A 144,179-nucleotide genomic window follows, 5' to 3' on the forward strand; every position below is an offset into this window, starting at 1 on the left:
AAAGTTATTCAGCCAATACACTAACTTTACATTTCATCTGACATGCATTATGAAATTTAATTAGGAAATGAAAATATCCAGGTGAAATAAAATATATTCCAGACTTTTCAAGGGCCCTCTCTCCCCTTGGGCCCTGGTAATCAGTATCAGTTTTACCCCCATTCCGACGCCCCTGCATGGGAGAGATCCCTTCTTCATAGATACTTAATTAATTTGTCTTCCCCCCAGACAGCATGAAGCATGGCCAATACTAGCCGACATGAAAGAACAATTAAAACTTGCCCAATTGAAACAAACTCTTGAAGACCTCTCTCCATCATCTTGTTCTCATGAACCATACGTTTGAAAAGCTACAAAAAGATAATTTGTATGATTTCCACGTTGTTGTTTTTTCTGCGTGCACCACATTGACTACTGCTTTATAAGAATGCGGCTGGCCGCTTAGGGAGGAGGTCGGGGTTGATGGGTGGACATTAACACACACGACTTTCAAGCCAGGGAGCAGAGTTCGCATCCCCGGGAAAACAAAAACTTTCACCCAGGAAACGCGTGTTCCTTGGGAGTTTTTTAATACAAACCACGATTCACCTATTCTCGGGTAACTGAACCACCAACTACCGCTGACCTGACGGAGCACCATGCGAAGCGTCATTCGGAGCGCCATTACGGAGCGCCATGCGGAGCGCCATGCGGAGCGCCATGCGGAGCGCCATGCGGAGCACCGTAGCCGGTGTCGCAGAGCTCTGTAGCGGCTTAAACAGCTAGCAACTGCCGCTCTGTAGCACGGAGCTCTGTAGCCGATGTCACGTGACCAGCCGGTGTGGAAACGCACCTTATTCACATTTCATTTTTGTGACATTTTAAAAGTTCACTTGAAATTTGCTTGACAATTCAATGGAAACACAGCTAGTGTAGCACATGTTTAATGTTTAAAACACACACAAAAAAAGATTTCAGAGTTTGCACAGATGGATGTTTAGGTCCACTACAACTTCCAAAACGGCCAACATCACAATTGAGAGTTGCCCTTTACCAACCAAATACTAACATTTCTTGAGGATTCGGTCATCTGCATCTTTGAAGTTTTGACTGACGAATTCCTGAAAACGGATCAGGCTTTGAAATAAAAGCCTTCATTTTTCCTCATGAGTGGATCCAGCCTTCCTCTGGTGTGGACGTTTCTCTGGGAGGATGAGCAAACTGACCCGCCAGTCATCATCACTGATGCAGTGTGTGTGTGTGTGTGTGTGTGTGTGTGTGTGTGTGTGTGTGTGTGTGTGTGTGTGTGTGTAAATCAGAAGCAGGTGTGCGTTAGCCTGGTAAAAATAGTGCCGAGCTGGTGTCCAGCTGTATCTGGAAGGTGACTGTCTGGAAACCTGAGCTGCAGCTGAACAATGTGCTCATATCAGATGGTGCTCAACAGGTTTTCTTTGTTGCCTGAGATGTCACTGAAAGTAGGGTAGGGTAGGGTATTAAGGTACTAATCACCCAGAATATTGATGACAATCCTTTGGACCAAGAAATGTGGGCAGCTATTTATATTGGCCATGAAACCCAAGCTGGATAAAGTTTACTGTTTAGTTTTTAAGTACTTTTTGGCACATTAAAGTATATTTTACTCACAAATAAGCCCCCTAATCAATGTAAAAAAAAGTGCAGGGGAATAATATTTCAAGATCTACACATTTGGTTAATATTAAGGTCTAATAGTGATGGTTGTTTTGTAAGAAAAATGCACCACTGCAGTATAGGTGTTACAGTATTTAAAAAGAATGCAGGAGTGGGCGTTTGTAAACCACATATTTGAAAAATGCAAGGGGCTGCGTTGGTGGAGGCACGTTGTTTCAGGTACTGGTGAGATGATGAAATACAATTAGTGAAGGCATGTTTAAGTAACAAATCAACGAGTAGGCTTATCTTATCAGATGCCAAAACACTGTACTGTGGTTTATAATGCATATTAATGAAACTGCCTCTTCCACCACTCTTCAGACCGGCTTCCTATAAAATGTATCGAAAAATTTACCCTGATTTCGAGAAAATTGGTTAAAGAAAATGTGAATGAATGCTTATTTCCATCCTTCACTGTTATGTGATTATTAGGAGTTGGTTGATCCAGTTAAGCAGACGCTGGTGCTGATTCTCCAGTCAGAAAACCAACTGAGAAGAAGATCATGCCATTAAAAGAGCAAACTCCAAACGGTGATAAAACAATGTAGAAAACTTGATGGAGAGACATTTATGTTTGTTTCATCACTCTCCCCCATTCTCTGTTTATCAGAACACAAATGATACAAGAATTAGCATCTTGCGGTCCTCCCCGCTGCTACCCTGTGAGGAGAGCAGACGGCGACAGCTCCGGAGCACCGGAGACCTTAGCAGTTGGAGCAACTCTCATTCCGCCAGCTGAGTCAGCTAGTCCCTCATTTTCGGCCAGATGTCCCTCACTTTCTGTTTTCTTTGTGTTGGCATTCAACACCCTATTGAATGTTCCTTCATGAGGCTATTTTGCAGAGGCACCGCGGCTCCTTCCAGTATTTAGTGCCGCCAAAAACGATTGTGATTGGTTTTAAAAAATCCCAATAACCCAAATACCAGAGCACATTTTTGTCCTATCCAGGACCTGGAGGAAGGTCTGGCAATGCGAGACCAGTGCTCAGCTGGCTCAATTTGAGTTGCTAAAGCAGCTGAGGTGTGTTGTTGTTCCCGCCCCCTGGTCTAATTCTGTGGGATAATGTTCGTCATCATTTATTTGCAAATTCTGTTTCCGTTGCACTTTGTCAATTACGACGTTTCCACTTTTGTATGCACAAATTGAAAATGCACCTAAAACAGGTGGTTGGAAACACACCCAATTGAAAGAATGGTGGATAAGTAACACAGTTTCACCGATCAAATCGGCAACGGTTTCCAACAGCTGTGTGTGACATATACACACAACTGTGGTGTATCTTTATCATTAGCTCCAGATTGGTGATTATTTAGTTTCATTTTGGGTTACATTCACTTTTGAGTTGACTGCAAGTATTGTTGCAATGGTTACCTTTCAGAATGTTCGTGCTGATTTTAACAAATGTCAACCAGTCAGAAATTTAGAATTGTGCATGATCATGGCATTTGTTTTCCTAAGGTCCAAAGAATAAATTTGACCTAAAGTGAAATCTAATAATATAGTACGTTTTGCTTTGGAAACAAACAATAAAAAAGGTTTAACGTTGAGGCCAAATTTCTCATTCAGCATACCTCTGCAGGTATTCTTTCGGCCTTGTGTTACGAGCTCTACATGTGATCATGGTGTTAGAATAGGAGTTGGGTTTCACAGAGGTGAGAAGAGTGTGGAGCAGTGTGGAAACACTGGAGCGATTAGCAGGATCTGTGGACTGTCTGTCTCTCTGTCAGTTATTCCGAACCCCTGGCACCCCTGCTGGACTTCCACAAGAAGCATCTGGTACTCAAACTCTCTCTCTCTCTCTGTCAGACTTTGGTTAAAAGCTAAAGCTTTGAAGCGCGGGCCAACACACTGACCTGCCTGCCTTGGCCAGGCGGAGGTGTAGAACGGCTGCAGGGGGAGATCACACAGGAAGTCCAGAAATATGCCTTGATTTACATATACACTGATGTGTTCCTTTCCTCTCTTTTTGCCCATGATCTTTAACAGACTTTAACTCCTCTGCACTGTGAATACTGGGATGTTCAGGTACCACATGTTTCCATGTTGAAGCAGTAAGGTATAAGCATTTATGTCACATGGATCCATTTACAGGAGGCATTAAAATTCCATTGCCGTTAGAAGACACACCCTAGTTATTTATGTGTACAAGCGGCAGTGACCGTGTTGAACACAGATACAAAGATCTGACTGTTCCACCTGCCTCCACACAGAAAGGAGTTCTATGATAGTCTGGTGTTAAAACATGAATATAATCTAATTCAATCCTGCAATTTTTTTGAATTGACATTGTATTTTAAATATTTTAGGTAAATTCACTAATTAACAATGCAATTTTACAGTTATCAAAAATCCCAAACAAAAATGTGTGAAATTCCCCTAATACTTTTGCCGTTTGAACATTTTCTTTTCATTCAGAACACAAGATAAAATGAGAGTTTACTTGCAAAACATAATGTGCAAAATAATTGCACATTACTTTTTTTTCTTTTTTCCGATCTGTTTTTGCGATTGTTAGATTTATTAATTGCACAGCCCTACTGCTGGTTAAATGCATTGATAAGAAGGTATTATTAATTAGTCGCAGGGCCGAAGTACTTGAGTCCGGACTCTAGACATTTTTATATTGCCTCATACTTAGATTCATCAACGTCTTAGACTCGTTGTTGGTATTTGGAATCAGATTTGCCTCGGACTCGGCCATTGGACTCGCCAAATTTTCTAGCTGTCTCTCATTTGGACTCGGTCTCGACTAGTCCTGGTCTGGTGTTGGACTCGACAAAGGTTTACTTGACTACAGCCCTGTCTCCCCCCTCCTGTCTGACCTGATGGGGGCAGGTTGTGGTTTGTCTGTGTCACAGAGCTGATGTCTATCTTGAGATCTGACCTGGAAACTCAGAGGTGAAGTGGCCCATTAACCTCCGTCTGGACGTCTGTACGCCTCTTCACAGGAGCCACTTAGCATTGCTGCTGTCGTCTCAGCTCAGCCACCTCTGAAGAGCAGTGAACCTCTCTTTTCAAGAGTAGTCATCCATCCCTCTCTTCATCCATCCATTCATCCATCCATCCATCAATCCATCCATCCAGGACCCTTACCAGTGCAGAGGACAACAAGCCTGCTAAGACGTGTTTCAGTTCAAAGCCTTTTTCTAAGTCGAGGTCAGCAGAAAACAACTCCTCGACCACCTCCCTAAACTCCGCTCAGGTCTTTGGTTTCACTTGCAGGGTGGAATAACACGGTTCTGTTCAGTTGTCGGACATCAAAGCAAAGGAACTGAGAAGAGGAGATTTATATGCTGGTCGTGTTCCCCTGTCAGGTTGATCCATGTTTATACACAACTTTTTCTCTACTTTGACAGCTGCTGTGGTCAGAGTTATAGATTATACAATAGCTTGGCAAACCTACTGTTGAAGTGCGGATGCCATGATACTCAACCACTGTCCCCACCCCCAAAAGCTATAGTGCGTAGCTTCTGTCGCCCCAATGAGGAAGTCTATGTAATGACAACAAAACAGTTGGCACATCCACATGATACAAGCCTTCGGTGATCGCACACAACCCCCTAACCCTCCTCCACGCAGTTGCTAGTAGTAGAGTTTAGATTCTCGGCCCGAGCCCGACCAGAGGCCGGACCCTTGATCAAGCGATTTTATTTTTTAAAATTTTTGTAAGCCTAATTGGGTGGGGAGAAAGCTATGCCATAATCAGAAATATTATAAATATATATAGGCTATATAAAAGTAACAAATGTGTACAAAAGTTAGGCTGCAATTACAAAATGCAACACGTGTCATGCGCGGAGTCTCCCCTCTACTACGCACGCATCACACCGGGCCTGCTGGGCTGAATAAACAAACAGTTTAAACAGTTTACATGCTTCGTCCTTGTTGCATTATTCTAAACAGATTTCTGCAGTTCAAACAACTCGGAATTGTAGTTGAGAACGTCAGTTATAACGGCCCACGTGTTAAAAAAGTGTCGGTTTAAATCGGGCTCGGGCTCATAATTACAGTTAATGTGTCGGGCCGGGCCGGGCTCGGACACGACGTGCTCGGGCTTGGGCTGGGTCGGGCTTGATTTTTTGGGCTGATCTAAGCTCTTGCTAGTAGGCAAGGAGGACACGGAGGATAAAAAAACCATGATGGACTCTTCAGAAGACATAATTATCTTCACTCGATTTTCTGTACTATATGTACTTGTATAGTACAGTTTGTGCATTGGTAGATGATCTGTCTGTGTGTCACAGATGGACATCAGAGGGATACAGACGGCGTCTCGCATGTTAATCATCAGAAATCTCATAACCATAAATGTTTGTGGATGCAGTGTTTGTGTGCAGAAAAGTCACATCATGCATGAAAGGATTTGGCCTTTGTTATGACGCTCAGACGCTGGAGTCCAATAAGATCAGGGAAGCAACCTGAATAAAAATAAACATGTGCTGGTGATCAGAGAAGGCCTCTTACAGTAATCTGGCCAGGATCCTTATGTCTGTTGTGTAACTCTGTCCTGCTGGTGGATGACTACCCAGCTAGCAGGGAACGTTCCCACAACATTGGCTAATGTTCAAGTTCTAATAATGTTTTAAAGGAAACGTTGTAATCTAATGTTCAGAGAACATTTTAAGGATGTTTTATGAATGTTATCCTACCATAAAAAACATCAAACATTCTAGGAACCAAAAGAAAACTTCTCGCTAAAACATTTGTGTAAAGTGCAGGTTAACCACCACAACCAATTAATATGTAAATAAAGTGCTCAATATGTATATATTTAAACAATTCTGTCTTAAAATGCGTTAAAATAACATTTATTGGGGTTTCTTCAAAGGTAGCATGTTTTTTACAGTAACTGGGTGAGGACGTCATAAGAGGGAGTAGCTACCCATAGCAGGTACATAGACAGGCCAACAACGGGACAATTTTATCCATTTTCGCCATCTTATTCATCACTAAATTCACTTCTGAGAACGTTTTAGGCGAGAAATTAACTGTTTAGATTTCGAATATAGGCAGTCTTGCGCAAATCGTTGCCGAATTGACAATTTGCTTCAAAGTTTTCGGAGTTGAGAAGCTCCATGAAGTAACGCGACAACCAGCAGCGCCTGCCCCGGCCTCGTCGCTCGTCGCTCGGACAGTCTCGCTCGGACCGCTCTCGTAAATAAGAGGCTTTTATTTCGCCGTTGACGGATCGTTTGTTTAAATATCACAACACATGTCCATCATAAGATTAACGGGAACCTGTGGTTAACTGTCTTTTCGGAGTTAAACTCAACAAGCACCTGACAACCTCGCTGGCCGGCTGTCTCTCACACACAAACGCCCACACACACACACACACACACACACAGGGCCACAGCGCAGCAGGCAGAGGAGAGAGTGGGTCACAGAGGCAGCAGTAAAATCAGCCCACTTCGTAGCCACAACCCTCACCCAGGCACGAATCAGCCGTTTGTCCTTGTGGACCCTCTGCCCTGTTTCTGATGCACTCGTACATCCCGCACAAACACAATAGTTTACCATTTTAGCTACTAGCCGTTAGACTAACGGTAACTCTAGTCTTGGAGTCCCTCTTATGACGTCACACCCAGCCTAGTGGAAGGGAGGGGGAGTGCTTAAAACACTGTAAAAAGTACCAACTTTTCATATTATATTCAGCATTTTGTTATAAAAAGCGATACAAAACAATTTATATTTCATAAGAACATTGCTTAACTTCATGAAAAATTTAACCTGCAATTTACACTTTACACTTAACATTTAAAGAAGGCTATCATGAAACATTTTTGGAATGTTTTCCTACCTTTAAAAAAACATTCTGGGAACCAAAAGAAAACATTACGAGAACAGTACATTATAACATTCTCAGAACGTTCTTGGAACAAAAGAATTCTAGCTATCTGCAATCTCAAGTGTTGCCCTATGTTGGGTGAACGCCAAGAGCTTTTGGATTGACAGCCATAAATTGGGAAATGTAGCCCATGGGTCTAAAACTTCCTTAAGCCAAAGTCGAACTATTAATTCTTTAATTCAAGCAGAAGCACACTACAAATCTTAAAAATTGCATTTGCTGTGTTCTCATCTGACAGCAGCTATAAGGTCGCTTTTCTAACTTGCAAACTTTCGTTTCTCTCTGCACTCTGAAACAGGCAGATCTCAACATGTTTCATTTTGAATGCCAATTCAGCTCCTCCAAAATCCTGAGGGTAGTGGAGGAGGTTTCTGATGATTAGCCCGGGCTAAAAAAAAAATAAAAAAAAGGTGGGTGTATCAGTCTATCAGCCTTTGATCATATCGTACTATGGCACTGCAACTAGCTCCTGTGGCGTAGCCTTGATAGACATGCATTAAGTGGTATGAGTGAAATGTGCCCAGGGAGGCGGGGGCAGGGACATACAGTCCGAGACAATGCTTTTCTTCACTGAGGATAGGGTTTAACAAGAGAAAGGTGGCGCCAGATTTAATGTTACAGAGGTGATGCCTGCACAAACCAAATCTGGCAGTCTTTGTGGAGGGAGATGGAAGGTTGGAGTGTGATGAAAGCGCGAGCAAGGCAAGACGAGTGAGTGTAGAGGAGGGAGCGAAAGACAAATCACAGAAAAAACTGGTGCTGTGTGAGTAAAATGTGCCCAATGAGGGCAAATGCACGAATAATAAGTGTAATGTTTCACTTCAGGGAAGGTTTGGATGTGATGAATGTCAGAGAGTAAGAAAAAACTTTGAGAGGGGAAAAGATGAGGAGACACACAGACATGCTGCATTAAAGATGATCAGTCTTTAAGGGAGTCTCCCGAAACTTATCTCATACACCATCCAGTACATCCGTTAGCTGTTCAGAATGTACACATGTTAATAATAACAAAAACTGTTTTGTTAGTTCCTATAGAGATGCACCGATTGACCAGTGGTATGCCGATTTTATGCCGGTCAAATGCTGTAAATAAATAACATTGTAAAGGCTACCATACACAATACATAGGAATTATATATATGCTAGCAAATAATAACAATGAACCCACTATTAATTACATTATCTTTATGCAGTGTAACTACTGTAACATGTAAATAATGCACATAAAATACAAACGTGAGCGAGGGCGTTCAAAAATCGCCATTATATCGACTCAACAGCCACGTGCAACCTAGCAGGTGAAGAACAACGAAATCACCAGCTAACAATGAACTGGCAACATAAGTTTTACGACATACAGTTCTCAACGACGCACACACGCAATCTCCACTGGCTAGTTATCCTCCGGACAGCAACAGTCTTTTTCCTTTCTCTCCCTTTTCCGCTGGGTTGCGCGCGTGCCCGCTCGCGGTCTGAAGCGCTATTCTCTGACACGCACTCTACCAATCACTGCTTATAGACGGCCTTTTGTACAAATGCATTACCTGTTTTCCCTGTTTTCATACATAAGTTTAGTTTGCTATAAACAGTATATCACATTTTTTTGTTGGATATTTGATGTGAAAAGAAGGAAATGGTTGTTCCATAACATTGCACTTTAGACGTGTGTGAATTTCCCACACCAGAACTGATTTGATTACAGCAAAGACAACGTCGGCAGTATTGACAGCAAAATAGGTTCCAGAATATTTCGTTCTGTATTGACAGGTGCAATATTATAAAATCTATTTTTTTCTTTATTATTACATTTATAACTGCATTTATATCAAAACATAGAGACTTTCGAACATCAACATGTCATGTATTAACATGTATTCGTGTCAAAATGACATATAAACATCTTTTCTATTCTATTTTGTCTGCTTGCTTCGTAACGCGTGAAAAACAGGCGTTGGTTCTAGCATGTACGCGTTCTCAACCTCAGGGTTGATTTTTTAAAATGGGTTTAAATGGGTGTTGGCACATTTACAATCTGTGTCTTCAGCGTGTTCTCTGTGAAGTATTTTGGATGGCGGTTTCCTCGGCCTCAGGCTACACGTTTTAGACAGTCCATCAAGTTGAGTGACATGCACCGGAGTGGAACCTTAAAAGGCTGCAACAACAATATGCTGACTCATGTTAAAAGGGCTGCGTGTTACAGATTTAAATAAAGTATCAAAAGAAGATAGACGCTGGCTAATGACGACAAAGTCAAAGATGCAAAGAGACTAAAACAGCAGTGGTGGAGCCACAGTAGGAGTTTAGGGAGCGGGGGGGGTGGGCGGGGTTGCAGGGTTCAGTTTTCTGAAAGGGAGCAGTGCTGCACTCACGGTTGACGTGCTCACTCATAATGAGAGCTGATTTGGGATTTATTCACGCATTAAACCTTATTGTTGCACCTCCGGCCAACTGATGACACAGTGGTCCGTCCATCACGCTGTCTCAAACCAAACACCTCACCGCGTGCAAATGGCATGACGTAAGGTCCGGCTCAACGCGTGTCTGTGTGTGTGTTGTACAGGCTAAAAGAGAGGGTAGTGGTGTGTGTGTGTGTGTTGTTGTGTGTGTGTGTGTGTGTGTGTGTTGTACAGGCTACAAGAGAGGTGAGTGAAAGGTCAGAAAGTCAGTAGATCTGGTTGACACTGCTGTACTTAGGACAGTCAGATATTATTATGCATCAAGTACTTTAATTTATATAATTTCAATGTTTACATTTTAAATATACAGAGCATTGATAATAAAATTCTAGCTGTAAAAAAATTTGAAGTAATAGTATTTGATCAAAATCCATAAAATATGTCTATATCTACATCTATATGTTCCCAATACATTTGCCTATTTTCATACTACACATACACTGGTATACAAAACTGTTCACTTCATTTTAACTTGATTTAAAAGGTTATATTTAAATAATCATTCCAAATACTGTACATACGTAATGTTTGTATGTGCATACATATACAGTACAGGCCAAAAGTTTGGACACACCTTCTCATTCAATGCGTTTCCTTTTTATTTTCATGACTATTTACATTGTAGATTCTCACTGAAGGCATCAAAACTATGAATGAACACATATGGAATTATGTACTTAACAAAAAAGTGTGAAATAACTGAAAACATCTTATATTTTAGATTCTTCAAAGTAGCCACCCTTTGCTTTTTTATTAATAAGGGAAAAAATTCCACTAATTAACCCTGACAAAGCTCACCTGTGAAGGTAAAACCATTTCAGGTGACTACCTCATGAAGCTCATTGAGAGAACACCAAGGGTTTGCAGAGTTATCAAAAAAAGCAAAGGGTGGCTACTTTGAGGACATGTTTTCAGTTATTTCACACTTTTTTGTTAAGTACATAATTCCATATGTGTTCATTCATTAGTTGTGATGCCTTCAGTGAGAATCTACAATGTAAATAGTCATGAAAATAAAGAAACACATTGAATTAGAAGGTGTGTCCAAATGTTTGGCCTGTACTGTATGTAAATATAAGTTTATATACATGTTGTGTATATTTTTTATTTTTATATTCTAAAGAAAAACACATTTTATGAAATAAAATATTATATAAATTATAGGCTATATAAATTATATAGGCTATATAGTAGGGGTGTGACGAGACGAGACACAAGATTGGGTTCACGAGAACGAGACAAGATTTTAACACCATTTTAAAGAAAACTTAAATGATGAAATACGACATGCAGAGAGGACAGAGAAGCTCATGCTTACGTGCGATCGTGTGCTGAAATTTGGCACCGATTGATTTAACGTGATTTTGTCCTCGGTAGTACCGACGTAATTCTGCACTTTTGTAGGCCTACTGATATCGCGAGAAAACTTTTAACCTCGACGAGAAATATTGAACGCTTTAATCTCGCAAGATTAAAAACGTGGGACGAGATGTCGTCACACCTCTACTATATAGGCTATAATAAATTATAAAATTATAATGTAAAAGATATGCTGTGAAATATTTCTGTCATAACAGTTCTGTTATAAATAATGATGTATACTCAAAATATGTACTTTGTAAATTTATTAAATTATTGTTTGAAATAGTTCTGTTAAAATGATAGTATTTATGTCAAATGCTTGCTTTGAATATGTCTGTACGTGCGAGTGCAGAAACCACACTGACTTTTACGACCATTAACTGTAGCTGAACCTTTCCTTTCACCTTCAGGCTGTTTTTTTAGCATTATAAAAACGTATAGACTGACATCATTTGACAAATTAACAGCGTGCGGCACGCACAACTATGTAAGCGTATCAAGATAATGCGTTCTGCTTCAACACAATAAGATCCACTTTTCCCCTCCCTGTGACAGCGTCTCAGCAGCTTTCATGATGCGTGAGCCGTGTAACTCCAACATGAAACAAATCCAGGCCATTGGTTGTGATGAATGGGTGGATGATGTTGGGAGTTACGGCGTTCCTCTCTCAGTTGAGGCTTGTCTATAAAATGTGTAGCCTTGGGTGGTGTGCCAGGCGTGTCGCATCAAAAAACTTTTCAATTTCAAAAGGCAATGAAATGACTGCTTACAAATGTTTTGAGCCTCCCGTGTCAATGTTCGGATCAAATACAGTAGATGGTTATCAAGGTAAAAGCATTCTCATTTGAGAGAGTCTGCTCTATTATCCACTAAATTAACTTTTATTACTCACTTGCTCATTTTCCATTTGGAAAATGAGCAAACTTTAAGTTAATTACATTTCAAAAGGGACGTATACTTTTTACTCCACAAAACAGACCTTTAGTTTCTAAAATATTATGTTTCGTTTTAGTTTAATTTTACAGTGTGTAAAGTTAAGCAATTAAGTGAAGGCCTGTGATTTAGGCCTTCTTGTCCGTGTTGGCTTACACTACACACACACATATATATATATATATATATATATATATATATATATATATATATATATATATATATATATATATATATATTATACATACACATATATATATACACATATATATACATATATATATATATATATATACGTATATAAACATACATACATACATGCATAATATATACATATATATTTGGGCTGTCAATCGTTTTTTATCGTGGTTTACGCAAGAGTGTCCTATACTCACGATTTATTGCAATTTAATCACACTTTTTCTCATCTCTTCTTAATGTACTTTAAAAAGATATTTTTTCAGGTTTTTAATGCTTGCGTGGCATTTGAAACTGGACGTACTCTGGTGGTAACTCAGTTCACATCGATTGTACATGCAAAGCTCAAGGAGCTTTGTTTCTGCTAGCCATCCGCTACGTTCATGGGTGTATTATCAGACCCGTTCTGCGATGTGAAGTTGTGGATGGCTAGTAGAAACAAAGCTCTGTGAGCAGAAATGGATGTAGAAAAGGGTCTTTTGAATGCCAAGTTGAGCTTCAAAGCCCTTCCTGATGGTTCTCTCCACAAGACAAAAGTTATTTGCATGTACTGTCGATGACATTATTATATTATAATTACCACCTGAGTACTGTACGTCTAGTCTCAAATACCACTTGAGCATTAAAAACTGGAAAAACCTCCCTTTAAAAGTACATTTAGAACAGGAAAAAAAAAGTGCCATTAATTTGTGATTAATTACGAGTTAACTATGGACAATCATGCAATTAATATACATTTATATCCAAAAGATATATACATCCAAAAGATGGCAAGTGAACCTTGAGCTGGGAATATTTTTTATAGTTCAAATTAGCTCCGCCTCAACCAGCTGCAACATGAAAATGCTGCTTACACATAAATAATGAAAACGTACTACTTGAGTATAGGCTACTGTATTTTAAAGACAATCTTTACATAGTGGTATTATTACTTTTACTTTAATACAGTACTTCTAACACAAGTGTGAAGCAGATGTTGCCATGAACAGGGAATCAAAATCCCCTCTGCATGTATATACACTGAGTATACACTACAGTATACAGTGTGTAAAATTGTATGCAGGTGTGGGCTCAAAGTATGTGTCAGCCTAATCTTTGCTCTCTGAATACATACCCACAGGACATTAATGTCAGCTATTCTGATGAGGGGCCCAACCCACTTCTTCATACACACACACACACACACACACACACACACACACACACACACACACACACACACACCCAACCCCCCCCCCCCTGGAAGTGCTCATTGTTTTAAGTCCTCCTCCACACTTTGATGTGAAGGGGTCAAGCGGAGGCTCCCTCCTCGTCACTGGGGAGAGGCGAATAGAGCAGAATATTCTGTGTCGGGGAACATCTGGGAGAGCGCTGCTAAACAGGGCTTACTTGGCAGGCGGTTGGTATTGGCATCGACAACCTTCCTACCGGGGGCCTTTCATCTCCGTTTGAACATGTGGATTGGGCCCTAACCCTGGGAGGAGTCGGAGGGCTCGCCGCCAGCTGAGAGGCCGAGGCGTGGTAGCTCCGAGAAGCAATCCGGCTCTCCTGCTGTCCTCAGGAGCTCTGCTGAACATTCCTGCCTCCCTCCCTGTCTCCCTATCTTTCTGCAATTTTCCTCTCACCCCCTCCTAACATGCTGTCCAACCCTGAGACTACACTGGTACATTAGGGTTCAACTTATCTATATTGACGATGTTTCTGGGATTGTTCAGGCCCTGCCAGAAATTCCGCCGGATGTCACTTATTTCGGCCGGATGTCCGTTACCTTCCTCTTTCTTTGTGTTGGTATTCTAAACTCCGGTGGATTTCTGAGGACTATGGTTAACTGCTCCTCAGATCTCTGCAGGGTAAATCCAGACAGCTAGCTAGACTATCTGTCCAATCGGAGTTTTCTGTTTCTGCACGACCTTTGTTGTTGTGACCTTTGTTCGCAATGTACCACACTACATTGTCAAATTTAAAAAAACTTATTAACAACATAATGTAACAATAATGTATATCTATAACCTGCCATCTAGTTTTTCTTTTGTAACTGCAGTCTTCATCACAGAAGTTCACAACAAAACAAACAAAAAACAATAAAACAGCAATGTTACAATTAAGTGTCTTAAACTATTAAGCCAATTAATAGTGTCTAGCTTGTAACAGCTAGCCAGCCGATAGCCCCGCCAGTTTGGGAAACGCTAATGACATTACAGCCACGTTGTTACGAAGAAGAAACATAAGGACTCCGGGGAGTAAACTCCCCAGAGCTAGGTTAGTAACAAGCATTTCTGGGACAGGATGCATACAAAAGGAAACAAGTAGAGATGAGAGAGCAGCTCAGTGTGTCATAGGAAGGAAGGAGCTTCCCTGGCAGTCTAGAATTATAATAGCATAACTAAGAGAGGCAGGTTAAAGAGAGGTGCCTGGTCGGGCTAGAACTCTCCCCAACCGGATCGGGCTGTACTGGCCTGCCTCCCTCTACTCTCGCTATATTATTGATTATATAATAAATAAAACTGATGACTACGAAGAGAAGCAGGTGGGCCGGTTAGGCGGACGCTGCAACTCCTCACTCCTTAACTATAAGCTTTATCAAAGAGGAGTGTTTTCAGTTTACTCTTAAATGTGGTGACGGTGTCTGCCCCTCGAACCCAAAGTGGGAGCTGGTTCCACAGGAGCGGAGCCTGGTAGCTGAAGGCTCTGGCCCCCAGTCTACTTTTAGAGACTCTAGGAACCACAAGTAGCTTTGCATTCTGGGAGCGTAGAGCGTAGTGCTCTACTAGGACAATAAGGTACTAGGAGCTCTTCTAGGTATGATGGTGCTTGACCATTTAGAGCTTTGTAGGTCAGGAGGAGGATTTTAAATTCGATCCTAGATTTTACAGGAAGCCAGTGCAGAGAAGCCAATACAGGAGAAATATGATCTCTTCTCTTAGTTCTCGTCAGAACACGTGCTGCACATTCTGGATCAGCTGGAGAGTCTTAAGGGACTTATTTGAGCAACCTGATAGTAAGGAATTGCAGTAGTCTAGTCTAGAAGTAACGAATGCATGGACTAGTTTTTCAGCATCGATTTGAGACAGGATATTCCTAATTTTGGCAATGTTACGAAAATGGAAAAAGGCTGTTCTTGAGGTTTGTTTTAAGTGGGCGTTGAAGGATATATCCTGATCAAAAATAACTCCTAAATTTCTGACAGTAGTGCTGGAGGCCAGGGCAATTCCATCCAGAGTAGCTATATCTTTAGATAATGAAGTTCGGAGGTGCATTGGTCCCATCACAATAGTTTTGTTTGAGTTTAACATCAGGAAATTGTGGGTCATCCAGGATTTTATATTTTTAATACACGCTTGAAGTTTAGCTAACTGCCCACTTTCGTCTTGCTTAATTGACAGATATAATTGGGTGTCGTCTGCGTAACAGTGAAAGTTAATTGAGTGTTTCCTAATAATATTTCCTAGAGGAAGCATATATAAGGAAAATAGAATTGGTCCAAGCATTGAGCCTTGAGGAATGCCATGGCTAACTTTAGCGTGCTTGAAGGGTTTATCATTAATGTTAACAAATTGGGATCGCTCAGAGAAATAGGACTTAAACCAGCTAAGTGCGATTCCTTTAATGCCAACTAAGTGTTCCAGTCTCTGTAACAGGATGGTATGGTCAATAGTGTCAAATGCAGCACTAAGATCTAGTAAAACAAGAATGGAGACAAGTCCTTTGTCTGCAGCAGTTAAAAGGTCGTTAGTAATTTTCACGAGTGCCGTCTCTGTGCTATGATTCTTTCTAAATCCTGATTGAAAGTCATCAAATAAACTATTGCTATGTAGAAAATCACATAACTGATTAGCAACTACCTTCTCAAGGATCTTGGATAGAAAGGGAAGGTTAGATATAGGTCTATAGTTTGCTAAGACCTCAGGATCGAGGGTGTTTTTTTTTAGAAGAGGTTTTATCACAGCTATTTTAAATGACTGTGGTACATAACCTGTTAATAAGGACATATTGATCATACCTAGTAATGAAGTGTTAACCACGGGTAACGCTTCTTTGAGTAGTTTCGTTGGGATGGGTTCTAAGAGACAGGTAGATGGCTTAGCTGAGGATATCTTTAACATTAATTGTTGAAGGTCTATAGGATAAAAGCAGTCTAAGTATATGTCAGGTCTAGTCGTTCCTTCTAGCGGTCCTGCATTTAAAGGTGAACCGTTAGAAGTTGAGGGCAAAAGGTGATAGATTTTATCTCTAATTGTCATAATTTTATCATTAAAGCTCATGAAGTCATCACTACTCAGAGCTAGAGGAATAGATGGCTCAGTAGAGCTGTGACTATCTGTCAGCCTGGCTACAGTGCTGAAAAGAATCCCTTTATCAATCAGAATACCCAGATGACATGCAGTTACAGTCTGAATTTTTGGACAAACTAGACATTCCAACTATGCCAGATCATGATATGACTAAACTGGACAAACGTTTAACAGTCTCTGAAATGTCAGAAGCTGTGCGTAATATGAAAAGTGGAAAGACCCCAGGTCCGGATGGGATCCCTATAGAAATTTATAAACTGTTCCCAGATAAATTGCTTCCCCCTTTGCTAGAAATGTTTGAGGAAGCATATTAGTCAGGAAACCTACCGCCATCCCTACAAACTGCACTCATCACCCTGGTCCCAAAGCCTGGTAAACCACCTACAGAAGAGGGATCTCATCGCCCTCTATCCCTAATGTGCTGCAACACAAAAATACTCTCTAAAGCCCTAGCAAGGAGGTTAGAGAAGTATGTTCCATCCCTGATCCACAATGACCAGAACGGTTTTGTTCTAGGACGCCAAGCATTTCATAATATACGCAGATTATTAAATATATTACATGAAAAGAATTATGCTAAAGATAACGCAATCCTGTCGCTGGATGCCGAAAAGGCCTTCGACAGGATTGAATGGAAATACCTGATGGAGGTTCTGGCAAGATTTGGATTGGGCAACAATTATCTGAAATGGTTGAAGCTCCTGTATACAGATCCAACCCTCAAACATAGACCAAACTCAGCACATGAGCGAGAACAAAACAAGGACTTTTCATGTTATGCTTACAGAATTCTGCCCAAAATCTATTCCTCTATTCCTACTCTCACAATCCTTCTTTCGTAAACTCAGAAACCTGTTCTCAAATTTTATATGGAGCAACAGACGTCCAAGACTACGGCTCTCCCTATTGTATCTTCCCTATGATGGCAGTGGACTTCAAGTCCCTAATTTACAATGGTATTATTGGGCAGCGCAGCTACGTACAGCAATGTTTTATTTTTCTGCTTCTGATCCTCCAGCATGGCTAACTATTGAATGTACCACAACATCAGGTCTACCTCTTCAGTCATATTTGTACTCTACTCATTTAAAAAAAACTTAAGAAGCAGACAAAAAACCCATTTGTAAAAAATACCCTCTCTGTTTGGCATGAGGTCCACCCCTAGATGGGGGATGCACCCAAACTTTCTCAGTTTGCCCCAATATGGGGTAATGGTAACTTTGTACCTGGTAGAGCGGATGGTGGATTTAAGCAATGGGCTAACAGAGGTTTATGTAAAATAATTGACCTATACATAAATGGGAATCTAATGACCTTTGATCAATTGGTTTGTAAATATGACTTACCTAGAAACCATTTCTTTAAATACTTGCAGTTAAGGAGTTTCATAAGATCGTAGGCTCACTCCCTGGATAGACCTCCCATGTCAGCTTTAGAGAAGTTTATTGTAAGTAATAAGGATGCTCGAGGTCAGCTGTCAGTATTGTATGGTATGTTACGATCCAATTCGAAGGACAATTCCCACTGTAGACTCAACGCATGGAGAGACGACTTAGAAATAAATATTACACACAGCACTAAAACTTATACAATACAAGTGGTTATTCAGAACTTATGTGACACCTGTAAAACTACATCGCTACAACCCTAACATTCCTGACAGCTGTACTAAATGTAGTGATAGTGTTGGCACTTTGCTGCACTGCATGTGGGAATGCCAAAAAATCCAGTCATTTTGGAAAGATGTAACCTACATGGTTTCACAGGTGACTAATATGGTGGTTCCACTTGAGGCAAAGCTCTGTATATTAGGTATTTACCCTGATCACTTTACACTGGGCCGCAAAAATGCACCCATGATTGATCTATCCTTGCTTCAGGCTAGGAGAGTGATTGCATTGAGGTGGAAAAGTATGGACAGCCCTACACCTGGAATGTGGTTACGAGAAATGGCGTCATGTTTGGTACTGGAGAAATTAACTTATGTTGCCAAAGGGAAACTAAATAAGTTCACAGAGATATGGGACACTTTTGGCAGTTCCTGGAAAGTGGCCAGACTGAAATTAATGATTATATTTGAATGGCGGCGCTTATGGAAGCTGGCATGTCTCTCATAAAATGAAATAAACAGAACCACTCTTGATTTTGTTTTATCCATTTTCATTTCCATTTTATTTATTTTTTTATGTTATGTGGGGGGAGGGGGTGTTCATAACGTTACTGTCCCTGTACCTGTATGTTTTCTATTTGCAAAACAATAAATATATTGTTTAAAGAAAGAAGAAGTAGTTAAACTGTCTGCATTCAACCATTTGTGGGGAAACGCTTAAATGTAGCTGCTGGATGACCGCAAACAGACTTTAACTAACTTATCCTGCCGTCACAATATCTCGAAGCTAATCAAAGTCAGTCATTTGTGGGCAAGAATGAATTACAGTACTGCTAAGGTGCAGATTACTCATTTTGTGCACATATCAATACTTTTATCTGATTCGAACCCGACTTGGCCGAACAGAAAATATCTATATACATTTTTAATGCTTGGCTGAGGTGAAAAAGATTGGCCTTCCGAAAACGTTCAGATGTATACCGACACAGACACTCACACGGACATGGTACAGCAGCAGTGGTTGTGGTAGTATTTTATCATCACTGAGTGTGTGAGACTAAAGCACGCTGCTGGTGATCCGCTGAAAACAGGTGTGTGTGTGTGTGTGTGTGTGTGTGTGTGTGTGTGTGTGTGTGTGTGTGTGTGTGTGTGTGTGTGTGTGTGTGTGTGTGGATTGGTGTGTGTGGTGTGTGACAGGAGGAGGCTGGGGAAAGTCATTGAGCCTCTCAGCTTCATTATATCGGGGTCATTGTGTTTAGAAGCTGAGCGGCACCAGAGCACCAGGTCAGGGAATACTTTGGATTTGACTGCGATTCCCCAACGAGGCTGATGACTTAACCTCACCCGCTCAAGCTTTTCTTAGTGTAATATTTGAGGTGTAATTATGATCATATGCTGGTATTTGTGTTCACCCTGCAGCTGGACGTGTCCCAGTACAGTGTGTAACATTAATAAAATATAAGGACTTTTCATGTTCAACTGTTTAATAACATATTGTTTTGTGTCTCCCACATGAAGATTCTGGTGTGGGAAAAAGTAAAATGAAGTAATTATTCTGTTGTTGTCTGATGCCGAAGTGACCTAAGCGCATGTGTTGCATGCTGATGGAATGTAACTCAGCACATTTACTCCAGTACTGTACTTGAGTACAACTTTAAGGTACTTGTACTTCACTAGTCTTTTCTTTTCATGCCCCCTTCTACTTCGCTGCATGTCAGAGAGAAATATTGTACTTTTTACTCCACTACATTAATCTGACAGCTTTAGTTACTAGTTACTTTACACATTAAGATTGTCTGCATACAAAACACATGTAGTTTATAAAATACTGTTTTATTATAAATGAAACTAGCAAACAATACAACGTCCAGCTGAAATGATTAGACCATTAAACACACAACTGTTTGGATCCTTTACACTTTCTAAAATGGGAGGATTTGTCTGCATAGAGTACTTTTACTTTTAATACTTTAAGTACATTTTCCTGATGATACTTACATACTTTAATTTAGTAACATTTTCAATGCAGGACTTGTGTGGTATTAGTACTTTTACTTAAGTAAAGGATCTGAATACTTCTTCCACCATTGGTTGCATGACCAATCAACGTACACTTACGTCACTCAAAGTAACTGTGCTGGGAGAGTAGCTACTACAGGAAATAGAAGCTTAAGTAAGTCCCAGAAAACAGTGTTCTAAGAATTATACTCGGCAACAAAAAGAAACGGCCTAATGCGTAAAACTTTGTATGAACATATCAAAATTCAACTACTAAGAACTAAACTGAACAACGTTTCACAGACATGTGACTAACAGAAATGGAAAAATGTATCCCTGAACAAAGGATGGTCAAAATCAAAAGTTGCTGAACGTTACACAGGAGGAAGTCCTCCTCCCTCATGTGGTACCCTTCCTGCAGGCTCATCCTGACATGACCCTCCAGCATGAGAATGCCACCAGCCATACCGCTCGTTCTGTGTGCAATTAGTTAGTTAGTTAGTTAGTGTTCTGCTATGGCCAGCGAAGAGCCTGGATCTCAATCCCATTGAGCACGTCTGGGACCTGTTGGAGCAGGAGGGTAAGGGCGAGAACCATGCCCCCCCCAGAAATGTCCGGGAACTTGCAGTTGCCTTGGTGCAAGAACTGGCAAACCTGGTGCAGTCCATGTGCAGTACTTCATGCAGCTGGTGGCCACACCAGATGCTGACTGTGACTTTTGATTTTGACCATCCTTTGTTCAGGGACACATTTTATGTGTTTATGTTAGTCACATGTCTGTGAAACATTGTTCATTTTAGTTCTTAGTAGTTGATTTTTTTTATGTTCATACAAAGTTTTACGCAAGTTGGCTGAAAATAAAAACAGTTGAAAGTGAGATTTTTTTTTGCTGAGTGTATATTTGTTGTACACAATCAAAAGAGTAGTTCTTAGAGCTATGGAAGAGTAGCCTGACAAGCCAGATCCACATCAAGATGTTGGGTCTGGGAACACACCATTGGCAGGGCTCAATCCAAGGGGCGGGATAAACGGTTGTCTTTCAAATTCCCTCTGCATGTAATAGGATAGCACTATAACCAACCAGAGAAACGCTAGTTGATAGATTAAACTTTTGCCATATCCGGTCGGCAAAACTCCAAACACATCTTCCTTTTTTAAGAATGACTTCAGTGCCATTCTTTGTTCTTTTCTCAAAGAAAAGCTTAACTCCAAGTCTTCCAGAGTCTTTGTTTTCAAGTAGCAGGGAATTCACGGGGAACCGTCGCATCTCTGCCGTCATTATGTTACCGACTCTATACACAATGTGCTTGGCCTGACTAGAGTTTGGTTTTTCCAGCTCGCAAGCCAACAGAAAGTTGCTAGACGACACTGGTTGCAAATTACATTTGCTGCCGCTAGGGTGCGTCTAGATTTCTAGGCTAGTGGAAGGGTTCATCTGGTCTGAAAACACATAATGTTAGCTACAGCCTTGCCATCATTCAGACATACAGAACACATTCCACAATATGTGCCAGGTAATGGCAAATGGTGCCTAGAACATAGATAAACACGAATTGAACAAGAACAAAAACCCTCTCCCAACCCCCACCCTCTGTGGTCTCCAGGAAAACAAAAGAAACAAACAAACAGAAATCACTCCTCTAGTTCTTGTGGCGTTGAGGTCATTAGATTGATATTTGTGCTGCTGTGCTTTTCCATAAATTGATAGTTGATGATTTGGCTTTGTTAATCCTTGCTGTAGAGAGCTCAAGCATAACTATATCTATAAAATACGCTAACCACTGTTTTATACAAAGCGAGTGGGTGGGTGGGGGGGGGAGCCAGCTTTGAGCTGTCATTTTCTTGGTTGCAGTTGAGCCAGCTAGCCCAATCATCCTCGGTCTCTCAAGCAGATGTAAGCAGGTGTAATTTAGAGTCATCATTAAGTAACAAAACAATTGGGTCAGTAGGGATTAAATATCCTATCACATCAGATAGTATTGATGTTTTTTATGTCAGAACTCACGCACATGTTCACAGACCATATGTAGGAAAAGTTCCAGTTTGTTCAGGTTGACAGAATGTACAATAGGGAGTGGGAATGGCTTTCGAGACGTATCTCTTCGGAGGAGTCCAATATGTCCTATGGCATATGTTGAAGTGGATATTGGGTTCTTGGAACAGTGGAAAATGTTGTCCCAAACTGTCTCCCAAATAATTGCGTTCCCCTCAGGGCTCAGCTCTCGTTCCCATTTCTTTACTATTGGGAGTTCTCCTATGGATATTTGCATCAGTTTAGCATAAATCTTGGACACTAATCCTCTCACAGGAAAATCAACAAACCATTTAACGACTGGATGCGCCTCAAGGCTGTTTCCCCATGACACTGTGTAGCATTTTAGGGCTGACGTCAAGTGGAGCAGTCTAGGAGGAACTCAGTCCTCCAAGTCGGGAAGTAGGCTGAGGGAGTCACTTATTCTAGGAAAGGGTTCCATGTCTCTAGAAATGTAGAAATAGAGATTTCAGAGATGATCTAAGCTTCTCAGGCTTCAAGTTGTCGAGCACTTCTTTAATCCAACGATCGTGTGTAGGGGGGCGGAATAGCTTCCTGTTGAACAAGATCAGTCTCCAGGCTAGCAGAGTTGCCCATCCAAAAGGTTGTTAATTTAGGGCAAGACCACAACATATGAGTATGGTTGGCAGGGGACTGGTTACACCTGTTACAGGCATCCCGGAGAGTGGAGTATATTTTAGACAATTTTGCGTTTGTGTAGTGGACTTTATGAAGGACCTTACATTGGATTAGGCGGTTTGGAAAGTGGGGAAATGTTTTCTTGACAAAGTCTCTAATCTGGAAAAAGCAAAAGAGGTGTGACTTCAGCAGATCATAAAAGGGAAAAAAGCTCTGTGAAAAATGCAAATATGCCATCCTTGTATAGGTCCTTGACACTGACGATGCCATTACTGTGCCAGGCCCTAAATACCAGGTCTGAACTTGAAGATGTAAAGCCATGGTTTTTAAGCAGTGGGGTCAAGACAGAAGGGCCCTATAAGCCGAAGTTTTCCCTGACCTGACTCCAGAGCTTAAGCAAGACTGATACAATCGGGCATGCGGCCACAGGTGCTAAAGGCAAAGGGAGTTGGGAGCAGAGAACCGACCGCAGTGGAAGGTGAGAACTCTCCCTCTCCAAATGTACCCAGACAGGCAGTGAGGCGCAGTCGTTGTTCATCCAATATAAGAGTTTTTGCAAGGTAGCTGCCCAGTAATATCGTCTAAAGTTAGGGAGTGCCAGACCCCCCTCAGTCTTTGGGGACTGAAGTATGGCCTTCCGGGTCCTAGCAGGTTTGCTGCTCCAAAGAAATTTAGAAATTGCCCTGTCCAGCTTGTTGAAAAAAGATTTAACGATAAGTACAGGGATGTGCTGGAAAAGATACATCACCAGTTGGCTAACTGTTACGAAAAATACCAACGTTGGGAGCTAGGCCAGCTAGAATGCTTCAGCCTGCCAAAGAATACACCCAACAGGCCAAACTCGAAATTTGAATGGGTAAAGAATATAACAATCGACAACATCGTCCCTTCACTCGAAATTCCGTTAGTTATTTTGGCTGATTAGGCTCTGCTCAGGTTGAAGGTGAGTCGGAGCTTAGATGGGTCACAAATCTGTTCTACCAATAAGAATGATAAAGGTGTCATTTTCCCGCCCTAACAGGGCAACAAAGCTAACAAGAGGTTTAGTGAGATGTCAGTCAATCAGTCTATATACACCCACACAGTCCTGGGAAGAGGTCTAATCAGCGAGGTTAAATGAAAACACCTGTGTGGGTTTCCAGGGCCTTGAATGCCTCAGAGTAGATTTTTAACCGTTAAATTGGAACAGCCAGCAGTGGAGAGACTGGAAGAGCCCATATACATGGCTGTTGGTTAAGGATGGAAGCTTGGGGTGCGTCGCTAAAGTCTAATTGAACGGAGGAATTATGGTATTCTTCGGTAGCCTGAGTAACTTTAACCGTTGTTCATGTGAAAGCTCAAAGACAGCCTGATACTTTGTTTATGGACTATTTCTGGCTGTCTGTTTGCTGTTTGACAGGAGACAGCACAGGGGGAAATCTGATTGGATAAAAGCTCTAATTTATGAGATGCACTGGAAGCAGCACAAACAAGTGTGAGAGTAGCAAGGAAATTACGGTAATAGACTCGTGGGAACGGGCTTTGTAAAATACATATGAAATAAACAAATAAATATATAGGCTATATATTTTAGATATTAGATACAAATAAAAGTTTTAGATTCTGCCAATCTCTTGGCCAGCAGAGAAGAACCTCTTCCCAGAACTGTGTGATGGCCCACCTCTGCTCAAGACTCAAACTGTTTGGAGGCATTTGTTGGAAAAGATGCTCCTGTCACTTAAATCAGAGCTACTGCTTTAAGCTTTATGTGTTGTTTTCATTACAAACCTGTCTGAGTTTTAGCGAGTACAGCTGATGAATAACTGACATATGGACGTTAAATAATAAGATATCTTCAGATGTTATGTGCAGCAACCAGAATGTTGTCTTTAAACAAAGGAGGATCCATCCATCCATTGCAGTGGCTTTGCTCCAGTGTCTTCTCACCTGAAACAGGTGACTCCAGTGTTCCTGGTGGATGTATTATGGCAGCCACCCATCTCCTCAGCAGATTATCTGCCACAGTGAGTCATCTGTGTGGAGGCAGAGGAAGGCAGACTTTCAGTTAAACATCAAGCCAAACATTCATCGTGTGACCGTAAAGACCGCTTTGTGTTGTCGTCTAAATGATCCAAGAGGACGAGCATCAAATGGGCCGTGAAGCAGTGTCATGGAGCTTTAATGTTGTCCAAGCATGGAGTTGGATTTAGGATGGTTTGCCTTACCCCACGACCCGACCCCGGATAAGCGGAGGAAGATGGATGGATGGATGGAGAGATGGATGGATTGATGGATTGACAAAAGACCACAATTTGTAAATAGTAGGCCTTCAACATAAGACTTGCTGAGGGAGTTTTCTTTACAGTGCTGAACTTTCAAGGCTAGGTTAATATTTTCCGACGCTGCCCTTCTTTGGGTCCTGAGCAGTACACCTGCCATGACACAGTTGCTTACCCAAGCATTACCAGAGTATATACGTCATTTGCCAACAGCTAGCTGTTTGGAACCAAGCTATTTCCAGGAACTAAAGCATTCAATCCTTAAAGTTACATCACTAATGTTTGAAATGTTGAGTTTGTTGCAGTGTAACATCTCCGTTCTTTCTTTCTTCGTGTGTTCTAGAATGTACTGTAGGGAGCGACGGAGAGCGAGCTGTACCCAGCATGCCGTTACAGTAATCAGGGGTCCTCTCTCAATACACTACAAACAGGGTGCGAACTACGGGGGAGCTAGGGGGAGCTCGGCTCCCCTTAATAAGACATGGGCTCCCCTGAAAACGTGATTTGTGAAATTTTGAGGGGTCTCTAAAAATACTGACACTGCGTCATTTTGACGTGCAATTTCAGTTTTGTGTAATGTGATCATCGTGGATTATTATGTTTAAAACTGCAAAAATATCATTCATTCATGCATGATGGCGATTTAAACCTAATTCACTTCAATAAAGATAACTATACATGCTATTCTTGTTATGAGCATCAAGGCGTGGCGGCGCTGCGGTGCAAATTCAACTCATAGTACTTGTTAACTCAAAGATTCGCAGAAAAAATATAAACATTGGAGGCCATTAATCGGCACGCAAAGTCCTTGAAATCCATTCTGCAGTTAGCATTATAGCCAAGGCAAAAAGAAAACAAGGCAGTATAATTAATTTTGGTTTTACTAAGAAATTGTGTAGCGATGACATTAATAGCACGACTAATTCACCTGCTGCAAGCCCTGTTAGCACATCTCCCACCGGGGTGACAACGCAAGAAGAAGCTGAAGAAATAATGTCCTCTCTGGCTGAAGATGATCCTAACCCCTCTCGCTCCTCTCTCCCGTTAAATTGGAACAGCCAGCAGTGGAGAGACTGGAAGAGCCCATATACATGGCTGTTTGTTAAGGATGGAAGCTTGGGGTGCGTCGCTAAAGTCTAATTGAACGGAGGAATTATGGTATTCTTCGGTAGCCTGAGTAACTTTAACCGTTGTTCATGTGAAAGCTCAAAGACAGCCTGATACTTTGTTTATGGACTATTTCTGGCTGGCTGTTTGCTGTTTGACCTATCTATTCCTGTCGATAAAGTATAATAGGGTAAATCCTGTAGTGCATACACTTGTAGCTGTTATGTATCTTTGTAAGTCATTGTAAGTCGCAAGCGCACAGACTTGCTGATGAAGATGATTTGATATAAATATGAGCTCCAAAATTAGCAGCCACTATTGAATCCAGGTGTTTTATTGTAATGCTCAGTTCCAAAGCTCCGCACCACATGTGTCAGACTCAAGGCCCGCGGGCTGAACCCGGCCCCTCACACATTTTTATCCGGCCCGGATTCACAATTAATTTTGACCCACCTAGTTGTTTGCCAAACCAAAAAGATGGGTTTCCAAACTGTAAACAGAGCAGAATTTGGCAGATTTGCCGACTTTGAGACTTGTTGTGAGTGGGCTGTGTGGTAGCCTGCTTTAAAAAATGTAATCATTGTTTGGCTTGATATGCTAAACTCAATGACGGCTAAGGAACTCTTTTGCTGACCTTTGTAGGGCTTTATGTCAACAAAATGCGACAAAAGAGTAAAAAGAAAAGCAACAAAAACATTGAAAAGCACAACAAAAATGTCAGAAAAAGCGACAAAAAAAGGGACATGCAGTAATACAGCCAAAGATATTTAACTTTTTCAATGAAATAAAAGCATGTCCATAAACTATACATGTCTGGCTCTCCTTGATGTGATTCTTATGTTCCAGTTTGGCCCTTAGTGAAACTGAGTTTGACACCCATGCTCCACACTCTCTCTGGCACTGAGCAGCATGGCAAACTGAACCTGTGTGGACCAACAGCCTTCACTATAACCAGCTCCTGTAGGAATCCAGTATCAGCTTACATGCTGCATTGTACGATGACACGCGATCCTAATGCCACCACTGGCCCTTCCTCCTTCTACTACACCATCATCTACTCGTTCTCCTCTCATTGTTCTTCTCTCCAAGTAGGTCAGAGATCGTGCGCTGTACGTGCATGTGACCCGAGCGCCATCCAGGATTCCAGACACGTTTCCCATTCTTCCCAAAACAACTGCCGGGTTAATGAACACACAGCACGGCACATAACGTCCTACCAAGCATTATGGATATGCAGCACAGCTGCTGGAAGGCTTTCATGCAGAGCGGGGCCAATGTTAATCATTTCCCACAGTGTCATTAAAGGGCCAGATGGAGGCACGCTAAGGACTCACCTCATTGGTCTGGCGGTAAATGAGGCGGGAGACAGAAAGGTGGCTGATTGGCTACCCGGAGACTCTATAAGGTGCTAAGACTTATTTTTCCATAGGATGAATTTCCATCTTAGAAAAAAAAAAGAATGTACACTTTTTATTCAATTATAATTTTTTTTACAAAGCCTCAATGAGTTCTTTTCGGCCCATAGAGCAGGCGCTCTAGAGACCTTCCAGTTTAGCGCTCTGCTAACTTTAATGGGGATTAAATTATTTAAATGTGCTCGGCTCTTCTAGATTATGTTATCGGACCAAATGGATCAAATTCTGATATTAAAACAACTCCTTTTGCAGGAGATGGGACTGTCAAAAAAACGTATCCACTGATTTACAGATGTCTCTTTTGCCATGTAAGTCTATGGGAAAAGTTTTTTTGGGCCAGAGGGCTTCAAGTGGCAGACACAAAAGTTGTGATTCCACAGTTTGGTCGCAACGTCAAATTGGCTTTAAAGCCCGGCGCATGTCCTCACATATGCAAGCGTACTCAGGACCCTTTGGCGTCATGTTTTTAACGTGCAGGGTAGGGTTAAGTTTAGTTAAATATTGTGGTTTGGGTTAAAATAAGTTTGTTACGTAACTTACGCAACGTTACATACGTAAGTCAATTACGTGTTAAAATAAGCCAACATTGACTTTTGGTTTCACAAAGGACATGATCAGCGCTCTCCTGTGTGAAAGTCCTGTGTTTGTTTGACCTGTCTGTGCACCCTGACTTGTCCCTACGGAGACTATGGCGCTCTTTATACTTCGTCATCTAACAGCATGGTTGGTCAAAGCCGGTGTGTCCAGGCCTTCAGCGGGAGAAACACTACTGCGCATATTACGGAAGTAAACCTCAAAGCTCAGAAACCTTAGTGAGGCTTAGTGAAAGGCTTCTCTCAAACATAAAAGAAAGACAAAAACAAAATAAACTTTGGTATAAAATACTTTAATAAATAATAGGATTGTTCTAAGAACAAACAAAAATAATTCCACTAACAAACCAAGACTTTTACCAAATTGTTTGTACAAAATAATTACAATGTTCTGCACATTCAGTCCCTCATGTGGGACTCACACGAGATTTACTGACAGAATATTGAATTTTGGATCAGCATTATTGACAAAAACATAAAATATTGAAAACATCATGTTCATCCACAAATAGTGACAATTTTTTGACTCTTATTTAGTTTTCACTACCGGTGGAGGTAATGCTAAAAGGTTTCTCTAGTCCTGTGTGTTCTTAGTGCAGAAACAGACTCTTTACAAACACTGGGCAACACCCACAACAGTCAACAACAATACAACTTGTTCCCTTCATTAGACCAGAATAGATACACGAGGAGAGGCGGGGCAGGACAGGGGAAAAACATTTAGGATACACACTCATCCACTGTGAGTCCATTCCCACTCCAACCACCTTCTGATTGGTTTATGATGGGGATTCAGTGTCTTGCAATTAGGATTGGGCATCGAGAACCAGTTCCAACTTGGAATCGTTATAAAAACTAGCATTCCAACGAAATCGTTTCTTTATTGGAATCATTTGGAAAATTTGGTTTCGAATCCGATCATCGGTTCCAAATTCAACAAGTTAGGGCTGGGCGATATGGAGAAAATCAAATATCACGTTATGTTTGACCAAATACCTCTATTACGATGTTGCGACGATATGTATGGTTGACTATTAATGCTTTCACAAAATATTAACAATAGATTTGTGATAATCATGAATAATGTGGATATAATGACTAAGTGGGTGAAGTGGCTAGAACAGTCTGGTAAGATCAGCCTTTAAAACCAGGAAAAGATAACACGTGTGTCATATTACGATATCCAGAATCTAAGACATTATCTAGTCTCATATCACAATATCGATTTATATTGATATATTGCCCAGCCCTAGCGCACCTTTTGGTTTCTGTAGCGGCCAGGCGCTTGTTGTGTTGCATCCACGGAGCGCAGTAAGCGGCGCTCTAAAGTGTGGCTGAAAAAGCCCTGTAAAACTGTAAATCACCACTGAATCAAAATAAAAATGTCCCCTAATCGTGAAAAAACATGTGACCCATTTTAGTTCCACCCTCAAAGAATTGGAATCGAGAACAATAAGAACCGGAATCAAAAGGAACGATCGGAATTGGAATCAGAATTGTTAAAATTTTATACGATGCCCAACCCCGGCCAAAGGGCACACAAGGATAGTTTTCATACTCACTAAACAGCCTGCTGCCCTGCGAGGCATCTCCACTGTCAACAGACTGTAAAATGAAAATGTATAACTGAAGTACGAGCAGGCTTAAGAGAGCCAGACTGGCAGCAGTGCTTTTAAGTTGTTTGGACCCTGTGACCCGTGTGTATTGAAAAGAGAAATCAGATGCAGACCCCGGTTTCCGATGCTGCACGGGGCTACTTTACTGTATTTTGTGCCATTTGGAGTCCCTAATTATGAGCAAGTAATGGACTAGGCAGCCTGCAGCAGAGCTCCTCAGAATCTTTGATCTGATGGTCTGTAACATTTACAAGGGATTAAAAAAATGATGAAGCCAAAAAAAAGAGGAATAGAAAAAGTTGAAATAAAATGGACGCTGTGAAATCACATAAAAACAAAAGATGTGTCTGAAATCTGTACCTGATATATTGATTGTATTTGAGTGTCTATTAATCTCACTATCGAGTAGACTGTTTTCCATATTGGGAGTATTAAATACGTGAATGAGGAAGTGATTTTGGACACAGCTTAAGTCATTTCCCATGATAATATTGGACACACCAGATCGGTTTCTTTAATTACTGTAATGTTTCTACCCACAACATCATTTCAAAGTAAAAAGGAACTGTGGATCAAAGAGGACAGATCAGCCTTCACGAAGGGTTCAGACACGTGCTAAAATAAATTACTGATGTCTTATTTCTACAGACTTTTACAAATATCTTACACAAAAGGAAACCAAAAACATTACCTCCCTGTGCACTGACGCTCTAAATGCTAACAGGCTGTTTTTATTATGTACATACAGCCAGTAGGATGTGAAACACCTGCATGAAATGATGTGGAAAAAGCAAAAAAAGACAGAAAGTATTTGCCCAAAGAAATGTTAGTGGGCTGAGACAAAGCATCATTTACAAAATTGAGTCTAAAAAAATGAGCAGTGAAATCAATGACATTTAGTCATTTGGGAGGGTCGGCCTTTGATGCTTTGAATGCATGGGTGTAGAAGGGCTCTTGAAACATAATTTGCACACAGATACTCGAACCATTTAAAAGTAATTAAAGGTGCAGTAAGCGATGCTGCGCAAAGATTGTTGATAATTCAACTTAACTGCCAAACAACACCCGCCTTCAGAAGTTCCGCCCCCGAGAACTACTGGCCAGCCGGCACATTCACATGCTAAACCTAAAACTTAAATAGCTGTTATAGAAAGGTTAGTCTCGCTTTGCCAGCTCTTCCTCCACAGCGCTGCGGAGGAGGGTCTGGCTAGTCCACACAGCATTCCGGGATGGGAGAAAAACGTGCTCTGGTTTATTTCTTTAAACCAATCACAATTGTCTTGGGCGGCGCTAAGCGCCGGACGGAGCCACGGTGCCTCTGCAAAATAGCCTCGGAAGGAACTTGTTTTGGTGGAACATGTGTACGTTCAAAAGTAGTTTTAGTCGTGCGAGAGAAAACTCCGATTGGACAGATCGTCTAGCTAGCTGTCTGGATTTACCCTGCAGAGATCTGAGGAGCAGTTAACCATAGTCCTCACAAATCCACCCGAGTTTAAAATGCCAACACAAAGACAGAGGAAGGTAACGGACATCCGGCCTTAAGAGTGACATCCGGCGGAATTTCCGGTGGCACCGGAGCAATCCCGGAAGTGGAACGTGGTGGATATAGACTATAGAAAGGTGAATCTTGCAGGTGAGGAATTTCTTTTTTAGGGGATCAAAAAGAAGTCTCCAATGAAATGAACAGGACTGTTGGAAAGGAGGTTTCTCTAGTTGCAGCAGTGAACACTGCTCGGATCCTAACAACCTCTCTCAGTGACAAACAGCAACTCTGCGTTTGTGTTAACAGCTGTGACAAATAATCATCATCAACACATAGAGACAAAACAATCATGACCAAGCCAATGCTCATGATTAAAAATAGATCTGTATAAAACCTGTCATAGTGTCGACAGACACTACAAAACGGAATGACATCATTAAAAACAAAAACAAAAGTCTTCAGAATAACTATGATACAAAGCATCACTTAAGTTACTAAATTAAAATATACACAGCCATTTTTTTGTCATATTTACATATGTACATCGCAAAGAAAATAACCTGTACTGTGGTGTGAAGAGTTGTTACTAGGACATCGTTCCCTTTATACGTATTTAAAATTCTGCTTTCATAAACTCTATAGGCAGAGAGAAAAAGGAGAAAAGAATAAGGGCTAAAAGGCACTTTTCTACCAAAGCAAATACTGAAAGAAATCATCACGTAGACTTGCAGGAAGCAGTGGCATAATTATTTAAAAGTAAGAACTTTAAGCCTTAACACAAAATGGAAATTTTTTTTTTGAATGTAAACAAAAAAAAAAGCTCATACAGTGGATTCTGCACCGACTTTCAAGAACTTAGATGTATATAAAATCTTTTTGTTGTTTTTGTTTTATAAAAAGACATGATATGAACACAGTGTAGAAAAGGCCCGCAGTTTGGGCTAAGGCAGAGAGGAGCCGAATGCACCAAACAGTAGAAACAATGTTAACAGCTGCCAGCTGACGACGCTTAGTTAGATCTCAAAGTCGTAAGAAAAAAAAAAAAAGGGAAAGCGTTAGTTCTGGTGAGGCAAAGTGGAAAAAACTGTTTGTAAACAGAAAGAAATCGGGAGCGGTGAAAGAGAAAACTATTCTTGAGTCAATCAGTGTGACGAGAAAAAAACAGAAATCCAGAAGCTGTGAGGTTTTTTCTTTTTTCTTTTTGTGTTGTTTTTCTGTATTATTTTTTTTTTGCTTGGTTTTTGGTAAAAAATAAGGATCCGTGCTTGCAAACGAAGAAGAAGTTAAATAAGGTGTGACGAACATAAACAAAAAAAATAGAAAATTAAAGCATCTTTAATCTTCACTTTTGGTGCTTTTTTTTAAGAGTTGAAAATTCAGTGATGTTGAAGACATCGCAGTTTTTTTTCCTCTTTGATTCAGAAAAAGGTCCCTCGTCCCTCTCGCGAGTTCATACGTAGTGGTCTTTAATGTCCTCGCTGAGCTTGGCGGCGTTCAGGTTTTTACACCGGTTGTCTTTGGGGCTGTACGCCGTCCGGTGCGGCGCCTTGACCGGACCGCTGCGGGACGTGCAGATGACCCCTCCCTTACCCATCTCCCCCCTGTCCTGCGGCGCTGCTACGGCGCACTTCTGCGGCGGACACTTGTCCCCCATGCCCAGCGCCCTCTCCTCGTCTTCCTCCGGCTCGCCGTCCGGCTCCCCTACCTCCTCGCCCTCGGCCCCGTCACACGCCCGGTCCGACGGGCCCATCAGCTTCTTGCATTCGTACTGAATGTCTTTGCCGCGGTTGTTCCGCAGCGGCTCCAGCTGGTTGTTGACCGTGGTGTCCTCGGAGCGGGCCGCTCTCTCGCGCTCTTTCTTCCGCTTGCGCGTCCACCAGACGCAGACGACGATGCAGAAGATCCACAGGAGGCTGAAGACCACGCACAGCACCGGGACCAGGTAACCTGAAGGGGAGGAAGTCGGAACCAGGATGTTAGAAAGGACATTTCTCTGGAAGAAAATACAGAGCGTTTGACCCTCTTTGTGCTTCAACATTCACGTAACTGTAAATTACACGTTCTTACGAAGATATAATATTATATTGATTCTTTAGACAAGGATACAATATTTACTGATGTCTCAAAGATATGATTTTGATTCGATTCATTTTAGGGGCCTGTGACTGATACGAGACGAAATGCAACTAAAATATGATTTGATAATTTCATTACTGAGCTCTTCCAGACATTTAAATTAAAAACAAACTACTCTTTCTAATAAAATGAATAAATACAAAGGGGGAATTTCAAAATAAAGTCGGATCTTAAAGATGACGATATGCATCTACTGTATATTTTCACTTTCCACCAATAATATTGGATTGTTGAGGATTGAATCGATATATCGTTACACCACTAACCAGAACCCCCCAGCCGTCGCTGCAAAGATGATTTTTTTTGGTCTTCAACGTTTTTTAAGCAAAGGACCCCTTAACTGAAAGAGAGATGGAGCATTCTACATATGCTGTATAAAATGGAGTTGCATAACAAACTTGGCCTACAATAATGTGTACGGCGGCTTAAAGCCTTTGTACATATTTTAGTGCATGTTTTAATGTTACACATACATGTGGCACAGTGAATCCTTAGGCTGAACTGGATCTCTGGATGGCCTTAGTGACTACCTTACCTATACACCAGTAAGCCTATCATCAGTAAGGATTTATATTTGCTAATAATATGTTGGATTCATGTTAAGACTTTATGATTTTTTTATCTTTTATCTTTTTTTGAACTTTATGACCCCCTAGGGGTCCCGGACCCCCTGTTGAAGATCTCTGGTGTAGACAACAGAATTACTTGATTTGTATTTCCAGGTTCTTTCCACTATATACTACTCCACCTATTTAACAAAGATGTAATTGAACGTGGCTCACCAACAGGCGGCGGCTCAACCGGCATCTCCACTTTGATCTCCACCACGGCCAGCATGATGCTGCTGTTGTGGCGTTTGGACAGGGCACCAATGACGGCGCTGGCGGCCTTCTGGATCTGACCGCGGTCCCGATCACTGTCCTTCGATCGCCCGTCCTGCTCAAAGGACTGCACGGGTAGAGAGAGAGAGAGAGAAGAGAGAGAGAGAGAGATATGGAGGACAGGAATCAGTTAGTTTTGCGTTAACACGGCATTCCACGTGTTGAAAACGGCATGAGTGTGTGAGAAAAGGAGAAATGGTATAGGGGAAGTTTGGGGTTTGTTGCATTCGAGAGGTTTCTGTTTGACAGTCGATTAACATACAGACATACTGTACATACATGCTCTCAATTGCATCGCTTGATTTAGAAAGTTGGCCGAATATATTAGGCTTATTATATTATACAGTATGTTATGTATGTGTGCTTGTTTGCGTAATTTACACGTATAAGTAATGTGTATGAAAAAAAAAAAGTACGTTCAGTACATATCGTCGGGCAGAAACCTTGTATCTCCATATTGCGTCATTTAAATTTTTTTCGTAAATCAGTGCTTTAGGTCACCCTTCACGTCTGTCTGTGAGTTTCACAAATATTTAAACCGGGGCGAGGCAATTTCGTCCGACTTTGTCTGAAGTAAATAGCTCAATCAAATGTTTTCAAATTAGCCAACAAAAATACGGTTTTCACCTGACAGCAACAATATATGTGATGTGTGTATGTAAATATGTATATTTATGTGTAGTGTATGTATGTATGCATGTGTGTGTATGAATATTTATATATGTGTATATATGTACATTATGTGTGTTATGTTTTGCTTATTTGTGAACACATTTTTGTGTTTTTGTTTTGTAATAATCGGCGTCATTCATTCATTGCTTGTTTTAAGGAAGTTTTGAGCATCTGAAAGTTCACTACAGGGAACCCAAATGCACCCTAAAATCTGTGAAAAAAGAAAAAAATGGCCGGCGATAATGTAAAACCTTGTGGTACGCTTAAAAAAAAATGGCCGGCGATAATGTAGAGAAAATCCCATATGTGGGTAATGGGGGAAACATGCAGAAGCACGCGGTTTGAGTGAAGAAATTGACAGCACAGATTCAATCAGTACAGTAGAGAAAGGAAAATAAAGCCCATTTGCCAAATGGTCAGAATGTCGCTTGAGGCTATGTAGGACAACAAAAAAAGAGAAAGAAAAAACACACACATTCATCCGTCAGAATAAAAGAGATTGTCCTTCTAACATCTGGCAGGCTGCAGACTCCCCCCCCCCCCGCTGAGACCACAGAGGGTGGAGTTAATTGCCTAATAAGGTGCTGAGGGTGAGAGCAAAGGGGGGGCAGAGGGGGATTAGCAGTGTGCTGTGCAGTTCAATTAGGACAAACAATAGAGAAGAGGCCAGCTGTGCTCCCCGCTCGGCCAGGGACAAACACTCCTCTTTTCTTCTCCGGAGAGAATCAGCAGCTCATTCACACACCTCTAGCCCCGCCCCCAGAGTGATTGACAGACCGCATCGTCGCCACGCAGGCCAACTACGCGACCTCAGTACTGCTGACTGTGTCTGGGTGTGCAGAAAGATCATCTACTGAAAGTTAGCATGGTTTCATATTTATTATTGGGTATCGCATTGGCATTTAACTATATTTTGGACGACTAGAGCTGTAACAATTCCAAATTTGACTGTGCAATTAATTGTCTTAGAAGTAATTGCGATTAACAATATAATTGTCTCTTTCAGTCAAATATAAAAATATGTATTGATGTATTACAGGAGTGGTGAGTGAACCCGAAGCAGAGGGACAGACACAGAGCTTCAGCCGAGCCAAAGTAGCACACTTTTTAATTCCTTAACTTTATCGGTTACCAGGCAAATAAAACGCTGATGCAGATAATCTGCAAACTGCCAAAACTCGGCAGAATAATCAGCCATGGCCGATGATCAGTCTATACATAGTTTAAAGGACGTTGTGCCTGATGAAAAAAAAGCTAACTTAGCTCTCGAGGCTTCCCTGACAGCGTGTCTGGATGTTGCTTCCAAACATTTTTCTAAAAGTACTTGAAGAAGCTACCTGAAGATCGGTTGATTTTCCACACTTGACACAGCCTCAACATGTCAAGATAAAGCGCGTGCACGCACACACACACACACACACACACACACACACACACACACACACACACACACACACACACACACACACACACACACACACACACACACACAGAAACATATTGAACCACTAGTTTCTTGCTCAGGTTGGAGGCCTTGCAGCAGAGCGTTTCAGGGGTTTACAAACACACAGAGAATGGAAGAGAATAAATTGCCACTCGGCGTGGCTTCGCTGGGTTTATAAAGATTTCACCCACACTCGGATATTAGTGCAGACAGTTTGCTGCAACACGATTAGCAGCGAGAGGGAGTGAGTTTTTTTCCCCCTTGTTGTGGGGTTTGGGTGGATGTCAGGTTCGCCACTCCTTTTCCTGTATCTGTCGCTCAAAACAGGCCTGCAAACATCAGAGGAACAAAAACTAATCCCCTCCATTAAAAGCTTAGAGCCCCGATGAGACTTTTCCCCCTGAGTCTGGGTGGCCGAGGGAGGAAGGAGGGAGGAGAGAGAAAAGAGGAGAGAGAAAGAGAGGACCGAACATTAGAGGAAAGAGAGGTAGAAAAGACAGCAGCAAAGAAAAGAGTGAGGGAGAAAGAGAAACAGAAAGCGAAAAAAGAAGAGAAAGAAGAGCAGAGACAAAGATCAGCAAGGTGTCCCAGCAGAAACGCTTAATCTCATCCAGATGTTGTTATAAGCTTCAAACACCTCTCCCTCTTCTGTCTTTTCCTTTTCTTTTTCTTGTTTCTTTTTTAAACAAAGAGGGAAGAGACTCCAAATAGAAAAAGTGCAGATTTTATTGGACTCCTCTGGAAACGATTTGCAGTGAGAAATGAAGTGTGATGTAACAAAGAAGGGAAAAGAAAAGATGGAAAGTGAGGTGGAGAGAAGGCAGCGGCTTTCAAATCTGACGGTGTGTGTTGCTGTGTATATATATACCTGCAGGACAATTTCTATATCAAACTCATTAATGGGTTAATCATTTCAGGTTCCAACTTTCAATTTTATCTCTAAATAAAGTGGTCTTTTTTAGGCCAAGGACCCCTTACCCAAAAAGTGAGACATAAAGAGGCGTGGTTTAATTCATAGGTTGTGTACCTGTGTTATTATATCATCTGGGTCACTTTTATCCAAAGCAACGTCCAATGAAGTGCTTTTAACCTTAAAGGTACAAACTCCGGACAGCAAGAAGTAAGTGCAAGTACATTGACTTTAAATAAGCCAAACTACAAAGAGCCATATGAAAGTGCAGTCAGAAGGTCGCCTGTGGCAAAGTGTGTGTTTATTGGGCCTATACTTAATATCAATGTGTGCGTGTGTGTGTAATAATCACCATGGCAACCTCCACTGCGTCGCTGTTGGAGTAGGACTGGTCACAGAGGATGAGCAGCGCTCGCTCCTCCGCCAGCGTCCGAGTGACAGGGAGGTACCGCAGCTCGGAGCAGATCTTCTCTACAATGGTGCCCTGCAAAACACACACACACACACACACACACACACACACACACACACACACACACACACACACACACACACACACACACACACACACACACACACACACACAGATTAGTATTCGCACTGCTGGCAAGGAACAATCCATTTAGAAGAATCCTAAGTCTGTTTCAGAAGCGGCCAATTAGACTGCCTAGGCCCAGCGGGGGGGACGCTGGGGCTCAGATCTCAGATCAGTATCTTGTCAGAATGAACCGATTGATTTCCATTCATAAAACTTGATTCAGAGCTGCCGCAGGTTAAGGTTTCATGATACAGCAGTAAACAACAGGAACACCATCTGGACTAACAAGAGAAGAACGAAGCTTCATTAAGGACGTCCGCCACTATGAGTCATATTTCTGTGTTCCTCTCTCTCATTCTCTCTCCCCCTCTCTTCCCCCCTCCCCCACCAAGAGCCTGGTTGTGCCTGAGGTTTCTGCCTGTTTAAAGGAAGTGTTTCCTTATCACTGTCGCACCAAACGCTTGCTCCTAGAAGCAATTGTTGGTCTAGACATACAAATTCAAATTGCTTTATTGGCATGAAAATCAGAAAAACAATATTAAGTGTCCTGAGATAACTTCTATATTATGATGACATTATAAATGAAATTGAATTAAGTTTATGGACTTTATCTCTGGCTGCAGTAAAAGTCTTCTCCCTCCACAAAACAGCCAGCAGAGACAGCTTCAAGTAGTCCTGAGTGATATGTCTTTTTTTGTCAAGCTTTGTCAAGCTTTTTCTACCACATACAAAGTTTTTATTTTTCATCAACAAAAAAAAAAAGTCCACACACTGATAAAAAAAAAAAACTGCAGCTTCACTGCCTTTTCTTCGCTCCATGATTTGTTTTCATGATGTGTGGCAGGGTTGGACGAAGTGGGGGTTTATATATCACGAGACAAACATTTTCTACCGACCCTGGATTGTTAACATCCAGCAATTATCAAATGTTAACAATCCAGGGTGGGAGGAAAATGAGTTCTGATGTATTGTTATGACATGACACATCCACGAGCATGACAAAAGACCTGATGATTGGATTAGAGGCCTGCTGGTGGTTTTCAAATGTCTCTCCAGCCTTATTTCAGACTTTTCTCTCAGCGACAACTCGCAGAAACTTCTAGTCCCAGCAGCGCTATCAGGGCTGATAAAAAGCTGCACTCTCTGCAATCACAGCCTGGCTTGCATTTAAAACACTGAAACCACAAAGCATTATGTTTAAATGTCATATTTCAAATATTCTCTTGTTAAACATAACTTTTTAAAGCACCAATAATCTTTTTTTTTTTTTTTTCATTGCTAGGGCCATCTTTGCATTTTTTCCTCTTTTATATTTTTTTTAGTACCAAAGAAGGAAGAATTAAAAACTATAAAACTGTGGAAGCTGTGTCAAACCACAGATTTTCACTCTGAGAAGCTTTGCGAAACACTGAACGAAGTTATTGAAAAAAAACATTCAGCTAGGTTGCCGTGCCTTGCTCAAAGGCAAAGTGGCAGCAGCTGTTAATGACGCATTCTGTTGTTGATGGTCGAGCCCACTTCCTTCCCACTACGATGTTTTGATTTTTTTTGTCAAAAATGGCGTCCAAAGCAACATCTTGAAATGACTTGTTGAGTCCACCAAAAATAAATACAAATGTACTAAAAGTTGCAATGAACAGTGGTGGAAGAAGTATTCAGATACTTTACGTAAGTAAAAGTACTAAAACCACACTGTAAAAATACTCTGTTACAAGTCAAAGTCCTGCATTGAAAATGTTACTTAAGTAAAAGTATGTAAGTATCATCAGGAAATGTACTTAAAGTATTAAAAGTAAAAATACTCAATGCAGAAAAATCCATTGTAGAAAGGTAGTCTGATCATCTCAGCTGGACTTGTAGGCCGTTATACTGTTGGCTAGTTTCATTTAGAATAAAACATCAGATTTTATTATCTACATGTGTTTTGTGCGCAAACATCTTAAAGGACAATTCCGGCGCAAAATGAACCTAGGGGTTAATAACATATGTGTACCGAGTCAAACGTTCTCTTGGATCTGTTTTCATGCTAATCGAATGCGTCTCTAGCTTGAAACAAGCTGCCGCAAGCCGGTGGTTAGCTGCTAATATATATACCACTAACAAGGCTCAAAATAGCACAAAACAGAAAGTCCCTCACCTGCGGCACTTTGTCCTTTTTGAAGATGAGCGTGATGCGAGCACAGCTGTTGTCAAGGTAACCACTGTTGGGCTCGCACTGGGTGTGCAGGGGAGTTGGGGGGTCGGGCGTTGAACACACGCCCCACTGGTGGCAGGGCGGCGAGAAGCAGGTGAGGAACTGATGCTCCACACACTCGTGGCCGGCGGGGCAGGGCGGGGCATCGGCGTCTGGAGGGGGCGGAACCTTCGGAAGGAGGCAGGGCCGGCGGCCACACCTCACCTGGAAACAACATGGACAGCTTCAGTCATTCACTGCTTTTGACTCGTGTGTCACTCAGAAAACTGGCTGTGCAAACAGTCTCGGTAGGGAAAAAATGACAAACAGATGGCATTATATGGGAGTAGACATGGGCCGGTTACTGGTAAGGTTTCAAGGTATACCGCGGTTTGAAAAAAAGTCACCGTTTCAAAACCACTACAATTTTCCACTATAGGTCGACCAATATTTGTTTTTTAGGGCCAATTCCAATACCGATTATTAGTCAATAAAACAGATAACCGATATTTGGAACTAATCGTTGCAGCATTTCACAATGTGTTTATTGTAGGGATCGACCAATACTGTTTTTTCAAGGCCGATACCAATTATGAGTAGGTAATGAAACCGAGAGCTGATTTTTGGATATGCATTTACAGTGAAAATGAAAATCTTTAAGTCAAAATTAAGATTTTGGAATGTTACAAACTCCAACACAAAACCTTGTTTAAATGCTTTAAGCAATTATTTAATAAATGAGAAACTTTCAACATAATAGCCAGTAACAGAGAGTCAGATAGTGTTGTGGGTGGGACATTAAGTCAGACTCAGTGGGGAGTGAAACCGAAGCAGAGGGACAGACAGAGAGCTGTAGCCGAGCCAAAGTAGACCACTTATTAATTCATAACTTTATTGGTTATCAGCAAATAAAACGCCAATACAGATAATCTGCAAACTGCCAAAAAAACACCCTGATAATCGGCCAGGGCTGGTAAACAGTCTATCCCTATTTTATCGCACCAGTTGATATCGCGATGACGCTAAAAAAACAATGTATTGTGCAGCCCTATTATGCAACGTCATTATTTGATTAACCCTTCTTTGCGAGCCTGACCTTGGAGCAGCCGACGTATCCGTTGACACACTGGCAGGCGTTGCACTCCTCCTCCCAGCGGCTGCCGTGAGGAAACTGCAAGCCAGCGTGACGACACGACTTCCCGAGGCCGATGACTGGGGGGGGAGAAGAAAAGGAGACGTTGAGAAAACAAAAAGGCAAGTGGCTGGGTTGTCAATTTTCTTCTTCTTTTACCCATCAGGGAAATCCACCGGAGCTAGTCAACTAACTATTAACACAACATACTGTAGAGCAGAGATCTTCAGCAGGGGGTCCGGGCAGTGGCATAAGGTCATACTTGAATATATCTCACTTGATTACTTCATTTGTGTGCTACATTCTAAAGATGATGTGTTTCATAGAACATGGGAGCCTTTCATGTCCTACACTGGAATGGATATTTCAACTACTCTCACCAGGAGGTTTATGTAGGATTACATTTGCGTGTCTATATATGTTTATGTATATATGTATGTGTGTGTATATGTGTATATTTATATTTTTTGTCATCTAACATGACATAACACCGGAGTCTCTTCTCATGTAAATATTTGTCTGGAACTGTGAGCCAAGTTTAGTTTAGTTTGTTTTGACTGGATACATTTTGTCTATTTTTGCTTGTTTTTTGTTCTTATTTGGGGGTTGCCCCTGAAAGTGTTCTGTATCATTTTGAAAATCAATAAACACATACACACATACACACACACACACACACACACACACACACACACACACACACACACACATATATATATATATATATATATATATATATATATATATGTATATATAGGTGGTCCTCAGAGTTACTGCAATGAACTCACTGCATTAACATGAATATTATTGGCAAATGTAAATCGGCCTATTTGTGAAACAAAAACATTGATGATAGGCTTTCTGGCCTAAAACATGATTTTTAAAATCATGCCAACAACTATTATTTGAATAACTTGTATATAGGCATGAGGCTGCCCACTCGTTATTGCAGGCCCAGTTTAATATCCAACTTCATTCTATAGAATATGTAGTAGGGGGTCCATGATCTGTCTCTCTTTAAGTAAAGGGGTCCTTGGATAAAAAAACGTTGAAGACCACTGCTGTAGATATTTATGGCACTTACACTCCTGACAGCGAGCTCCAGCGTGTCCCGGGGGACAAACACAGCGGTAGCCATTGATTTCATCCACGCAGGTGGAACCTTCGGCACAAGGAGACGACTGGCACTCATCTATGTCTGGAAAAAAAAAGCACACAGCTGTTATTTTAAACACATGCGGAAACAGACTGTCCAGGTAACAATGAGGATCTCTTATTGATTTTTGGTATAAATGTAATCTGGTTGACACCAGACCCTTCTCAGTCTCACGTCTCGTGTAAAGCCCGCATCAACGGTTGTGATTGGTGCCTCGATTTGGAAAAATTGGAAATGGGCTTGAATGGGCTCTTGGCCAGACGGACTTGCAGAGCAAATCTCAAATTTGCCGGAAGTTCGTCAGGGTTTTCCCAGGTTAATATAAATGACCTTTTTAATGAAATGGAGGAGAGCCAAACAGACCCCTCTTAACTTAAAAATGTCACACAGGTCTAGGGCTTTACCATATGAGGAAAATATGTGATAAAGTTGTTGAATGTTGCGATACCGATATTACTTGCGATACGTAAACAGATCTTACTCTGTTCCGCATTTCTGCTGCTTTCAGTATTCTGCTAAAATACAAAACAAACTGCTTGAAACTTAACTGTTGAATTTAAAACAAATGAAAGGAAATAATTTCAAACATTCCTTAATTGAACAAATTGAACATTGAATTGAATATAAAAGGCAGAACTAAAAAAAGAATGAATGTTATATTATTTTTAAGTGCAGTTTTTTGCTGATATTTTCTTTCAACTAACGCAAAAAAAACTGAGTGTCTTTCGCGATATGTTGCAGCCTTTCGCATTATGTCGCATACTGTTGATCTCTCCTTCAAGTCTTCTTCTTCCTGAAACTTCAGCTGTGAACAAACTGAGCTTTGAGAGATTTGAATGTTATATTCAAACTCTTATCTTCAATGAGCGACGGTATTCAGAGAGATCCTTCTTTGCACAATGGGTTTAGAGCAGTTTGTCTCGAAACGCTTCAATTGGATAACACTCTGGTTGTGAAAGGGGCTTTTTCTGAAGAGATTTCTCTCAGAGGGCCACGGGAGAGCGCACTGACCCGTCTGACGGACCCTCGGCTCTGACCTCGGCTCAGCGCGGAGGGGGGAGAGGTTAAGACAGTCTTCCTTAAAGGCTTCCTAATCTGTCGCCCTGAGACAATGGGCTCGCACTCCCCTGCCGCGGCCTTTCCACCTCTGACCCCCCGCCCACCCGACCCCTCCACACGCCCCCTTGGGTTCCCAGGGACTCACTGATGCGGCAGTCCGGTCCGGCGAACCCCGGGGCGCACTCGCAGCGGAACCAGTTCACGCCGTCGACGCAGACGCCGCCATTGTAGCTGCAGAAAGGGAACAGGTTAGATTAGATTAGATTGACTTTTATTGATCCCAAATTGGGGAATTTCAGTGATACAGCAGCAAAATATCAGACACACAGAACACATACACAATATACAAGAAATAATAAATAGGATAGAATACAAGAACAACTATTTAAAAAATAATAGTTTCTTCAAAGTTCTTCCCTGAGAGGAAAAACATTCTGCTTCTCTGTGCAGCAGTCTTGTATAAAGTACTTGAAAGCAATACTTGAGTAAAAGTACAAATATCTTACCAGTGGCGGAATGTAACTAAGTACATTTACTCAAGTACTGTACTTAAGGACACATGTTGAGGTACTTGTACTTCACTTGAGTCTTTTCTTTTCATGCCACTTTCTACTTCTACTCCGCTACATCTCAGAGAGAAATATTGTACTTTTTACTCCACTACATTCATCTGACAGCTTTAGTTACTAGTTACTTTACACATTAACCCTAACCTTAACACAAAACACATGTAGTTTATAAAATCTGATGTAAACTAGCCAACAATATAACAGCCTACAAGTCCAGCTGAAATGATTAGACCATTAAACACACAACTGGCTGGATCCTTTACACTTTCTACAACGGGAGGATTTTTCTGCATTGAGTACTTTCATTTTTAATACTTTAAGTACATTTTCCTGATACTTACATACTTTTACTTAAGTAACATTTCATGCAGGATTTTTACTTGTAACAGAGTATTTTCACAGTGTGGTATTAGTACTTTTATTAAGTGAAGCATCTGAATACTTCTTCCACCATTGTATCTTGCCAGAAAAGGACTTTGGTAGAAGTTAAAGTCACCTTTTAGAATATCACTTGAGTAAAGGTCATAAAGTATCTGACAGCAAAGGTACTTAAGTATCAAAAGTAAGTTTATGATATTAAATGTACTAGAAGTAAGAGTAAAAAAAAAGGAAAAACTGATTATGAACTTATTGTGGCTTCCTTATAGTGAAGCATAATATTCAGGGTTTCCACACGTGTGTCAGCAGGGCTGAAGCTGATCCCTGATCAATGTCCAGACTTCATATGTAAATCCCTGCTGACCCCATACTGAGCCCCCACCCCCTCTCCACCACCACCCAACACCTCCACTCCCCACAGCTCCCCCCAGGTCCCGGCCGGTGAATGGTGAGAGGGCTGTCTCTTCACACTCTCCTGCCCCCCCCCTCCTCCCCCACAGCCTTCTCCTCCCTAAAAACTAATCCACCTGTCAGTCATTGTAGAGGAGGGTGAGGAGGAGAGGGGGGAAGGGGGAAGCTTTTGTCCTGGGTAGCCTTTCGGATTCAGAGAAGCTGTTAGGAAATCCCAGGTTTTTCTTCACTTGTGTGTTTTTGTGCTATTTCTTTATTTATTTTTTGACAATGTTTTTATTCCTTTTCATTCAAATTCAATTTTCAATAAGCCAGATGAGAGGTATAGTCCTTTTTCTGGTCAAGAAATGTCAAGAAATTAGAGAGAAAAAAACGCTAATCACAATTTACTGTAACTCAAGTTAATTTAAATGTCTTGGTTTGTCCAAAACAACAAAGATGTTGAATTACTGTATATATGTCAGAGAAAATCAGCACATCTCACATCTCACATCTGAGATGTGAGGATTTTTTTCACATTTTGTATCCACAATCTTTAAAAAGGGAAAATCCGGAGCATAAAATCAGATGTGCAGGATGAGAGCCGAGTGTGAGAGTCGCTGGGTGAACCCTGTAGCTGCTCCAAACACTCGGTTTTATATTCTCAAGTCGAAACAATGCATCTCACGTTGTTGGAGTTGATCCAGACTGACTCACAAAAGATGCAAATGTCAACCAAGCTAATGTTTCTACATTTATATGGATCAATAAACGCTGCACCCAGCAGCGATAAATAGTTACTAGAATTTAGGGCTGCGTGCCAGAGCACCTCCGCTGAATCAATGCCCAAGATCAAGTAAGGTCAAGTTAAACTTACGATTAGATAACAGAGGAAACCCAATCAACACCAAACAGGCAATACACTGTAAGGAAAAATGATTGAACAAAGAGGGATCTGTCTAAAGGGCTTTCGTACTGAACGCCTCGACATCCAATGGATCAATAAAAAGATAAAACAAGTGAACATCTGCAGTTTGTAGCAGCAGTTAAAAAGAATCCAACTGAAACAGAGAGAGATGTTTGACATCATGCCAGAAAACTGCAGCTAACTATCTGTCCGACTGCTCTTAAACCAGCACAGCACTTTCTACAGATAGTGGCCACAGAGGTGAAAGTATTGCATTTCTGCTAATTTTTCTTTCTTTTACTAAGATAAGCAAAGAACTGTGTCTTACCAGGGATGTGGGTTGCAGTCGTCAACATCTGCAAGAGAGATAAGGAAAACAAATGACTAAACCTGGAACCTGGTGAAGTCATTTCCCCCGTATGTGAGAATAAACAACTTTTAACCCACAGTTTCAGGCTCATGTTATATTTTCACAAAAGTAGTATCTGAAAATATTAAGGAATATTCTCAGTTATTCCTGCTACATTTAGGAGTTCCACAGGCACATTCATGTCAACATCCGAGTCGTAATTTCAAACTTAAACAAAGATCTTTGGGAAAGCCCTGATTAATCTTACTTGGCGCTAAATATATGGCAGCTTAACTCAGCCAAGCTTTTACGTTCAAAGCGATTAAACCCAACTTTAACCCTTGTGAAACTGAAAATGTTTTCGCCGCTACCAGCTAATGCTAGCTAGCTTGGTTAAATCTTTCAAAACGTTGTTGAGGACTTGCAATGTGTAACCCTGCAAGATCCCCAGTCTTTACATATTATGTCTTTAATGTTAGATGTGAGATAATCGTCTTTAGATGGTGTCAGACGGTAGTCTTTTCAAAGATGTTAAAAGTCTTCTAGTGTATGGTAGGCATAACAGTGACGTACTCTGTGCGCAGGTGGCTCCCTCCCAGCCGTCCTTGCAGATACAGTTGAAGGCGTCTCCCACTCCGACACATGTCCCTCCGTTCTCACACGGACCCGAGTCGCACGTGCTGTTCTTGGCTAAAAACAAAACAAAACCAAAGATTCCTGTTTATAAAAGATTCTGAGGAGCCCCCAGTGGGAGAACTGCTCTATGGCTTGCGATCACAGATTTACTTGCAATAAGTAAACAGATATTAAAGTACTCTGTTCCGCATTTCTGCTGCGTTCAGTATTCTGCTAAAATACAACAAATTGTTTGTTGAATTTAAAACAAATGAAAGGAAATCATTTCCAACTTTCTTTTATCAAACTAATTGAACATTGAATTGAACATAAAAGGAAGCAATAAAAAATGGAATGACATTTTAAAGTGCAGTTTTCTCTTGATATTTACTTTTAACTAACACAAAGTGTGACTTTGATTCGCGTCATGTCGCAGCCTTTCGCGACGTGTTAAAGGTAAAAAAAAAAAGATATATTGTGCAGCCCTATGACAGATCGTAACTACATAATATCACATTGTATTATGACACTACTATCAGTAGGGTTGGGTACCAAAACCCGGTGCTAATATGGCACCGGTGCCTAAACGACTAGTATCTACCGGACCGAATAGCAACGCAGATTTCGGTGCCACTTAAATGCCTGTGCTGCTCTCTGATGCTCTGAAACAGATGTTAGAGGCAACAGAAGCATCACTGCACATGAGGCTAGTTAACACTAACGTTACACTTGGCAGCAGGTAACGTTAGCCTACCGTTACCGTTAGCTAGTAGCTGGTTTAAACACGGTTAAAATGCTTACAGCTAAACGTGGCTGTATTTCACTGGATTTCAACAGCGGGACGTCCAACAGCCAGCAGCTGCTGTTGTCCGAAAACAACACAGACAGTGTGTTTGCTTGAAACTTATAAGTTGTGGTGCATTCAAAGTTATTGTAAAATACCCTTTTCCCATCTAGTGGTTGGTTTTGTCGTTTAACCGCAATTTCCTATTGAAATATGTTTTCTTAGAAGTTATTTGTATTAGATTTTAAATAAATCCTTAAATTTTGACCATATAGCCTTTGCCATAAAGAAGCTGTTCTTTAATGTCGCTGACTGTCGTTTTGTGCTCTTCTTGTGTTCAAGGCACCATTCAGGCACCGGCACCGTTTTAAAAGTACCGCTTTAGCACCGGTATCGGAAAAAACACAAACGATACTCAATCCTAATTATCAGCAGAGCAGCATAATTGAGAGCGCAGTGAGAGCCGGCCTGACCTGTGTTGCAGGTGCTGCCCCCCCAGCCTGAGGGGCAGCTACACAGGAAGGAGTCTCCATGGTCGTAACATGTCCCGCCATTGCTGCAGGTAGTGGAGTCGCACTGGCTCTCACCTGAAACGAGGCAGCATGGGAAAAGGATTTTTAAACATTTGACTCTGTGCCAGTGTTGATTAGTGATTACTGCAGCTCCCACAGCACAGTTCAGAGACGCCGTCAGAGAGAAGAACAAGCCTGCACAGCAGCCAGCGAGGGCACGGTGCCACGTAGAGAAGATTAAGAGGCTAAGGTAGTCAAAAATGTAAGACCTGACATGTTGTAGAACATGGAAACTAAGGACAGAGACTCATGGGCTCTGCTTCAATTTTTGTTCACTCACTTATTTTCTGCACTATAACAATTAAAACAATAATTTTCACAGACTATTGCAAGTTATGAAAATTCATCTTACAACAAAGCAGGGGGCTACAATGCCCATGTGAACTTCACAGATATGCATATTTCCACATATCGTATTTAGTGTTTCCCCCGGTGGCAAGTGTCTGTTTTTTTTTAAGGGGACCGGCTCGGACCAGTCAGACTGATGGCAGCATTAATGTAGAGCAGCGTTCTGTGATAACAGAATCATGGACGGAATAGCGAAATTAAGAATTCAAAAAAAGGTTTAAGACAGATTTCACAGGGCCCCACATGAAGTCAGTGCTAAAAGCTAACTGGAAAATGTAAAAAAAATATGACTAGGTTTCCAACCAAGCCGCCCCACTGTAACTGTAGTTTAAAAAATGTCTTAAAATACATTCAAAAAGAATTCCCAGTGACTTAGGCCTGGTAGGGCAAAACACTGGGGGAAACCCTGGTATTTACAAAGACATCCACAGACACACATGTACAGTAGTCACTGATGTCTTCCTAGTCTCGCATTGCCAGACCTTTGTCCACAACACAGGAGGAAGGTCGGCTGAATTTCTGGTGGCACCTAAACAATCCCGGAAATGAAACGTCGTGGATATAGACTAATGTCTTCCCTAACACATTAACATATGAACTTACGCGAGTGGCAGGTCTTTCCTTTCCAGTTGTCCACACAGTTGCAGTAGAAGTCGTTCAGCAGATCGACACATTGGCCTCCATTCTGACAGGAGTTCCTGTTGCACTCGTTCACATCTGGAACAAAGTGCAATTAATTGAATTTTGATCGCAATTTCCATTTCAGCTCCTAACGATGATCACAAATACAATGTAATCGAGACAACTTGGAAGTAAACTATTATTTTGTGTTGAAGGGGAATTCAAAAAGTTCAATAGGAAAAGTTTTAAAGGGACATTTCACAGTTCAAGGTTTTTTCACTGTTGATTTGTTTCACTGTTTTTTAACTTCAACAAAAGTCAACGAATAACCGTTTGAATGTGATTTAAATATTGTCCAAAAAAAACTTGTGAATATGATTTATTTATTTTTCATAATCGAGCAGCCGTACTGTAAACTAAGTACAAAACAGATTTAGAATCAGTCAGCTGGTCAAGTCGCCCATCCCCCCCCCGCTTGATTTCCTCTCTAAAACAAATCCTCCATTGTTTGGTCTTCCCATAAGATTCTAAGACTGCTGATCGTTCGTCTGCTGCTGGAAGCCACTGATGGGTTCTCCAGTGGTGGAATGGAACTATGTACATTTACTTACTTACTTTACTTACATTTACAGTACTTTTGTACTGTACTTAAGTACAAATGTTGAGGTACTTATATTTACTAGAGTCTTTTCTTTTCATGCCACTTTCTACTTCTACTCTGCTACTTTCAGAGAGAAAGATTTTACTTTTTACTCCACTACATTCATCTGTTACAGCTTTAGTTACTAGTTACTTTACAAATAATATTTTTGCACACAAAACACATGTAGTTTATGAAATCTGATGTTTTAATATAAATGAAACTAGCCAACATATTACAGCCTACAAGACCAGCTGAAATTATTAGACCTTTAAACACAACTGTTTGGATCGTTTCCAGTTTGTAAAATGTGAGTAACGGCGACCCCCAAAAACCCAGTTCTCAGACACACACAGACACACACACAGACACACACACACACACTCACCAACATCACACAGACTGCCCTCCCAGCCGTCTGGGCAGAAACACTGGAAGGAGTTGATCCCATCAATGCAAGTACCTCCGTTCTTACAGGGAGATGGCGCACAGTCGTTAATGTCTGCAGGCAGAGAGATGTCAAGTTATTTATTACACTTTTTAATTAGTTGTTCAATTTTCAAAAAGCTTAAACTCTAAAGAATTCAAAAATATTCCTGATTTTGGCCTGCTGTTTTGTTTTGTTCTTATTATTTCCTCTAACTCTGCTCCGCTGCTGTCTGAGCATCAGCTTTGTGTCTAAGATGTTACCAAATAAAATTTGAGGTAAAAAAACAAAACATATTATATAAATATATAAAAACCAAGATTTAGTTTAGTTTGATTTTGAGAACACAGATTTTAAAAGCAGTCATGTTTTTTCTTTTCCTTCTGCTGTAGACTAAACTGAGAGAGTGATGATTAGTGAAACTAAGGTCTGAATTACCGTAAGATTCACGTGGTTGCCAGTGATGGTAACTGATGATAAATATAGTGTGTGTGTGTGTGTGTGTGTGTGTGTGTGTGTACATATCTGTGTGTGTGTGTGTGTTGAGCTAATAATGACTCACTCTCGTGGCAGTAGGTGCCAGTGAATCCCGGCTCACAGGAGCAGCTGAAGTTCCCGGCAGGCAGGCTGATGCAGCGGCCGTGGGGACCGCACACATTGGATGAGATGTGCCACACGCGCTTTTGCGTGTCGTTGGTAGCCACGGCTACCGTGCAACTGTCAATCACTTGGAGTGACAGAAGAGAAAAAGAGATCAGCACGGCAGAAAGTTTGGAATAGAGAGTATGTGTCTCTTAATGTCCACAGCTGGTTAATTCAAATTAGGGCTGTCAATCGATTACAATTTTAAATCGTGATTAATCACATGAGTTAACTCGCAATAATCGCAAATAAATCTGTTCTAAATTTACTTTAAAAGATATTTCTCATTTTTTTTAATGCTCAAGTGGTATTTGAGACTTCTCCGGTGGTAACACAGTTCACATCAGTCAGTACATTAAAATAACTTACTACTTACTAACTAAACATATTCTTGTGGAGAGAACCATCTGAAAGTGCTTTGAAACTCAACTTGCCACTCAAAAGACCTTTTTCTTTTATCCATTCCTGCTCAAGTAGCTTTGTTTCTACTAGACATCTACAATTAAAACATATTTGAAGACATAGATATCAAGGATCCTCCAGGTGTGGTGTTACCTTGACAATGGTTGGTCTTGCAGTGGTCCTTGAGCTCCGAACACGTTTTGCCCTCGTAATCATCCGGGCAGCTGCAGTAGAAGTCTCCCATCAGGCTGTGGCACTGGGCCTTATTTTGACATGGGTTCGGGCTGCACGGGTCATTCTGCACCTACCGAAAACAGGGAGGTAGAGGTGAGTTGTGTGCAAGTGAGTCTCACATAGCCAGACCTTCCTCCACAGCACTGCGGAGGAAGGTCTGGCTAGTCCACACAGCATTCCCTGATGGGAAAAAAACATCTCTCTGGTTTATTGGTATTTCTTGGGCGGCATAGCATCTGGAAGGAACTTGTTTTGGTGGAACATGTGTATGTTCAAAGGTTGTTTTAGTCTTGCAAGAGAAAACTTAGATTGGACAGATAGTCTAGCTAGCTGTCTGGATTTACCCTGCAGAGATCTGAGGAGCAGTTAACCATAGTCCTCAGAAATCCACCGGAGTTTAAAATTACAACACAAAGAAAGCGAAAGGCAGAAAATGAGGGACATCCGGCTGATCCTCCGGCTGCACCGGAACTATCCCATAAATGAAACGTTGTCGATATAGACTATGTGCAAGTGTACGCACCAAACGTTTTTCCCCCTGTGTATCTTACACTATCCTCACCTCACAGGTTGTACCAGCGAAGCCCTGCGGGCATTCACACATGAACCCCTCCAGCAGGGCATGGCAGCGCCCACCGTTCCTACACGGACTGCTGGCACAGCGGTTTCTCTGAACCTCGCAGTGGCGACCCACGAACCCCGCCTGGCAAACACACTGGTAGCCTCTGGCCACCTCCTGAAACAAAAACAAACATACCGGTACACATTACATTTCACTCAGGTGCAGATAATCAAAGAGGCAGGGCTTCAAATGTATAATTATTTTCAGATAAAGTGAGAAGTGTCCTTTATGATCAAAGAAAAACAAGCACCCAACAGCACGTGTAAATCCCCAAACATCCTCCCAGCTCAGTGTTGTGATGTGTTCAAAGGCTCTTTTATGGACGCTGTTGAGTTTCAGAACATCAACACTGGGCAGGACAGAGATTTGGGGATATTGAGAGCTATAAAATCATCAAGGTCTGACAAGTACTTGGGATCATCTGTAATCTTGTTCCAACTCCATTACCGCATCATGTTACATTCAAACATAAAAAAAAATGTAACAAAGATCTCAGTGTTTATGAAAGCTCACCTTGCAGGTCCCTCCGTTCTGACACTGACCATGGCAGCTGTTCATGTCTGAGAAGAAAAGACACAGAGAAATCATCAGGTTTGAGTTGTGGAGCAGGCATTGGTGCTGGAACATGCAGCTGCTACAGAAAAAGTGGTCAACACACCAAAAGCAAAACAATCCATGCCTGAGGAAATGTTAGATGCAGATTTAGAGGTGCAGTGAGAACATGCAATGAAACCAAACTACACAAGTCAAAACTACCCTTCAAGATTTCCTCTAAAAAAGATTTACAATATTTAGGAAAAAAGGCAAAAGTTCAGTTTTATAGCTTAGAAGAATTTGGGCAGGGTGTGGCAGGCATCAACAGCCGTCTGAGAGGCAAGAGAAAGATTATGAATGGAGAGCTGAAGTCCAGACCTCTGGGCTAACTAGCCTCTGTTCTACTGGCATCTTTAATTCATTTTCCCATACAGGGTTTCAGCCACAACATGTTACTGTTGTTTTTGCACCCACGAAAAGGCCTAGATTTTAGTTTAGCATGCTGTCAAAGCCTCATGGAGCTGTAGTAAAACAAGTTTCTGTGGCGAGATTAATGAGTACTTTAGCGACGGGTAATATTTAAACAAGAAAAAGTCTATGGGTCTTAGTCATTTGCATGCTATCAAAGCCCAATGGGAGCTGTACAATATTTATGTACTGTACTACATAGTAGAATTTAAAAAAAACTTGCCATTTTAAGCAAGAAAAAGCACAGACTATTTTGCTAGCATTCAGCTACAACATATGAGTAGCCAATAGTTGTTGTCAAAGCCTTATGGGAGTGGCAATAACACATATTTTTTGTCCATAAGATAAACTACTGTACTACATATTGTATTAAGCAAAAAAAAGACTACGATTATTTTTGCTAGCATTGTCAGCAACAACTGGCAATTAGCGTGCTGTCAAAACCTAAGGGAAGCTGTCGCTGGGTGGTTGTAGTGGTTAAATTGATCGAACTTAAGATTTTACTGTTCAGTATAATGATATATTGTAATGTATATTCGAATATGGACACAGAAACATTTTAGAACAACTGATAAATGAATGAGAAGCGAGAAGGAGCTAGTAGAACAGAAGCTAGCCAGCGAGGAAAACAGGCCTCGGGGCTAACGGTGCTACAGGCAAATGGAAAGAGGCTGGAGGCTAATAAGTAGCTGGATTGATACTAACTGGTGTCACAGTTCTGGCCAACCCATCCACGAAAGCAGGCACAGTGATATCCACCAATCAAGTTTTTGCAAGAGTAAGCATTGAGGCAAGGCTTCCCCGCACACTCATTAACGTCTGCAAAATGGAGACGAGACACAAAGAGAATGAATGAGAGAGCTGAGAACCTGCTGAGAAGCCCCATCACCAAGCGTAGCTTCATGTCGTACAACACACTGAAATCACGGCTGAAGATTGTAGGTCTTTTCTGAACTCTAAATACCAACTGTTTGTTGTTGTGTCTTTTTTTTTTCGTTGCTGGTTTTATATACCTGCTACAAAACTTTACAACTATGGCCTCCGTTACAGAAATTTTCCATAATGACTGTTTGAAAAGAGCTGATATTTGACTACTCTGCAGTACGTTTTAAAGGGTGCATCAGTAAAGGACATGAAAACTTATTTTGCAGGTCAATGATTGTTGTTTTTCAAGTCATTTTGTTCCTCCTCATTAGCAAATCCAATCCAAAACAATGTGGAACATTTAGATCTCTTAATATGCATATTTAAGCCTTTCTGTTAACGTGACCAGATTAATTTACGTTACTTGGTACCATGTAGTCAGATTCAGGACATTTATGGGTAAACGACCCAGGGGTCTTTTTCAAACATGTCAAATTGCCAGAACATTTACAGGGTGAAGTTCATGTCTGACAGGGTTTCCATCTCCCCCACTGCTCTATCCTCACCCCCCCCTCCCCCTCAGGGTTAATGTCATTCTATTGCATTCCCTAAAGGCCAACCTGCGCATTCCAAGTGGTCAGTTTCAGAGGCAGCTATCGCCGCGCCCACCACGACGCTGCGCTTACTATAAACCGACACAGTGCATTAATACTACTCCCAGGAGGTAGGCGGCACCTGTTGGTCTGCTGAAACTAAACACCCCAACCCATTCCCAAAAACCCAACCTCCCCCCACTACCACTGCCTCTCCTCCTCACCCCGCTCTCTTCCAGGTACCACCCCGCTCTCTGAAAAGGGGAAGTGCTCAAAGAAGAACAGAATCCGTAACACAAACCGAAGCATTTCGGTTGCTTCCCGCGCGTGTTTACAGGTTATAAAGCGTTTCCTGGCAGAGGTTAGAGGGGGTGAGGGCTCCGCTATGTCGTGGCGTCGCTTCACCGTAGCGTACATACAACCCTGTTACGCCCAGTCTGGAGCCAAAGATAACCCCCTGCAGGCGTATATTGTGTCCCAAGGCTAGCAGTTGCCAGGCGAGAGGTTATTTTTAGCTTTACTCAAGTCACCTGGCTCGACAACACACACACACACACACACACACACACACACACACACACACACACACACACACACACACACACACACACACACACACACTCTCTTGAAATCAGTGACCCTCCTGCTGTAACACTACTGGTTAAACGACACGGCAGATAAACAAACACCCAGATATGCTGTAACTATGCAAGCAAATGGGATTCCTGGAATGAATTCGGAAGCATGGCATTCACTGTAGGTGCAACACACAGAAACACACCGGGTTTATCACAGCAAAACATCATCCAACATGCAATAATGTGTTGAATCAGGGAATCAGGATTACACAAAATATATAAATTTAAAACATGTTTTCCCTTAAAAATGTTGTGAATCAAATTGGACAATTTGCCCCGTGATATTTTACATCAGATGTGCACAAATGAGCCTACTTTAAATGTACGAAGCATCTCATGTTATCTTTGATCACAGCATATTAGTCAATCCCTCAGTGAGACGTACCTATCTGGCAGGTCTTGCCTGTCCACTGTGGAGGGCAGAGACATTCGAAGCCGTTCTCCATGTCCATGCAGGTTCCGCCCTGAGCACAGGGGCTGGAGGCACACTCATCTGTGTCTGAAATACATACCAGACGGATGTTTAAGCCTTTATCACTTAAGAAAAACTCATACTCCAGCTACCACGGGTGACACTGAGTTAGGTTTGCATACTCAATCAGCCTCTTCGGAAGGTATCCAGCTGGTTCTCTTTAAGTCGCAACATTTAAACTGGTAAAATTAGCCTGTTTACTTTTGTTCCGGTTACACTTTACTTGAAGGTATCTACGTAAGAGTGACATGACACTGTCATGGACGTGTCATACACATTATAAACAAGTCATAAACGTTTATGACATAACGCTTCTTTTAGTAAGTGTCTATCGGTTTTTGTCATGACAAATTACGGTTAGGGTTCATGTGTCATGACTGTTTCATGTGACTCTTATGTAGATACCTTCAAGTAAAGTGTTACCTTTGTTCCTAACTTACAAAATTCTGTAATTTCCGAAAGATTTATGTTTTTAAATGTATTGAGTTGTGTGGACTGAAATGCTGAATGTATGTTTTCAAGTAATGACCCCAGGAAGATTAGCTGTGCTTAAGGGCACAGCTAATTAGGATCCTCTAATAAACTAAACTAACTTCAATCATAAAACCACTCATAGAAATAATACTGTAAACTACATACTGCCACGAATAAAAATCAGGTGGAATAATACTAAATCCTGTCATTTAATAAAAAAAAGTAACTTTATTTTTTGGATAAAAAAAAAGTCACATTGAAAGAAATTACTCCTAAAAAAATATCAGAACAGGTTGTTGAAATTCTCAAACTTCCAGAAAATAACTTCTGAGGACAGAACCTCCACGTCCTGACCTTAGTGTGATTATAAGGGATTAGAAGTGAAAAAATACCTAGTTTTAACTCCCAAACAGAAGGACAAAGCTCCTGACGCGGAGCATCTAGAGGGGACACATAACAGAACAGAAGATGCTAGATCTCATTGCCCCCTCACCTTTAGCACAGGTCGGCCCGGACCAGCCTGCCGGACAGTGACACTCAAAGCCCGATGGGACTTCATGGCACGTTCCCCCGCTGGCACAAGGGTTGGAAACACAGGCGTGCTCGGCTAGAGAAAAAAAAAAAAAGTAGGAATGCTCATAAATCTTCCATCAGCTCCTCAGAACTTTGCCCAGAGCGTGGCGTAGAAACCTGGATTTGGGAGCTGTTTTTTGGTCTTCTTTTCTTTAGAGACTCACCGATCTCGCAGTTCTTGCCAGAGTAGCCGTCTGGACAGGCGCAGTTATACTCGTCTGGCTCTGTGTTCATACACGTGCCTCCGTTCTTACAGGGTCGGTTGGTCCCACAGTAGTTCAGATCTGCACAGCAAAGAACACTGATGTGACCCACTCTGTGTGCGTCGATGTCACACACACACACACAGTTAACAAATTACACACAACCAGGGTTTTTCCTGGCTCAGAATGGGCCTTTGGGGGGGGGGACTACACAAGGCTATAAGCATGATCGGTCCGCCTACAGTAAAGGCAATGAGTCTGTTCTACCTCATTTGACAGAAGCCAAAAGTTCCTTTATGCAGGAAAAACCCTGACATCTTGCCACAGTGACATTTAGGGCAGAAGATACCAGACCACTAAGTGATGGAACAATTGTTGTGCACAAAATCTTATCGGACAAAAACATCATGGAAATGCTTTTACTTGTCATTATGCTGCAGTTCTGTGTTTAACAGCCGTTCACAATAACTTGCTGTTAGAGGCTCCATTTCATTTTTTTCCCCTCCCAAATCATATGATTGTGGGTTACAAGGAACACAACGTAGGAGCATATTTACAGAAAAAATTCATTCCTATTTTTGTGTTCTGCATTTGGACCAATAACACCGTGTCCTCATGCCACTTATGATAGGTTTAAAGGAGCATTTTTGCCCATTTTCTAGCCCATATACTGGAAATCAAAAAATACTTCACAATAACTGCACAGCATTGCTTTCCATTCCAAAGCATGACATTCAAATGGCAGACTCTTGAGTTGTGAAATCTATCACAGTGAGTATCAAGTCTGCATTCATTTTAAAGGAACATGCCGACTTATTGGGAATTTAGCTTATTTACCGTAACCCCAAGAGTTAGACAAGTCGATACATACACTTCTCATCTCCGTGCGTGCTGTATCGCTGAAAATGCAGGTGAATGGTTCCAGCAATCCTACTGCTCCGAATTGTGACAAAAGTGACAAAATAACACCAACATGTTCCTATTCACATGTTGTGATTTGTAGAGTCACAGCGTGTACAAAAAACAACGTAACATGAGACACAGCCATCTTCTAACCGTAAACAAACCGGGAACTATATTCTCAGACAGGCTTGCTGCGCATATCACTCCGCCCAAGTAGCAGAGCTTCGCTGTGACTCTACAAATCACAACATGTGAATAGGAACATGTTGGCGTTATTTTGTCACAATTCGGAGCAGTAGGATTACTGGAACCATTCACCTGCCTGTTATGTGATGGCCTGATGCCGCTGGGGCCGTCACACAGCGTTACAGCACGCACTGAGTTGAGAAGGGTATGTATTGACTTGTCTAACTTTGGGGGTTACGGTGAATAAGCTAAATTCCCAATAAGTCGGCGTGTTCCTTTAAACAAGGTGACTAACATCTTGCACAATATTCACATCAATACAACTCCAGCAAGTTTTTGCTTGATGCTTTTAGGACTCCATGGAAAAACAATGGAAACCAAGAAATCATTTGTATGCCCAAAATTAACTCCAAATGACGAAGAAGAGGAGAGGTCAAAAATGTTATCAGGAATCTGAAGCCAGTCCAGTTGCCTTTGACTTTTAGCACTTGTAGCTTCAACGTCCATCAGTTTGTACAGAGCTTGGCAAAAAAGCATTCCCTTTTTCTGCCCCCTCTACCCAGAATACACTGCAGCAGGATCTAAAACTGTCCAGCTTGCTCCCACTACAGGATTTTAAACTTTAAACTAAGGACACTAGAAAAAACATTTTTGGAATCTTGCTTTAGTGTTATAGGTCTACTTGGCACTTTTGTTTAAATCTTGTATATAGTAAATCTTGTGTATACTATTGTAATCTGTTTGTCTGTCTGTAACTGTTGCTGTGTATTGTCCCAAACAGGTCTCTCTTGAGAATGAAACCCTGTGTCTCAATGAGATTACCTGTATAAATAAAGGTTAAATAAAAAAGAGATCCAAAAGAGATCTGACCTTTGTCACAGAGCAGACCGCCCCAGTTCTTCTCACAGGTGCACTGCCAGGGCTCGTTGCAGGTACCGTGAACACAGCCCGGATACGGCAGGCACTCGTCACAGAGCGGGCCCTGCCAGCCGTAGTTACACCTGCAACACACCGCAGATTCATATTCAGATGCAGAAAACGCTATTGTCTCTCAGGATGGAAAAATCGTCTTAGACGTGACCTCAACATACCGTGCAAAAACAAAACTCGGACAGTAAACATGCAAAGCTTATAAATTCATTTACACTGTAAAAAAAAATACAACGTATGTGTGCAAAGTGACATAGTGTTTGTGTGTGTCATGACTTTTTTTTTATTGAAGATGTTTATGGCAGTGGCAATGAAGGAGTGTTTGAAAGTGTTTTTCTTGGCTAGAGGGACGGTTAGTTTATATCAGGGAAATAAACTGAACACCTGGGAGGAATACTGGTACTTCAATGTATTTCTTTCCTTCTTTTAGGTTTGTCCTCAACTAAAGAAATTCTTATTCGACTCAGCCTCATACCATTTTTTATCGACTATTCGATTAGTTGCTTTAACTGACAGATCTGTAAAGGTGAGTTTCTCCACAAAGAATCATGCAAAAGCCCCACTTTGGTTTACCAGAGATGTACTCATAAGTTTCTTGGAAATCATTCAGCATGGAAAAAGCAACAACTAAACAAATCTTAGTCGAATAACCAGGCGCGTCTGCGCTGCGTTCCGGAGGCTTTCTGAGACGCTCTTGGTGTGGTATGGCGCATGGCGGATCAAAGCACAGATGCGCCCGGTAGAGAATCAGAGTAAGACGGGGCAGCACTACCTTTTTTCCTATCTTAATTCCTTTCTTCTTTCCTTCTGTAAGTGATCTGAAACCCCAAACTAGAGATGGGAGGAAGTACTTTCCCCGTAACGGCAAAACAAAACTTTGTTTCTTCACAGGTATATTTTCCTAAAATGTGTTTGCTTAATTACTTGAAATGAAGTAATTATTTCCACTGTTTTAATGTCGCTTTTATGTCAGTGAAATACTTGAATGCTTATGCAGAAATAAGTGCCTCTTCTTTCACCGACACACTGACAATGTGTTCTAGTTTACAGCTCCAGCCTGAGGGCATATCACGCACACAGATGCACTTAATAACGCAGCGGGAGTCGGCCATGAAAAACAGAGATAGTTATGTAGTGATAATAGATAAGTTAATACTTTTACAATGTGTGAAAACACAGAGGAGCGCTCAATGTCGGGGGCAGCATGCCAGTGAAATGTCCCCCAATAAGCATGAAGAATCCATGGAGGACATGTGGAGTAGAAACGTCCAGAGAACACAGGAGAGTTGATTGAGTCGCAGCCGAATGTCATAGCAGTAAACGGCCCGACAGAACGTCTTCATCAAGGTGGATGACACGTTTGCTGCAGCTCCCAATCTTAGAACACACAGTGCCAGGGGACATTCCTGAGCAAAGAGATGTGTGTGTGTGTGTGTGTGTCTGCGCACAATATATATATTTTTCTTTTTTTTATCGTCATCGCGATATCAACTTGTGCTATAAACACATCGCTAAAGGGTGCGACACGTCGCGAGAGACACTGAGATTTTTTTTGTGTTAGTTGAAAGAAAATATTGGTAGAAAACTGCAGTCATTTTTTTTTTAGTGGTGCCTTTTATATTCAATTCAATGTTCAATGTGTTCAATAAAAGACTGTTGGAAATGATTTCCTTTCGTTTGTTTTAAATTCAACAAGCAATTTGTTGTATTTTAGCAGAATGCAGAAAGCAGCAGAAATGCAGACTTGAGTACACTAATATATTTAGTTATCGCTAGTAATATCGTTATTGTGATACTCAACGTTATCGCATATCGGATATTTTCCTCATATCGTGCAGCCCTAGTGTGTGTGTGTGTGTGTGTGTGTCCGTGCGTCCCCTATCATGCAGCTAACAACACATGCAAGCATTCAGGTTCATACTTTACTACATTTTTCGTCTTTGGCTGTTGCCGTGAGTAAAATTTCTTTTCTGATTCTGATTTCTGAAATGATTTCTGTCCTTAACTGAACCCTAACAACTTATTTTTAACTGATTTCTTTTCAGTAAAAATTGACTCAAATTTGCTTCGAACATTAAAACGTGTTTTCAGTAGATGTCGACTCGTCTGTATCTTGAAATGACAAATAATAAGGCATGTCCCTGCACTACAATCAAGGGAAATCAGGCTTTTAAAAAATACTGCAAACAGGCTGCAGTCGAGTATTTTTCTCACTTTTTATATGAAATAGGGCTGCAGTTAAAACGTATTGTAATCATTGATTCATTTCTTCATCTTTAAATTGCTTGTTTTATCCAATGATAAGATGCTGAGCACTCCCTAAAAGACAAACATGACTTGCTAAGGAGCTTTTTTTTGTTGCAGTTGTGTCGTGTCGCGTGTCTTCTCTCGGCCCTCTGCCTGTGTCGCCAGCTCGGTGGAGGTCAGACTTGGAATGAGCGGAACGAGGGGTTTGTGGAGCGACGGGTTAGTCCTCTCGAAGGGGAGGCCAGCGAAGGGTTAGCTAATCTGTTGGTTTATGGCAGCACTCTGTTATTCCAAGGCCAGTGCTAACCTTGCCCCACCTGTCCTGTCATTTCTCCGTCGGGGCTATTTTGGGGAGCAACCCACGACCAACAACCCCTCCCCCCCCGTGCCTCCACTCCGCTTCACAAACACTTCAAAATGGACGCCGACCAAACGCGCCCAGCAGCAGTATAGTGTTCTGCAGTACACTGGGAAGCCTGGGACAGTGGCAGACTGGAGGCAGGCTTTCGAATGTCAGCCCTTTTTTTTTTTTGGGAATCAACTAATATGTGTCTATTCATCCAAATTGCATACGACATATTTCAATAATCTCTACTGTTTCCTGTTAGTGCAGACGGCTTTGGTTTTTGTTTTTTATAATTTGGGACCTTTAATCACCTATCACACTATATATGACCTAGAAAGGTCTACAGTATATGGGTAGTTTATTTATGAGTCACATGATAAAAAAGGACCAAGGTTTGCTTATGTGAAAGCATGCACGACAAGTTTTTGTGTCATGCACAATTTGTAAGCTGAAACGCCTTAAACTGCATGCACGACCGCAACGACTTTAATCTGCTCTCGGTATGTGCATGTGTGTGTGTGTGTGTGTTTGACAGTGCTGTGTATTGTTTACTACAGTATGTGGTGTTGTCCGGCACTGCGGTGTGGGGCGGCGGTGCCCTGCACACTGTCAGCCGTGCCGCAGCGGTAGCAGTGTGGACAGTCTGTCTGGCTGCAGTGGGGGAGAGCAGGGAAACGGTTTGCGAGCAGCCACAGGCAAAGGGTGGCATTACCCACAAGCCCCGTCGCCGGGCTGCTGCCGTCCCATCAATGGAAGGGGGGCCGCGGGGGCCAGCCGGAGACGAAAATATCCCGCCTGCCCACAAACCCCCGCTCCGCTGCTGCCCCTCAGACAAACCACACCCAGAGGACGGGCTGGCAGGGCAGGGGCAGAGGTAGAGGGGCCTGTGTGTGTGTCTGTGTGTGTCTCTCTGTGTGTGTGTGTGTGTGAGGGACCGCTGAATTATTTACAGGCAAGCCTCGCGCCCAAAATCCAGCGGACGGACTTAGCCCGCTGTTGCCTAGCTACATGTTTAGTAGTGTCACATGAGGGAGCGTAGGTTGTGAATGCGCTGTGTGTAAGAAACAAGATACCAAACACACATTTTTCGTTTTCCTCAGCCAGGCTGTTTCTCTCTCTTTCCTTTTCTCTGTGTTTAACCCCTTCAGTCTGTATTTCTCTTTTGCTCTCTTTCACTTTCTCTGACATCACATTAAGCCTAATGTGTTCAGTCCATGTCATTGTCATTGTATTGTGGATAACTCAGGGTTAGTACAACTTGGGTCTTAATTTTGTAGTTTTGGACATAATTTCTGTCAGCTCCGACACCTTTTTATATTTGGTTAGAAACAAGCTCAGTGGTTTGAGAAAATAATCGCAGCTTGAAGGTATAGTTTAGATCTGTTTAAGTGTGGCTGTATGAGCTCCTTCTCCATAGTCAGTATGTTAGTTACAGTAGACGGGGGTCGGCCCGCCCCCAGTTTGGAGAATCAGGCAGGAGTACCGACACGGAAAATAAGCAATGTCCTGCTGTGGACGGGGGCAGCAGATAAACACATTTCAGACACATAAACAAACTGACTTTTGGTGATACCAGTATCGGAAAAGCATCTGATGCTGCCTAAAATGCTGGTATCAGAATCGGAAAGTACTGGGTTTGAGCACTGATCTGATACCACTTAATTTAGCTTAATTAACAAAATCTACTTTTTTTGTTCTTTTCTGTTATGACTGATTGTCAAACTGAATTGAAGTGGCGTTTATTGTTTGTGTTGGTTCATGTTTTACAAAGGGTTTAACTACAATGATAGCAATCCTATCACATCCATATGGGTTTAGTAGAATACTGCTGTTAAAACATAATAATATATATGTATTTTTTAACACACTGGTATCGGATCGGAACTCGGTATCAGTCGATAGGCAAGTTCAGGTATCGGAATCGGTATCAGGAAGCAAAAAACGGTATCTGACCATCTCTAGTCAAAAGTCACACAATAACACAAACTAACTAACCGATGGAGGCAGCGGTAGAGCAGCAACTCCTGTGTTCTGTGAGGTAAAATGCCTGTTTTTGTCAAAGGAGTCTGGTGGCTTTGAAGAGAGCAGAGATAACGTCTTCAGTTCCCCATCACAAAGGGCTGTCTGACAGCAAGGTAAAGCTGTAAAAATACTCTAAATATAGCGTCCACTTAAACTGATATAGATGTTTTTAGGTGTCTAAATGTGTTTATCTGCTGCCCACCGTCCACAGCGGGACATTGCTTATTTTCCGTGTCAGTACTCCTGCCTGATTCTCCAAACTGGGGGAGGGCGGATCCCCATCTACTGTACATGTACATGTATTTTTGATTTTGTATGTCTACACTTGTGTATGACTTTGACTCTGTTTTTTTATATAAGCCATTACAGGTTTCTAACACACCCTCACATGTATTTTTGTATTTCTTCAATGTAATTTTTTTTCATGCTCTGTTAACAAATAAACTAAACTACTGGAGCTAACACACTGACTATGGAGAAGTAGCTCATACAACCACACTGAACAAACATCTGACCTATCTCTTTAAGGTCCACTTGCTAGCTTTTTCTGAAACTTTTGAGAGATTAACATCCAATGCAAACAGACACACTGCTGTAGGTTAAGGTGTTACAATCAGCTGTTGGCTGAAGTTTCATACACATGATGATGATGATGATGATGATGATGATGATGATGATGATGATGATGATGACAGCTCAGCCATCTCCATGACAACTGTCAAAACTCCATCGACTGATGATGACTATAAAATGGAGTTAAAAGCTAAAAAATAGTAGCTTGTAAGTGGACATTGAATGAAAGATTATTTTGTCAACAGCTATTTCTAGGGTTAAGAGTGAAATTTGATTTTCCTGACTATAGTTGTATAATCCATAGTCTCGCTTTGCCAGACCCTCCTCCAAAGGGGCGCCGAAGCAGGGTCTGGCTACTCAACATAGAATTCGGGGGTGGGAGAAAAACGTGCTCTGGTTTAATGGCATTTCTTTAAACCAATCAGAATCGTCATCGGCGCTGCTAAACTCCACACAGAGCCGCTGCAAAATAGTTGTGCGAGAGAAAACTCCGATTGGACAGATAGTCTAGCTAGCTGTCTGGATTCACCCTGCAGAGATCTGAGCAGCAGCTAACCATAGTCCTCAGAAATCCACTGGATTTAAAATTCTAACACAAAGAAAGTGGAAAGAAACGGAAAATACATGCATCCGGCGGAATTTCCTGCAGCACCGGAGCAATCCCGGAAGTGGAACGCAAAGGATATGGACTATATAATCCATAACTTTGCTTAAAACCTGCTTAAATTTGTACCCATCGTAAAAAGGTATCGTGATTCATTTGCATTCTCTCATTCTTGTTTTGTGAAATGTTTTTACGGTGTTATGGTTTTATGTCTGGCTGCCAACTAGCTTCTAAGCTAACAGCTGCACATTTACACTGATGATGTCAATGTGTCGAATGTGATTATCTCACATAAATCAACAACAAAAAGAGCTTTTATTCTCTCTGTATCCATCTTCTAGTTGGATGGATGATGATCATCTTCCTGTTTCTCAGCACTGTGTGTGTGTGTGTGTGTGTGTGTGTGTGTGTGTGTGTGTGTGTGTGTGTGTGTGTGTGTGTGTGTGTGTGTGCCACTGATTGCGATGAATCTCCAAATCACATGTTGAGGCACATTCCAGGGTGTTCCTCTCTCTTCCAAATCCTCCGGCCATTTTTCAATGAGAAATGTCAGCTCCTTTTTTTTGTTTCACGAGATCTTAACTAAATCAAACCTGTCTCGGTGTAAATCCCTCCTCTCTGTCTATTCTCCTCTCCTACTATTTCCAACAAATACTTGTCACTGTGAGTCTGTGTGTGTGTGTGTGTGGCTTTTTAAAGCTCACGCGCTCCACTGTGTCTAAATGTACAGTCAAGTTCCACATGTAATCAAATCTAAATGCCTCTCCTGTTCACATAACTGCTACAACAAACGCCTTGTCAGCCTTTTTTTCATTCTTTTTATAAATGCTCATAGTCCACTGTGCAGCCACATTACAGTCATGGAACTGGACTGTTCTCCCTGTGTTATTTTTTTTTTTTAAGGTGGACACAATTTGACAGTATTTGTCTAACTCCGCTCAATATACTATATGAGAAGCCTTTCTTTCCTCCTGTTCTACCCGTTTGTCATTATTTCCCAGCTGCAATCTCCACTAATCAGTTATTTCGCGGGGAGTTCTTTGTGACACCAGAGAAGATATATAAACACATAAATAAAGTGTTATTTCATGTTGTCAGTCACCGCACCACACCTGGTTGGAATTCATGTGATGAGTATAATTAATTGACACGGTATGCGTTCACTTTCGGAACATGGTTAGGCGTTTACACTGTGAGTGTTTCTATTCTTGAATATTGAAAGTATTAAAAGGTGTCAGTTTAGCCGAGTTAGCCCCTTAGCCCCCCCCCCCAGCTGATAATTGGGTGGAATCAGGCGAGTGCCAGCCATAACAGGACCCAGGATAGGAAGAGGTGATGTGGGCTGCAGACATGACATTAGAAGGGGTGTGTGTGTGTGTGTGTGTGTGTGTGTGTGTGTGTGTGTGTTTGTGTGTTCTTTAGAAACAGGAAGCAGAACAATGGCTTCTGGATCAGAGTGGAGCTGGGGATGGAGGTGGAGGGATGGGGGGGTGCACTTCACAGAACTATGATGGGGGGGGGTGATTACAGACTGCTTGGTATGTTAACAACAACCACCCCGGGCCCCCGCCCCATTGCCCTCCTCACCATTCTGTTGTGTCACCACTGTTATCCTCATTAAACTCTTTCCTTTCAAACAGGAGCATATTTTACATCACTTGACAGCCAGGTGAACAGACAATAGAAACTGTGGGGGGAGGACACTCACTTGCACTCCCCCGGCACGCTGCACGTTCCATGCTGCAGGCTGCATCCTTGTTTGCAGATGGCTTTGGGGAGAAGAAAGAGAAAGTGGCGAGTTAGTGTTAGTTCCAGAATCATCATTTTTTTATCAGCATGTTTAATCCCCAAATCATGCATCCAATCATTTCTAAAGGTGTCGTCCGGCTCCTTTGTTTTGCAGATGGTGGAATCGTTAAAATCTCATTTCCTGTGTTTTCTTGTTTGTGAAAAGGCAGAGAGCCTGTGCTGTGGTAACAATGGATGGCAAAGTTGTTGCCGGGAAAAATTAAAACATTCTTTGAATTCTTGCGAACTGACACTTGACATGAACTTCAATGAACTTCCAAATGTTTTCCGAAAAGGGCAGTAAAGGAGGAAAAATCCGAGGAAGCTTCGTCTTTTCAAACCTACTTTGGGAATTTTTTTTGAACCCTCTGATTTAAAAAATATTTGCAGCACAAGAACTTTGTAGTTTCACTGTGTTTTGCTTTCCTACTTAATTGGAGAAAATCTGTCACATAATTAGCATTTAATTTGCTTTTTTTTCCTTTTCCTTTCCTCCTCCTTTCCTCCACTTTCCACTTAAGAAAAAAAAAGTCTGCACTGTCAGTTTGACAAGTACCGAGCCCTAATAGTACTAATACAATAAATTGAGCTATTGAAAGATCAGTAGAAGAGTATAATGAATGCAGTTTTACAGATTTATTTTATCATTTTATTAGAAGGAAAGGAAAAAATAAAATGTTTTTTACCAATTAACTGAAGGTTTCGGTATGACAGCATATAAGGGCCATTTTAGATCAAACAAATAAAAATAATTACGAAGTCGAAAAGTTGTGAGATTTTTTTCTCGTGAATTTATTACTTTAATCTAGAAAAAAAAATCTCCGAATATAGCTCCATTCCGTGGCTCCATATTGCTATTTCTTTTTAATACAATGGCCCTAATACGCCATTGTGTTAAGGTAACTGTATAAAGCTTCATATTTATATTGAATTATAATTATTATGGCTATTTGTAATTGGTAACAGATCTGCTAGATAAAAAAAAACAGTTTATTGTGTGTAGGCACGGAAATGTGTCTTGCAATACATGCTCCAACAATTAAAAAGACAACTACAACATGATGACCAAAAAAAAAAAAAAACACATCAGGCATCATTAAAATGTTAAAATGTATATGAGTGGTCAGAGTGGTCATGAATAGTCATCAACTTATAAATATATGGGGGGGAAACGGTCACTTTTCTGCCCTTCTGTACTGATTAAGCAAAGATATTGACAAATGTTCGGCGTCTTCCCTGTACCTGATTTGCAGTCGGGTCCGGTCCAGCCCTCCATGCAGCCTCTGTTCCCCAGCTGGTCGCACACGTAATGGCCGAAGTAGTCGTCGCGGGGACGACACACTTTGTTGCACTTGCTGCCGTAGTAGTTTTCGTCGCAGCGCACTCGGATGGTGTACTCCAGGCTGGCGGTCGAGCTTTTATACTCCACTGGCTGCTTCTCCTCCCCGGGGTTGATCATCCCTTTGTGGATGCTGCGCTCAATCAGCAGCTCATCATCTTAAAAAAAAAAAAAGACAAACCAAATCAATGTTAAAGCACTGACACTGCTGACTTCTTTACGGGGCATTCAGACCAAAAAAAAAAGAGGGATCCGGCAGGGGGGGATTTGTATGACGTCCTGTTGTGTTCTTAAACCCCCCCTACAAAGCACAAGTAGACTTTATATTTCACAATTAGTTTTCCATCAGATCGTTTATAGATAATGTCGTTTCCAACGCACTTGAAGGCAGCTTTATTTCACAGGAGAGAGGGAAAGAACAAAGACGAGCAAGACATAGTCTCCCATTGCCAGACCTTCCTCCACAGCGCTGTGGAGAAAGGGATGGGAGAAAAACTTTCTCTGGTTTATTGGCATTTCTTTAAACCAATCACAATCGTTTTGGGCTGAGCTAAGTGCCGAACAGAGCTACGGTGCCTCTGCAAAATAGCCTAGGGAAGGAACTTGTTTTGGTGGAACGTGTCAAAAGTAGTTTTAGTCGTGCAACAGAAAACTACGTTTGGACAGATAGTCAAGCTAGCTGTCTGGATTTACCCTACAGAGATCTGAGGAGCAGTTAACCATAGTCCTCACAAATCCACCGGAGTTTAGAATGCCAACACACAGAAAGCAGAAGGTACCAGACATCTGGTGGAATTTCAGGCGGCACCGGAGCATTCTCGTAGAAGAGGAACGTCGTGGATGTAGACTAAGCGAGACATAGTGAGTCCTTTGTTGTTGCAGGAAACATTCAGCTGTTACACAAACTCCCGGGCAGTTCAGTGCTTGTGTTTTGTACCCTCATAGTGTTTTAAAACCTTCTTGTGGCAGCAATAGAGGCAGTGAAGTTTTCCGTTTCCTGTACGGGACTCTCACACACCGCCTCAAACCATAGCTCGAAACACACCAACAAGTCTGATCCATGCTTAGGCCTACATGATTGGCCACCACAGTGTGACGTGTGGTTTTGTTTCTCCAAAAGTTGAGTCGGTCTAAACTTTTATGGGTGTGCCCCCCTGCGGCAACCACCCCCCCCCCGCCGCAGCCTAAATGCACTACCCCCATTCAAAATGAATGGAAAGACCTGCGTTTCTGCCGGACCTGAAACGTCTGAACGCACCCCGACTCAGAGGGGATTAATGAACATTCAACTTACTCATCGACAACTTTTTCAGCACTAAAGAAAGAAAGAGAAACACTCGACGGGTCAAGTATTTGGGTCAGTTAGATAGGAAAGCATAAACAACAAAGAATTCTGAATGACATTCCAAGGAGCTAGGGCTTGTTCCGGTTATGGGATTTGACCCCACAACCCGGTGTTTCAGTGAGATAAGATGGTCCATGAGGCTTCGAAGAATGCCTGTTGTTAGCACACATCAGAAGGGAAGGTGTAACCTCCCCTCAAACATCAATCTCTTCCAGTAAGAAGAATGTGGAAGAAGAGAAAAAAAAGAGGAAAAAGGGGGAAAGAATAGGAACACAAAGCGAGCACAAGCAGAGGTTGTAGGAGCTAGGTCTGCGAGGGCTTGATAACCCAAATGCTTTTTCACTTTTCCTGCTTGGGTGAAATACCCCCCTCCTCAGCTTCCCCCCTCTCAGGATATCCAGCCCCGACTCCATCGGAGCCAGGCCGGAAATAATAAGAGACGCGGAACAGACGAGGAAGGGCGACATAGGAAAGGCCCTTTAGCTTGTTCTCAAGGAACAGTGACCCAGCATGCTTTGCTGCTGTGGCCCGGCCTCGACTTGACTTTGACTTGATATTCATGACTTGAGACTTGACTTAGACTTGAGTCAAATGACTTGAAATGACTTGACTTTCTGTTTAATAAATATATATTTTCTCCCCCTCTGATATTGAGGAGTTAGAGACCGAGACCTCTGATTCATAACTTAATAACTGTATAATAATAATAATAAGTAAAAATATACCGTCTTTTGGAGCTAAAAGCTAATAGTCGCCCCGTTCTGCTGATGTCTTTGGTGTCTTCGTAGCCCTTACAGAAGGTTTTGTATCCAGCCTGGAAGTTCAGTTTTTCGGGGTCTTTGTGCAATTAATCCATACTGTTACATCCAAGATTGATATACTTTATGTCCATAATTTATGATTTTTTCGGCCGTTTATCTCTGCCAATTGCCAATAGCTCTGATGCAAACCATCCATATTGTTTCCCATGATGCTTTGGGAGATGCTTGTTTTTGTCTTGTAAACCAATGATAGGCAGGTCCGTCACACATTGTGCCCATATAAGGCCGGCAATACGTCATCCAAGGGAGAACAAAGATTGTTTATTGTGAGGAGAGATCGCTCGAAGTCAGAATAGTAAGATGTGACCAAAGATCGTCTATTACCGTTCAAAAACGTTCTACAGAGAAGAATGGCATTACTGTTTTGAGTTTTGGCATAAGTTTGTGCCAAAAATTTCTTTTTTGAAGAAATGTAAATAGTTTGTCCTTTATATGAGTTATAATGTTCATTATGTTTATTTTTGCACTGGATGACTCCAACTATATAGGAGAACTGTTTTAGACAACACAAATGCTTGTGTAGCATTGCTGTGTGTGTGATATCAATGAATATGACATTATTATTTTGAGTTTTGGCATAAGTAAACGTCATGAGGGCAATTTAGGTATTTTGTCCACTGTATAAGTTATAATGTCTATTTTTTCACTGTTTGACTCCTAATGCATATGAAAACTGATTTGGACAGGAGAAATTTAAAACTGTTCAGATGTATGTGGCTTGGACACAATGTCTTTTCAATATTGAGTAGGAAAAAATGCAAATAAAACTCCAGCAGTTCATAACCACTGTCTTTAGCTTGTTTAAAAATGGAAACTTTTGTATGACTTGACTTGACTTGCTTGACTAAAGCTATGACTTGACTTGCTTGATTGTCACAAAAAATGACTTGGACTTGCTTGAGACTTGAAGGTTAAGACTTGAGACTTGCTTGTGACTTGCCCATGTGTGACTTACTCCCATCTCTGGTATTTGGTCAAAAATACCATTATATTAGATTTTTTTAAGTAATCCAACCGGTTTTTGAATTGTTTATTTAGTTTAAGAAGGAGGAGAATTTTCTTAACCCATACCAGGGAGAATGTGTAGTTTCTTCCAAAAAAAGTAAGTACGTAAGTAAGTAAAACAATCTCACTTAAGCTTAACATTCAGATGAACGGTTTAAGAATTAACTCTAATAATGAATTCTGAACTAATGCTTAAACCTTTATATTCCACTTATTTCCTTTGTATATTCAAATATTGTCGCAACGGCTGAAGTTTGACACTGTAGGAAAAGAATCCATTTTCACGCCGTCCTGATTTACTGAGTCTCTCTGCGAGCTAACACACTGCCACACATTCCAGTCCCACACCCACCACCTGAAACACTCACTGCTGTTCATCTCCAGCAATTAGATATAAAAATATAGACCAATCATGGGCTCTCTCTGTGCTGGAGGAGATGCACTAAGAGAGGCCGTTGTTACTAGGGAGAGCAGCAGAGAGTGGGCCATATGAAACCAGCTTATATAAACAAGCTTCAGATCGGAGCAGCTGATCGTGTCCAGAGCAACATGATTGTCTGCGTGAAGAGATTCTTCATTTTAGAAAACAAAGCGTGACTACTTTTTTTTTTACTTATACATGCAACAAGCTGCTTATAACTGGAGAGTCTCGTTCGGGGTTGCTGTGGCACTTTGCTCTGACCTTTGACCTCTTTACAGCTTGTCGCTTGTAACAGTGGTGATCTTTGGACTGGAGTCAATGCAGTGTTCACAGCGCCACTTAAACTGTTTCCCTTCCACTGACATCTGATGTGTGGTTATTTTTTTGTAGAAAGACTGTGACGTGTGTGCTTCTAGTTCCCATCTGGACCACATGGATGTGTTCTACACAATCTACAGAAGGTCTCACAGTCATAATCTCTATTTCAAGATTTCAAGAGAATCAAGATTTTCATTTAAATAATAGACTGAGGGAACACAATGGTGATTGGGCCTATGGCCCACTGATGAAAGCATTTGCAGCATTAAGCTATGAGCAGTTACACCAAAAAAGGGTTTTTTAGAGGCCTGAGGAGGTGAAAGTATCCAAACCATCACTTCTCTCGGGTGTAGATGGATGTATGGCTGGATAAAATTATTGTAAAAGCAAACCTGGAATGAGAACGTGCCAGAACATCCCTCGCACATCAACAGTGACTCAGCGATGGTAACCTGGTTGTCAAGCACTTGTTTTGTTATATGAAGCGTCTTCCTCCAGATGGTTCAGTTCTGCACCAACAAACTTTTACAGCCATTCGTCATGCTCAGTTTTTTCTTAAGGCAACTCAGGGTTTCCCCCAGAAAAGTGTCTTTTTCCAATTGCTACGTTTTGGTTTTTAAAGTGCTCATATTATGCTGTTTGGCTTTTTCCTTTTCCTTTGTAGTGTTATATATCTTTTTTGTGCATGCTATAGGTTTTCCAAAGTCCAGCCCAAAGGGACTTTGGTGCGTCACTTTGTAACACATGCTCGCCTAATGCTCGCCTAGCTGCTAGCGTGGCACGCCCTCATACTTCTGATTAGCTAGCAGTGCTTACCTAGGTACTGAGCATGTGTGACTCCCAACAAAGATGCTGTAGCTAAAACAGAGAGCTCAACACACAGGGTGAAAAGAGGAGCTGCAGCAATGTGTAGTACAACAAAAATATGGTGATTTTTGAAAATTAAACCATGTAAACCTATTCTGGTACAACCTTTAAATACAATTATGAACCTGAAAATGAGAAAAATATGAGCAATTTAAGCAGAGTTTTGAGTCAAAAGCAATCTCCGTGCACACAAGTGTTTTTAGCTCCAGTAGAAGAACTAATCTCTGTTTAAACTAACACACCCAAACCGTATATATCTCAACATTCTGGTATACTGGGCATAAACAGGAGGCAGCATGTATACTCCGCCCATCGCTGGTAGTTACCATGGTAATATTAGTAGCTCAGTCTCAGAGAGCGAGACGTCGTGACCGATAAGACCCAACCAGGAGACGAAACATTGGCGTCAGTGTCGGTGTTGCCAAAGGTCTCCGTTTGCGGCCGTTGGGACTGCAACACAACCCTGCAGATTCCAAACCAAAACAGGTCAGAAGTGTTTTCCAAATTTGAAATACCAGAGCAGTGTGAATGCTAGGTGTAAATGTGGCAAAAGATATTTGTTTTTAAACCAAAACGTGGCAATGTAAATGTAGCCTAAGTCAGTGCTAAAAGCTAACTGGAGATGGAAACTGGAAAATATGACTACGTCTAAGTTTCCAACCGAGCCGCCCCTCTGTAACTGTAGTTTAAAAAACGTCTTAAAAATACATTAAAAAATAATTGGCAGTGACTTAGGCCTGGAGGGGGGCAACTTGGGCCCAGTGGGCCACCAGGCTTGCAAAACACTGGGGGAAACCTTGCAACTGTAATAAACCAATCACTGTTTCATTCTTTAAATGCTTAAAATGATAGATAAAAGATGCTGAAATGACCAATAAGTCCTCTCTTCTCTCTGTGGATTTGTTTTAACATGCTTGGTGCTTCAGCTGGGTGGAGTTCAAATTATAAGGCACAAGAAATTGCACTTAATCAGCTTTCAAATGTCATCCTGTGATTGCCAAACTGCTATGACTCTTTTATTGCTGCATACAGCTTGGCGTCACACACTCCCACTTCAGTAAAGATGCAAATTACCTCATTTTCATTGCTTGCATCAATCTTGATTATTATATGAGCATGTAAATTGTGGTAAGGAGACATAAATCTGTATCTGAGATAGGCTGTGCAGTTTATGTGCCAATACTATATTCCCTACTCTGTCTCTAGCTCTTATCCCCAAGCCCATTGGTTCCTACTGATGATGTAAATCTGTAACAATAGCCCACTTTTTTTTCAAGGCTCAGTGATTTTCTTTTAAACAGCTGGGCACTGTAGTTTTTATCAAACATTACTCAAACAGCAGGAAATAGTGCATTTGTTGGGGACTATTTTCAGCAGTGGATTAATCCATGTCTGGTGCTGTAGTGTGTATTTGTGGCAGCAGGACGGTGTAGGTTTACCTTGCACGGCAGCTGAATTCCCACAATATCACAAGATCACGCAAGAACGTGTGTTCGTTCAAAACAACATTGGCTGTAGTGATAGACAGATGGTTCATCCAATCACCTGCCAGGTATGTTTTTGAAAGTGCCTGCAACTTTTACAAACAGTTTCTAATGAGGGCTTCTCAGACGGTTCTGTGGTACAAACCATCTGACGCATCAGGTTAGGTGTGTGTGGGATTGGGTCAAAAAAAGCTAATTCTCCGCGGTTAAATTCATTCACTATATAGTCCATTAAAAAATACCCACAATGCACAGCTAATTTGAGTGTACATACAATGTACCCTACATTTTACTCCCATATACCACAATACAAAACGGTCGTGTTTACCCGGAAGGGAAGAAGAAGCAGAAGGACCAGTGAAAACAAAACAAAAAAAATTTGTATCGTTTTTTCTCAACTTGTTCAACGTTTTTGTTGATTTTTTTTCGTGTATATGCAACATCACTAACAATTTACTGATAAATTGATAATGTATTCCTAAAATAGAAAACGTTACACTTCGTAACGTGTTGTATTCTTTACACGAGATGTGGGATGGGTCCGGATTGACTTGTCGTTTGGTCTGGATGCAGACCTCGGTCCGGACTTTGAGAAGCCATGATCTAAGGAATAGTGAGTATGTGAATGAGGGAACAGTTTCCAACACAGCTACAGTATCAGGCTACATCACCAGACTTGTCCTTTAACCCCTGGAGTCTGATGGAAGACTCTCCAGTACAGATGTTCCACTGCTATCAGCACAATACCTGACACATAGCCAGTATGGCTACAGTATATATCTCTACCCTCCAGTGAAGCTCGACGCCAGCCAACAATCCACCGACATACAGAGCCAACAACAGCTCCTGGCCCTTTCTGTTTTGTTTTGAAGCAGGCGGGGGCTTCCTGAAGCATAAACAGCCTTCACAAAGACTTGTTTTTATCCTGAGGGCCTCTCTGAGCTGCAGCCCAGACCTGTTCACACACGGCTGCAGCGGCACACACTGGAACACAGGGTAGGAAGAACTCACGCCATGTCCTCACCTTTCTGTAATCCCATCGTTATTAAAACCATTGAATGATGCTCCCATTTTCTTGTTTGGTGGACTATATTCCTCATGAAGATGTCCTGAGCTAATCTCACAGATTGGTACTGAGGCCATCAGGCATCTTTAAATGGATCTGTATATAAAGCATCATTTATGTTGTTTTCACTGTAATTCATTACACAATTTTCACAATTTTTTATGACTTGGTCAAATAAGATGATGTTTTAACCCTACCCCTTGTCTATATCCACGACACGTCTATATCCAACCCTTGATCAAGGCACTGGCTCAGATCTGGAGTTGGTCCCCGGGCGCTGTGATTGGCTTCCCACTGCTCCCTTGAGGGATGGGTTAATAATTTTATTGTATGTGACAATAAAGTACCTTTACCTTTTGTCGGGTAAATTTAGCTAACTGTAAAGATGGCTGAAAGTGAAGGGGGGAGTGGGGGGACGACAGACCGGTAACGCTAACGGAGGTGTAACGTTACGAATGGCTGTTGTTCTGACTCGGGTGACTGGGTCTGTTTCCCGACGGTTCAGTAAACTGCCGTTAGCATCCTTAGCACCGGCGTTAAGTGCTGACCGGGTTTGGATTGCTGTAATGATAGTGGCTGGCTGGCTGGGGGCTGACTGTGGATGTGTCCCCGGGCCGGGGCTGCTGTCAGCTCTCATCCCGACTGAAGCCTTGCAGCGCCGGGAGAGTGACGCAGACAGACAGGGGTGTGTTAGCTGGCTAACCATTAGGTAGTCGTCTATGTATACAGATAACGTCACTGATAAATAATAATAATAATGTTAACCGTGGTCAAAACAATCATAATAAAAATAACTGAGCGTGTTGAACGATGTCGTAATCTTATGTTACCCACCAAGAATTAGCTAACGTTATAGACCAAGCATTAGCATTAGCTACTTGTCAACCAGCACCAAATCACCCATATATAGAGGTTTTATCCTCGACGCAGTGGGCCCGGGTTTGACTCCGACCTGTGGCCCTGTGGTCTTCAGAAAAAAATTATCTTAAAAAAGAATTGTCCATTACTGTTACCATTACCATTATTCTTACATCTCATTCGAATGAGTTAATGAACCACTGAAACGATTTTGGAAACATTATTTTAAGGTACAAAAGAATCGTTGAATCGTGTTGGATGGATTGATATTGAAATCAATCAATATCAATAAATAAGGTCTCTGTTGTATTACTGTGTTGCAAAGTGGTATGTAATCAATGACAAAATGTGGCAGAAAAGAAGTTGTGTTATACGAATCGTGGGTCAAAAATCGTGATACAAACTGAATCGTGGGTTTGGTGTATCGTTACAGCCCTAGCAGATACCGATACTCTCCCCATCGGTACTGTACAAAATACAAATACTGGCTATGTTTTCAGAATGCTGCCATTTATCTAGCTGTCAAACTTGGTTTTACCAACTTTGTTTTACTGTGGGTCCACTTACTTTGGATATGAAAATCCACTAAAGTGTTCTGAGGGTTTGTGTTGGCAGACAATCAGAGGACTGTGAATGGGCTCTCGGGAAAGACAAAACCAAACTTGATCAGGACATCGCTAGATTTTTATTCCTGTGCACACCTGGCCCATAACAGATGAAATCTCTCTCTCTCTCTCTCTCTCTCTCTCTCTCTCTAATTATGCTACAGTATCACTAACTAACAGGTTCATGCCTGCTTTCTGACATTTGTCGAAAGTTATTCCCAAAAATGTAGGAAATCCCAAACTGAGACAGGAACAGACGAGTGAAAGTAGATATGCAGAGCAGTAAATAACAACACTGAATGTCGCCCAAATGTCTCCTGAAATAAATCCTCCTGGCCATCACAGACAAACAGCCTTAAAGAAAATTAGCTTACTATGAAATTACTTTTATATTTTAAGCTCATCCAGTATGACTTCTCAAAGCGGCAAATAGGTAATGTTTCACTTTGACAGGACACTTGGCTGCTGACAGACTCACTGACAGAATCAAATTTGTAATCACGCAATGGGAAAATACTCAGGCCAAGTGTGCAAGACGGGACACGGCGGTCGAGATGTCAGCACCTCCCCATACCGCCCGCCTGCCTGTCACTGCCTCTCTGCCTCGGACCCTACGAGGATAAATAAAGCTTCTTTCCAGCCCCCACATCTATAGGAAGGCCTGTAACAATTATTAAATCATTGTCTAATTGCAATTTTTTTATGGAATCACCATTTCTTTGTTTTACCGCAATAATTGCTAACATTAGCTAAGGTCCTAAGGCAGGGGTGTCAAACTCATTTTAGTTCATGGGCCACATAACCTTAATTTGATGTCAAGTGGGCCAGACCAGTAAACTACTCCAGATAGATCAGAAACTTTATCTGTCACAGAGTTTCTTGTCAGCTTGATGTTGTCAAATGCAAGTTGCTTCTGCTACGACAGCGTTCTAAGGCCATTGTAAGAAAAAACAATAATGTTTAGGACCCGGGAGAGAGGGGTAATAGTCTGAGAAAAAACTCAGAATTTCAAGGATTAAAGGCGTATATTTACGGAAACAGAACTCGGATATTCTCTGAGATTAAAGTTATAAATTTGGAATTGGAATTAATTACTTCTCTGAATTTTCACACTTTGCAAAGTCATCCAGTGGGCCTGATTGGACCCTTTGGCAGGCCGGTTCTGGCCCACGGGCCGTATGTTTGTGTTAATTTGAGAAAAGATTACAATGTTTTTATGATAATAAAGAGGCCTGTTTTACTTCATAGGCTGTGTACCTGTGTTATAACATTATCTGGGTCACATAACAGTAATATAAACAAAAGATGTATTCTGCAATTCATTAAAAAAAATTGCATGAAAAAGTAATACATAAACATATTTTTTTAATTTGACAGAGAGAGACAATTATATTGTTTAACTTTTGGAATTGTTACAGCTCTATATACAGGTGGCCGAGCGAGCAAAGATGTGAAGAAGTGTCCCAGCGCCAGAGCTGGCATCCAGGCCGAGGCACGGCAGCCTGGATTCCAGTCTGTCACAGGGATTCAGGATAATGAAGTGGCGTGCAGTAGCTGGACAGCTGTCGGGATGCTAATTAGGAGACAGACATCAGAGGAAAGAGAGGGGTGGGGGTCTGTAATTAATGGCTTAACGATGCAATGCCCTCACAGGCTTAATATAGAGGAGAGCCGAAAAAAGCCTGAGTGACCCTGACGAGGGTGAGAAATAAGCTACCTGTCAATCGTAAGTCAGATCTCTGTACGGGGAAAGTCCAAGCCTCAGCTCACAAGTTCGGGTTTTTGGATGGCTGTTGATCTTCTAAGTGCAATATGAACGTGACGTGCTCCCGTAGAGCAACAATCCCAAAACATGGCTCACATCTCCCATTCCTTTGATTTTAGTCAACTGAATGCAGGTTCTTCATATCATGAGTTAGGTTGGCTGTTTGGCTGTATTCTGCTGCAGCTGCAAAGGTGTCAGTATGCTGGACACAAACGAACCAACCAAACTTAGCATTTGCTAGCTCGGCCTTGTTACCGAATCGACAATGTGACATTGTTACAGGACATGAATCAGACCCATCATAGTCTATATTGACGACGGATGTCCGTTACCTTGGGCTTTCTTTGTGTTGGCGTTCTAAACTCTGGTGGATTTGTGAGGACTATGGTTAACTGCTCCTCAGATCTCTGCAGGGTAAATCCAGACAGCTAGCTAGACTATCTGTCCAATCTGAGTTTTCTGTTGCACGACTAAAACAACCTTTGTACATACACATGTTCCACCAAAACAAGTTCCTTCCCGAGGCTATTTTGCAGAGGCGCCTTTGCTCCGTCCGGCGCTTAGCGCCGCCCAAGACGATTGTGATTGGTTTAAAGAAATGCCAATAAACCAGAGCATGGTTTTCTCCCATCTAGCCAGACCCTCCTCCGCAGCGCTGTGGAGGTAGGTCTGGCAAACCTATCATAATATTCAGAATAGAGCGGCAAACCAACAACAATCGTCTCTTGCAGTGGGAACAATCAGATATGGAGTGAAATGAGATTACAAGCAGCCTATCTGGAAGTCAAAGCCAGTAACCTGCCCAGGCAAGCCTTAAGACATTTAAAGGGGAACTTTCTACCTGGACCCTGTGTTCCCATGTTTTTATGTCTAAGTGATTGATGGGAACAACAATCTCTGACATTGGTCCAGTATTAAGCGAGAACGCTGCAGTTGGCAGTCAGCGAAACAAGCTGCAATAATAATAGGACAATAGGACAATTGCACACCTTTAATTAGTTTTTGCTACTGACCGGCTCAGATTATTATTCTAAGTGTCTGACAACGTTATGGAAAGGATCCCAAAGGAGGTGGACCTTTTTCTTAAAGAGTAAGATCCTTTTTGAGTCATTTTATCATCGTAAAACACACTTCATTCAAAGCCAACAGGAATTAAATAAAACTCTCAAAAGCCGTTTTGGTTTGTCTTTCCACTGTTCCAACAATCACCACTCTGTTTGGTTGAAATAAACCCTTAATTCACCCATTTACATGTGAAAATATGCTGGCTCTATACACGCTAAAATAATGTTTATTTAAATTAAGTCTGGTGAGTATGGCGATTGTGATTCCGGTACTGTTTCAAGTTAAACAAAAATTATCTTACTCTTTAATAAAAAGGTCTATCTTTGTAGGATATGCACATCTGTCCTATAGGGTTACATTGCAGCCCAGTTCATGGCTGCTGTTTACAGCGTTCTCGCTCAATACTGGACCAATTTCAAAGATTATTGTTCACATTAGTTACTTGGACACCAATCTATAATAAAATAGGGTCCAGGTTGAAAAAACCTGACATAACCTTTTAAAAGAGTTATGACTAGAGATTTAACGATTGACCGTCTGGTGACCGGAATTGGCCGATTTTCACGTGATCGGCCATGACCAGCGACCAAAATAAATAACATTGTAAAGGCTACCATACACAATGCATAGGAATTATATATAGGCTAGCAAATAATAACAATAAACCCACTATTTTATAGCGATCGATTATCTGTTAAAAAAAATGTTCTATGCAAAATGTAAAATGTTCTATTAAAAAAAAGATAGATATTTGTGTGTGCTGTAAAGTGGTTAGAAAAAATGAAATCGGAATCGGCTAAAATCGGTATCAGCAGGTCAAACTCAATGAAAAATCGGAAATTGGAATTGGCTTAGAAAATTGTAATCAGTGCATCTCAGAGCATGTTAAAGCAGTATGAGAGGACAGAATGATTCCGGATGGAGAGAATAAACTGGGTTTAAATACAGTACAGACGGGTGATCCTTACCATTGCTGTGTGTGCCGTTGTCCCTGTCCCACGCCTCCACTATCACAGTGTACGCTCGCTGAAACACAAAGAGGGAGGGGGGCAGAGGTTATCACAGTGCACGCTAATACAGACACACACACACACACACACACACAGACAGAAACTCAGATATGCCCACTTAGAGACGTAGACTCGTAGTGCACATGATGTGGAGTTTACACAGAAACTCAGATATGAGCTGCCGTCCTTTATAAACAGGCAAACACACAGTCTTGAGTCATGACTTTCAAACACACATATTCTGCATAAGATTGAATAACGGTGGGAAAATAAGTCCTGTTCCCACACTGCTGTCACTCATTAGCTCCCATCCGCCCGAGGCTAGTTAACGAGTACAGCCACTGTGTTGTGGGAGAACAAAACATTCACCAGGAAACTGGAATTTTATTCATTTCATTTTTCGTTTCACAGCCAAAAAAAAACTAAATCCAGTTTTTCTTTGTCACTTCTGGATCTTGATCCGTGACACCGGATCGATCCCAGGGGGCGTGCGTTTGTCTTTTCCTCGGCTCCACAGGGAAGACAGCGCCCCTGGAACTAGCAGGGATTTGATGATTTGCTCAAGGGCACATTGTGTGCTGATGCATTGATTTCCTATGGGGGGAAATTTCGTTTTTCCTGCCTTCTCCACAGGGATGTGGTATGGACTCGGTGTGCCTTTTGAGTTCAAGTGGCAGGGGAAGACACTTGGGACCAACGCCATTCAGGGGTTCTTGCAGTGGTGGAAGACGTATTCAGATACTCTGGTGGCTTAAGCAAACGCAATTTCCCGGATGTTTTTAAGTTTTAAAAAAGGATCTTTCTCTTTAAAATGAAAAGTCAACCTCCTTAGAAATCCTTTCCATAATGTTGTCAGACACTTAGAATATTAATCTGAGCCTGTCAGTGGCAATCTGCGCCTGTCAGTGGCAAAACAAGCACTATTGTAAACGTAAATAGAAGCTGCACAATTTCCCTGTTAACTTACATTGTGGCTTGTTTCGCTGACTCCCGACAGCAGCGTTCCTGCTTAATACTGCACTAGTGTCAAAGATTGTTGTTTTCATCAGTCACTTAGACACAAAAACATTGGAAAATAGGGTCCAGGTTGAAAAAAACTGAAGTTACCCTTTAAATTCAGTGCAGGTAATTCTGAGTATTGAGTATTTAGTGCTGTGATACAGTATTGTGAGGATATTGTGTGTAAAAGCGCAGCATGCCTGCACACTATGCCCTACTTCCCAGCGGAGACAGACTCCGCCATCCCACAGCAACAAACTCAAACTCTGGATTGTTTCAGGTGCAGGGCTATTTTTTTCCATTTTTTTTTCACGGGCATCAGCAAACAAACCAAAATGGAGCTCGCTGTCTGTCAACTGCATGGGGCCGTACGAGCAGCTGTGAGTTCCCATGACCCAAGTGTGACTCAGAGTGACTGAGGGCTGCAGGGAAGATTACAGGGGAGGCGACAAAGTGGTGCTGGGAGAGATTAGAGGCAGAGAAGATAGAAATATTAAAAGGTAGAGAGCTAAAGTGCTTTAAAGGTCATTTGATGGCACTCAGCTTTAGGTAGTTCACAGTTTGGAGACACAGAAAAGACGCAGAAGAGACAAAATCATGAGTCAGATATGAGACCATGTTGTTACAAGTATTTGGTAGTTGCTTTAGGGTGTGTTCACAACAAAGCAGGTTTGGAGCTGTTTATTCAAATTAGGCCGAATTTACTTGTTTAAACAAGAACAATCGCATTCAAAAGAAGATAAAACTGCAGAGAACCAGGAAAGAAAATGCAACTGACATCATCTACAAGACACAACCTCACAATGGAAAGTTTGACGGCCATTAGCAAGTAATGATTTTTAAGCGGATCTTGAGTTGAGATTGTTTAGTTAAATGTTATTTTCAAAGTCAAGAATATAAAATACAGTGGTGGAATAAAGCCTGATGTCAGGCTCTATCCCTCCTCTTTTACTATCCTTTGCTACGGGAAACAACAACAACCATGTCTGAGCTAGCAAAATGAAAATGGCAAGTTTTGAAGCACATTTGGATGGTGCAACGAGGCAGGCCTGCTTGGTTCTTTCTGTGAATGATTGTAAAGATTTACAGAGAATATGTTTACTGCATTTGCTGTCTAACAGGGGCATTCTTACATGTTTGCCCACCGGTTATTTTCAAGCATGTCGCTGCATCCAGAGCTTAGCACCGCACAAACTGATCGTGATTGGTTTTAAAGAAATCAAAACAAGCCAGTGGGGGTTTCTTTCTCCTGAATGTTAAGCGGTGTAGCCAGACCATACTCCAGCACTGACACAGCGCTGTGGAGATACAGTAGGTCTGGCAATGCAAGACTATCACAGGTGGTGGAGCCATATGCATACAATGATTGCACCCATACTGCTTTTTACTGCTTTTCGCCAGTAAGCAGCACACAACCCTTATCTAAGACCTTTTCATCTAAGACTGATTTCATCGCATAAAACTGCATAAATATCCTGCATATTCCATCGTATTTTTTAAGAAAACGTGTCGCATAATCAAGGATTTTTGCCCGCAACAATCACAAAAAAACTCTGAAAGGACTGTCATTGAAGTGAAACAGATCTGCTGTGTGTATGTGTGGCTCAATGTCCAAACTACACAGGGAAACTAAAAGAACTAATAAATCAAGGCATCAAAATGCTAAATTTTATATTTATACGACTGTCGTGAAAACATAATAGCTCTCCCCCCCATCCAATCGAGGCAGAAGGCCTGATGTTTCTGTCTGTTAAAAGGAAATTTTTTCCTCGCCGCTGTCGCACCAAATTGGTAAATTATAGAGTGTGGTCTAGACCTACTCTGTAAAGTGTCCTGAGATTTGACTAAGAAAAAAGTGAATTGAATTATCCTTTGGTCCCAAAGAGGGGACTAAAAGAAGAGGTCTCTGTTTCCCTCTGACACTCCGTGACCTAACGGCAACTGATCAAACTGTTGAGCATTGCAACAAAGATTTTGACATCAGCCAATCGAGACCCCCTGCCTCTGAAGTTCTGAACCCACATGGATCTATACCAGGGGTAGGCAACCTGCGGCTCCAGAGCCACATGCGTCTCTTTAGCCCCTCTCCAGTGGCTCCTATCTATTAGCATGTTTCCTGGTAATTCAATATATAGATTGTCTGAATGAAATAACCACCTGGTGGCTCTTCAGCAGGCTGTAAGCAGGTTCTCTGTGCACAGCGGGACATGAGGACATATCAACTGAGAAGGTTAAGGGCAACTCCTTACTACCTGACAGCTCAGAGTCCATGTCAGGTGTAGAACAGAATCCCCAAACTACATTCAGATTAGTTCCAATCACTAATAACCCAAAAAGCCATGAGCTCAGACCCGGCTGAGGCTCCTCTCCATCAGCTCCGCAGGACACAGCAGTGATTTATGAGCAGCCATAATGCTGGAATGAGTGAAAATAAGTGGACATTATCATAATCAATCTTTCCCTTAGCAATCCATTTTAAATGTCACAGCCACTGGCTCCCAGACAGATGGAGCTGTCCCACGGCCTCACAGCAGCCTGACACCACCGTGTGTGTTTGTGTGTGTGTACATATCTGAGAGTGTGTGTGTGTGTGTGTGTGTGTGTGTGTGTGTGTGTGTGTGTGTGTGTGTGTGTGTGTGTAAGTGAAGTAAAGGCTTGTGTGTCCTTGAAGGACAGGAGCTGGAGGATCAAAGTGTCCCGTCCCTGCTGACGCCCTTATGAGTCCACTCTGTGTATGTGTGTGTGTGTGTGTGTGTGTGTGTGTGTGTGTGTGTGTGTGTGTGTGTGTGTGTGTGTGTGTGTGTGTGTGTGTGATATGGGCGGGGTGGTTGGGGACGTGTTGGGAGACACTTGACACCTCCTAACCAATTTACAGGAGTCGGAGGGATTTGAGTTTTCATTAGGCGAGGAGAAAGCAGCCCACTCCTCGCCGCCTTCACCTGTTCAATGAATAAATTACGGCTTCGGCGCGGCAGGAACAGCCGCCAGCAACACACAGCTCTACTGAGAATATACCGTACAGCCTGGAGCTGCTCTGTTAATTCGGTTTTCCATGCATGCTAGTAAGATTTACTCTTCAGTACTACAACGCTTCTGAGACATTTTCTTTTCCTTTCTTGATTAATCCGGTGAAAAACACCGTTGGCTGCTACATTGTGTGTGTGGTGTTCATGAAGTGGCAAACTAATCTTTTCCCCATGATTTGGACAACTACTGGACTTGATGCACAGACTGATGTGGCAGATTAAACCGCAATAAAAGCAACTAATATACAAATCCAGTCCCCTATAATAATAATAATAATAATAATAATAATAATGCATTACAATTTTAAAGTGAAATTAGATCAGAATTGGGAATAAATAACTCTGGGGCACCTGGTTAACTCACCTGGTTGAGCATGCGCCCCATGTACAGAGGCTCAGTCCTCGCCTCAGCAGCCTCAGCAGTTCAATTCTGACCTCCGACCCTTGGCTGCATGCCATTCCCCCTCTCTCTCCCCTTTCATGTGAAATCATTGATAAATAAAATGCAGTGATTCTGCCAATATTACTATTTTAAAGCTGTCACAGGTGTTTAGTGGCTCCTCTCATGGGAAAAACATGTTTGGTTTGCTTGTAATAAACAGAACAGTTGGGCAGCTAACATGAGCAACAAAAGTAAAGTTGCTCCATTACCAGTCCCAGCATGGGAAATACATCCGATACTGCCTAAAATGCTGATATCGGTCAGTATGCGAATCAAGGCACCGATCCGATAATATCTGTTAATTTAGCCCTGAAAAACGACTTTAAAGTAGTTCATTATAGTTCCTTTACCGTTATGATGATAATTTAGATAATAAAAGAAAGGTCTGTGGCATTCATTCTCTGTCTGTATTTGTTCATGTTTTAGAAAGAATTTAACCTGCGCCAGGCCATACAACAATGACAGAAACCATATCACATCCCTACAGGGTTAATAGTATACCCCTGTTAAAAAATAATATATATATATATATATATATATATATATATATATATTTTGGTATATATATATATATATATATATATATATATATATTTTGGTATCAGAGCAGTACTTGAATCGGCCAATACGCAAGATTAGGTACCGGAATTTTTATCGGGAAAGAAAAAATGGTATCGGAACATCTCTACACAAAAGAACAACATCACCTGCAGACCCTCAACGTTCAACAGCAAGAAGTTCCAGCATTAACACAATGCTTGATTGTAAAGTATGTAGAGTACGGAGACAAAAACACCACAATGTGTGCTCAGCATCACAAATATCTGGTGAGTTAAACCAGAGTTTTACACCTTAAGGCGGACTCAAATCAAGAGGAATGTTCCTTTAATTGAAAATTCACAGCAGCAGGGAATTGTATATGGTAAAAATAATCCTGAGACCCAATTAACAAGTTTTCTGGAGTTGTGATTTGGGGGGGTGGGGGGGGGGGAGCAGCAGCAACACCTGTCACGTCACACCTGTTAGTCTATTGACATGAATAAAACATGTGGCTCCAGGCAGAGCGGAGCTGGGATGGTTAATTTAGCACATTATTAAGAGAACGAGCCCAGCGCCCCTCCACCACCACGTCTTCTCTCTAAGGAGGCCTCAGAGCACCAAACAGCCCCCCCGGGAGGCCTTGTTCAGACAGCAAATCTAATCAAAGCTAATCTAATCAGGTCTTTATACCGCGCTGCAGAACGGAAAAAATGACCCAATTCACTTTTCCCACACCAAACGCGTGAAAAGCTATTTCTGTCGCTACGGGTTACGCCGGCTCCTCCAGCGACGGAGAGGAATTCAGAGAATTTTGTCTGTTACAGAAAATCGATGCCGAGTGTGTTCTGTAAGGAGCAGTGGGAGAAAATACCGCCTTGAATCCATTAGTTAGTCCTCTGATTCAGTGATGTGTGAAGAAAAATGGGACTCTTTCAGTCCTAAATATACAGGTAGATACATAATAATAATGATGATGCATTTTAGTTATATACCGCTTTTTTTTAAACACTCAAAGACACTTTAAAAAGTTTTTAAAAGGAAATACACATACTTTGGAAATGTACGCACTAAATTACACGCATTATCAAACATTAAAAGCAGCTCTACAAAGGGGAGTTTTGACTACAGTATATGACATGTCTCTGTTTTCTAACTCGTGAAGGGAGCACTTCCACTGCGTATTGGACAATTTCTGTTGGTCCTTTATCAAATGAAGGTGCCAAAGACTTCACACAAAGCCTGCTGATCCCCGTTAGTTAGTCGCAGCACGTACAGAGATAAAATCTGATTACACCGTGCTCAGTTTTTTATGACCTCCTCGTCAAATGGTGTGTAATCAAATGCTGCCGCTGGGAATCTGGCTGCACTGACATAAGCTACACTCCCACTGTTACACTCCCTCTCCCACTGTGCACACAAGCCAGTATGCTGTGTCCTGCAACCGCGAGATGTCGTCTCAGCCTTTACTATTTCACCCCGTATCACTGATACTGCCATTGCGATGTGATTCACGATATTGGAGGCAATGATCATTTTTGTATCATTATTCTCATATTAAAAAAAAAAATTATTATGACATTTGAGGCATTATGTGGGTCACATAGCAGTGATATAAACAAAAACCGTATCATGGATTTCATTAAAAACTTATATAAAAAATCCTATGTATCGCGTGTTTTTTTGCGATGATTTCTCAAATCGATTCTTTATATATATATATATATATATATATTACCAATGATTCAGCTACATATTTTCTGTTTATATGGTATAATGACAGTAAATATCACCACATGTGATGCCTGAAACCTTATCACGTCCCCAGTTGCGGAAGAAGTATTCAGATCTTTTACTTCAGTAAAAGTACTAATACCACACTGTAAAAAAATACGCTTTTACAAGTAAAAGTCCTCCATTGTCCTCCAAATGTGTAAAGGATCCAACCAGTTGTGTGTTTAATGGTCTAATCATTTCAGCTGGACTTGTAGGCCGTTATACTGTTGGGTAGTTTCATTTATAATAAAACATCAGATTTTATAAACTACATGTGTTTTGTGTGCAGAAATCTTAATGTGTAAAGTAACTAGTAACTAGGGCTGTCAGATGAATGTAGTGGAGTAAAAAGTACAATATAAATGTAGCGGAGTAGAAGTAAAAAATGGCCTGAAGAGAAAAGACTCAAGTACCTGAACTCCATACTAAAGTACAGTAATTGAGTAAATGTACTTAGTTACATTCCGCCACTGTATTTCCCCCTGTATTCTCTTAGACTGCTCTAGTTTCTGAAAAGTTCTGTCAGATCTACAAATCAGGTAGACGGGGCTCTGTGGGAGGCCCAGCAGAGGACAGGAATACATCAGTTGCCTGAGAAGCATGCTAAATATGACTATTGATCCTGGTCCACTAACAACTGGACGCAGCTCGAAATCCAGAGCTCCATGTGAAGCGGGAAGCCAACACCTGAAGCAGGCGTGAATACCAGACTCAGCATGTTGCACTCCAGAGAGCAGCACAACAGAGGCCTTATGTAAACGCTCTCAGATCCACTCCTTGACATTTTGCCCAGCGCAGCTGCCCTCTTCTATCTGTGTTCCTCTCTGTTTCCATCTCCCTCTCCAAGCTCTCCGTTTCCCCCCCACCCTCCCTCCACTCGTCTTGATAACTCAATATCTGGGCACAAAGGCCCAGGTATAAAGTCATTGTTCCCGCTGAAAGGTGCGGCGACAAAGAAAGTTAAGGCAGCCCTCGTTTCCACGGCTAAGCCGGGGAAAGTGATATTCACGCCGTGGGAAAACCCCCGAAGCGGCTCCTTCATCGTTGGTCCACCTGAGCACAGATGTGACCAATCGACGGCCCTCCTGCACCCAAGAGCAAATAAAACTCTTTCATGTCAAGACGAGGGTGGAAGGAGAGAGACACGTTTGCTGCGTGCAACATAAGTTCCTATTGTTTTAAAGTGCTCATATTATGCTTTTTGGCTTTTCCCCTTTCCTTTATTGCGTCATATATCTTTTTTGTGCATGTTATAGGTTTACAAAGTGAAAAAGCCCAAAGTCCAGCCCAAAGGGACTTACCATCTCCAACAGAAAACACTGTTCACCAACTGCTCCAAACAGCTCTATTGTAGTCCAGCCTTTACTTCAGAGACAACGTGGGTCACTCTGTAACACGTTATGATGCTCGCCTAGCTGCTAGCGTAGCACGCCCTCATACTCTGCTTCTGACTGGCTAGTAGTCCTTATCTAGCTACTGCGCATGTGCGACACCCGACAAAGATGGAACAAAAGTGTGATCACTCTGTAGCTAAAACAGAGAGCTCAACACCCAGGGTGAAAAGGGGAGCTGCAGCAATGTGCAGTAACAACAAAAATATGGTGTTTTTTGAAAATTAAACCATGTAAACCTATTCTGCTATAACCTCTAAATACAATTATGAACCTGAAAATGAACATAATGTGTTCACTTTAACATACGGAGAGACTTTGAGTGGCGTGAGACAGGGGTGATTCTAGGATTAGACCTTTAGGGGTGCCTGGCACCCTTTTAACGTCATTTTTTCTACTGTGATAACTATGCATTTTAACATAATTTTGGACCATCATGATAGGGGAAACACAAATTGAAATAAACCAGAATTATCCTTTCAAGTTTGAGTTTTTTGAGCTATTTTGCTTTCACAACATGTCTTCTTTGAGACTATTGGGGAAAAAATCATCCATAAATACACATTTAGATTTTGTTTTGTTTTACCCCACTTTGTCTATTTGCGCCTGTTAATTTCTCAATAACAGTTACCAATAGATAATGGCTCATTTGTATACTTACAACATTACATTACAAACTTGTAATACAATACATGTCTTAATGTAAGTAATTACCGGGGAGGTTTCATGTTGATATCTGTTAGTTTGAATGCTTTACCCTATTCACCTTTACTGTCTCCCATTAATTGATCCAACTGCCATTGATCAACCCAGAACTTTCCCTTTATTCCATTACACACATGTAATGAGCAGAGGTTTGAGAAACGTTGTGGATTCAGAAGTGTGTGAGAGTGTTACGGGGGGGTTTCTCCATGAAGTGGGAGGTTGGGTAACTGAGTAACTGATGGAGATTTTGGCACCCAGATGCGTTGAGAAACCCTGCTGAACCTTCACCCAATCCCTCTGGAGAGGCCGATTAGGACAGGCTGCACAACGCTGTAGTAACACTTGTCAGGGACAGCTTTTCATCAGAGTTGCTCTATTTAAGTTCTTCAGCATACTTTTGGAAAAGCCAAATGATGAGTCAGGGTGCATTCATTACAAGCGTTTTTGCAGCGGTTTACTTGAACTTGGGAGCATTTACTCCTTTAATTCGGTTTATTTCGGTCGTGTTAGGCAGTCGTTCATTTCGGTTGGGTAACTAGGAATGACTCTGCAAAACTATCATAAAAATCACGCCATGGCTTACAACCTGGTGCATGATGGGACTCCAAAGCTCTGCTTCTGACTCCGTGTTCCTTTGGTTCATAAGCTGGTTCACAATGTGAGCCTGAATTGAGCCAGATGCAAAAATACAACACAGAGATCTTTTCTCACTCTGTTCCGGACCAAAGAAAGCAAACTGTCAGTATGATCACACCCTCAAAGCTAGCAAAACAAGCTAACAAAAACTGGAAGACAGCAGCCAAATGATTTCTAACGCACAAAATATGTAGCTACAGGGTTTGGGTCTGGTGGGAAAGGGAAAGATGGGCAAGAGAAACATGAGATACATAGGCTATTAGGAGATAAACAAATACAGCAACAATGGAGGGTTCCTCCAAACCTCCAGCCCTCTTTTCATTTCCCATCCTGCACTCTTTCATACCCTCTCTCTCGCTCTCGCTCTCTCGCTCTCTCTCAGTGAGGTCCAGCTGAGCTCCATTAGCCCTGTGAACAACCACTGGGAGTCAGGTGGGAAATTAAGCTGCGTGTGTCTCATGCTTTAATCACCACTGCTCACCTCTGTGTTCACAACGCATGCATTTCATTACCTCTGCCTTGCCTAAACACACGCACATACATTATGACTATACACACAAAGGCCCCATTTACACCTGGTATTAGCATGTAATTGGTTAGTGCAGGGATCTTCAACGTTTTTTTTAAGCCAAGGACCTCTTAACTGAAAGAGAGACAGAGCAGGGACCCTGCATATATCATGTAAAATGAAGCGGCATATTCAACTGGGCCTACAATAACGTTTAGGACATAATTGTATCCATGATTTTATAAATCAAAAATGTAACAATTATTTTGGTGGTCCCTCTGCGGTAACTCTGAGGACCCTCTAGGGGTCCCAGACCCCCTGTTGAAGATCTCCGTGTTCGTGGATCTGGATAAGAAAAAGCGTGTTAATACCAGGTGTAAATGCACTGCAATTGGAACACTATCGGATCAGCAAAATTATATCTGCAGGTGGACTGACTGTGAACACATCTCAGCAGGTGTAAAAAGACATCTGCAGTTTAGCCATATTCTTAAAAAACAAATGCACCGAACAGGCTGAGAGCAAAATGTGGACAGAATCGAGATAACAGGACACACAACGCTTATTAATAACACTACACACGTGCAAATAAACACACATGCATGAAACTGATCCGTACATATTGTACACAGTGGGCTTGGCGATGATTCAATAATATACCATGGCTATGGAAAAAATACTTGTTCCTGATTGGTTGGCGGGTGTCCATTGAAACTGCATATCAGGAAATCTCAGACATAGTGCAAGTTTAACAATTCTAAATCAGTGCTCGATATAGGATAAACTACAGGTAACCATAGCAACAATACCAGTGCTTCATGCTACATTAGCAGTTAAGAGGTCATGATATAAAGCGTGATAAATTGCTGAGGAAACAGTCAGCTGTTCCAATAAAAAACTCCTGGGCAGTTCAGTGTTTTAAAACGTTCCTGTGGCAGCGATAGAGGAAGTGGTGTTTCCTGTTTCCTGTACGGAACTCACACACTTCCAAACATACTGACAAGTCTGATCTAGGGCTGGGCAATATATCAATATTATATCGATATCGTGATATGAGACTAGATATCGTCTTAGGTTTTTGGCTATTGTAATATCGTGATATGACACAAGTGTTGTCTTTTCCTGGTTTTAAAGGCTGCATTACAGTACAGTGATGTACTTTTCTGAACTTACCAGACTGTTCTAGCTGTTCTATTATTTGCTTTTTCCCCACTTAGACATTATGTCCATATTACTGATGATTATTTATCTAAAAACTAAGTGTGAAGATATTTTGTTAAAGCACCAATTGATTGAATAGAATATCGCTATCGAGGTATTTGTTCAAGAATATTGTGATATCTGATTTTCTCCCTATCGCCCAGCCCTAGTCTGATAGTCAGTAACATGACTGGCCACTGCAGCGTGACGTGGATTTTTTTTTCGGCCGCCCCCTGCTGTCTGACTTGACTATCTGTCCAATCTGAGGTTTCTGTGCACATGGCTATTTCGCAGCGGCACCGTTGCTCTGTTCGGCGCTTAGCGTAGCCCAAGACAATTGTGATTGGTTTAAAGAATTGCTGAATGCTGTGTGGACTGGACTAGCCTGACCTTCCTCTGCAGCGCTGTGGAGGAAGGTCAGGCAATGCGAGACTACACATAGTGTAACTGTGAGAACATATTTATGCCCCTACGTAAGTACACAAAGCTGCCCCTATAGCCATCAGTCACACATCCACCAGCAGCATCGACAATCGATCAGAGGGACAGACTGAGCAGCTAATCACACATTTATACGCCTCAGAAGCAGCTCAGCTGACATGAAACCAGCGACAGCGTGGGAAAGATGAGCAGGCCGGTCCTGACGCAGTTAACCGAGCAGAGAGCTTTCAACCGCCTCGCCTGGCCGGCACACACCACGTAACAGAGCCCTGCTGCAGCCCGCTGCAGGCTTTTAGGCTTATTAAAGACGGGGTGCAGAGGGAGCGCCATACGTTTTGTGGTCTGAATTTGTCATTTTACAAAATAGAAACATTTTCCAGGTCAAAATATGTGGATCGTGAGACAAAACCTTTGGAGTTTGGATTTTCCAAAGGCATGGATGCATGAAGAAAAGGAGAACTACATCCTGCTCTTCAGTCTCATTGCTCTGTAAATGAAACTGAAAGTGCCAATCAAGAATGTTCATACTACAGTCGTTTCTACAACGTGCACAAAAAAGTAGCTGATGATAGCTGACTACATTAGCTCCCAAGTCAGGACGGTCCCATGAACTGGCGTGAATAGTTTCAGTATAAGTGCACCTGCTGCAGCCCCAGACAGCTCGCTGTCTCCGACTACCCTGTTGTAAAACTAGGGATCATATCTTTACAAATGTGTTTGTTGATGAAATATCTCTGATTACGAGAAAGGGGAGTCAACTTCTTTCAGTCTGTCTCTGCAGCATTGGAGGCAGAGCCCCGTTCATTCCTATTAGAGTTGCTCAGTGGCGCATGAAGCCCAAAAAGTTCAACTGCTGGGCATAAAATTACCCGAATGATGTTGCCTATAGAGCAGGTGCACTACAGACCTCCGCCTGCCGAGCCGGCTGCTTCTGGTCTGGAGCTCTGCTAACTTGAATGAGGATTAAATGATTTAATTGTGTGGCTCTTCTAGACTTTCCAAATGTTATCGGACCGAATGGATCAACTTCTGATAGTGAAACGAGTCATTTCGCGGGGGTTACGGAAGTCTTTTTCTCCACGTAAGTCTATGGGATAAGTCTTTTTGGGCCAAAGGGCCCAATAAGTTGTAATTCCACTGTTGTTAGCACTGTTCCGGCTGCTACGTCAAATTGCCTTCAAAGCCTGGTGCACCTCCTGGGGGCCTGCTCTCTACCTGCCATATAGCCAGGTAGCTAACGCTAACTAGCCAGCTGTCTGCAGATAGCCGGCTGCAGGAGCAGATAAATGACTGAGTGGACTTGATTAAACTGGATATCATGGTTTTACTTTAGTTGCAGCATCTGGTATTGTTGTTGTGCAGCTGTTTTGCATGTGTAGGCCTAAAAAATATGACATTTCAGTCTTTCTACATTTCGGCAGTATCCTCTTACTCGGCCAACCAAAGCCAGCCTACACCTCCATCCATGTGATCATCACATCCTCCTCCTCTGTTCCTCCAAAACTAATCAACCATAAGAGCATCACCAAAACCGAGAGGAGCGCATGGTGGAAGAGCGGAAGCTCGCCAAGGACACACTCGGCAAATGAGCCAAACGAGCCGAGTGACGGCAGTGACGGCATTGAGGGAAACAAGCGAAGAAGAAGAGGACGGACTCATTGCCATCCAACATTGCACTTTGTGATTGCTCACTGATACTCCTCCGAGTGAGGTGATCTTTTGCTCGGCAACGCTGTAATCATAGCCTGTTTTCCCTAATGCTATTTCACTAAAACATTTATTCTGGGGAGGAGGAGGAGGTCTCCAAACAACAGCTGTTCCACCTCTGTCCTCTCAGATCTGCCAGGCTGAGGGGGGAATTTTGGCAAGAGCGAGGGCAGAGAGGGGGAGGGGGAGGAGGGGGGACAGGCCATGAAACTGAAGGAGTACGCACCCTTGATCCTCGATTTACTCACAGAGGGGTGAGGGGAGGACAGCAGCTCTAAAAATACCCCATAAGGAGAGAGGGAGATGCAGAGACTGGGGAAGGTTTGGGTGAGAGGGGGGAGGGGGGGCAGCAGAGGAGAAGAAGTAAATGCTTGTATTTGCTTCACTCAATACTGTAAAAAAAAACAAAAAAAACATCCCTCGTGACAGAAACCTCACAAGGAAGCAGAGTGGAGGGTAGGGCTGGGACGATATGCTTTTATCTATTCCATTCTTTCACGATACATGGGTGCCGATTGGATTTGTATTGCGATATTAATTTATTGCGATTCTAGAAGTGTTGAGATTCAATGGTATCGAGTATTGAGATTTCCTTTTACTTCTTTAACAAAAACAAAAGATGGATAATACACTTCTAGAGACAATATATCATGAGACGGTTGTTTTCTAAGAAGAATGCACATCACATGTCAGTCAGTCAGTCATATTTAGTTCATTTTTAAAGAAGAACATAAAATGGATTTTCTGCATTTTCTGCTTTCGCTCTGTTTTGCTGGAAATGGATATGATGTAGTCGCCATCGGCGGTACCGTATAACCAGAAAATATTTAGGTCAATCATTGGTAAGAAAAGCTAAATAAAAAATATTGATTCTTGGGAAAAGAATAGTCGTAAAACAATAATCACTATATGTAAGATTTTCGATTTTTTTTTTATCCGCACCCCTTCTCTTTTTGAAGAGAGGGCTGCTTCCTCTCTCTTCCCCATCATCCCTCCTTCCCTCGCTAACCCCCTCCCCTCGTCCCTTTCATGAAAAAAAAGATGTCACTAAAGACCTAAACTGCCAGAGGGGTTAACATGACATGGGAAATGATCAGCAGAACAATGTCCTTTTTGATTTTTCTTCAGCAGCTCATTCATGTCAGGACCAGTGGCCCAGATACTGGGGCCGACCGGAGGAGTCCACTATAGCAACACCAGAGGCTACAGGCCACGGCACACACAAACACACACACACACACACACACATACACACAGTGACTGTCAGCGCTGTCTGTTGGCCGACAGCGTGCCACAGGACAAACTACAGTCTGTGGTAGGAAGGAGGAGGACTATGGTTTGGCTTTGTTAAGTATGAGCAGAGTGAGACATCTGTCATTTCACATCTTTCCCAAACTTTTGATCACCGTGCAAGCAGAGGAAGAAACATAATTTTATTTCGAGGATTTCCTGAGAGGGCTCTGCACATTATACAACACCCTCCATTCTCAGAGAAGGGAAACCTCCAAAGGAGCAACAGAGAGGAGGGATCCCTCTTCCAGGACCAATAGGCATGCATTAGATGTCAAACAGTGGTAAAATTACAATATGATCAGACGATTCAAATGACTAATTGAAGTCATTTATCAAGAAAAAAAGAAAAGCTGCTGCTTCCAGCTCCTTAAAATGTGAGAAAGTGCTGCTTTTCTCTTTCTTGTGAATTGAATATCTTTGAGTTTGAAACTGTTGGTCGGGCAAAACAAGACATTTGAAGACATTAACTTGCATTCTGGAAACTGCTGATGGGCAATTTTCACTATAGTATAGATAATTCATAGACTTATAGAACATTATAATTAATTGGCAACAGATCACAAGTTGCGGCCCACAGTAGGTCTTGTGTTTGACTTCTTTAATGCATAGAGATTCACATCCCCAGATAGTTAACATATAATATTCAAACAACCAGTGAAGATGTCTGATTTAAAATATATGAAGTGTGATGACATTTTTTTTTTTTTAAAGATCATTTCTTGGGGCATTTCCCTTTATTTGGAAGTGGACAGACTTGAAAGGGGGAGAGAAATGGGGGATGACAGCAGGTAGGATTCAAACCCTGCGCCACTGCAGGACTGCAGGGTGAACACTCTTACTGGGTGAGCTAGAGGTCTCCCCGTGATGACATTTGTAAAGAGCCTTCAACTTAGGGCTGGGCAATATATGGATCTTATATCGACATTGATATATGAGGCTAGATATCGTCTTAAATTTTGGATATGGTAATATGGTGATATGCCACAAGTGTTATCTTTTCCTGGTTTTAAAGGCTGCATTACAGTAAAGTGTTTTTTCTAAACACACCAGACTTATTAGTTGTTCTATTATTTGCCTTTACCGACTTAGCTTCACTCATTATATCCACATTACTGATCACCCAACGGGCGATAGTTTATTTAACGTTCTCCCGGCGAACAAACAAGTGGACTCACACACATGGCTACTCAGATACCTCTAAGTGCAACCTCTAAAATGATCCGTGCTGCAACACGTATCAAACAATTCCTATTGTTACACGACTGATTGAAACGCGCTTATGTAGTAAGATAAAGTTGTGGGAGAAAAAAAATACTAGGAACCAAGCAATCGGCCCTTCCTCAACAAGCACACGCTCCAAACAGGCACTGCACTAGTTTATCAAAAATCTGAAAGCACCAATAGTCAACCCCTACAATATTGCTGCAATATCAACATTGATGTATTTGGTCAAAAATATCCTGATGTTTGGTGTTCTCCATATATTGTATGGCTCTACTTAAGTGCTCCAACCTTGACATTCTTTTGTGAAGAAGCTGCTGAACACTGATACCCTCCTTCCTTTGTGCCCCACGCACGCACGCCACACACACACACACATACACACACACACACACACACACACACACACACACACGACCCCTCCTGGGCGGATAGTGGAAAATACTGATCCCACACACGCTGAGTGAGACAATGACCCAATAACGGATAGAGAGTGAACATGAGAGGCGGTGAGGTAAAGGCAATCCCCCGGCCCAGATTGACCGACGATCTTCACTTGTTTGAGTAGATGGTGACACTGATATCCACCGCCTGTGTCACACACAACTTAGTGGTAACCATATCCGCCCGCAGGGCCCCAACTTACTACTTCCATCTTCCCCTTCTGCTGACAGCTGACCATGGGGAGTGATGAATGGAGAGGTCAAGCAGCCAGCCGAGCACACAAAGCACCCAATATATATATATATATATATATATATATATATATATATATATATATATATATATACATACATACATACATACATACATACATACATGTACAGTATATATACTGTACATGTTTTGCTGTTGCAAGTATGCAAAAATCAGGGTCACAGCGACCGGTTATTTTCATATTTAATTTTTTCATCTGTAAATGTTATATTTCTGAGACAAACGTCCATCACCCATTCCTCGAGCACAGTTCAAGTCTTCAAACTGTTAATTTTGTCTGAGCAACCGTTCAACAACAAAAACTCAATTTGCGTTAATATGAGGCAGAGAAAAAGAACAATCCCGTAAATTGGAGAAGCTGCAACCAGGATTTCAGTTTTTTTTTTCTTCATATACTTCAAAAGTCCATCTCCATGTCATTTTTCTCTGTCGTTGAGTCCCAAAAGTGTAATTTTCTTTTTATTTCAACCGGTTTTCCAAACAAAAATATACTTAATTCAAAATTTTTCTGAAAATAAATATCTGGAAACAACAACAGATTTAGACACATTGCTGCACTGCAATCAACAAAAAGGACACTGAATTGTAGAAAATACTTTAAAAAGCTTCTGAAAATGTTAAAATGTCTGTATTAAGAAAATATGGCTTTTACAACTCAATAAAAGCTAAAACATCAGGTGAGATGTACATTCTTGCAATGTTACTAACTTTAGTAAATAATTGATTTTGGAAAGAGTCCTAAACTACTTTTCTTTGATTGACGACTTGGTTAAAGTACTGCAGCACAGGTTTATATAAAGTAATGATTATTGATAGTATTCAAGGACACATGATACATTTTTAGACTTTCATCATGTCCATATAGTCTTTTCCACTTTGACTCAGAATAACCGAGAGGACTCTTATTTTGACAGCTCACTCACTCAGCTGTTGTGGGAATCAAACCTGTGACGTTTCCTCCACAGGACGTCACTCTCCCCATTAAATCTCTCTGATACAGATCTGTGAGTGTACAGCAGCTTTCAGTAAACTCAAGATTGTCCGGAGGACTGTTCCTGTTTCCCACGCTGGCTCGGCAGCAGCTTTTTGATTGGCTATGCTGCTCTGTTTAGATAAGATAATAAGTTACCTGCCACTTCTTAATCAACACTCGCTTGGAAATCCTCCCATACCCCCAAACACTAGCACCACGACCCCCCACCACTGTAACTAACTGGAGCCACGCAAACAGCAGCTTGTTTGGTAACTCATCAAACCGAGACACAACTGCACCGCCGCCGCTGTGCGTAAAAGCCATGCGTCATGCGTGCTCAGGGCTTTGGCTCGATCAGAAACACACAGACATTCACCTTAAAAAAAAAGCTCCAAGAGAGGAATGTGATATCCCTCGCGAGATGTCTGATCATGTAGAGACGCCAAAACGTTGCACGCGGGGGGAAGAATGGGGCGGCACGCAGAGGCTCGGACAGCAATGACAGACGTGTAACAGAAAAAAATGTGCCAAAATGTGCCAAATTACACTGTACGAGTTTGGGTGAGCGATTTAGGGCTGCGCCATGATTCACAATCCAACACATCCAAACTCCCCTTTGATAATTCTACATGTTTTGGACACAACATGGGAGATTATTAACATGAAATCATGAAATGATGAGTACATTACATGCTTAGACTTCTGGTGGTGCATCCAAGTGAATATTTTGAAACCTTTACGCAATCTCCCCCTTTTGAAATCCAACTTTTAACAACAGCTTTGGGTGAAATGGTGGGGGGGGGGGGGCACTCAGTGACACTCAGATCCACTTACCGGCCACGCGAACTGGAAGGGAATAAGGATCTTCCCGGCGTCATTGTTCCGGTTCTGTCCGGTTTTCTGTCCACCCTTGAACTGAAAAGTATTCCCACCGATAACCTTAGTAGTTTCCGAGCCGTAGGTGCACTGTCCGTTGGTCGTGACCTCCGTTTGGTATTCCTTTAAACACACTCTGAAGTAGGTGTCGCACTCGTCCGCGCCACAGTGGCCCTCCGCTGCGCTCTTCTCTGCGTCGCAGCAGTCGCCGTTCAGGAGCTGACCGTTGGGGTTTTCCACCGAAATCAACTGCAGCTCGAAGTAGCCCGTAGAATGAGACACCTGAGGAGAACATAAGGGAGTGAGAAAGGCTGAAAAAAAAGGCCTGCGGGAGGTGGTCACACTGCAATGTCTATTTTTCAATCTTTTAAAAAAGGTCGTTCAGTGTCCATTCAGAGGTTCTTCTCAAGTGAAATTCTATGAACCGTAGCAGTTATTTATTTATCCTAGAGTTTAATGCAGCTTTTCTAAGTGTGTTAAGGGTTGTGTGTGAGAAAATGCTACTTGATTAATCAAGTCTCTAATAATTGTAAAATGTCTGTTGTAAACAAGTGAAATGATAGGCTACAACTTTAAAAGGAAAAGTTCAGGACATCAACTTGTTTTTATTTTTTTTGCAGTGTGCAGTCACTCTGCAGCCCACACTACTGTACATGTTGGCACAGTTGAACTTCAAGGCTGGTAAACGAGACCTAGTGCTCCAATTTAGCTCACTCTGCATATTATGCTGCGGCTGAACACCAACAAGACATACACTGCAGGCTGAGCCAGAACCAGCCTGCTCTCAGTGAAAACATCTGACAGAAAAAAAATCGATCACAGAGCTGACATATTGAAGATGTGTTCTAGGCTGAATGTGCCATGCAGGTGAAGCTCCACTGCAAACGTGAAGCTATTTCATCCAAATACTTTTGCGTCACCAAGCTTTTCAGAATCTTCGTAAAACACGAATTACGCACTTTATATTGCCTCTATCGATCGTTCAATGATGAAACTTTTATAGATAATTACAAACGCAAGACTTAACCATGTCCTTACTTGAAGCTTCGCTGAGTAGCAGCTGATAACGGTATGACACAGCAGATGTGTTGTATGTGTTGCCTGTAAACTTACTTTATCCCTCCCCAGAAGGAAGCGCACATTTAGAAAATTCCGATATCACATGATTGATATATATATATATATATAAACTAACTTCCAGTCGATTGCTACGTTTGAAACGCACCATCATTAATATCATCTCCCTCTGAGATAAAGTTCTCACCTCGGCCCCCAGCGTCAGGAGAAGACACACTAGTGAGAAGCGGTGCAGTTTCCCCAGATTATTCCACATGTCTCCGGCTGCTCAGTGTAGGTTACCATCAGGGAAAGGGGAAAAAAATGTATGTCTCAATCAGTTAAAATAATAATAATGAAGAAGAAGAGGAAGAAGAAGAAGGAGAAAGCAGTATCCTCCTGCTGGTGTCCGAGGCGTGCACGGCGTGCCTGCTCTCCGGGATGCCCGCGGCTCTGGAGGATCTGGAGGAGGGAAAGCGCACCGCTGCGGCCGCTGCTGCTGCTGTTTGGTCCACAGAAGCACTAACCAGACGCGCCAACTCTACTTCCCTCCGCCGCTCAACGCACTAAACAGCCGAGAAGGAGAGCAGCGGTGCGTCTCTGTTTGCCCAAAAGCCAGAACCGGGCTCTCCCCCCTTAATGATGGACAGCTGGAGGACCAATCACAGGCCGCCTGGGTGGAACGTTGGCCAGCTGGGAGCCAATCAAAAAAAGGGACGGGAGAAGGAGTGAGGAGGAGGACCGCTGATGGATTTATTATGGAAGTTTTCTCACACAAGAGCTTGTATTTGTGTTTTTATTACACTCACACCGTACAATGATATTTTATTGAACACATGCATCTCTCTACATAAGAGCTTTGTCCCAATAAATCCAAGTCATAATGTGTTTCATTTGCAGGTTGCATGCAGAATTGTAATTCAGAAGATTCATTTTAACACAAAACACACACACACACACACACACGCACGCACGCACGCACACACACACACACACACACACACACACACACACACACACACACACACACACACACACACACACGCACACAGTAAAGGCTTTAAATGTGACTCATAAACAATGATTATACACATGCAGAGTGTAGACGATGTGTTTAGTGGAGGACCTGCAGGCAGAGGAAACGTGGCTGTCAGCGCCCTCTACTGATGGCTCAGCAACACCCACATACACTACAGGTCATCAAACACTGCAGGTTTTCAGGTAAACTTGTGCATTTTCATTTTAAGAAGACTTTTTATATTTACTCCAGTCCATTATACCCCATACAATGAGTTCATGTTTCTTTCTTTCCCTCCTTTTTCAAAGTATATAAGATATGATTTAAATTATAGTCTGTCTGTCCTTCACTGTTGGGTTTAACGTCTGATAACTAAGGTCATTTTAATACTTAACTTTTATGCAAGTTGCAAAAATAAAAAATAAAGTATCAAAATATACTTAAGTATCAGACATTAACTCAACATGGACTTTATTTGTAATGGAGAATTCTTCCGCGGTTTCCATTTTTACTTAACGACTGAATATAACGTTTAGTTGATAAGTTTGATCCATGCACCAGGATACAGACACCTTTTCACTCTTACATACAACATAAAAAGATAGCATATAGCAGTATGCGGATGTTAATAAACCAACATCTAAACAGCAGTTATGAAGCATTTTAAATGCCAGAAAGCATTCAGTTTGGAGATAAAAGGACTTTGGAATACCTAAATGGAATGTAACCTTTATTAACATCATTAATTACAATTACACCTGTCTTCCATTAAAAAAAAATTAATAATGAGTAGGAGAAACTAGTGGTGCACTGGTGGCAGCTGTGACAGTTTAGCATCTATGTTCTCAGTTAGACTCAAAGTGCTAGTGGGTTTCCTGATGACAAGCTGCAGAATGAGGAATGAAAGCAGCAGGTAAAAGAAATAAAGCACGTTTTTGAGGAATATGCAACCATCTCTGTTTGCTCAACAATTCATACTATCCGCTCTCTATGTTGTCTCTTACTATATATAAATATATATATATGTTATATCTAAAATCAGTGATCAGCACATCGGTTTCAGAAACATTTACTAGCATCAAAACTGCTATTGAGCTAACAAAAATGGGAAGGGCACAACAAACCAGACTGCTCTCATAAAGTGGCGTATGTATGACACGCCAATTCGTATGCCATTTTGGCGTGTTATCAAGACGCATAATCACTTTTTAGCGTGTTTATCTACGCCGTTCGGCCGGCATTGACCTACATTACGGGTGAATTTTCGCCGTAGCGAGTAGTATGAAAGGACGTAAGTCCGCGGAGGTTGGATGGGTGAAACTTTCACCCAGGAGAGCCAGGATCGCATCCAACCTTCGGTTTTTTTTTTTTTTTTCGTGTTTTAATCGTTTTTTGTGTTACTAAAGCCTTTCCCAACCATTTTTTTACACGTGTGTGACGCCACGTGGTGTGTATGTTTACATCCACTGTTTACAGCATAGACATACACATGACATACAGATAACACGCCATTTGGCTTTAGGAAAGTGGCGTGTATGTTTACGCAAAGTCATGATGAGCCATGTTGCAAAAAACATACAACATTGAACGAGGTGCCTGACTTCTTCAGCACCTCTGCAGCTTTCAGTGTACAGAAGGAAAAGTAAAGAACAGAAAACACTGGAGGTGAATCCGTACAGGTATCTGTAAATGTAAATTGACTACATTTATGTAGTCTTAACAACTACTCCTAGTGCTTTAACGTAGTACTGGAACCATTCACACACATTCATAGCCTGGTGGCCGAGGCTGCTGCACAAGGTGCCACCTGCTCATCAGATAAACATTCACACACATTCACACACCGATGGCGCCGCATCGTGAGCAATTTGGGGTTCAGTGTCTTGCCCAAGGACACTTGGACATGGGATAGCAGGGCTAGGGTTCGAACCAGTGACCTTCCGATTGGGAGGCAACTGCTCTCCCACCTGATCTATAGCTTAGAAAAGATAATGCCGCCTCTGCTCTGTCAGTCAACATCTGAAATATATTTTTTTGATTAAAAGATAAAAGGTCCAGGCGCCTGGGTAGCTCATCTGGTAGAGCATGTGCCCATATACGGAGCCTCAGTCCTCGACGCAGGGGTCGCAGGTTTGGTTCCAACTTTTAAAAAAGAATAGGTCCACGGTATTGAAACAGAGAAAATGTCTGGGTTTGAGAAAAACATTTGAAAGATGATGTCAACATCAGGGCAACTAGCCTGGAATCTTCTTTTTTTTGGAATTGGTACCACATTGGGAAATCTGAATTATGGCGCTTCCCTTGAATTGACAGAAATTTGGATTAACTTTGGAGGACACCTGTAAGCTGCTTAGAACAATGGTGCTCTGTATGCCCGCACGCACTTCAGGGGATTGTGGTAATATGTTGTTTAACAATGCCACACTTCCAAACAAGTCAGTCATTTTCCCCTGCCATTTCTTCCAAGGAATGTCCATATAGCACGTTTCCTTAAAAACATCATGTACATACAAGGCCAGCATCCAGTACCAATAAATGTTTTGTGGCGTTACATAGTGTGGTGAAAAATAATAATGTGTTGTTCATAGGGCTGTAACGATATGCGATATGAAACTGAATTCGCGACACTCAGACCCACGAACCTGTGTCGCGGGTTGAGAAGGCAGAATTCGGCAGGGAGGAGATTTTCGGCACGAACACCGGTAACGCTAACGGAGGTATAACGTTACGAATGGTCGCTGTTCTGACTCGGGTGCCTGGGTCTGTTTCCCGACGGTTCAGTAAACTGCCGTTAGCGTCACTTAGTGAGTGAAGTGAAGTGAAGATAGTGGCTGGCTGGCTGGGGGCTGACTGTGGATGTGTCCCCGGGCCGGGGCTGCTGTCAGCTCTCATCCCGACTGAAGCCTTGCAGCGCCGGGAGAGTGACGCAGACAGACAGGGGTGTGTTAGCTGGCTAACCATTAGGTAGTCGTCTATCTATACAGATAACGTTACTGATGAATTTGTGGGTTAGCCCAGAGTTGTTAACCGTGGTCAAAACAATCATACTAAAAATAACTGAGCGTGTTGAATGATGTCGTAATCTTATGTTACCCACCAAGAATTAGCTAACGTTATAGACCAAGCATTAGCATTAGCTACTTGTCAACCAGCACCTTTATAGTAGACTAACCTTAAAGCAACACTAGGTAACTTTTACCGCTTCGGTCCCCCTACAGGTTGGAAGCGGAATTGTCCATTACATTACATTATGCAAGTTTGCCAGATCGGGTAGCAGATCTGTAGTTTGAATGAACTGGACAATGTAATGTAATGGACAATTCCGTTTCCAACCTGCAGGGGGACCAAGGCGGGAAAAGTGATCTAGTTTTACTTTAAAGCAACACCAAAGCACTTGCCCTCTTTGGTCCCCCTACCATACCTGTCAAGTTTTGGATTTGAAAATAAGGGAAATTTTCCGGTGCCCAACGCAAGCAGTCCCACCACCCCAACCAAGCTCCAGTATCCCTTACATTTTTAGACAGGTGTACAAGAAAGCTAAAATCACCACTTGATGCAGAATGCTGAAAACATTTACAATTTATAACATTGCTTGTCTTTACATTTTATTTTCATTCCACACATTCTTTTCATTTCATATTGCTTTTCTTTTACAGTTTTTCTTTTCATTTCACATAACTTTTCTTTACTCTTTTAGTGAGTTATTGTATAAATTTGTTGCAGACTTTGCATTCTTTAAGATTGTTTTGGAAGGAGTGTATTTGTGGGCTGGGCCAGAGTGGTTTACAGAGTGGTTTACATGAGAGTAGAGCGCAAACAGTTCTGTTGTCTAACGTCCTCCTATTCTCTGTAACAATCTTTCGTACCATGCTAAACACCCTTTCTCAACTTGCATTGCTATGGGGAATGCATAGTAAAGCCTTCAGAAGTTTTGGCAGCGCACCGTCTCTGTCGAAGCGTCCATCATCTGTCTCTGTTTTTTTTTTTTTTTTTTCCCTGCGTTGTCACTCATCATCTGACCTCACACACTAAACTCGTGACAACTGCCATCTACAGTATCTGTGGTAGGCTACTGCAGGTGGCAGTTATCGCGAGGCTAGTGACAGAGCTCAGATTGGGAATGTTTTTTTTTTTTACTCCGCTCGGACCCGGGGTATTATTTTTTAATAACGCAGGTTAAAATACGGGAGATTTACGGGAAAATACTAATACGGGAGGACGGCGGGAAAGAAGGGTAAAATACGGGACTTTCCCGGCCAAAACGGGATACTTGACAGGTATGCCCCCTACAGGAGGAGTGGAATTGGAATTGTCTATTACTGTTTCCATTACCATTATTCTTATGTCTCATTCGAACTACAGATCTGCTACGATCCCGGTTACGAGTTGATGAACCACTGAAACGATTTTGGAAACATAATTTTAAGGTACAAAAGAATCTTTGGTGTTGGATTGATCGATATTGAAATCAATCAATATCAATAAATAAGGTCTCTGTTGTATTACTGTGCTGCAAAGTGGCATGTAGCCTAATCAATGACAAAACGATGCCACGTGGCAGAAAAATTTTTTTATTAAGTTTACGGAGTATAACTTTCCTCCAAGTTAATTTAAGAATTTCAATCCTTCCAAACATGCATGAAGAAACCCCGTCAATCTGTTATTTCCAGCATGCAGACAAGATTTCCTGTTGCTTCCTTATTGGATGGATGTGTCAGATGGCGGGCCATGGGACGGTCTAGTAAGACAGCTGTTTCTCCCCATACACACCATCCTGCTGCAGCTTTAGCTTGTACAGTAGATCAGTTCTGCAGGAATGGTCAGGGAGGACGGACAGACAGACAGGTGGCCTCTGACACCCTGCAGCAGATGTTTCCTCCCAGGGAAGCAGGTGCAGACACACACTCACACACACACACACACACACACACACACACACACACACACACACACGGGTCATTTGCACATACTTGTGTACATATGACTCATTCACACGCCTGCACACAGACACAAACGTCTTGTGTTCATCTCTTTAGGAGAGGCTCTTATCAGCAGTGATAAGGAAGTATGGGAAACACTGCTCCGACAGATAAACTGGGGAAGTAATAAGGTTAATTAGCTGCAGAAAACTTACCCCTCTGCTTCTGACTGTAGCAGAGGATCAATGGTCACTTCCCAGAGGAACAATTCAGTGTGACCAACCTGCATATGTTCGGTATGAAGGCAGGTCTGAAGGCAGGCCTGACGAGTAGCCAGGGTGCGATTTTCCAGGGGGGATGCGTGGGATTTCCCCCTTTCTAGTCTATATATTCCTGTCTCTGCGGAATTATTTTTATCCCTGATGGGGACAAAATTGTCAAAGTGATCAATGCTACTTCACCAACAGACCATATATTATATACCTAAAATAGAAGTATTTTAAACTAACTAAAGCACTGTAACGTGAACAGTCTATAGTGCCATAGAACGATAAAATCTGAGCAGCAGTTGCTGGTTGTATTATGACGGTGCTTTCAGGGACCGTGGTAGTGGGGTTTAGCCAGAAAAAGTGAGCATCATGCAGCGATTAAGGACTGGTTAACGACCAAGGAACATACGAGTGTTTCCTGGGTGAAAGTCTTTTGTTTTCACCATGAAGTGAACTCCGCTCTCCGGCTTGAAAGAGCTGCGTTTTATGTAGACACCATTTTGGGATTACTGTCCATTAGATATTGAAGTTCATAAATAAGCTTTTTGGCATGGCTGGCCCGAGTGGCTCTATCCATGGTATTGAAAGGGGATTTAATTCTTGCTGTTTTGTTTAAAAAGACAGATATAAAAAACATCCCTCCCTCTGTTTTTTTCTTTTTTCACAAATCGCACCCTGTGAGTAGCCTACTGTACTGTACTTAAGTATAAGTTTGAGATACTTTACTACTACTTGTTCTTTAAGTATTTCCCTATTTTAAGACTTTTCCGATCAAAGTATTTTACCATTTACTCCTCTGAAGGTTGCAGTAACTTTGCAGAACAAATATTTATATTTAACATGAGATGAGCTCATACAATAATAATACCACTGCTCTTTCATTCCTTTCTTTTCAATTGTTTGCTCTTTCCTTCTCTCCCACTGAGAACACCTGTATTATGTAATAGCCACACTGAAGAAAAAAAGTTGTAAATGACAGAAAGCTGGCTTCGTTCTGCAAAACTAAACAACCATCATTTTATGATGTTTTAAAAAATCTCCTGTGCACAGGTGGGAGTGGCATTTTCACAACAAAAACTTATATTGCCCCACTAGCAGATACTTAGCATGCTAACATGAAAACACTAGCATGTTAACTTGCATACAGTTAGCATGTTTATTCGCTGAGATTTTGTGTGCATCCTTAAACAATTTAGTGTAACTAAGTACAGCTGTGGACAACATTAATTCAGTCAAACTTTAGAGGTATCCTGTCCTATTAGTTGTAAAAGTGGACATTGTGTGTTAGTGGTGCTAGATGGGATGTCAGAAGCAAAGTCATTAGATTCATTGTCTGGAAACTAGGGCTAAACGATTTGGGGGAAAAATCAAATTGCAATTTTTCTGCCAGATATTGCGATTATGATTTGATTTGCGATTTTAAAAACTTTTTTAAATTGCAAATTGATTTAAAAAAAGCTGTTGTTCAATATTCACTGTGTAACAGATAAAACATGTCATGGAGCATTATAACATGAAACGCCATCAAAACTGCTCTATATTCTTATATTCTTCTTAGGATGAGAACATGGATATAAATTGCCAGCAATAAGTGGTTTTCTGTTAATAAGCATGGAACATTGAACAGTCAAACAGAACATTTATCACAAAAGCTAAAGTTATAATAACAAAAAATATCAGTACTTTCCTGTCATTTTTGATAAGCCTTAGTTCAATAGCAGCATATACTGTACATATTGCACCTTCTACGATCATGTTAAATAAAGTAATAACAAATAACAGAAAAATCCACTGAAAATATAGCATTTCTACGATCTGTGATATGTAACACGATTCCAGCATTTATCCTTTGAAAAAACAGTAAATATAATAATAAAAAAAGAAATAAAAATTTTAAACCAAATGTTACACCAAACATTCAACTAAATATTCACATTTGATTAATCACGGTCGTCACGATTAGCTAATCGCTTTCTTTCAAATTGCGATTTGAAAACGATTAATCGTTCGGCCCTAGTGGAAACCATGAATGTCTAGGTACAGAATGACATAGGACTCCATCTTATTGTTGGTGAGATATTGCACTGACCAAAGTATTGGACCAACTAAGCAACTGACTAAAATGACTGCCCCCAGAGTTGCACCGCTAACATGGCTAAAAACAGCAGCTGAGAGTAGTTGAAAAGTTAAGATGGAGGAAAAAAAGATTTAATATTGATATTCAATTTATCAACGAGTGTGAACGTAGCTTAAACAAGACCAACTGTCCACAGACATGCTAGCCCTCTAAGGCTGAACGTAGGCACAGCTCTGCTTTAAGCTAAATGCTAACGTCAATGGTTGTTGAGGTATTTCACCCAAAACCACAAATGTCAACCTAATAGTGATGCTGAAGAGTTACCAAATACCATTTTCACAAAAATTAGCATGTACATGCAGGTTTTCTTTTAAATGCGGGAAACCCAATGAGTATGCCTTTCTGTTTTTCTTTCTGGTGTGTCACGTTCAACGTCACAAACGCGCCGGAAAACAGGGTTGGTAAACAGTAGAAGCAGCATGGAGGCCAATGACGATGTAACGATGGTTACTTATTTATTTTTTTTAATATTCAGTCTCTCTTTCAAACTCGGTGCTAGTGGGTGTTTTGTCCAGTGGGAAAGGGGCTAAAGTCAGTAGGTTTCATCCTCTGAACGGCTGCACCAAATATTGTGCCAATGCATCACACTGTATAGTACAGTTATGTGTAGATCTAGTGTAGAGGTTGACTTTTGGTTTGGAGATGGATGAGTACAACAACAAAAACACCATATCATATTCTGCAGTTGAATCTTTAAAGGATTAAGAAATTCAGCCGGAGATAAAGTCCCATCTCACATTGCTGGGGCCTCTAATGCGGAGCAAAGACTAAACAAGAGCCCTGCTAAAGTCTACACACCCTGATCTGATACGTGCTGCAGTGTAGATATGATGCTGCTGTTTACCAGCATGGCACCACCTCAAAAAGAGGTTACTCCAAGGGTATGAAAAGTTATTCTTTTTAAAATATATGAGGTTAATTCATAATAAAGTAAAAAGAAGGATCCAGACTGTATATGTGCCCACAGAGGACTTTCAGTTACTTGTGTCATGCAGCCATAGTTTGCTGTCTTTATATAGTTACAGTAGATGCACGGTTTACTGTCTAGTAGTTATATATTCTACTGCCTACATATCTTTCCTTACATGTGTCCTGCAGTACTTTACAAGCTCAGGTCTGTCTCTGCACAGACTCCAACTAATACAAATACCTGCACATTAATCACACCTGCTGATGACTGTATTTAACAATCTGAGTGGACATGAAATACTCAGACTCGCTCTGTCATTGTTAGAAGTCCTGAGTCAGCTCTGCAGGTGAGGACGGCTCAACGTGTGCCTACCTGCTCTTGAGAAGTCAGTGATTACTGACTCCCTCTCACTTTTTATTGCTCCATTTAGTTGATCTGATGACTTCATTTAGCACCGATGCACTCCGCTCAAACCCCATCTACCTTTTCTGAATATACAGCTTCCACATATGAAGGGATTCATTTCAGATTCAGATTGAGAGGTCAAAGCTGAGCGTGATCTTGCTTTAGGCATCGCTGAATTAAACATACAATCTGAGATACATGTGCAAACAAAAAGGTCATCCCACCACCAAAACTCATATGCAGAACCAGTTAGAACCAGTTATCAGGTCTTTTAATACAACGACATAAACAACAGTTAAGTTAAAGTTCTTAAAGGGATATTTCACCGTTGGAAAGACGAATATATCTTTAAATTGGGTCACTTATGTAGTAGAAATGTGAAAAAATTATAGAAATTGGTGCCTTGTAGGCCGAGATAAGCCAGAAAATGTGTTTTTGGCTCATATGGATGAAAGACACCAAATCCCAGAATGCACTTGCTTCCCTGCTTTAGACTCCACTCGCAAGCCACGCCTACCATTTACAGACAGACAGTGAGGCATTCAACTCAACTCAAATGTGTTTTATTGTCATTTCAACCATATACATGAACGAACATTTCACCGTGGCTCAAGTGGTGTTACACATTTAAAATATATAAAAACGACATTATATAGAAACGACGTACGAAACAGGCTACATTTAGTTCACACGCATATGCTCCGTAAAGTTCAGCTAACACAGTAACGCTAACTCGCATTGGGAGTTTCGTTGAAGTTGGATGCAGTCCAGTTTGTTGTCTAATGAGCAGACACTTGCAAGCAGGATTGATGGGACAGGTAGCCGGCTAGCGTTAGCTTTCCACCTAGCTAGGTTATTACGCAGCCCCCGTTCGCGTTTTCACCGCTGATGTTTTTTGTCCCACTCCGCCGCAGATTCCGTTTGTAATAAAGTTTCCTGCATATTCTCCGATCTGTACCAATGTATCCCGGTGGTACACATGTGCGGTAGTTTGAATGCACATAATTGTTGTAAAAGTTTTCTGTTGAAAAGACGGAGCCTGTTGAACCCAGTTCAAGATGGCTGACCCTCGTTTTGCCTCGGGAATACTCGGGGAAAGACGACAGTCCAACCCCCTATGGGCGGGTTGAAAGAATGCGGAAGTAGCTCCTAGTATTGGCTGTAGTCCATTGCCTCTGGGCAAAAAATCTTCCGATGACGCAAAAATCGTCGTTTTATGTCATCGGAAGATTTTTTTCCAGACCCACAATACAAAGATCTCTCGTCTCAGGGGGACATGAGGGAGGGAAGCACAGTCATTCAAAAATACTACCATGTCTCTACTGACACAAAGCTTAATGCTAAATCGGTGAAGTATCCCTTTAATGTTTTCTAATGCTGTAATATTACGTCTCCAGAGAAAGAGATGGGCCTGGAAATAGCGCCCTCCTTTTTCTATTTATTGATCAAGAATCGGTTTTGAATCACAAATCGATTTTGAATTGAATCATGACAAAGAATTGGAATCCTATCCTGACATTCACAAAGATTCCTACCTCAAATGGTGTGTTACCATGGGCAGACATGGGCTGCATCCGAAACCGCCTACATTCTTGTTTTACAGTCTGCTAGGCCAGGCTTGGTCGGTTTCCAGCAGAAGTGACAGTTGTTGTGACCGTTCTAGCGCCTCGCGTTGTGGGACGCAATAGGTGAGGTAGACTGGTCCCATGTATACTGGAGATATTTTTCCAAAGCAGTACGACATCCGGGTATTTCCGGCATACTGCAGATTTTGCTTTTCTTTGCATGCTGCATACTACATGCTACATTTTGGCCTAATCAGCTTCTATGTTTAAAAAAATAAATAATTGTCCCACTCTGATTGTCTGACCAAACGAAATAGAAATGTAGTTTATCAGATGATTTCAGAGTTGCAGATGTCAGGCTTACCCACATGAACTTCAACTTACATTACTCTATGACACAAAACTCATTTAATAATTTATCTGGAAACCTCAGACTACCACCAAAATCTAGTCAACTGATATCTTCATTTTTATTTCTGGAATGACAAATAAAACAAACTACAAACTCCACATGTTTCAGTCAAATTGACTTGTAGCTGGCAGTCAATGTGTGTAAGATCAGCCACAGTGAAATAAAGGATTGTCTTTGACTACCCTTTGTTACACTATAAATCTCTTTCACTTTCTCAAATACAGTATATCTGCCAATATTACGGAATATCTGCTGGCATGAGCCTCCAAAACACAGTGAAACTATATCACTTCCTCAGACTGGGTATCACTTTTCTTTTCTAATCTGTCTTCGGAGTGTTCCCGTCTGTCCTTTTCTTGTCTGTTGTCAAGCCCCTGACTTCCCTTTCTGACCTCCATCTCTATCTTCTTCTTCCTTTATGACTCAGGAGCTACTGTTTTCCAAGGATCTCATTAAAAATCAAAGACTAATGTGTTTATAGGAAGGGATATGCCTAAAAAACACAATCACTTTCATCTTCAACCACAGCTCCTGCACACAATGTTGAGTGCAACGGCACACAAACAGGCCGAGGGCTCAGAAGCTGCCATGGAAACGTTTACAAGTCCCGTCCTGAAGAATGCAAACACAACGGAGTAGAGCTCTTATCTGACAAAAGAGTAAACTTTAGACAGTCCTGTCGCGGCTTGCCTGTGTGGTCTTTCTACTACAATACCGCACATTGGAGGATCAGTTTTTCAGAATGGGCAATTGTCTTAGTTTTCCAATCCTCGTATAACCCAGCAACCTGAATGGAAATGCATTCTCGCTTACAGGAGCAGCTTGGGAGGGGGTAGTTTCAAAGGGTGGGGGTGGGGGGGGGGTGTGTGTGTGAATAATAGACATTCACACACTCAGTGCCTTACTCAGGGGCATGTGAAGTTGTTTAGGGAGTGGAGAGAGTTACTGATTCACTCCCAAGTTCCCAGCAGGGATCCAAGCGTGTGATGCTTAATTCCCAAGGCAGCGACTATCCCTCTGACAGATCACTGTTGCTCATCACAGGGTGGGGTGAGCGTCTGGGTCAAACCGAAGCTGGGAGCTGTTTGGAGATGCTAAGGGTTGTGTCAGGTAAGTTATCAGGCACGTCACACTCTGATGTGGATCAGCGTCTGAAAGCAAAGCTCCAGTAATCGCAAGTTGTTGTCGGACAGGAAATGGCTGTCTGCTCTGAGCCACGGGCCTCTGTTTGCAGTGCGTGACTGTCGGCCGCTGAAAAGCATTACACTTACAGGCCACTCTGCCTGAAAATCACACTAGGAGAACAAACAGAGAGCAGCTTTAAATTATAATGTCAGCATGTATTCATCCTGCACAGTGCCGGAAATGGGCCGGAACTCAACGGTACTGAGATATGTTTTCTCTTGTTTGGTGGCTCAGGTCCCAGGTGATACCCAATCAGCAGAGACGTGTCTGTAAAATCGTGGTAATAAAAAGGCAGAGTGCTCTCTCCCCGTGGGGTCGAAAATCAAGCTGTTCCACTTAGCTGCTCCCTCTAGAGGCCTGGAGAACTTCTGTTGTGTAATCTGGATGCAGCGTTTTTTTTGTTGTTGCATTTGTTTGCGGGGATTGTGCGCTTTTCTTTTTGCATCGTTTCTGTTTTTTGGATTGTGTGCTTTTCTTTTTGCATTGTTTCTGTATTTGCAGCGCGTTTGTGTATTTGGTTGTGTTGTGTGTATTTGCAGCGCGTTTGCTATATGCTGAGCATGTGTTGTCAAATTAATGAAGATGATTTATTAATTTACTTGTGTTTTGTCTATTTGCTTGTGTTGCATTAAGTTGCAGTGCGTTTGCCCCTGTCTGCAAAAGTCATGAATAGGTTAGGGTAGTTTGGAAGGGCTGGGTATCGTTCTAAATTAAAAAATTCAATACGGCACTAATACCAATACCAGGACTTTGATACCGGTTCCTAAACAATCCTTTTTTCAATACCAATTTTATGAAACAAAAATACATTACAATATCACACATTACGGCACAAATCTTTTTATTTATTTTTCAGCTCCTACTAGGTGAACTCTGTGTAATGCAGAGTTTTTCCTGCGTGTCTCTATGACCTGGATAAGATTTACTCCTTAAGTACTGAAATTGGGTATTGAATGACGAGGCATTTTTCGATACTTAATACTAGAGAGGCAATTCAGTCAGTGCCTCAAAAGTATTGAATTTGGTACCCAGCCCTAGCATTTGGGCGAACTTTAGATGGTAAGTACAGGTGGCACAGCTGGGAGTAGTAGCATCAGAGTGGTGCGTAATGCCCAAGACGTAAGATTTAATGCCATCACTTTCTTCATGAATACTGACTCAATCAGGCGGTATTCTCTGAAGTCATGACCTACCGCTAATGTTTTCTGCCAGTTGGAGTGTTATAAATTGATGATGTTAAACCCAGTTAGAATTCTGAGTGACAGGGTCAAAGAAGTAGAAACCCTATTTGACCTCAGTGTGCACCGCCTCTCTCCTCTGCTTTCAAGGCTCACACCTTCTGAGGAAACACTGTTTGTTCACCTGCCAACTTGCTGACAGGCTGGAAGCCCACTCTCCACCTCCGCACATACCAGGGAACGAACACACACACACACACACACACACACAAACACACACACACACACACACACACACACACACACACACATTTCTACCTTCAGAGTGAACTGTTGGAACAGGCATTCCAAATGAAGCATTATCCACCACCTTCCTCTTGCCGTGCTTGTTTGAGTCACACCCCCAAACATATTTCTCTGTTTACGTAGTTTTTATGCAGCCTACGGAAACATTCCTTAGAATGCAATGATAGTGGGCTGATCCACAGGTTTCATTTCAGGCTACATAAAGACTGCAGGTTAAAGTGGATTAAATCTGAGATTCGCCGTGATGGTCCAATGCAAGCACAGCGACAAGAGACAAAATATACCCAGTCTGTGTTTTAAAACTAAATGAATAAATGCAGGACCACGGCAGAATGTGTTGAGAATGTCGGTGCATACCTAAGAGCCATGAAGCTAGGTTAAATTAAACACTTTATTTCGTCACTTTCCTAATGTGCACTACATACTAAAAGCATGCTTACACCTATTTTCCACTGGGCTCGTCTGCGCTGCGTTCCGTAGGCACAGCGACCCCCGTGAGCAATCGCAGCCATTCAAATCAATGCTTGATATTCCACCGGCTGCGCCATGGCGCGTCCCAGAAGCGTGCATGAAGCGGCGCTCCACTCCGCTAAAGATTAGCGCCAGGTATAATTCCACGCGAGCCGCGGGCCGTTCGGACAGCCAGGCAGGAAGTGAAACAGCGAGACTATCCAGTCAATTTACCAAACGACACCCCCCACTATCGTTTATGTCTCCTCTACAACACCACGGATGACGAGAGATCCATCTTGGAGGTTGAAAAATGTAATATGACATCACTGATCATTTTTGACAACGCCACAAAAGAGATGGCATGGAGTTGAAGTAGGAGTGCTTGGAATGGAAGGTAGATACTAGCTTAATAAAGATGTGATTGTTCTGTAAAGTAGAGACAATAAAATCTGCGAGTCGGGCAGCAAGACGCTCCGCTTCTGAGACGCTCCCGGTGTGGTATGGCACCGGAATGCAGCCGGAACGCAGCACAGACGCACCCAGTGGAGAATCAGAGTTAGAATCAGTACGTAGTATGGAATTAAGAAAATGAAGGCTTGCATTAATGTTGCCTTTGTGTTGCAAATCATGTTTTAGAGGTACCGTTGGGATGTTACATTATATTTACAACAAAACAAAGCTAGGAGGTGCTAATCAGATAGAATCAACTTATTAAAATCACTGCCGTTTATTTAGCTGAAATATTAATGATACCTTTTTTCATATAAAGAGTCTTGAATGCTGGAATACAATTCTCATGATGTTGTAGTTGTTATGCTAAATAGCTTTATGATTGGCTGTTGGTAGCCAATGAGAGAATTTAGGCACGGTAAGTGGGCATTCACAGAGCCTGCGTCGGCTGTCAGACGGTGCGGCGAAAACACAGGTCTTTCCATTCATTTTGAATGGGGGTAGTGCGTTTAGGGTGCGTCAGAGGAAAAACGCAGTGGGCCTGCATCAAAAAGGTGCGACCGACTCAACTTTTGGAGAAACGCAACCCTGTGTCACGCTGGGTGACCAATCATGTAACCGGAGATCAGACTTGTCAGTGTGTTTTGAGGCGGTGTGAGAGTCCCGTACAGCAAACAGGAAACATCACTGCCTCTAGAGCTGCCACAAGAAAGTTTTAAAACACCAAACGTAAGCACTCAACTGCCCAGAAGCCCGTTCCAGAAAGCAGGTTTAGTGAAAACTCTGAGTTGGTTAACCCTGAGATGAGGGAAACTCTGGGTTTTCCGTTCCAGAAAGAGAGGTAACTTAACCTCGGAGTCAGTTACTATGGTAACTGAGTCTGTGAACCTAACCTGGTCGGGAGCAGGTTTTCTTCAAGAAACCTCGAGTTTCTCTCAGTCTCCTCCCACTGAGAGGGAGGGAGAAACTCATTTCCTCATTCATTCTTTCAGTCTGTATCAGGCGCATTTTAATGCAGTTTTATCTGCATGAATAAAAAACGTATTGGTTTATATTTGGCAGATTTTTAAAGTTTTTTCTCAAACATGACGTCCTTTTGTTACGCGATCCCATTGATGAAAAAGCTGTATTAATTCACAGAGAGTTTACGTCGGTGTCGAATCCGACTATAGATGTATTTTCATTTCCACATAACCGATTTGAGAGTAGTTTTTTTATCACAGTCCATTAGATATGTAGATACCTTATCCGTCCTCATATCACTAACATCAACCATCGTGGACAGGCTTTAACATCCCAGCAGATTCTTTGTATCGCATTACGTTTTTGCAAACAGCAGTTTTCTTAACAACAGTGTAGCGGATCATACTGTAGGCTAATAGTAGGCTAAGCCACTGAATGCAGAGCAATCAGAAAAGTGTGACTCGCTCTGAAACGTTTTTAAACTTTTTGTAGTGTTCCCTGGACAGTAGAGCCATTAAAAAGAAATACATCATTATACATTATAGTTCTGTTAATGATCATGGTGCTGCAGCCTCAGAATGGGATTAGTATAGTTTACTTTTTCGCCCGCCAGGATTGCACCTAAATGAAATTATAGGTGTAGGCCTAATACAATTCCAGTTTTCACCAGTAATATTATAAGTTAACTGTGATTAAATATGAAATTAATACACTGTGAAAGTGTAGCTACGCATTGACTCGCGAGCAGCAATTTTCTCCCACACCAACTTCTCTTTTTTTTGCGTTGCAGCAGCCGCTGTCTTGCTTTTTAACGAAATACATGTTCAAACTCGCTGTTTGTGCGCATGAGTATTTCCGCCGACCCGTTTGTTTGTGGTTGTTACCATGGTGAATCGTAGAATCATGGCTCCATTCATACTGCCTTTTGTGCACGCGCGTAACCCTGAGGGAACATACTCCGAGTTGATTGAACAAACTCATATCAGCTGTTCTGGAACCAAAAACTCAGAGTTTCCCATCTCAGGGTAAATCAACTCAGACATCAGGGTTAGACTCAGAGTTTGTTAAACCTCCTACCTGGAACGGACCCCAGGAGTTTGTGGAACAGCTGCATGTTTGCCAAACAATAAACCCCCGTTGTTCTGTGTCGCTCATCTCTTTTCTTTCTTTCTCCGTGTAATGAAGCTGCCTTCAAGTGCAGTGGGAAACGCTGAGGTCCATAAAGGAGCTGACAGAAAACAGTAGTAGAATTCTAAGTAAAGACAACAAAACTGTTGCCGCATCCACATGACACAAGCCTTCCGTGATCGCACAATCGTACCCACCCCTACTCCACACAGCAGTTAGTATGCAAGGAGGACATGGAGGACTGAAAAATAATGATGGACTCTTCAGAAGAGGTAATTATCTTCACTCCCGTTCATTAATATCGAAAAAAGTTATGCACTAAAGCTTTAAATTGTGTTTGTAGTCACTTTAATCCATGATTAGGTTGCAAGAAATACTGTTGCTATGTTTAGCAGCAGTTTAAGGATTCACCTATTGATATGATGTGTGCATTCCGTCCCATGTCGGTGCTTTAAGTTTCTGATATATTCAGAGATTGTTCTTCACAGCGACGGTTCAGGAACCTGAAGGCTTTATGACCCAACATGTGTTACTGGTTTGGTTTAAATCAGAGCACAACATGTTTAAATGTAAACCAATGTTAGTATCTCTATGTGACATGGGGAGTGTGTCTTTGTGGTTTTTCCAGTAAACAACATCCCTATGCAGACTCTCCTGAAAGCCACAAATATTTAACCTCAAAGGCAACCCCATCCCACACTCTAACACAGCCACAATCTTTGGCACATCTTTACACACACTAACATATCTTCACGCCTACACACACGCCTACACACACACCCACACACACACACACACACACACACACACACACACACACACACACACACACACACACACACAGACGGCCATACAGGGCAGGTGGCAGTGAGCAGGTGTGTGTTCAGTGTGTGAGCAGCAGCAGCAGCAGCTCTTAACCAAAGGTGAGTGTCTGATAACACCGGAGCCACGATGGTTTACTGCCTTTATCACCAGCAGCACCTGTCTGTCCAACACATCCTCATTCCTAACCGACATAAAAAAGGTAGATTTACAAAGACTCCCAAAAACGACATGTATGAGCGTTCTATTTACGGCCACATGGTGACTGAATGCTTAACACTGTTTTAATCATGTGACTGCTCTATTTGACGTAACAGCTGCCGTTATCACCACGTAGTTAACATTGTGAAACGGAGCTAGTTAAGTTTAGGCAACAAAAATTCTTGTTTAGAAAAACATCAGGGTTTGGCTTAAAATGACTCACGTAAATCATAACGCCATTGCTGTCACTGCGTCATGGACTGAGGTCCGTAAAAAGCCGGTTCATTTCAGAAAGATACAGTTGACTTTTGGTTTCATGTGGGAAACGAACCCCGTTCTACTGAGTGAAAGTCCTGTTTTTGTTTTATCAGTTCCTCGTTCACTCCCGTGATTATTACTATGGCCACGAGAGCTCGCCACCTAACAAACGTATATATGGATTGTTCGATCTGCTTGCACAATCGAGCTATAGGGTTGCTTTCCTGTCTGTCAGTTTGTCCAAGTCTCTTTTCCTAAATACAGTGACATGAAATGCAGGCTTGACAAGTTGTTCTGATAACAGATAACGTTTCTCAATGTACAATTGCAAGGAATTTAGGGATTTCATCATCTACAGTCCATAATATCATCAAAAGAGTCAGAGATGCGCGTTATGAAGCGCTACGACAACAGAGACCCCAGACTGTTGAGCAACTGAAGTCGTACATCGAGCAAGAATGGGAACGAATTCCACCTACAAAGCTTCAACAATTAGTGTCCTCAGTTTCCAAATGCTTATTGAGTGTTGTTAAAAGGAAAGGTGATGTAACACAGTGGTAAAAACAACCCTGTCACAGCTTTTTTGGAACATTTTAAATTTTTTAAATTTTAAATTAACAAATATTTACAAAAAACAATAAAGTTTATCAGTTTGAAGATTACATACAGTACAGGCCAAAAGTTTGGACACACCTTCTCATTCAATGGAATAATTTATGAAATAAATGAAAACATGTCTTATATTTTAGATTCCTCAAAGTAGCGACCCATTTTTGATAGCACTGCAAACCCTTGGTGTTCTCTCAATGAGCTTCATGAGGTAGTTACCTGAAATGGTTTTCACTTCACAGGTGTGGCTTGTCAGGCTTAATTTGTGGAATTTTTTCCCTTATTAATGGGGTTGGGACCATCAGTTGTGTTGTGCAGAAGTGAGGTTGATACACAGCCGACAGCCCTATTGGACAACTGTTAGAATTCATATTATGGCAAGAACCAATCAGCTAAGTAAAGAGAAACGAGTGGCCATCATTACTTTAACAAATGAAGGTCAGTCAGTCCGGATAATTGAAAAAACTTTGAATGTGTCCCCAAGTGCAGTCGCAAAAACCAAGCGCTACAACGAAACAGGCTCACATGAGGACCTCCCCAGGAAAGGAAGACCAAGAGTCACCTCTGCTGCTGAGGATAAGTTCATCCGAGTCACCAGCCTCAGAAATCGCAAGTTAACAGCAGCTCAGATTAGAGACCAGATGAATGCCACACAGAGTTCTAGCAGCAGACACATCTCTAGAACAACTGTTAAGAGGAGACTGCGCGAATCAGGCCTTCATGGTCAAGTAGCTGCTAGGAAACCACTGCTAAAGAGAGGCAACAAGCAGAAGAGATTTGTTTGGGCCAAGAAACAGAAGGAATGGACATTAGACCAGTGGAAATCTGTGCTTTGGTCTGATGAGTCCAAATTTGAGATCTTTGGTTCCAACCGCCGTGTCTTTGTACGACGCAGAAAAGCTGAACGGATGGATTCTACATGCCTGGTTCCCACCGTGAAGCATGGAGGAGGAGGTGTGATGGTGTGGGGGTGCTTTGCTGGTGACACTGTTGGGGATGTATTCAAAATTGAAGGCATACTGAACCAGCATGGCTACCACAGCATCCTGCAGCGGCATGCCATCCCATCCGGTTTGCGTTTAGTTGGACCATCATTTATTTTTCAACAGGACAACGAGCCCAAACACACCTCCAGGCTGTGTAAGGGCTATTTGACCAAGAAGGACAGTGATGGAGTGCTGATGAGTGCCAGATGACCTGGCCTCCACAGTCACCGGATCTGAACCCAATCAAGATGGTTTGGGGTGAGCTGGACCGTAGAGTGAAGGCCAAAGGGCCAACAAGTGCTAAGCATCTCTGGGAACTCCTTCAAGACTGTTGGAAAACCATTTCAGGTGACTACCTCTTGAAGCTCATCAAGAGAATGCCAAGAGTGTGCAAAGCAGTAATCAGAGCAAAGGGTGGCTACTTTGAAGAAACTAGAATATAAGACATGTTTTCAGTTATTTCACACTTTTTTGTTAAGTACATAATTCCACATGTGTTCATTCATAGTTTTGATGCCTTCAGTGAGAATCTACAATGTAAATAGTCATGAAAATTAAGGAAACGCATTGAATGAGAAGGTTTGTCCAAACTTTTGGCCTGTACTGTATATGTCTTTGTAGTGTATTCAATTGAATATAGGTTGAAAAGGATTTACAAATCATTGTGTTCTCTTTTTATTTACGTTTTACACAACGTCCCAATTGGGGTTTGTAGTATGTAAATTAACTACCACTGCATGAAAAGTGGGATTTTCGTCCCCGTAAACGCCCGGAAATCCCCCTAATTTTTGGCAGTTATCTTCAATTTTCAGCCTGTGAACGTTGCGTTCGTCTGTGCCTCATAATGTCAGAAACGAACCATGATGTATGTGGAGGTGCGAATGGCTCTAATAAGCATATGAATAGCAGCAATTTCCTCACTTAGGGGCCATCCACACGGAAATGTTTTTTCGTCCAAACGAATCCTGTGAACGCACTGCCTGAAAACGCACTTTTTTGAAACCTGGTCTCAGGGTGAAAAAATCTGAAAACGGCTCTCGTTTGGCTTCGTTTGTACGGTGAAAAACGTATAGATTATTAAAAAGACATCATTCATGGATCACTGATGTTTGTTTGACTGCCGATGTTGCTGCAATCATCCATCCATCCATCAATCTTCTTCCTCTTATCCGGTGTCGGGTCGCGGGGGGAGCAGCTCCAGCAGGGGACCCCAAACTTTCCCGAGCCACATTAACCAGCTCCGACTGGGGGATCCCAAGGTGTTCCCAGGCCAGGTTGGCGATATAATCCCTCCACCTAGTCCTGGGTCTTCCCCGAGGCCTCCTCCCAGCTGGACGTGCCTGGAACACATGCCTAGGGAGGCGCCCAGGGGGCACAGACCGATTATGCCATCAGGACCACGTCATCTGCAAAGAGCAGCGATGAGATCCCCAGCCCACCGAACTGCAACCCCTCCCCACCCCGACTACGCCTTGATATCCTGTCCATAAATATTACAAACAGGATTGGTGACAAAGCGCAGCCCTGGCGGAGGCCAAACCTCACCTGAAACGAGTCCAACTTACTGCCGAGAACCCGGACACAGCTCTCACTTTGGTCGTACACAGATTGGATGGCCCTGAGAAGAGACCCCCTCACCCCATACTCCCGCAGCACCTCCCACAGTATCTCCCGGGGGACCCGGTCATACGCCTTCTCCAGATCTACAAAACACATGTAGACTGGTTGGGCATACTCCCAGGCTCCCTCCAGGATCCTTGCGAAAGTAAAGAGCTGGTCCGTTGTTCGACGACCAGGACGGAATCCGCATTGTTCCTCTTCAACCCGAGGTTCGACTATCGGCCGAACCCTCCTTTCCAGCACCTTGGAGTAGACTTTACCAGGGAGGCTGAGAAGTGTGATACCCCTGTAATTGGCACACACCCTCTGGTCCCCCTTTTTAAAAAGGGGAACCACCACCCCATTCTGCCACTCCTTTGGCACTGTCCCAGACTTCCAATGTTCCAATGTTGAAGAGACGTGTCAACCAGGACAGCCCCTCCACACCCAGAGCCTTGAGCATTTCTGGACGGATCTCATCAAGCCCAGGGGCTTTGCCACTGTGGAGTTGTTTGACTACATCAGTGACTTCCGCCTGGGATATTGACGACAATCCCCCATCATCCTCCAGCTCTGCCTCTAACATAGAGGGCGTATTAGTCGGATTCAGGAGTTCCTCAAAGTGCTCCTTCCACCGCCCTATTACCTCCTCAGTTGAGGTCAACAGTGTCCCCTCCAGCTTGGATGGTTCCCTGCTTCCCCCTCCTGAGGTGGCGAACAGTTTTCCAGAAGCACTTTGGTGCCGACCGAAAGTCCTTCTCCATGTCTTCTCCAAACTTCTCCCACACCCGCTGTTTTGCCTCTTTCACGGCAGAGGCTGCAGCCTTTCAACTGCCTCCGGAGTCCTCTGGGATAACATATCCCGGAAGGACTCCTTCTTCAGTCGGACGGCTTCCCTGACCACCGGTGTCCACCATGGTGTTCGTGGCCCCTTGAGGCAGCTAAGACCCTAAGACCACAGCTCCTTGCAATCATGCAAAATAAAAAGCAATCCAACAACACATTATACAAAGCCACGTTTTCTTGCGGCGGCCTTTATAAAATGAGCAGTGGTGAAAGTTATTATAGTCCACGGATGTATTAAGAGAACGTTATAATCTAGTCATGTTATGATGGGAAGTCGAAGTGACTATGCTCTTCTCCGTTTTTTGGTGAATTTCTGTAGCAGAAACAGCGCCGCCTATAGGCCTGGAATATGAACTAGCGTGTTGAGTCATTTACAAATGGATTCGTTTGGACGCAACTATTCTTGAAACGAATCCAGGGAAGACAGGTAAAAAAAAGATTGTTTTGGTACGTGTGGACGTGGCCTCAGTATTGGATGACACCACTACTACTACTACTTTTAAACAAGAAAAATCTCTCGTGATTGGTTGGCAGGTCTGTCATGGGTTAGGCTATTGGTCACCCTGGGCCATTATTATTATAAAAATAAATAAATAAATAAATATTTGTATTTTTGCGTCATTAGCGTTTCCCAAACTGGCGGGGCTATCGGCTAGATAGCTAGTTGCTAACATCAGGGGTAGCTAGCATGGCTGTATTAAGATCATGCCTACATAACGTTACTACAGACATAGTGATTACATCGCCTTGGTTCTCTCTTATGATACATCCGAGGGCTGTATGTGTAGCAGGTATGGAAAAGTGTTTGTATTCCACCAAATATCCCTCATTTTACTGTGCATTCATTTTAGTTTATTTGCTGCTTATTCAATGAAGGGATTGTGTATGTATTTTGCATGGGTAATGCGCCCCCTGCTGGTCGTACGTACTGTTTGTTTTCCCGGCTCTCGTCAGACGATGTTGGATCTGGCCGAGAGCGGTAGGTACTTTGTGTAGCGCGAGATGGATGTATAAAATACAATGTGTAATGTGCATTTAAGTGATTAGACAGACTGGTTTTGGTTAGTAGAGGTTTTTAGCAGTTAAGACTGCTTCATTCTCTTCCGTGTATTTTTGTTTATTATTCAGTTCTGAGTGTTTTACTGAGCTAGCTTACATTGTTGTTTTCACATGTATCTGCGTTGGCATTCTCCATTTTATGTCCTGCACTGCGCTCATATAAGTATATGTATGTTCTCTTTATGTTGTTAGGCGTGTGTTGAGGGCATATTACCAACGCTGTGTTTCTCCTCTCTAAAACACTCAAGAGGAATGTTATTTGCACAGGACTTATGGTGATTTAAAATGTGTATTTTGTAATGCTGTGAGGTTGGAGTTAAAGTGTGAGTGTGTGATCTGAGAGCAGTTTTATATAGGCTATATATTACAAAAGTATTTTTATATTCTTATGTTGTATTTTTGCATTCATTGTTTTATATGGGATTTTTCATATGGGATTTGGGATTTTATTTTATTGAGAAATGAAATTATTTGTCGATGTTGGATCTGGCCGAGAGCGGCGTGTGTTGAGGGCATATTACCAACGCTGTGTTTCTCCTCTCTAAAACACTCAACAGCAATAAATGTCCTGTGCCAAAGCCTGAGTCTCCAGTCGTCTGCTTCACACGTTAGACACAACACAGGTAGCCGGTACTGAGGCCAGGCCGGTACATATGCTGTAAAGCTTGTAACGTGGATGAGAGATGAAGCCATGGATGAGCTCTGTTCACGAAACTGCAGACTAACTGCTACCGCTAGTAGCTAGCTAGCTAGTAGCACGACATAATGATTAAATCTCCTTGGTTGTCTAGCTAAATACATCTATCGTTTATTTAGCTAAGCATGTAAACGATCAGGAAAAACGAAAACACGTTTGCTGCGCGTCGGACGGTTCACGCCTCGCCGTCGTCCATCAATACCTGACAATGGACACCTCGTTGGGCATTAACCCTTACATATAGGATCCAACAGCAGTATGTTAAGCAGTGTGCTGCTGCCGTTGTTTAGCTACTTGTCTGAAGAACAACACAGTCGGTTTTAATTGAAAAGTTTATTTGACAAAGTTAAATTTATTTTCTTTCTTTCTTCTTACCGGTTTTGTTTATTTATACAATATATGTTTTTACATTATACATGTTTAATGTAAGTATACAAGTGCAGATTGGTGTTCAAGTGTTCAATAAATGTTTTTGTTTATTAAATTAAATTAAATTGCATGAATGCAAAACGTAAGTGTTATCCTGGGGGAAATAACACTTGCCTGTTGGCTTCTCGTCTCTGCTGCTGCTGTTGCTACTAAGTGCTTAAGGCCGTCTACAAATTACAACACCGAAAAGAGATACAACAAAAATATTTATTAATTTAATGATTAAATAAGGTAATGTCTCCAAACTTACCTCAATTATAACCTGTCTCCTGCTAGTTATACTACAGCACTTACTGTGTGTGTTTCTTTTCGGTGTTGTAATTTGTAGACGTCCCTAAGCACTCGTCTTACTGCCGGCAGCAGCAGCAACAACAACAGCAGAGAGCAGAAGCCAGCAGGCAAGTGTTATTTACATACACTTCTGGTGTACTTACAAACTTTCCAATCCATCGTTTTATGAGTGCATAACCTATATATACTAGTGTAGAAGTTTGGTATCATTTCGGGCATTATTAGTGGGGTCATTTACGAGATACAAACCTGGGTCCATTAGCCCCTGCGCTAAGCTATTCAGCTGATAACGCTACTCTAGGCTAACTCTCCCAATGTTCGACCCAGCTGAAAAAAGCTTCTGGGGGGGTGTTTGGCTCGAGGTCATGGTGCAAAGGACCCTAGGGTGAAATTACTCCGAACCATCACTTTAAGGTGAGATGGAGTGTGAATAAAAAGGCTGATTGGTGCAGTGTTCACATTACTGCTGACGCTGTACTGGGCTGCTGGTGGTGAAGAGGGAGCTGAGCTTTACGGCAAAGCTTTCAACATTTGCTGCATCTCTCCCCCCTCTCGCTACAACTTTCCTGTCTTAATCTGTCCTATCCAATGAAGGCAATAAAAGCCACCAAAAATAAGCAATGCAGCACATAATTTAGGTACTGTTATTGAAAGATTTGAGGAGAACGTGCAGGTCAAAATTAAAAAGAACAGTGTGTAAATGTTTAACTGAAGAAACCTTCTGAGTCGGCCCACATCCTAAAAACCAGATCCTGTCTGTCTTTCCTTCAATTCTGCTTTAGCACTTTGACTGATAACAGATGTTATGCCGAGTGTCTCTCACCTCGCTGCAGTTCTGTGGAGGCCGAAGGCTCTGATTTCAGCACTAAAACCTCTTAACAAGGCCATACACACAAAGCAGGTCCCTGTCATCTTACACAGCAGCATATGGGTCCTGGTTCCCACAGCCAGCTCCATGTAAACATCTCATTAAGGAGCCCTCAGCCATAAAAGGAAGGCACAAAACGACAACCCCCTCCCCCCTCCTGACAGACAGTGTCAATTAGGCCACCGTCTGAGATTTCTGCAGGTCCTCTGAAGCTTCAGGTAATCACTGCAAATTAATACCTGTGCAAGCTCAAGGGGCTTTCTGTGAACTCTCAAAGCTTTTGAAAAGGTATGGATGGGGCTCCCTACATCCTGCACCCCTGAGAAGTCACATCAGTGAGCATGTGGATCAGATATTTATGTGTTGAACATCTAATTATAAGTACATAGCTATACACATGAACACTTTAGAGACAAAGAGAAGTACAAACAACAACTGAGAGGAAAAGAAATGTCTCTTTTCAGAGCAGGTTTAGGTGTTGTGAGGGGTCAAAGGGTCAACAGAGGGGGGCGGACACATCTGGACCTGGGTCTCTGCACCATCGAGTGTCACTCTGCTGGGATCTCAGAGGAAACACAGTAGGGCTGTTTGATTGTTGAACACATCATAATCACAATTATTTTGGTCAATATTGAAATCACGATTGACACTATTACTCATTGTCTTTTGGAAAAATGTTGCAATTATTGAAATTAAAAAAAACTTTAAAACAGTTAAACAAATCAACAGTGAAAACACCTTGAAATTGTTTCCACACGAGACAAAATAACACTAACTTAACTTGCAAAATGTAGTGTGCAAAATCAATGTTTTTCTCAATTACTCTGTTTTTGTGATCATCATGAGCCAAAATCGTATTTTGCTTATTTGCACAGCCCTAAAACGCAGCACTGAATTGAGAGACCTGGCGGTCTGAGAGAGGGATTCTGGAGTTTGAACCACCTGAATGGATGGCAGGTATCATGTATATCTCAGTCTGATCTGAGACTTATCTGCACTCTTTGTGTTGTTCATCTGATGGCCCTTCTGCTGTGGCAGCAGATAGTGGTGGAAGAAATCTCAGTAAACTCACAGATGAACAAGAATGTCTTTGTGGATTGTATTAAAACTAGTGATCCTTTTTTTCTTTAAGGGGATACTTAACTGATATTCAACCAACGTTGCATCAATAATAATGTTGGTAATATGTATAAATGAACGATGGTTAACTTCCCTCCATCTTACCAGTGCACACATCTCCCTACTCAGCTTGGGCTCAGGTATGTCTAGATAGAACGCCTTTTTCACCCATCTCCTTTTCTTGTAGCAAATGAAGGTGACAATAGCCAGGAATAAGCATGCATTCACACACACTCAGGCGGCCGTCAGATCGCAGGTCTTCCCATTTATTTTGAAATGGGGGTAGTGCGTTAAGGCTGGGATGGTTGTAGGGGCCGCAGGGGACAGCCGAAAAGTTGAGACCGATTCAACTTCTGGAGAAATGCAACTATGGTGTCAGGACTATGTCATATCTCGCTGGCGCGATAAAACATGCTCATGAGCAAATTATATAATTTCATATGCTGATATTACTAGGGAGAGGGAAAGAATGGCATATAAATGGTGAATAAAACTAAGCAGCACATGCACAGCAGCCACTCTCGAAGTTGAATGAAACTGACGTTTGACATTTTGGGGGCACTGGCCCTCTTATGATTGGACCTCTTTCAAGGTGATCTCACCCACAGACCTCCTTAGTTTACCTTGATTAACAGCTGTCGCTGAGGAAGCAGGAAGAAGTGTTTTTCTGTCTGTTTATCCAGGTAAGTCAATTGGGAACAAATTCTCATTTGCAACGACGACCTGTCACATTCACACAGTTACACATTCATACCTGGACGCTGCCCGGTACAACCACAGTCTGATCTGCTGGCCACTGAGCAGCTCAACTGGAGGCCTTGCTCAAAGGCATCTCAGTGGTGGTAATGAGGGAGGGACAAGCGCTGCAGTTTCACTTTCCCCACCCAGATTTTATCCTGTCGGTCTGGGGATTGAACCAGCAACTTCCCGGTCACAATCTCGCTTCTTTAACCTTTAGGCCACCCCTGCCCCCAATTATTAACGATGTAGCCCAAGACAGCACCATAAATAAGTGTCTCTCATCCGTTCTGTTGTTGAGAATCCTTAAATCCTTCACGCTTGCAGATGCCGCAGACATACAACTCTTGATTGTTGAATTGGTGCGTGAAGAGTAATATCTACACGTGTGAAATGATATAATTTGTTCGTGAGCATGTTTTATCTCGCTCGTGAGATATGACATAATCCTGACGCCATACACAACCCCACGTAGCCAATCATGTGTGCGTGGATCAGACTTGTCAGTGTGTTTTGAGGTGGTGTAAGAGTCCCGTAACAGGAAACATCACCGCCTCTATCGCTGCCACAAGAAAAACAGAAGCACTGAACTGCCCAGGAGTTTCTGGAACAGCTGACTGTTTCCTCAGTCCCTCCCTCTTTGTTCTTTCACACCTTCTCCGTGAAGTGAAGCTGCCTTCAAGTGCGGTCGGAAATGTTGAGATATATAAACGATATGACGGAAAACACCAATTGTGAAATATCAAGTCTACTTGTGCTACATCGGGGCGTTAAAGAACACAACAGGACGTCACACAAACGGGCCGTTTAAGTGACAAGTCCACCGCTACCCAATCCTGCGGTGAATCGCCGAACCGCTTTTGCTGTGATTCCCAAGGAAGCCAAGATTTAAACAATCAGCTTATCAGTGTATGGCTCCAGAGTGCCCTAGCCTGCCTTAACAGTAAATGTATAGGATGTATAGGCTGTCCATTTCTTTTCAAACAACGTCATAAAGCTAAATTTAGACTTTTCCCCCGACAATACAAATATTCTATGAGCTTATCTTATGTTGAATGTACAATTCTGATTCTCCAAAGGGACTGTAAATGCAGCCATGACTTTGAAAAAACTTAAACACAGTTTCCAATTGGAAAATATTCAACTAAAATACCCATTCTTTGATACTATACTTAGCCATAGTACTTGAGAAAAGGAACTACTGTACTTTCTATCTCTGAACTGTCTGCTGTCATGCAACAGCAGACGCAGCAACATGTTGGAGCCTAATAAAGACAGACTTCCTGACCTGAAGAATGCCAGTCAGTCTAAACACGTTAGTATGTCCTGACAAAGACTTGCATCGGCCTTCATTTTGCTTTCTTTTCTTTTTTCTTTCTTTTTGACTTTGCACAACATCCTTGGTGGGAGGTAAAGCTGGGATGCGGGAGAGTCTTCACTCTCACAACCATCACCAGAACCACGACCAGGAGCAACAAGTGTGTGCTTGACTGCATATTTGTGGAGGTGGGGATGTTTGCCTTGGCTCACACGAATATTTCTGGTTAGGTACAGTAGGTGACAGCCCACACTGGATTAAATCACAGGAAATAAGGATGTTGTATAGACAGGCTCTCTTGTAACACCATGAAAAGACTTCAATCGTCTCTTTTCACTGGAAATATACAGTTTTGTGTGCATTAATTCGGAGATCTCTCTTTATTGCTTCTTTTGCTTTCTCTTATCAACAGAAATGGGAGGGGAACACTGTGAATACCGGTTGCAGTTTGTTGTATTGTTTTTAGATGATATAGAAAACCAGGGTTAAGCTCATATCTAAATTACGATTCATGACGTGGACTGTCGGCTCAGGCTGCATTCAAGTGACAGCACAGAGGGGAAAACGGCATATTGTCTCGGAGCAACAGCGCTGACTGTATACGTCTGCGTTTACAGCCTAGTGGTAAATGATTGAGGTGTCCTTTCAAGGCGAAACACACCATTGTTTCGCAAACAATCCACAATCTGACGCAGGAAGTGACACACAGGACACAAATACAATGAGCAGCGCGGCTGCGGGTTGGCGACAACAGAACGGCGGCTCCACGGAGCAGTGGGAAAATGTTCCTGTGTGCTCTCTGGAGCACCCCGAGCACACACAAATACACAAACATACAATACACATGTGGACTCGCAAGCACAGACACAGATACTGTACTAAAAGACATCGCACAGCAAACTTCAACAAACCGTGAAGATAAAAAATCATGCACACACAAATTTTCACTCTCCTGAGCCATGGCTTTTTATGATAGTGCCGGTGACAAGAAGCATGTACTGTAGGGCTAATTAGAGACAAACTCTAACAAGGAGACAATGCTGAAATGATTTAAGGCTGCAGTGAGAAATAATAAGACTTTTTTTACGGACTCATGGTCCAATTAAATGACAGCACAATACATACAACACTTAAAACATAAATAAGCCCAGAGGCATAAGTGTCAATGACCTATAAGGATTTTTAACAGCCTTTAAAAAAGTCATGTGGTAGGAATTAAATAATAAGAATTAAATTTGTAAGGCCTAAAAGTTAGAAATCTTTAAGACCCTATGGAAACCCTGTGAAGAAATATATGGGAGAGGTACTACATGTATGTTATTTTTTTGTTGCATTTAAACCTTTTTTTAATGAAGAAAATGCAGTCGGACGGAAAATGTAGGCATCACGTCGTTGACCAATTAATAATAGGAACATTATGTGAGGAGGAACAGTTAGACCCAGCGGCACTGGGTCAGCAGACAGCTAACATTAAACCCAGCCCGCTGTTCAGCTCATTCTCTGTAACTGATACCGGTGAACAACTTGTTACCCTCCTTCCCGCATCGTTCACAGAAAACAAGCCAAATAAAGCTGGTCGTATCTCGTGGTGTGCTTTGTGTGGATGAAACATGAAGTTAATTGGACTCATTTAGCGGCTGGGTCTCTGCCTCGTAACGTTACTCTCCAAGTCTTGTTTGTCTGTTACTGCAAAACCCATGGATGTATTAGGGTAAAACCTCAGCTACGCGACTCGCCGGATTATACTGAAGTTTAAACATTACCATGACAATGGTACATATGATGGCTGCCGCTCTGACAATTCTGCTACGTTGATTTGAATGGAAATGGCCTATCCATTGTATTTCTATGATCTATACTCTATCTAATCTATATAAAAGAAGCATTTGTGCCACTGTCTTCATATCGGAGACTGACAACGAACAGTACTAAATCTGATGCTGGATATGACCAAGATATTCTCATTCACAGACGCATCAAGTCAGGGGATAAAGTTATACACAAGATTTCCTACTACAGCTTGAAGTGTATTAACTGATGTAGACACAAACATCTGACTAGATAAACACCATAAACCTGAAGCTTTGGAGCTGATCCGAGCAGGGGCCTTCTCCTCAAAACACTTGACTTTTCCCTCTGTCCAACCTTCCTGCTGGACTTGGACCTGATCCGGCTCTCTTCCTATACAAGAGAAACTTGCCTTGCTGCCAGCTTTTTGATTTCTTTATTTAGCTTTTCTGTATTATTTATAAAAGAACACAGGAACAATCAGGTGGTAGTCTAGGAGCCGCCTTGTTTACTCGAAGTTCTGTGATGTAATCAAGTGTAATTGTGGATGCAGGATATAGTGTTGTTTAAGGCGTAAAATGTCAGACTGTTCAATGGGGCTGGGTTAAAATAATCCAATCTCCAATTCAAATGTATCTTTGTCTGAGTGATCTGATAGCTATTCATAAATTCTTGAAATCTGTCTTTTAATCTATGCCTTTTCACCATAATGTATAACCCACCGCAAACTTTTTTGGGGGGTCACTTATTAATGTAAACATTAACCTGGTGCATTATAAAACATATTTGAGGGTTGCTTCTTGCTTGTACAATTTACATGCTAAATTCTTAGAGAATCTCGTTTATATATCCAAGCAAAATTGGTATTATAACTTGAAAATTCCCTAACCTAACTGATATGGAATCAAAAATGACTTGTGAATCGGAATCAAATCGGGAAATCATTGGCAATACCCAGCCCTACTGATGAACCTTGCATATGATGACATAACTCTTTGTAGTAATCTGATTGGGTCAGGTGTCAAAAACAGACTAAAAACTAGAAGGGCACTCAAAGAGCACACACCTCCGCCAAGGCCATGCCCTATCACGCAATGTTAACCAAAGTGAAAAATAATTTGGGTATCCACCAAGTTTCATAAATTGGGCCACTAGTGTTTTTTTCGTAATCCTGCTGATAAACGAACCAAACTGAAAACCTAACCTTCTTGGCAAAGATAATAAAACATATCTGAACTTACAGCAACTTTAAAACTCCATGAATCCCACCTGCTGAGAAGGTGGAGTTTTATGCTCCCTGTACTGACTATGAGAGAGCCACTAATGATGATAAAAGTTAATTTAGTTCACTAACTAGCGTGTTTTGTGTTTGTGAAATTTCCTACTTTTCAAATGATAATCATGCCTATACAAGTCTGTATTGGTGATATATTTATATTTAGGTGTATGTATAATTTTTAATGACATTTTTACAATGTGATTGCATGATACCAATAGTACTGAAGATTTGTCTATAAATCTAATTTTACTTTTACATTCAAAACTTTTTAGTGTCCCCCAGAAACCTATGTTGTGTTGCAGTTCTGTGTTGCAGTTCAGTTCTGTTATGTTCTGTTAAACTCCCAGAGTTTCTGTAATGGCAGTGCATGTATTTATAGTGTGTGTTGTGTGTTGATGAGTATGTGTCCAAATTGGCTTATTTGTTTCTTATAGGAATATGCCACAGTTTGTTGAAATAGGGTTAATTACCGTCTCGTCTATATTTATATAGGAGGGCAAACACATTTTTGTCTCACTGCATGCATTGTCTTAGTCCGGCAGCGCTGCCGCTAGCTTAGCGTAGTGAATGGAATCCTATGTTGCCGGTTAGCATGTCATGAGTAAAACAAAACCTAATTACTTCTTGTGGCCTGCGTATTCACAACGAATACAAATAGCAATGCAGATTAAGACTAGACCATTTCCTAGGCAGATATTGATTTGCCTTCAGTAAGACTTATATTGGTATCAAACTTCGTATATGTTCTGTCCACCAGAGGGCATTGTATCAGTCAATAGGCAGGCAATGATGTTTCCAGAAGAAAAACACACTGCCACAACTGTTTGTTTTTTTAATTAAAAGTCAGACCCTAGATTAAACACAAACAGTATGCTTTTGACAGGAAGTTCAGAGCTTTCACCGTAGCCTCCGTAAGTGGTCTGATGTTTATACTTTTGCGCTGGTGTGTGCGTCGAGCCGGCGTGTGTGTGTGTGTGTGTGTGTGTGTGTGTGTGTGTGTGTGTGTGTGTGTGTGTGTGGGGCAGTGTGTGTAGAGTGAGAGAGTGACAGTGATTACCAGTAGCTTCAGAGCCAGTAGTGACTCTAGAGTCATAGTGAGAGAAACAAAGCGTCTCCCCTGTTCTTTCTGACCACGGTGAGACATCTAGAGCAGGAAAAGTTCACCCTCTCCTTGATTTCATGTTGTTTATGGAGAACGAGAACCAGGAAATGAGTCGGGGGAAATGCAACAGTTACCATGCTGTCAGTACCCGATCCGTTCCACCTGCACAATCCGTTCTGCGCATGCGCAAGATGTTCACGCATGTGCTGTGGTACGAGGATTTACGACACTACCCAATCTGTTCCCACGCTAGCTTCCAGCTAACATTAGTTTAGCGAATAATAATTTGGCTAACCGCTAGCTGATTGTAGCGGTCTGCCGTTAGACTCCACAGTTAAGCTAGCTAAGGTTAGTTCGGCTAACCGCTAGCTGAGACAGCATATAAACTTTAAAAGACCCTCAAAATAAAACTTGAAAATAAACATTAACATATATAACAGCTGTTACGTCAGTTCTGCTTGTGTTCATTTAAAATACAATCACTCCATACTTGTCTTTATTGTTATTACTGTAAAGTCTTAATTTAGCTGTAGCCTGCTTTTCACATTATGTTTGACTTAACGTTATTTTAGACTGAATCTAGCTGTCCGTTCTGCCTGCACGATCTGTTCTGCGCATGCGTTATTTTAGACTGAAGGCTGTCGGCTAGTGGTTAGCCAAATTAGCTGTTAGCTATCCCGGTGGAGGCTAGCGTGGAACAGATTGGGCAGGTCGTAAAACAGTATTATCATCTGCGCATACGTCATGGCATACGTTTCTTCTTGCACATGCGCAGAACGGATCGTGCCGGTGGAACGGATTGGGTACGGCCGAGCGAGAGTTACATTTTGAAATGCGTGAAAAAGCCTCGGAATCTGAATTGAAAACGTTTACAAGCAAACACATTTACTAAAAACAATGCCCATAACAGGTTTGAATATTAAGGGCTGCCTAATATTCGTTCGAATATCAATATTTTTTTAAATATTCAAATTATATTCGAATAACAAAGTTCGGAGTCAAAGCCCTATGGGTGTGGGGGAATATGCCAACATATGCCGACTGAAATGAGCGTGCCTGCAGTTGTGTCACAGCTACCGAGGATTTCTCGGCGCTGATCCATCCTGCAGTCCTTGACTTTTTTTTTCGGTGCGATAAAGTCAACTGGAAAAAACACCGAATGGACCCAATAAACAGCTGTCCACAGAGTAAGTGATTTTTGTAACCATGACGCATGGTTATTTTACAGGATAGAGCGACCCTTATTAGACCTGTAGTCACACAGAGTTGCTATCGCCGCATTATCAACATCAATGTATTTGGTTAAAGATATTGTGATAATGGATTGTCTCCATATCGCCCAGCTCTATGCATAGTGATGTCTGTGTGAGCAGCCTGTGTGTGGCTGATGGACTGGGTAAAGGGTGGATGGTTGGAAGATCAGAAAGCAGCCACAGGGAGGTGATTTGGCTTTGAGGCTTTCAAGTCAAACCAGGCAGCACGGGGTAAACACAAGGAGCCGCTCAGAGCACTCCATCATTGGACCAACAGCACTCACACTGACCTTCCATCTCTGTGGCTCTCTTACCGCACACTCTCTGTTCTCTGTTTACCGTCAACACAGATAAGAAGCCGCTTCAAACTCTGATTCTGTTTATTTGTCTTTTTCCTTTTGGATCTCCAGCGGAAAAGCTGCTTTATTTGTGGCCACTTTGTTGGAGGATTCCTGCTCTAATCACTTTGAAACTCGATGCAGCAGGTACTCACATGGCTGCATGATTCTCTTAAAATACTTCAAGGGGGAAAGTGTTAGCACTTAAAGTGTTTGGAATGGAAAAAAACCCAAATGTCCTTGTTTGTCTAATGCCAATATCAGACTACACAATTTTGTTGTCTTTCACAACAGTCACTATGTCAGACTAGCACTAACATCATATTCACATTTTTGCATCGATTGTTTAATCATTCAGGAAACAGAAACACCCTTAAATGTCCTTTCTCACTTCTAGATTCCCAATCACCGTTTATTTAGATTTTTATCAATCTGTATGCAAGTTCTTTGTGATCTTATGTGTCAAGAACAAAGCTCTGACATGGCCTTGACACCACAGAGCTGCACGGATTATGCTGAGAAAAAAAAGAAAAAGAGTGAGGAAGACAATCTGATAGGAATGCCGCTGGAATTCCCCGGAATCTCCTCCACTTTCCCCCCATCACTGTTTCACGATTCCGTAAGGAGTCTTAACGTGCAGCACAATAGACAAGGGGAGCTATTCTGCGACCATAATGCAAGGAAACGTTACCTCAGCGCAAAAAATGTCAGGACTATAGAGGCCCCCCGTCCTGTAAACAATCAGGGAGGAAGCTAAGGCAGGTGCCCACCTCCTGTGAAAATATCCTAGCGCAGAGGGAAGGGCTGGGCGTGTCTCTGTCTACAGCAGCAGCCGCCGCAGCCAGGCAATTAAAGTAGGCAATGCTCACCCACAAATCACTGCGCTAAACTGCACGCATCACCAAACACAGGAACTTACATGCAAAGAAACCCATGCCAATTACTGTTACAGCAGGAGCTCATCACTATATGCAAATCATTATACTCTGACAAAGCTACTGTTATGTACTGTTAGGGCTGGCCAATATATCAATAGTATATTGACATCGATATATGAGGCTAGATATCGTCTTAAATTTTGGATATCATTAAGTGTCATCTTCCTTGTTTTAAAGGCTGCATCACAGTAAAGTGATGTAATTTTCTGAACTTACGGCCAGAGCTACTAGCGGTTTTATTATTTGCTTTAACCCACTTATTCATTATGTCCACGTTATTGGTGATTATTTATCAAAACTCTCATTGTGTTAATATTTTGTGAAAGCACCTATAGTCAACCATTCAATATCGCCGCAATATCGCCATTGATGCATTTGGTTAAAAGTATTGTGATATTTGATTTTATTCCATATTACCCAGCTCTATGTACTGTACTATACATGCATATCTTAAGGCTCTGACACACCAACTCGATAATCGGACGTCGGACAGTCTGGCAAGGTTGGTGACTCGAGTCGGTTTGGTGTGTTCCGTGCCGTCTTCAGTTGGAGGAACCATCGGCATCCATTTTGGCCGATTTGACTTGTTGAAAGTCAAATCAGGGGGCCGCATTTTTTTCAAATACGGCGCACTTTCGTCGCATAAATTGCTGATTTCCACGCAAAATATGCGGGGCTTGCTTGATTTCATAATCCTCGCATTTTCGTTGCAAAACAGTCACATATATCTTAAAAAATTTTCAAATCAATGAGACCATAATTCAAAAAATGAACATCATTCTGTGTTGCAGTAGACTTAAAACTAACGATTGAGACCATAAACTCATTATGTAAATGTTTACTGAGGTAATAAATCAAATGAGAAGTGGGTCACTTTCTCATAGACTTCTACAGAAACAGACCTGCTTTTGCAACCGCATGTGTCGCCCCCTGCTGGAATTCAGATAGAATACAGGTTTAAGGCACTTCCGCATGTTTAGCACTTCGCTGAACTGGAAGCTTTGCCCATTAATATTACACAGTCTATGGTGTTTACTAGATCTAGAGAGATGTTCCGTCATTTCCGGGTTGAATTTTTTGGGCGACAATACAGATTAGCCCTGCCTGCTGTTATGGAGACGTATTACGTCTCGCGCACGCGCAGAACGCACGCTCAAGTCGGCATCGTTTCGGTGTGTTCAAAGGCATTTTTTTGAGACGGGAGCCGACTGATCAGTCCGACTGCCTTTTCTGCCGACGGTCGGCCATCGGGTTGGTGTGTCAGAGCCTTAAGGAGTCCTTTCAGTACTGCCGTGCCTGCGGTAGCACTTTAATTGACTGATTTGATTTAATTTCAAACCAATTATAGAAAATGTTCCACTAGGATGAGATCATGTCCTCCTTTTTTTTTTTTTTTTATCAAACTGGTTTCAAAATGTTCTCGAATCAAACATATTCACATTTTCATTTTTGGATTCATTGTTAAATCATTTAACAAAAATACCCTTAAATTTCCTTTCTCACTTCTTGATTTCCAAGAGCTGTTTATTTAAATGCTCATCAAGCTGCAATTAAAGCATGAAGCAATTACTGCTCGCCCACAAATCACTGCACTAACCTGCACGCCACGCATCACCAAACACAGGCACTCACATGCAAAGAAACCCATGCCATTTACTGTTAGAGCAGGAGCTCATCGCTATATGCAAATCATTATACTCTGACAAAGCTACTGTTATGTACTGTACTATATATGCAAATACAGCTACATGCAGCATTAGTGGTGGTAAAAGTCAACCAATTCCTTTATTAAAGCTGCAATGCCACTAGGCCTGTAACAATTATGTAATAATTCATTTTTTACATAATCACGGTTTCGTGTTTAACCGCAATTAATTGCTAACATTAGCTAAGGTCTTGAGGCGTATGACTGGTAATCTTTGATTTTGTTTAGATGCACCAAATGCTAATTATATAAGTGATTATTGGTTAGACTGTATATTTGTATTATTTCAATTGTAAGTTGTTGGCACTTGAGCCTATACATGTTCATAGCAACAAAAATGACAAGGGGGGGATACAGTTAGAAAAAATGTTTTATGATAATTAAGAGGCGTAGTTTACTTCATAGGCTGTGTATTTGTGTTACTACATTATCTGGGTCCCATAACTGATATACAGAATAAACAAAAGATGTACCTTGAAAAAAAGTAATAAATAATAATAATTTATAAATAATAATAATTTTTTAATTTGACTAAAAGAGACTTATATTGTTAAATCGCAATTACTCGTGAGACAATTAATTGTATGGCAACATTTTGAATTGTTACAGCTCTAAATGCCACAGTGGGAAATAATCCATTACAAGTTTTAGCAGTAAGATGTATCATCACACTATGTATTGTTAGCTATCTGATGGAATCCTTTCATGCATTCATTAAATGTGTGCCCTGAGCACATTGCTGATACCATTTTTGATTTCACATGATGTTCTGTATCGAGCTAATCATTGTGAAAACGTTGAGTCTAGTTCCACTGTCAGGTGAAAACCTTTTATCTCCAGTTTTCTGGATTTTAATGCTTTGAGAAGTTATAGAAGGAAGGATGAAGGAAAATAAGCCAATATAACCAAACATTTCCACACTGAAGATTGTATTTGTAAGTACAAATACACACACACACACACACACACACATACAAACATGAACCTCTTCTCGTTTAATCTAGTTTAATCTTAATTTAAAAAGCTGTTTTAGTTATGGAATATTCAAAAAACAAATAAGTAAATATCTATTCAGATCAGTGGTGGAAGAAGTATTCAGGTCCTTTTGTTCAGTAAAAGTACTGATACTACACTTTAATTGTTTTTTACATAACTAAAAGTATCATCAGGAAAATTAAAGTGAAGAAAAATCCTCACATTTTAGAAACTGGAACAGTTGAGTGTTTAATGGTCTAATCATTTCAGCTGGACTTGTAGGCCATTATATTGTTGGCTAGTTTAATTTGTAATAAAACATCAGACTTTATAAACTACATGTGTTTTGTGTGTAAAAATCTTAATTTGTAAAGTAACTAGTGACTAAAGCTGTCAGATTAATGTAGTGGAGTAAAAAGTACAATATTTCACTCTGAAATGTAGCAAGGTAGAAGTACAAAGTGGCATGAAAAGAAAAGACTCAAGTAAAGTACAAGTACCTCAACATTTGTACTTAAGTACAGTACTTATGTATGTAGTTAAAGGTCCCATGACATGGTGCTCTTTGGATGCTTTTATATAGACCTTAGTGGTCCCCTAATACTGTATCTGAAGTCTCTTTCCCAAAATTCAGCCTTGGTGCAGAATTGCAAATTCTCTGGGTGGGCAAAGCAGAGAAAGGGGAGATAACCTTGCTCCTTATGACCTCATAAGGAGAAGATTCCGGATCGGCCCATCTGAGCTTTCATTTTCTCAAAGGCAGAGCAGGATACCCAGGGCTCGGTTTACACCTATCACCATTTCTAGCCACTGGGGGACCATAGGCAGGCTGGGGGAACGCATACTAATGTTAAAAAAACAAAAAGAAATTTTCATGCCATGGGACCTTTAAATGTTACATTCCACCACTGATTCAGATGAGACATGTACATCTGAAACATGTCAGCCAATACTGGAACATAGGAAAACTTAATAATAATATATTTTATTTTTTAAAAGACAGTTATCTTTAGGGTTGGGTTGGGTATTGTTTGGTTTTTTTCCGATACCGGTGCTAAAGCAATACTTTTAAAACGGTGCCGGTGCCTAAATGGTGCCTGAACCGAAAAAAAAAAAAGGGTACTAAACAGTCAGCGACATTAAAGAATGGCTTGTTTATTGCTAAGGCCATATGGTTAAAATTAAATGATTTAATAATACTGTAATAACTATAACTTATAACAATAACTTATTTCACTAGTAAATTGCTGTTGAATGACAAAAACAACCACCAGATGGAAAAAAGGTATTTTACAATAACTTTAAATGCACCACGAGGCTACCAGTTTCAAGTGAACGAGCCGACTGTGTGACTGTGTTGCTGCACACTGCTGTTACGTCCTGCTGTTGGAATCTTCTACAGTGAAATACAGTTACACTTTACACCATTTAGCTGTCAGAATTTAACCGTGTTTAATCCAGCTACTAGCTTGGGGTAGGCTAACGTTGCCTGCTGTCGAGTGTAGTGTTAACTAGTGTCACATGCAGCGATGCTTCTGTGGTCCATTTGGGAGCATCAGAGAGAAGCGAAATGAGGCACCGAAATCCCTGTTGCTATTCGGTCCGGTAGATACCGGTCGTCAAGGCACCGGTGCCATATTAGCACCGGTTCTCGGTACCCAACCCTAGTTATCTTGCAAAAGGTCTCTGTGTTTAATAAACTTTGTACTGGATAATAACTGTCGTTCCCCTGGGGCCGTGCTGTGTTATTTTGCAAGAATTCATCACTGCTTTTATATCCATGTGAAAAAATATTCTTCCAATTAAAGCAAAATTTTAAAATACCAGAATTAAACAAAGACATGTCTTATTCATTATGTGAAGTTTCAACATTAAACTCTGATCAGAGTTATATTTTCATATGTGAGATCCTGGGCCAGTTCATGGTCCCTGGGAAAGAAACACTCCATGAAGGGGATAATGCAGGTACAGTCACCAGCGTGTGGAGCCCTGCAGATCTCTCGAAATTAGAGTGGTTTCAAATCAGCTGGCATGCATCAAAAGGTCAGTTCACACAAATCACAAAAATACAGATTTACATTTACAATACAGCCGGAAATTCCACCGGATGTCCCTTATTTTCACCTTTCGCTTTCTTTGTGTTGGCATTCTAAACTCTGGTGAATTTCTGAGGACTATGGTTAACTGCTCCTCAGATCTCTGCAGGGTAAATCCAGACAGTTAGCTAGACTATCTGTCCAATCTGAGTTTTCTGTTGTACGACTAAAACTACTTTTGAACGTACACATGTTCCTCCAACAAGTTCCTTCCCAAGGCTATTTTGCAGAGGCACCGTTGCTCCGTCTGGCGCTTAGCGCCGCCCATGTTATTTCCCATTTGTTGGGAATAATAAAAATCTATCTATCTATCTATGACAATTGTGATTGGTTTAAAGAAATGCCAGTAAACCAGAGCACTTTTTTCTCCCATCCCGGAATGCTATGTGGACTAGCCAGAACTTTGTTCGCTGCGCTGTGGAGGAAGGTCTGGCAATGCCAGACTATCCTAAATATAACAGAGCTAAATTGTTGTTTTATAATCCTCAGAAGTATACAACACAACATGATAGGTTGATGGCTTTATTTGCAGTGTGAAAGTTCAGAAGAATCAACCTTGATCCGAAAAAAAAGATGTGTGTGTGTTACATGCCAGACAAAAACGTCTGTGGAAAAACTAATTGAGTTGAAAGTCCTTGATGTCCCTATTAACATTGAGCATGCTAGTGCAGCAAGCTCTCCTGATGATCCTGTGTCGCGACCATGTGCTTCCTCTGTGCTAGAAAAACAGGGAGAAACACTAGTCGCAACTCCGAGAGAAAAGGCTGAACATACCCCTTCTCCCGTAACCCTACCTCGCTATGAGCCTTTCTCCCCAGAGTTTCCTGGATCCAGTGTGGATAAGGCTAGGCTAAGGGTTCGTCTGACCCGCCTTCAGCTGGAGGCAAATGAGACAGAGATGGTGCGTAAAGCAGATTACGCCCTGCAGGTACGCAAGTTAGAGATTGATGCTGAGAAGGAAGTCAAGTTACGGCAGCTTGAGGTAGAGGTCATGAAAATCACTTCTAGTCAGACCAAATCCACACTTTCTCACTTTAATTAACACCAGAAAGGTTTTGATGTCAGTAAAAATATTGCATTAGTGCCAACATTTCGTGAGTCCGAGGTTGACTCGTACTTCAATGCATTTGAGAGAATTGCTACTGCATTAAACTGGCCTAGAGACGTGGCCTATCCTACTTCAATCCAGGCTAGTAGGTAAAGCAGGTTGTGTTGTCTCTTTCCTTAGAAAAAAGTTTGGAATTGTGATTAAAGAGTCAATTTTGCGTGCTTATGAGCTTGTGCCAGAGGCTTACAGACAAAAGTTCAGGAACAATACAAAAATCTGGTGGTCAAACTTTTGTTGAGTTTGCTCATGAAAAAGGGGTTGTCTTTGATAAATGGTGTACTTCTAACGAGGCAAAGAGTGATTTTGAGTCTCTCCATCAGTTAATGCTCTTGGAAGATTTACCAGAACGAACGCTTGACCAGAGAAGATGGTGGTATTCTTGAATGAACAGAAGGTGACTTCACTGTCTGAAGTAGCTGTCCTAGCTGATGAGTTTGTCCTCACAAAAATGTGTTTGTCTTCCTTCCGCCCAGACCGCGTTGCAGATCCACGTACCATGAAGCCTGATATTAGCCACCTTCCTCTTGAGAAGGACAAAGGACAAGGGACCCTGGTCGTCTCTCCGTGGGGAACGTTGCTCCGTGGGTCACATTATTGCTATTGATTGAGTGAGAGCGTAATCAGCAGTTTGAGTCAAGCTTAACTCAGCCAAAAGGCATGGGTCTGGTAAAGAGAGTTTCTTTCCCTGACCTTATCAGGTCGCAAACTGAACCTGATCCCTGTTTCAAACCGTTTATTATAGAAGGTTATGTTTCTCTAACTGGAGAATCCGAAGAGCAGCAGCCAGTAAGTATACTGAGAGACACAGGAGGCTCCCAGTCTATCATTCAAGAAGGCATCTTAACTTTGTCCTCCATATCATCATGCCAGTCAAGTGCAGTTGTGCAAGGCATTGGAATGAGTTTCGTACCTGCCCCTTTGCACAAAGTTTACATTCAGTCCCGCCTGGTCAATGTATTTTTCAAAGTTGCTGTTCTCCCTTCCTTGCCCATTAAAGGTGTCGATTTCATTCTGAGCAATGATTTAGCTGGGGGCAAGGTTATGCCAGTTCCAGAAGTCCTAAACAGTCCTGATTTTGACACAGAGCCTGACAAAAAACAAATGCTTCTTGAAGTATTTCTTGCTTGTGTGGTCACAAGGGCCCAGGTGAAAAAGTATGGCATTGACTTGTTTGACACTTTTCTGGTTGCAGAGCAGGTCCCTGACACTGTGAATGTGTCAGAGAGTCAGCCTGATGTCCAGCTTGCTGATGTACAGTCAACCCTTTTCAGTCTGGATGTTGTGCAGCCATTGGCCACCAGGGAGGAATTCATTGCAGCACAGCAAGGTGATCACTCACTTCTAAAATGTCACTCCTCTGTTCTCAGCCAGGAAGAGGCAGCGAAGACCCAAAATCGACTATGTTCTTGAGGATGGCTTACTGATGCGTCATTGGACTAGCAATGTCTCAGAGGAGGGAGACTGGAGCTCAACTAACCAAGTGGTTGTGCCTATCGTTCTCAAGTACTGTCCTTGGCTCATGACCCCCCATGGCCAGGACACTAAAACCTATGATAGAGTCCTCAAGCATTTCTTTTGGCCAGGACTGAAGTCTGATGTTGTTCATCATTGTCGTACCTGCCATGTGTGTCAAGTCACTGGGAAACCAAACCAGGTGATTCCCCCTGCTCCTCTCCATCCCATTCCAGTAATGGGTCAGCCATTTGAAAGAGTGTTTGTGGATTGTGTGGGACCATTGCCTAAGAATTAAATCTGGAAATCAGTTCCTACTAACTGTTATGTGTGCTTCCACTAAGTTTCCAGAAGCCATCCCACTATGGAAAATAACGTCTCCTGTCGTCGTCAAAGCTCTGGTGAAGTTCTTTTCAATGTTTGGTCTGCCAAAAGTGGTTCAAATGGATCATGGAACAAATTTCAAATCAAAGGTGTTTGCCCAGACACTTAAAACATAAAGGGCCCTATCTTGCACCCAGCGCAATTGACTTTTGTACCTGACGCACAGCGGACTTTTCCCCCCACAGACTCACGTAAATTAGGGAATGAATTTGCGGACCCAGCAAAAAGAGGATGTGTGTTCCGGCGCAAACATTCCCTAGTGCTATTTTGCAGTTTCAGAAAACAATTCCGCCACTGACCAGGAATAACCTAGTCTAAAGTCAGTGGCGCGTTATTCAGATGCTATTTTAAGGGTGCATGCTTGGCCGTAAGCTAGAGTGTGCACACCTCGCATACACTTAGCTTCTCTCATCTCACGGACCAAGCAGTTCCCATTTTTGCAAACCATACATAAATACAAGGACAAATATGACCTTGTTTTACACAACATTTCCATGAATCATGGATGTGTTGATGACATAAATGAGGAAATATTAGGACTTAAGGATGTTGAACTGCATGTGCCGATGCCACTTAACCCAAATGCCCCAGCAGCAGCACGGGACAGGAGAGACAGAAGA

General features: G+C 41.8%; 1 protein-coding gene across 2 annotated transcripts; it reads right to left on the minus strand.

The window, feature by feature from the left end:
• Window positions 1–32,830: 32,830 nt before the first annotated feature.
• On the minus strand, window positions 32,831–100,605 carry LOC120549600 (protein jagged-2-like). Of its 2 annotated transcripts, XM_039786617.1 has the most exons (26): window positions 100,212–100,605; window positions 98,906–99,229; window positions 80,458–80,515; window positions 67,773–68,027; window positions 66,451–66,511; window positions 58,891–59,021; window positions 56,893–57,012; window positions 56,649–56,762; window positions 55,595–55,708; window positions 53,820–53,933; window positions 52,626–52,672; window positions 52,053–52,226; window positions 51,410–51,560; window positions 50,775–50,939; window positions 50,174–50,287; window positions 49,128–49,241; window positions 48,078–48,191; window positions 46,779–46,895; window positions 46,185–46,212; window positions 43,758–43,843; window positions 42,482–42,595; window positions 41,362–41,477; window positions 40,230–40,490; window positions 37,907–38,038; window positions 34,430–34,595; window positions 32,831–33,458 (listed from the first exon to the last, which is right to left on the minus strand). In XM_039786617.1, exons 1-26 carry the CDS (start codon window positions 100,278–100,280, stop codon window positions 32,962–32,964), a joined length of 3,756 nt encoding a protein of 1,251 aa, XP_039642551.1. In that variant the 5' UTR covers window positions 100,281–100,605; the 3' UTR covers window positions 32,831–32,961. The 2 variants fall into 2 exon arrangements, with proteins under 2 accessions (XP_039642551.1, XP_039642552.1); XM_039786618.1 differs by lacking the exon at window positions 53,820–53,933.
• Between the last annotated feature and the right edge of the window lie 43,574 nt (window positions 100,606–144,179).

Source organism: Perca fluviatilis, chromosome 20 (assembly GCF_010015445.1).
Source record: "Perca fluviatilis chromosome 20, GENO_Pfluv_1.0, whole genome shotgun sequence".
Classification (NCBI taxonomy): Eukaryota; Metazoa; Chordata; class Actinopteri; order Perciformes; family Percidae; genus Perca; species Perca fluviatilis.

Bases quoted from the DNA above. Each gene is read 5' to 3' on its own strand.
- LOC120549600 (XM_039786617.1), bottom strand. From the start codon at position 100,280: ATGTGGAATAATCTGGGGAAACTGCACCGCTTCTCACTAGTGTGTCTT. The intron at 56,763-56,892 runs GTGAGTCTCTAA...TTTTTTCTCTAG, and splicing joins TGGCAAGAACTGCGAGATCG to CCGAGCACGCCTGTGTTTCC. The intron at 49,242-50,173 runs GTGAGTGTGTGT...ACTTTGTTCCAG, and splicing joins GGGCAGTCTGTGTGATGTTG to ATGTGAACGAGTGCAACAGG.